This window comes from Takifugu flavidus, chromosome 4, assembly GCF_003711565.1.
Source record: "Takifugu flavidus isolate HTHZ2018 chromosome 4, ASM371156v2, whole genome shotgun sequence".
NCBI lineage: Eukaryota > Metazoa > Chordata > Actinopteri > Tetraodontiformes > Tetraodontidae > Takifugu > Takifugu flavidus.
The window spans coordinates 4938216-5074839 of NC_079523.1; the positions used below are offsets into that span (position 1 = coordinate 4938216).

General features: G+C 44.4%; 14 protein-coding genes, 1 long non-coding RNA gene, 13 other non-coding genes and 1 pseudogene across 37 annotated transcripts; 16 read left to right on the top strand and 13 right to left on the bottom strand.

Annotated features, from left to right (window-relative positions):
* Positions 1-14763: 14763 nt before the first annotated feature.
* Positions 14764-17843, bottom strand: drd5a (dopamine receptor D5a). Its single transcript, XM_057029819.1, has one exon. The coding sequence runs from the start codon at positions 17402-17404 to the stop codon at positions 15956-15958; it is 1449 nt and encodes a 482-aa protein (XP_056885799.1). The 5' UTR covers positions 17405-17843; the 3' UTR covers positions 14764-15955.
* A 905-nt stretch (positions 17844-18748) lies between these two features.
* Positions 18749-23785, bottom strand: otop1 (otopetrin 1). Its single transcript, XM_057029818.1, has 6 exons — positions 23110-23785; positions 22851-22987; positions 22518-22576; positions 22279-22409; positions 20601-21508; positions 18749-19923 (listed from the first exon to the last, which is right to left on the bottom strand). The coding sequence occupies exons 1-6, from the start codon at positions 23483-23485 to the stop codon at positions 19753-19755; spliced, it is 1782 nt and encodes a 593-aa protein (XP_056885798.1). The 5' UTR covers positions 23486-23785; the 3' UTR covers positions 18749-19752.
* A 976-nt stretch (positions 23786-24761) lies between these two features.
* On the bottom strand, positions 24762-27537 carry tmem128 (transmembrane protein 128). Its single transcript, XM_057029824.1, has 5 exons — positions 27369-27537; positions 26284-26416; positions 26042-26203; positions 25517-25625; positions 24762-25323 (listed from the first exon to the last, which is right to left on the bottom strand). Exons 1-4 carry the CDS (start codon positions 27466-27468, stop codon positions 25526-25528), a joined length of 495 nt encoding a protein of 164 aa, XP_056885804.1. The 5' UTR covers positions 27469-27537; the 3' UTR covers positions 24762-25323; positions 25517-25525.
* A 989-nt stretch (positions 27538-28526) lies between these two features.
* Positions 28527-31085, bottom strand: lyar (Ly1 antibody reactive homolog (mouse)). Its single transcript, XM_057029820.1, has 8 exons — positions 30684-31085; positions 30455-30569; positions 30237-30344; positions 30060-30140; positions 29571-29874; positions 29338-29391; positions 28856-28941; positions 28527-28776 (listed from the first exon to the last, which is right to left on the bottom strand). Exons 1-8 carry the CDS (start codon positions 30803-30805, stop codon positions 28639-28641), a joined length of 1008 nt encoding a protein of 335 aa, XP_056885800.1. The 5' UTR covers positions 30806-31085; the 3' UTR covers positions 28527-28638.
* A 181-nt stretch (positions 31086-31266) lies between these two features.
* Positions 31267-35058, top strand: zbtb49 (zinc finger and BTB domain containing 49). Of its 3 annotated transcripts, none has more exons than XR_008950064.1 (9): positions 31267-31402; positions 31728-31917; positions 32011-33137; positions 33231-33277; positions 33356-33429; positions 33510-33592; positions 33696-33857; positions 33948-34739; positions 34908-35058. XR_008950064.1 is itself a non-coding variant. In XM_057029816.1 (9 exons), the coding sequence occupies exons 2-9, from the start codon at positions 31760-31762 to the stop codon at positions 34667-34669; spliced, it is 2316 nt and encodes a 771-aa protein (XP_056885796.1). In that variant the 5' UTR covers positions 31267-31402; positions 31728-31759; the 3' UTR covers positions 34670-35058. The 3 variants fall into 3 exon arrangements, 2 of the variants coding, with proteins under 2 accessions (XP_056885796.1, XP_056885795.1); XM_057029816.1 differs by having other exon boundaries at positions 33948-34292; positions 34350-35058; XM_057029815.1 differs by having other exon boundaries at positions 33948-35058.
* Positions 35059-36769: 1711 nt separating this feature from the next.
* LOC130524080 (synaptoporin-like) lies at positions 36770-43893 on the top strand. 3 transcript variants are annotated; one of them, XM_057029822.1, is made up of 7 exons: positions 36781-38090; positions 38212-38277; positions 42269-42393; positions 42483-42681; positions 42763-42954; positions 43035-43172; positions 43206-43893. In XM_057029822.1, the coding sequence occupies exons 1-7, from the start codon at positions 38073-38075 to the stop codon at positions 43281-43283; spliced, it is 816 nt and encodes a 271-aa protein (XP_056885802.1). In that variant the 5' UTR covers positions 36781-38072; the 3' UTR covers positions 43284-43893. The 3 variants fall into 3 exon arrangements, with proteins under 3 accessions (XP_056885803.1, XP_056885801.1, XP_056885802.1); XM_057029823.1 differs by having other exon boundaries at positions 36770-38090; positions 42317-42393; positions 43035-43893; XM_057029821.1 differs by having other exon boundaries at positions 36780-38090; positions 43035-43893.
* Positions 43894-44182: 289 nt separating this feature from the next.
* trnaq-cug (transfer RNA glutamine (anticodon CUG)) lies at positions 44183-44254 on the top strand. The gene has a single exon. It is a non-coding gene; the product is annotated as a tRNA-Gln (tRNA).
* Positions 44255-44668: 414 nt separating this feature from the next.
* trnaq-cug (transfer RNA glutamine (anticodon CUG)) lies at positions 44669-44740 on the top strand. The gene has a single exon. It is a non-coding gene; the product is annotated as a tRNA-Gln (tRNA).
* Positions 44741-45077: 337 nt separating this feature from the next.
* On the top strand, positions 45078-45149 carry trnaq-uug (transfer RNA glutamine (anticodon UUG)). Its single transcript has one exon. It is a non-coding gene; the product is annotated as a tRNA-Gln (tRNA).
* Positions 45150-46069: 920 nt separating this feature from the next.
* trnaq-cug (transfer RNA glutamine (anticodon CUG)) lies at positions 46070-46141 on the top strand. Its single transcript has one exon. It is a non-coding gene; the product is annotated as a tRNA-Gln (tRNA).
* A 338-nt stretch (positions 46142-46479) lies between these two features.
* trnaq-uug (transfer RNA glutamine (anticodon UUG)) lies at positions 46480-46551 on the top strand. The gene has a single exon. It is a non-coding gene; the product is annotated as a tRNA-Gln (tRNA).
* A 478-nt stretch (positions 46552-47029) lies between these two features.
* trnaq-cug (transfer RNA glutamine (anticodon CUG)) lies at positions 47030-47101 on the top strand. The gene has a single exon. It is a non-coding gene; the product is annotated as a tRNA-Gln (tRNA).
* A 22-nt stretch (positions 47102-47123) lies between these two features.
* Positions 47124-49037, bottom strand: LOC130523927 (uncharacterized). The gene is made up of 5 exons (XM_057029552.1): positions 49017-49037; positions 48590-48649; positions 47978-48477; positions 47569-47896; positions 47124-47444 (listed from the first exon to the last, which is right to left on the bottom strand). Exons 1-5 carry the CDS (start codon positions 49035-49037, stop codon positions 47226-47228), a joined length of 1128 nt encoding a protein of 375 aa, XP_056885532.1. The 3' UTR covers positions 47124-47225.
* A 4015-nt stretch (positions 49038-53052) lies between these two features.
* Positions 53053-55679, top strand: LOC130524185 (uncharacterized). The gene is made up of 2 exons (XR_008950082.1): positions 53053-53897; positions 54022-55679. It is a non-coding gene; the product is annotated as an uncharacterized LOC130524185 (long non-coding RNA).
* On the bottom strand, positions 54366-54437 carry trnaq-cug (transfer RNA glutamine (anticodon CUG)). Its single transcript has one exon. It is a non-coding gene; the product is annotated as a tRNA-Gln (tRNA).
* Positions 55680-56119: 440 nt separating the features above from the next.
* trnaq-cug (transfer RNA glutamine (anticodon CUG)) lies at positions 56120-56191 on the top strand. Its single transcript has one exon. It is a non-coding gene; the product is annotated as a tRNA-Gln (tRNA).
* A 351-nt stretch (positions 56192-56542) lies between these two features.
* On the top strand, positions 56543-56614 carry trnaq-uug (transfer RNA glutamine (anticodon UUG)). Its single transcript has one exon. It is a non-coding gene; the product is annotated as a tRNA-Gln (tRNA).
* Positions 56615-57873: 1259 nt separating this feature from the next.
* On the top strand, positions 57874-57945 carry trnaq-cug (transfer RNA glutamine (anticodon CUG)). Its single transcript has one exon. It is a non-coding gene; the product is annotated as a tRNA-Gln (tRNA).
* Positions 57946-58282: 337 nt separating this feature from the next.
* Positions 58283-58354, top strand: trnaq-uug (transfer RNA glutamine (anticodon UUG)). The gene has a single exon. It is a non-coding gene; the product is annotated as a tRNA-Gln (tRNA).
* A 169-nt stretch (positions 58355-58523) lies between these two features.
* On the bottom strand, positions 58524-58596 carry trnaf-gaa (transfer RNA phenylalanine (anticodon GAA)). Its single transcript has one exon. It is a non-coding gene; the product is annotated as a tRNA-Phe (tRNA).
* Positions 58597-59438: 842 nt separating this feature from the next.
* On the bottom strand, positions 59439-71078 carry LOC130524480 (G-protein coupled receptor 22-like; annotated as a pseudogene).
* Positions 71079-71478: 400 nt separating this feature from the next.
* Positions 71479-75650, bottom strand: cidec (cell death inducing DFFA like effector c). Of its 2 annotated transcripts, none has more exons than XM_057030663.1 (6): positions 75522-75650; positions 73918-73986; positions 73691-73832; positions 73300-73449; positions 72837-73027; positions 71479-72353 (listed from the first exon to the last, which is right to left on the bottom strand). In XM_057030663.1, exons 2-6 carry the CDS (start codon positions 73968-73970, stop codon positions 72173-72175), a joined length of 717 nt encoding a protein of 238 aa, XP_056886643.1. In that variant the 5' UTR covers positions 73971-73986; positions 75522-75650; the 3' UTR covers positions 71479-72172. The 2 variants fall into 2 exon arrangements, with proteins under 2 accessions (XP_056886643.1, XP_056886642.1); XM_057030662.1 differs by lacking the exon at positions 75522-75650 and adding an exon at positions 74155-74842.
* A 612-nt stretch (positions 75651-76262) lies between these two features.
* On the bottom strand, positions 76263-78697 carry LOC130523820 (uncharacterized). The gene is made up of 2 exons (XM_057029385.1): positions 77510-78697; positions 76263-77317 (listed from the first exon to the last, which is right to left on the bottom strand). Exons 1-2 carry the CDS (start codon positions 77775-77777, stop codon positions 76932-76934), a joined length of 654 nt encoding a protein of 217 aa, XP_056885365.1. The 5' UTR covers positions 77778-78697; the 3' UTR covers positions 76263-76931.
* A 147-nt stretch (positions 78698-78844) lies between these two features.
* On the bottom strand, positions 78845-83224 carry LOC130523818 (cytochrome b-c1 complex subunit 1, mitochondrial). Its single transcript, XM_057029381.1, has 13 exons — positions 83042-83224; positions 81904-82044; positions 81728-81814; positions 81425-81554; positions 81051-81249; positions 80874-80953; positions 80663-80778; positions 80433-80576; positions 79951-80111; positions 79776-79861; positions 79608-79696; positions 79449-79524; positions 78845-79350 (listed from the first exon to the last, which is right to left on the bottom strand). The coding sequence occupies exons 1-13, from the start codon at positions 83102-83104 to the stop codon at positions 79286-79288; spliced, it is 1437 nt and encodes a 478-aa protein (XP_056885361.1). The 5' UTR covers positions 83105-83224; the 3' UTR covers positions 78845-79285.
* Positions 83225-83796: 572 nt separating this feature from the next.
* hmces (5-hydroxymethylcytosine binding, ES cell specific) lies at positions 83797-85988 on the top strand. 3 transcript variants are annotated; one of them, XM_057029383.1, is made up of 7 exons: positions 83797-83946; positions 84139-84356; positions 84472-84615; positions 84722-84919; positions 85191-85339; positions 85427-85619; positions 85714-85988. In XM_057029383.1, the coding sequence occupies exons 2-7, from the start codon at positions 84168-84170 to the stop codon at positions 85897-85899; spliced, it is 1059 nt and encodes a 352-aa protein (XP_056885363.1). In that variant the 5' UTR covers positions 83797-83946; positions 84139-84167; the 3' UTR covers positions 85900-85988. The 3 variants fall into 3 exon arrangements, with proteins under 3 accessions (XP_056885363.1, XP_056885362.1, XP_056885364.1); XM_057029382.1 differs by having other exon boundaries at positions 83859-84010; XM_057029384.1 differs by having other exon boundaries at positions 83893-83942.
* On the bottom strand, positions 85989-90359 carry rab7a (RAB7a, member RAS oncogene family). Its single transcript, XM_057029387.1, has 6 exons — positions 90055-90359; positions 88975-89037; positions 88667-88793; positions 87598-87816; positions 87393-87521; positions 85989-87315 (listed from the first exon to the last, which is right to left on the bottom strand). The coding sequence occupies exons 2-6, from the start codon at positions 89025-89027 to the stop codon at positions 87220-87222; spliced, it is 624 nt and encodes a 207-aa protein (XP_056885367.1). The 5' UTR covers positions 89028-89037; positions 90055-90359; the 3' UTR covers positions 85989-87219.
* Positions 90360-91890: 1531 nt separating this feature from the next.
* On the bottom strand, positions 91891-91964 carry trnaf-gaa (transfer RNA phenylalanine (anticodon GAA)). Its single transcript has one exon. It is a non-coding gene; the product is annotated as a tRNA-Phe (tRNA).
* A 231-nt stretch (positions 91965-92195) lies between these two features.
* Positions 92196-96595, top strand: rpn1 (ribophorin I). The gene is made up of 10 exons (XM_057029380.1): positions 92196-92540; positions 93132-93196; positions 93689-93995; positions 94085-94294; positions 94387-94579; positions 94717-94816; positions 94890-95028; positions 95171-95290; positions 95390-95635; positions 95706-96595. The coding sequence occupies exons 1-10, from the start codon at positions 92301-92303 to the stop codon at positions 95886-95888; spliced, it is 1803 nt and encodes a 600-aa protein (XP_056885360.1). The 5' UTR covers positions 92196-92300; the 3' UTR covers positions 95889-96595.
* Positions 96596-103176: 6581 nt separating this feature from the next.
* gata2a (GATA binding protein 2a) lies at positions 103177-114569 on the top strand. 3 transcript variants are annotated; one of them, XM_057030596.1, is made up of 6 exons: positions 103177-103427; positions 106979-107371; positions 107978-108550; positions 110731-110876; positions 112678-112803; positions 113418-114569. In XM_057030596.1, exons 2-6 carry the CDS (start codon positions 107143-107145, stop codon positions 113715-113717), a joined length of 1374 nt encoding a protein of 457 aa, XP_056886576.1. In that variant the 5' UTR covers positions 103177-103427; positions 106979-107142; the 3' UTR covers positions 113718-114569. The 3 variants fall into 3 exon arrangements, with proteins under 3 accessions (XP_056886576.1, XP_056886575.1, XP_056886579.1); XM_057030595.1 differs by lacking the exon at positions 103177-103427 and adding an exon at positions 106640-106784; XM_057030599.1 differs by lacking the exons at positions 103177-103427; positions 106979-107371 and adding an exon at positions 107682-107909.
* Positions 114570-136624: the final 22055 nt, after the last annotated feature.

Genomic DNA, 136624 nt, shown 5'->3' on the forward strand with positions numbered 1-136624 from the left:
TATCAGCATTATCACCTAAAAGCTGTCTGAGAAACTCTGAAACAATTTCAGGTGCACGAATTGAGACACTGGGAGGCACTTTGGAGTAATTTATCAATCCCCTGAGGGACAGGAGCCAACACTTTTGTTGTTTTGGGAGAATTCACCCTGAGCAAAGGCCGGCTTTCTGTTACAACCCATAAAAATATTTACACCCAAGAAGACATAAAAATAAAACCCACTCCATTTGTAAATTGCTACCCAGAGAGTGGACGCCTTCACACGGCACATAAAGGCCTCCTTTCAATCCACCTTTTACTCCTCGCCTGTAGAGGAAAGACGAAGTCGCATCACACTGAGAGTCTCACAAAACTTTGCTCTAAGTGCTGAGCAGGAGGGCTTGTTTACCAGGGCTGCTCAGCTAATGTGTCATTGCAGATGGCAACGAGAACACACAAGTTTGAAATGGCTTCACTTCTTCAACAAATTTGGGGGATTGCAGAATTATCATGCAGGCAGGCTGTTGTCAGAGAGTAAACAGCTAACACCCTTTACAGGCTGACGGCCCCGGGGGGGGGGGGCATGGCAGTCGCGGCACCTCCAGTTAGGCCAGTCACAGTTTGATTGTGTGGTTTTTCCTCTTTTTATCTGGAAAAGAGAGTAAGCGCCAAGAGAGTTTAGAGCGTTTATTTGTTCTGCCGTTCACTGTTTTGATGTTTTCTCTTCGCCTCAGAGGGACGGTTGAGCACAGCCGAACGTTTCAAGCACGGCTACAGTTTTCGTTTGTCTGCCTGATGAGAGCAGGAATGAAGAAATGAAATAAATAAAGTGCCAGGACCCTGGATTGAAGCTGTACGCTGGATAAAAGGAGGTTGCACCCTTGCCTCCAGCGTCCTAAGGAGCTGTCATCTGGATGCAGCGCGCTGACACTGATCTTCCACTGTGCTGGATTTGTTTTAAGCACAATCAAGTGAGTGATAACTTGCACCAGAGGCAACCTCCTTTTTGACTCTGTGTGTGTGTGTGTGTGTGTGTGTGTGTGTGTGTGTGTGTGTGTGTGTTTAAGAGAGAGAGTGAGAGACCGGGGCAGATGACCAGGGATTTAGGCCATGGTTTCTGGGTAAAAGCCCACCTGTCTGTCTAAAACAGATTAGTATTTTTGGAAATAAGTGCTAATGCAAATCTCTCTCCCTCTCTTTGCCTCTGTCCTTCTCTCCCTCTCTTTGCCCCCGCCTCCCAGCTTGTCAATCCAAAAAGCAAAATAACTCATCTGGCAACAAGTAAACATTTTGTCCTTAACGTTGATGAGTTGGGAGCAGAGAAAAAAAGCGGGCTAGCTTAAAGATTTGTGCCTGTTTGATGAGGTCAAACTGTGTCGGCTCTAAACTGCAGCTCTGTTTGCAGCCACTGGCAGGTGTTATGCCCGACTGGTGTGTATATGTGTATGTGATGTATATGTGTATATGTAAGCGCCTTTGCTTCACACACCACTACTCTTATCTGACCTGGTTTTGTTAGCATCTCTCGCTAACCCGCAGTACAGAGGGACCAACTTCTGTAGCCAAGGGAAAGCACCAGACTCCCAGATCTGCAATGCAGATTTTACTCCCAGGATCAAGTGGCATTACAGTGAAGGACACCCACACTCAGCAGGGAGTGATTTAAATTGTGCTCACGTTCCCTTCAATTTTTTTTTTTTTTTTTGAAGCCTTTTGTTGGATTTTCGCAGCCGAGTGTCCAATTGTCACCTCAGCAGCTCAGATCACACTGATAACCACATGGCTCAAATTCAATTGCAGAGATGAAATTTCGATTGGCCCAAATCCGCTGTGTCCTTGTTCGTGTGTTTTAAAAACACCGAGCAGGCAAGAATCATCGCGTGACTGCTCAGGTGAGCGCAGAAGCCCATTGATGTAGGGATCCAGAAGCAAATTAATTGGGGGCAAATGTGGCACAAACTTTGAGAAGCAGGAGGAATTTTTCACTTCTAAAGAATAAAATTTACTTCAGTGCCACAAATTAGGGTGTGATTGACGTTCACTCCCAGATTCCAAAGCCAAAAACTGGATTTCTTTCCAGTGCACTGCTGCAATTAATAAAATGTAAAGTGGAGTTCAGCGGTCTTTGTTCCGCTCAGCTTGACTGGAATGTATGTACTTCTGCAGCGCTGCCTTCAAACAGCAGTAATGAAAATACACTCATTAATTTTCGACAACCCAAATTAAATCTGGACCGGGGGACGATGACGGTTCCCAGAAATTTGCATTATGCTCCTGTAAACATGTTGTTGAAATTTTTAAAGGCGGGGAGTTCTAATTAGCCGAGGCTGGATGAATATATTTGTCTAGTTAAATGCCAACAGCTGAAAAGTGAGTTGCAGAATGCAGAACTAAAGCGTTCAGCTCCCAGTTCGGCGAGAGAGAGAGAGAGAGGATGATAATGACCAAAAAAGACGAGGATGGAGGACCAACTCACTGGAAATTTCCAATTAAGGCTCATAAACGTTCATTTGAGATGATACGTTCAAGCGGTCCCAGTAGCCAGAACAACTTCACTTAACAGTCAGGAAAGAACCTCAGAAACAGAACTTAACAACACGTTAATAAAAAGGGAGAACTGCCCTGAAGACGTGTGGAATCTCTCTCCATGTACTCACCTTTGCTCCTCCTTAATTTATCACTGAAACTTTACCAAACAAGGCTTCGCCTCATGTATTTGCATGTGTGATGTGTGAGTTCCTCTCCTCCACGTGTCCTTCCTCGTGCCCTTGCAACCCCTGTCCTTCTCCCTTACCTGCGGCAGGAGGGCTCACTGCTTATGAGCCTGGTTCTACTCCAGGTTTCTTCCTTTTAAATGGGAGTTTTTCCAGCTCTGAGTTTCCTAGAGACCTGATTGTAACAGATGGTGAATAAAGTTGCAAGGAATTGGACTGGAACAGCCCATAACTCTGACAAGGATCAGGCTGTTAAAGGGAAAATGAATTGAGGGAGGACTGATTAAAGTTTAAATATGCAGCATCAATTCACGGCCCTGTCGGGCACAATAACATGCACCCTGATTGTGATGCGGGATACGCCGCAACAAGAAGCTGCAAAGAATCAAATAAATAAAAAAGTGAGTAAATGAATACGAGGCTGAAACGTGCAGAGACAGCACACCTTTTTTTTTTACGCGTGTGTGTGATAAAAATTGGAAATTTCTTTAACATCTTCCTCTGAGGCCTGACAAGAGATAACATGTCTTGTACGAGGAGCTTCCCTGTCAGAAAGACAGGGAAATTGTGCACATTGTCATGCACGTTATAATTTCAACTCCCAAAGATGACTGGACACGGCGGCTGGAAACATGTCAGCAATTACGCGGCAGCCCACACTCACGGCTCACAGTCGGTTCTGGAGTTATGATACTCGTAATTCCTGCATGTGCTCACAGTAATTGTCCCACCCTTGACATTCACCACCGGAGGAGGGGTGAGGAGGGGTGAGGAGGGGTGAGGTTGCTCACACGCTGCTGACAGGATTGTCAGGTAGTTGAGCTTGATTCAGTCCTGCCTCTTATTAGTGTTCCTGGGTTTTCCAGCCTTGGACATTTGATTTTGTGTTGAATATTTCATGTTTGCGCCACATCAGGTTTCCTGCGCTCCATATCTGTGTTTGAATAGAGTTTCCTGTTCTCCCTGTTTTGTCAGTCCTATGTTATTTCCTCTCCCTATTCCTTGATACCTTTTTATTCAGCTGTTTGTTTATAGGCGTCCAATCACCATAAGCTATAAAAGCAAATGGACGGTCAGGACTTTGGGTGCTCTTCCCCTTCAGCCCCCAGTCCTGCTCAAGTGGGGACGATTAAAGTCTATTATGGTGTGTTTTTTGTTTGTGTAGAGACACAACCACAGATAGAAAATGGGCTGCAGCCCCCTGAGCCAGTCTGAGCGAGAGAAACAATTTGTCTTATGTCCAATGAGATAATTCCCATTGGATTTAATGGGGATTATCTTTAATTCGTCAATGGGTGAATCATAATGGGCGGTGAAGGAGTGGAGGATACACTGATTTCAGCAGAGGATTCCATTTCAGACAGACTGCCCTACTTGGCACACCGGAATCACCTTAAAGGTCCAGTCTGTAAGAGAATACAGAGGGTTTCAACATCTGAGCTCTTAACTCACGTAGCTTGAGTGCGCTAATGTTATAACCCTTTAAAGCAGTTCATTTCAGCGACTGAGGAGGAATTCTGATGCTGCTTAATAAAAAAAAGTTACAGAAACTGATGGGAAAAAAAACACTCTGTGTCTCTCTCTGGCCCAAATGTTGGTGAATTCACAAGCGTCAACTCAGTTTCGGTTATTCTTGTCCTGTTTTCGTGAATAATTTATCCAATTCTGAAGTGAACCGAAGGCTACAGAGACTTAAATCTGGAGGACTGTGCTGTGTGACAGGATATGCAGTGAGTTCTGACGTTTTCCTCCCCTTATCCCCTTATAAATCCCCAAGGAAATTGTTTCTAGCAATATTTCATAACAGATTTGATTAAGCACCAGTTTTGAAAGTTTTGATTTTATTGTAACAATAATCGAAATATAAGGCAGGTGAGTGCAACTAACAATTTCATTCACTCACAGTGCAGATTTGTTCTGGACCTATTGATGGGATAGTTACTAAGCCTAAACCTAATTGATGTAAATAATCCCATTAATTTATGCATCTACAAAGACTTCCTATTTACCAGCTGTCCTTCCTGTTGGCAGCTGCGGTTGTGCTCCTGTCAGAGCAGATTATACGTTTGACTCCTCCATGTTTGCCTAACATTCCGAGCCAGCATACATTTCATGGCCAGATTAGTCATAGGCTGCTGTTAAACATGTTCTCGGATGATATGGAGGGAAAATCTGGACCCAGCTTTGGGTGATCGGTTACAACTACTGCATAAATGGATTTTTAGAAGCTGAGCTTGCTGGGTACAGGCCTTGTGTTGCTTCTGAAACAGGAAATCGATGGCGGTCCTTCTGGAACGTCTTCTTAATGGCTGTCAAACAGAATGGTGTTCTTCTAAGCTCTGCTCTGCTGAGTCATCCAGCAGACTATCTCACAACCACTGTTCACCCATCAGACCTCAGGTCCTATGTGAGCCGCTCTGTCACCTAATCTTTACAGTTGGAAATAATATACCTCTCTAAGTGTAATCCAAGAAGAGTATCCTAGCTCGCTGCTAGTAACCCTGTAAGACGGCAGGATACGGAGATGAAATGACGGCGGCAGCCAGGGCACCTGGCAGCTATCCTCGCTACCCTGCAGCCTACACTCACTACCCCTCTTCAAACGCCTCCAGATGTGTTTTCTGGTTTGTTTTTAGCTGCCACATTCACCCCGGTCACAGGCCGGGGTCAAACACGGCCGTGACGCACCACGGCTGGCTGTAAGAATGAGCCACGGGGGTGTGACATTATTGCCGATCACTCAGCGGCGGCCGCAAACAACTAGAGGTCAATAAGATGTTCCCCCTGAGCTACCTGACACATTAGTGGTGCATTTGCACAGCTGGAGGTTATTATGCCGCGGCGGTGAGGCCTTAAAGGTCAGGCGACGTAAGCAATTTCATGTGCAGCGGCCGCCCGGCGCCAGGTGACAAATATTATTATTAATATATAATAGCTGAAAGTGTTCGTATTTTAGGAACAGTCCAGCAGATTTCAACTCACTCTTTTAACCTGCTGAAGGTAGTTTTGTGTCAGTGGCTCATTTATAAAGGCTACAATATTATTTTCTTAAACCAAAAACTGTCTCGAACATTCCTTTTCGTTACCATCACCCCCTCCCTGCGCGACCGCACACGCCCGCCCTGATGCTTGTGTTACTGCTGGTGCTCTGGAGAGCATTAGTCACTCCTTCTTTTCATTACAACGGCAGGAAACGGGATCCTTTAAGTGTTTACACGTATAATACATGCACACGTGCTGGTGTGGACCCCCCTGACTTGTCTTAAGACACAGGAAGAAAAGAAAGGTGTCATGTTGTGTCGCTCTAAAGCTGCAGAGCATCTCCGAGCTGTTCTAGAGTTCAGGTGTTTCCCTAATTATAGTTTACATTAAGGGGCTCTGCTGTAGTCACATTAATGCTCTATTTAGGGTTCAGTCTTATGTCTGCAAAGGAGTTTTTCCTCTCTGATCTCTGTTGCGTTGGATCTTCTGGGACTGAGGGGAGTAAACAGAGAAACAATAAAGAAAATCTGAACACATTCAGCCAGAGAGAAAACCGTCAAAAAGGAACAGAAAGAAGTGATCACTGTATCCAGCAGGACCACAGCAGAGGCAGGAAGAAACAGCAGGGAAAACACTGAAAGCTCGACGGCTGCGGACATGAAAGAGGCCGAGAGGGAAGAGAAACTCTCAGAGCTGGGGGGTGGCGTAAAGCATCATTCGGCCAGACATTTAAGGCAAATCTCAGGCATCAGAAGTTACCAAACCCACATGGGGTAGAATAGTCTCTTCTCTCCTTCACAGGAGCACGATCAATAGCGTAAATGTGGAGGATGACCTTGGAAGCGCAGCGAGGCATGTTCCACAGATCGATGCCTGGATGAGATGCCAGTAAACTGATAACTGCAGGGGAAAATGGTGGATGTCAGCAAGCATAGTTTTAAGGAAACGAGGGAGTCGTAAACAGATAAATGCCAGACCCAAAGAAAATGTCCTGGATTTCTATATTAACGAATATTAAATGAGAGGGTTGAAAGGAGGGATGGAGAAGCAGCTATCAGCTTCATAGCTCCTATGTTAAATGTGCATGACAACCAAACTTTTAACTGGAATTAGCTAGCAAGCCTAATGTGAAAACAGTGAGGAATCTCTTCCTTTTACCAGGCAGAAAAGTTGGCGGGGTGGAGGGAGGTTAGATTTAGAGCCCATTAGACTCTGACAAGAGATTCAGATACCTGACACGAAGTCTGTAATCAAACTTTTTAAAATGCAGGGATGGAAGTCACGTTCAGCGCTTGATGTGCTAGCAGTCCACTGCTGGCTTAATTGTTTGTGGATGATTCCGGCTGCGGTGATCGATAGTCAATCAAAAGGATGCAGGGCTGAAAGATGAAACATCTCCACACATTACCGTACAGTAAGCAAATCACCATGAACACTGACAGGAACACTGCTCTCAGATGTAAATGTTGTGGAGATGCTGAGATGTGTTCACTTCATTAGTTTAACTAGAGGAAATTCAGCCCAGCAACAAAGGAGCATGACTGACAGGCAAAGATGGATCTTACGAGGACAGAGTTTGTCCCCATCGCTCAGATGGAGGTCAGTATGGACGCAACGATAATTATGTGCACCATTATTAAAAGTTTGGTAGGCAACTCAATCCTGCTGCTTTCCTTCTACACTGGGACAAAGTCATCAGTTCTATAAAACCATTAAACAGAAAACACGTCTGACACAGAAGAAGTCATCCAGCTAAACGATGCGGCTTCAAAAAGGTGGGAAATGAGTCCTTGTGAACAAGAGCAGGCAATTGTTCAATAATGGTCCCCGAGCCTTGATGGTGGCCGAATTAGCATTTTGATTGACCCGAAAATGTGTTCCCACTGCAAGACCTTGGTCGTAATGAGATATCCCTGAAATTCAATTGGGACTGAGTGGAAAGCTTAGGAACACACTTATCATGGCCATTTATTAAGACAAGGAATCTCAAATAAAGGTGCATGTATTGTGCATTTTCTGCCACTAATAAACATAAATAAGAATCCAGGACTTCTGTGACCCATTAAAAGTCTGTATTGCTTAAATAAATGTTAGAGACCTTTGGTTATTGGGGGAGGGGGGGGGGGGGGGGGGGTGCAGCTGTTAATATGAAAAGACTCCTGCATGAAATAAGGCCAAGGTCTTGAATTGCATCCAAGTCATTATCAGGCCTGTAAGGATTTTCTTCATTAACCAAAAGGGCCTTTTATGGCTTCCTCTAATCCCAGTGTCGCAGCCTTCAGTGATCGTGCTGAATGTGGTAAAAGTGGCAAATAATGAAGGAGGCTAGTGCATCGAATCGTGCCAGCAAGGAGGACGCCATTGATTCAAAGTGGCTTAAATGCTTATATGTCATCATGCTTATTATGCTATTGTACTTGGCCTTCAGATTTGTCCAACCAAAAGGGAAAGAGGAGCTGCTGGGTTTCCTCTGAACTTGTGCACGGGGCTGTTTGATGGGACAGCAGCACGGAAGGACGAAGTGTCTGTGATTGTGACTCACTGTTATGATAGCGGCACCAGTGGCACCAGCTCCAGGACAGCTGATAAGAGTCTTAAGTTTGTTACCAAGAACACACATAAAATCTCCCATTTGGCTTTAAATGACCTTGTGAGTGATAGTTGGTTGAGTTTTACTAAGGGTCAAAGCTGCAGCTTCTCCAGTGTGATGTTTGCTAATGTAGTCCAGCGGTGTGCCACATTCACAGGGGCCACAAGCCTGAGGGGCCTTTGAAAATTTAAATCGCTCTGGTGGAAATGCTATCAACTCGTAGGCAGATTAAACGTGACATGGAGCCTAATCAAAGACCTTTGTCAGACACTGCATAGCAACAAAGTCAAGATTGCTCATTTGTACAAACTCTGGTACAAACATACCGAAACAGTCATTTTGATGCTGCTATGGGTATTATTGTGTGTGTGTGTGTGTGGGGGGGGGGGGGGGGGGGTGCAGCAGGAGCCAAGCGACACAGACGTACCGGTACCTTTTCTGCAGCTACATTCGAATTTGACACGCGTTTTTTCCCGACAGAGATGTTCCTCTCCGCCAAACAAGCCAAGCGTGCTCAACACGGTCTCTGACCACACACACACACACACACACACACACACACACACACACACACACGTGCTGTGCTGTCTGTTGACAGGGTTTGCAACCCAAGTAGCCAGGAAGCAAAGTGCTGCCTTCTCCCCGTGTACCTGCCGGGTGTCATTACAGGTCAGTGACCAGAACAAGTGCACATCAGCACAGTCATTCAATTCTCCGTGCACTCTACCAGCCGCTGCTCATCCTACTTCAAATAATGATCTACTGGGAAATCTATTTTTGAGCGGGTTTCCCCGTACAGCGCGCTGAGTCCGTCACCGTGTGTGTGGACTCACTGGCCTGGGTGGACTGTAATGCAACATGTTGTCTCTTCTAGTTGTAATACCTGACATATATGACCTGACATGCAATCAGCATGCTGGGTGGATTTTGTGATATATCTGTAGCATCTGTATGAAATGTTGGTTGTAAAAAAGAACACGTGTACCAACCACACAGAAGCACAGCAGGTATGTGCTAAATACCCTTAATCACCCCGTTCAAAATACAGGGGGCTTTAATTTTTAAAGTGGCCGTTTGATTAAAGTTGACTTTAAGCTGAGTGAAAGAATGAGCTTTTAACCGATACATCCCCCTGGTGCTGCGTGCCTGTCTTTGCTGTCTGACGTCTCCCAGTGACAAAATCGCACCTTTGTTGTTGCTATTCCCTATTTGTGCACTTCAGAAGTAACACTGCTGTGGAACATCTCATTTTCCTCCAATAAAATGGGGGAGAACATAAGTGTTTCTTTCACTTGTTACAGCATCACTAGGTGTGACTCATTACTGCAGCTCTCCGCTGTTCACATGGTTATTATTAGCCTTGCAAATAAATACGTTGGTGAGAAGCACCTGATGAACGTGCTACTTTATCAGCATGTTCGCTCGAGCGTGTCTTCCTGTAGTATCTGTCCGCGCTGAGAAAGGGTAGACGCTTTGTTTAGACGACTGCCTGATGTCTCGCTTAGGTCTGAGAGCCCGATGGAGGCATGCAGGGAAAGAAAAGAACTTGAAGAGCATCAGCCATGTGTCTCAGGAACCTGCAACAAATTACTGCCAAACATGAAGAAAGTGTTGAGAGCAGCAGGCTCTGAACTGTCAGCGTTTCCTTCACCAACGTAGGGTGTCAGGTGGAATGATAAGAGAGAATAACAATCCAGTCTCCTTGTTTGTAGCTGCTCGCTGTATATTAAGTACCGTATTTTCACGACCATAAGGCGCACTGTAATAAAGGGCACAGTCTCAGTTATGGGTGCTATTTCTGTGTTTAAAACATACATAAGGCGCACCGTATTATTAGGCGCATGCTGAAACATACAGTAAAAAATGACAACGGAAGTAAAACAGTGAGTTTCGACACATTTATTGAACAAAATATTCATTCTTCCGCCACAAAAACCATCAAAGTTTTCATCTTCTGTATCTGAATTAAACAGCTGCACTATTTCAATGTCCAACATCCCGAATTCCTCTTCTTAATCATCTGAATCGGACTCACCGACAGGTTCCGCTTCAGCGATGATTTTGTGAAAGCTCTTACAATACATGAAGACAGTATCATAGCCCATGCATCTACAATCCACCCGCATGGTGGCATAACCTGCCCGCCGCTGCCTCATAGATGTGTCTGGGCGCGGTTATCTTGTCGCGGCAGTAGGTGTGGAAGATGGCCGCCCTCTCCTGGTTAGGGTTAGGGAAGATGGCCACCCTCTCCTGGTTAGGGTTAGGGTTAGGGAAGATGGCCACCCTCTCCTGGTTAGGGTTAGGGTTAGGGAAGATGGCCGCCCTCTCCTGGTAATCCGTGGGCAGCTGCTGCGCAACAGTTGTCCTCACGTGTATGGAAAGATGCCGCCTCCTCATAAAGCGAAAACACTAAGATTACTCGATTGCCATTTTCAGCCGCATATTCGATGGCCTGCAGTTTAAAGTAAGCCTCATACGCGTCTCGCTTGACCGGCGCCATTTTAGGGGATCCTTACGCATAGGTGTGCCGCTAATCGATGGGCGGAGCGTTTACCGTAGTGCACCTACCAAAGGCGCACAGCAGATTTTGGAACTCAGTCCACACACAAGGCGCGCCATATTATAAGGCACCGTCGATTTTTGATAAAATCTCAGTGTTTTAGGTGCGCCTTATAGTCGTGAAAATACGGCACAAATGACTGCTGGGAAATGACACCAAAGGGGATGTGGTCGCATTCAGCACCGTTTTACTGATGATACCTGCTGAATACAAACAAAGCCAGAGATGAGTTGTTCCCAGTTTAAAGGGAGACTGTGTTTCTATAGGAAATCCAGGCCCCCGTCTGAAATTTCAAGAAGACAGCAACATACAGAATATACTATAAAAAGGTTATCATGAGACCCTGTCCTAGTTTCTGGAATGTATCATGAATAATAATGAGCAGCTGCACTGATGTAAAGGATGTGGTGTCAGAGATGTTTTAGGCTATGGGAAATTCCAAAAGTTCAGGTCCTTAGAAACGCAATTTAATAAAAAGTTTGGGATCATCTCCTGAAGTAACAAAAGAACTGTCAAGAAGTGCCACAGTTTGCAACAGCTGCCCAAAAATTGTATTGATGAGAAGAACAGTGAAGTCACTGTTGGGGCACATGGGTGTAACCTACAAAGCCCAAGTGCTACTTAAGTTATCCACATGACTCATTATATGTAATTACAGGTTATATGTCATTACAATTAGAGGAAATCAGCTCAGCGCTATTGCGACACAAGCTTGTGTGACCCTTCCAGCTGAACAGTAATTCCTTAAAGAGCTGCAATTTGCTACCAGCCTTGTTAGATGATAGCGAGGAAATGCAGAAGGATGCTGAGTCACTGACCAACACAGCGCCACATGATCGATTTACAATTACACGCTGTGTTAAAGCTGCAGGTCACAGAATTATGCATACAAGGTTTTTTTTGGGTGTTTTGGGTGTGTTTTCATTTGTTCCAGTGAAGCAGTGTCATTTCCCCACATTATGGCCACCGGTACTGTGTCAGGATGCTGACTTAGTAATTAATGAAATGGCTATCGTGGCAACACAAGCTTCAGCCTTCATAATTAGCATGTAATTACTTCTTATCTGACAGAAAACAGCATATTTCTGTGGCTGAAACATACAATTAGGGCGTCTCTCATCATGAGTCCTGCATTACCGAGTGCTGCCCGCTTCCAACGAGGGCAATCCTCAGGATTTATGGTTGCTCCTTTGCTCAGCAATCATTTCATGTAAAATACATATTTTAGTAAGTGACCGTTCCCAAAGGTCTTTTCCATCTTCCTGGGTTGCCGCTAAAAACGGCACAACTCTGATGTTGTTTTAAATGTTTTTAGCTTTAGAATTTCCAAGCTGCATGTAGTTTAGATGTTACCTTGAGACTAATTAGCCCTTTAAATTTAAATTAAAAATGCATTTTATTTCATACTTTTAATTATTGATATTCATTCCTGTTTGCTGTCAAACAGATCATGGTGAAAGTTGTTTGGATTTTTCATTCCGTCTGAGAATTTTCCACAGCCACAAGGCCACAGTTGTACATAATGGGGTGAACTAGCGGCCTTTTCAGAAAGCGTGCTTTCTTTCACTTCAGTCTCACTAAAGTGGTTTAAACCCATGACAATAGACATCGGAGTCAGAAATGAAGGCATTGAAAACAACAAAACGCTTGATCGCCAAGGCTATACCTCTGTTTTTTTAAAGCTGAGAAACGGCAGTTTACACCACTCTGAAACAAGTCGCAGCCACTGTCTGAGTTTTATCAAGGAAATGAAGCAGCTGTGGCTGAAGGATGGATTGAAGCTCTGGCTGTGATCTTGGTGGTAATAGCTGCGATAATTACAGGTCAATAACAGACAGGCAGTGGGCCGGCGTGCAATATCTGAGATGTTGGTCTGAGCCCGGTGCTGCGAAAGGAGGAGAAACCGAATGAGGACAGAAAAATCTGCTTTCTATTAAACACCAGAAAAAGCACAAAAAATAAAGACAAGATTTCCTGCCGAGAGAGGAGAATGGACTAAAAAGATGTTGATTGTGTGTGTGTGTGTGTGTGTGTGTGTGTGTGTGTGTGTGTGTGTGGTGTGTGTGTGTGTGTGTGTGTGTGTGTGTGTGTGTGTGTGCGTGTGTTGGGAGGGATTTTGATGAATGTGTCCTGACGGATGGTGTAACCCCCCTAAGCCTGCCTCTGCCTCATCCCCTGCACTCGTGTCATGGCTGAATATCGAGGTCAAACCACCTTTCATTTCTGTTCCACATTACAAGGACACAGCACAGAGTAGTTTATGCTCCCGCTACAATGCCGTTGTGGGGTTTTTTTTTGTTTGTTTTAGCTAATATTGGCTTGAACACATACGGTGTAATAGTAGCTTTATTAAATAAACCACAAGCACGCAGAGTATGAAAACCTGCCACTGATCTGATGCCGATTGAAGTCGCCTCACGGCAGTTTCATGTTGGTATTTGGGGAATTTAATTCAATTTCTTCTATTTCAATCATGAAATTGTCATTCTGCGATGACCCAGTGTTGAAAGTGCAACAGTCCATCAATTTTCTGATTTCTGGTGCTTAATTACATTTTGATGGATGACCAAGATATCGGAGGTCAACAACACACGAGTCTGGTTCAGGGTGTGGCTGACAAGCTTACGCAGTGACATTTAATGAAATATTCCCGGCAGATGTGCGGATTCTGATTGAAAAATCCAAGTCATTTATTTTTCATGGAGAAAATCCTTCATCTAACTGGCAAAAAAACATGGATTTCCCTCTTGCAGTAATCAAAATCAGCTTCTTGTTCTGTTATTTTACTGCTGGTGTGTTGTAGGAACATTGTCTAAAGCTGTTAATCGAAGTCCAAGAATGGAATCTTGTTGATTTCTAGTCATATTTGGAATATATGGAGCAGAATATAAGCGAGCCACTAGTGCCATCGTGTTGGTATATTTTATAGTGATACACGGATTAAGGAGGACAGTCGCAGACACACAAGCAGTCAATGTTCCTCTGTTGGAGAGTGAGGTCATCTGACCTTTGCCCTACAAAGTCTCAGTTCACTAATGCATCAAATTCCATTAGAAGAGAAGGATGGTGCCTTCAATAGTCACATCCTCTTTACATGCATTCACTCACATTCAAAAGACAGCAAGTTATTACCTTTGTTTTATAGAAAGCACTTCAATTGTTTTAAGACGGGAGACTTTCTTACCGAACCTACAGACCAAAAGGCAGACCCACACAAAAGACCTACCTAGAACAAGAGAATTTATTGAAAATAAACTACTTTACAACCATTAAACCACAACAGTTGGTGCACTGAACATCTCCACAGAAAAGAAATAAAAAAACCAAACTCTTTGAACGCGTCCAAACACATTCATGATGAAACTCAATAAATAAAAGATAATGGCAGTATAGTGATGTATAGATTCATTTTGATATTTCACATTGCTGCATTTCTCATTCTATTTTAGCAGTTAATTCACATGGGCGGATATAAGATTGTTTGTTTTGGTGCCAGAAAAACAGAACTGATGGCACCAACAGATGGTGGCTATTGCGGAATTTTCATGTGATGATTGATCCTGTGGAATCTTCTGGAAGCACAATGCACCCTTTAGGTTATTACATAATGGTTTCGCTCTAATAAAGGGCCCTTTTCTATGATATATCAGCTGTCTGAATGCACATGACAGGTCAGGCGAAGGGATGTCCTGGAGGGGCAGCCCCTGCTGACACTCAGAGACTCAAGCTTAAATCCACTTTGGACCTTTATTCCATCCCATCATTCCCTGTCAGTCACAGCCGACGCACAAAACCAGAAAACTGAACACACACACACACACACACACACACACACACACAGAAAGAACATTTGTGCAAGATTAAATAAAAGTTCATTTGAAAGTGCAAAAGTCCACCCATGCTGGGAACTTAGAACCACTTCACAACGATACCAGAACCGACAAGATTGACACCATTTTATTGGACAAATGATGATGCACTTCACAATTTCTAGGACAGCAGTATACATTCAGGTCAGGTCATCTGTACAGTACAAAAATGGAGAGGTGGGAGATGTCTGACATCCAAGAGTGGTTGTGTTGCGTGTTTGTGTGTGTGCGCATGTGTGTGTGTCTGTGTGTGGGTGTGCGTGTGAAGCCTTTTGTGTCAAAACTATCCTTGAAATCTTTGGTTGTTTAGGACAGGCCTGATTCTTTCTTTGTTTTCTGGAGCTGAGTAAACGCCGACTGACAAAGCAGAACCATTCGACATTTTGGCCTCAATTAAAAGCAAAACATCATAAAAGGGCTCGCACTTCTCACAGTTCAAACCACTCTGTGTATCTCTGTCTTTTGTCTCTTATTGCGCTTGTGGTTTCCAGTGTAAACAGTTTTCATAGGTCAGCATTTTTTTTTTGTGCACTTCACGTCCTCCATCAAGCATCCGTCCTCGCAAGAGCCTGCCTCAAACTCCATAAACTCCATGAGGTGTAGAGTCGGTGTTCATGAGGAATCCCTGGGTGGGCAAACAAACTAATACTGCATTTTGGCATCATATAACTTAAACTCCAAACGTCACATTCCATTTATGTCCCCCAAGTGTTCTCCGAATAAGGCGCTGATATGACTGCATTTGAGTGGAACTATATTTATACTAAGGCTGCTCTCAGTTTCACTTCTTAGTGTGGGTACAGTAGGTTGAGGTTATTAAGCAGCAGAGGGTTATTGTTACTTTTTCTTAGCTGACCCCCCCCCCACACACACACACCCCATCCCCAGTGGAGATAACACAGAGCATTCAAGTAAAAAAAACAGCCTCAGCTACACCGAACCTTTGAACAACTGCACACGGATATCACTTGTCAAGTAAATTAACATCTACACGTCACCTTTTTTCAGACCGGGACGACAACATTACAGCTCATATAGTCTATGATGCACATGGGGCTGCGCGGGGGGGAGACGTGCGCGCCGCTTCACTGTTCCTCGAGGCGTCCCCAGACCCCCCACCTCCACCACCACCAGCCGCGGGGCAGAGCTCCAAAGCTCAGTATTTCATTAGACGTTTTCTCCAGACAAGTTGGGGGGGGTGATAAAGAAATGATGGCATTATGATCAATACATCCAAATACGCACGAAACTTGGAGATGGAGCTAGTGTAATCCGTTGGGGGTGAAGGGAGACATCCTGTCCAGGCTGATGTCTGCCTCACAGTCCTCCAGGTCACACACCGAGTCGGTGCCGTTTTCGTTGTTGTGAGAAAACTGTGAAATCCTGTCAAAATTCTCCTCATGCTCTATACATTCAACCACGTTGGGGATCATGTTGACGTAGGCGTTCGCGATTTCCTTGTGAATCATAGTGTCTTGGTTGTATGAGACCAGCTCGTTGCTGATGTTAATCGTCTCGACCCGTGTGTTGGAACACAACTGGCGGCAACCCAGGAGGCTGGCGAAGGCCTTCCTGAACTCCGCGTTGAAGGCGTAAATGATGGGGTTCAGGGAGGAGTTGGTCCAGCCGAACCACACGAAAACGTTAAAAGTCGTGTCGCTGACGCACGGCAGCCCTGCGTCATGGTCTGCGGAAAATCTGTCGCAGAAGGGGACCATGCAGTTTAGAACGAAGAAAGGTAACCAGCAGCACACGAAGACGCCCATGATCACTGACAAAGTTTTCAATACTTTGGTTTCCCGTTTAATAGACGTTTTCAAGGTGTTGTGGTGTTGGCACTCGATTCTGTTTGTCCTGCAACTTTGCGCGTGCTCCGCCGCTCTCTCCAGAGAGGTTATCCGTCTGATTTGTATTTGTGCAATCCGGTATATTCTGGTGTAAGTCACAATCATAATTGCCACGGGAATATAGAAACTTATCAAGGAGGAGGAGATGGCGTACTCTCTGCTCAGGCTGGAGTCACAGTTTTCATCCACATGCTGATGCGCGGAAGAGTTCCCAGTCTCGTCCTCGCTGGCTTTGTGCCAGTTTAGTTGGACCGGTATGAATGAAATCAGCACGGACAACGTCCAAGTAATGCTGATCATGACAAATGCTACGCGCTGGGTCATTTTCCTCTCGTAGCGGAAGGGGCTCGATATCGCCCAGTATCTATCCACACTTATAATGCAAAGGTTGAGGATGGAGGCGGTGGAGCACATAATATCGAAAGCCACCCAGATGTTGCAGAAAGTGCCAAACGGCCAGTAACCAGCCACCTCTGCCACCGCTTTCCATGGCATCACCAGAATTGCCACGAATAAATCCGACAGAGCCAGGGAAACGATGAAGATGTTGGTGACTTTGGTCCGCAGGTGCCGAAAGCGCAGCACCGCTGAGCAAACCAGGATGTTCCCCAGCAGGGTCCATAAAATGAGTAGGGACAGCAAACAGCCCGTCACCGTGCGCACCATAATTTCTTTCCTACCGTCATCTGCCGCCTCCGTTTCGGTGCTGTTCCACATAATCTCTTCTTGGGGTGACTGCAAAGAGTCGGTCCCCCGCACAGATGATAGGTACTTGGCTGGGTTCTCCATGCGCCTCTCCTTAAGTAAAACTGCAGTCCATTGCTCCGTGCGCGGAGACGGGTACAGTGATCTGCCACTCACCATATTGTTCCCATTGTCCCGGTCGTCTACCAGCCAGGCGCGCAGCGTAAAACAGAGTGAAAAGAGGATATAAGAGGATCAAACGTGAAGCGAGTGATGGGCCAGGTGCGCAGAGGTCCCGAAACGCTGCAAACGGTGGCGCACGCATGGCGCAGGGCTGCCGCAGAGGTTGTCTCTGACCTGGTTATCCTCCGAATTTCCCCTCAACCAGAGTACCCTCAGCGCGATGTAGGTGAGAAAAGAGTCACTACGTCGCTTCACACTATAACCTAACTAAGGCTGGGCGCAGACATCACGCCTCCTTTGTGCGTGAATGGCATTACGCACGACTGTACATTGCGGAAGAAAAGGGTGTGAGGAAGCCGTTTATGAGAAGGTAGTCAAGTTGGCATGTGTGATAAGAGCCAATTATTAGTACCGCAAGTTTAGATAGTTCAAATAATAATAATAATAATAATAATAATAATAATAATAATAATTGTACTGTGGACATTTAAAATCATTTATTGTGCCTTATAGACGCTTAAAATGGTGCTATGCTCCTGAGCGTTCTCCAGCCTGGAGCTGTCTGTGGTCCTGAACCAGCGAGCTTCCATCAACAGTCATGTCCGTCTTTCTGCCTGTCTGGTTGGTTGTGAGTGTTTTAAATTGTTTTTCAGAGGTCACTGCTCACAGCTTTCAAAGTTGCTTGGACGTCTGAGTCACACTCTGCCGTTATGGTCAACCAGGCGGGATCTCAACGCGCACTTTGTCTCCCCGCGCGTCCGTGTGGCAGCGAACCTGTTTCCGGCTCTGAAACGTCACGGCTATTTTTAGACGCGTCTTCGTGCCTGTCAAATCGTTGTGACATTACGTCAAAATAATCTCCCGACGCTCCGTGCCAAATTCTCTAGAGTAACAATAATCTCTGAATGTCACGCCAGGAGGCAAACTCTGTCCGACAAACCACTCGACTCTCCAGCGTACACATGTGACCGCATTCAGTGAATTCCTGTAGGGTCAAAAGGATAGTGCGCTGTGGATGGACCTGTTGGTCTGAGCGCAGACGAAGCGTAGATTTGTAGTCTCCTAATATTAAAAGTTATTCTTCAAATCAAAGGATAAAACTATTTCAGCCGGTTATCAGCAAATGTTCTGGTTTATGTTAAACCTCTGGCTTCTTCACGCGTCCTGAACGACCCCGCTCTCGCTCCGTGCGCGGGTCTGTCGCAATAAAACATCTGAAAATACATAAATGGCGACATCTTGTGGCCGAAGCTCCACAACCTGAACGTGTAGACAACCGAGATTCCACCATTTAAAGGGCAGATTTAGGAGCAAGAACGTGACAGGTCTCGAGTGAAAAAATAAAGAAATCTATTCTTTATTGCACTCTAATGTTGCACGTTCACCACTGTACACCGAGGTTCATAACAGCACCATTTTATTAACTATTCTGCTGCGTGTGTATCAGCTAAAGGAGATCCAGAAGAAACACGCACAATAAATGTTGAAGTTTCACAAAATCCCGAACTCAGAGTCTGAACAAAGATTTGATGGTATTTACAAAACATATTGCAGTTCCACGTGTTGGCACATGGTGAGAACACAGAAGATAGCACCAGTTTGAGAACTTTCTGTCTCCGTAGTCACTGCTTTGATATGTAAAACATACAGTACAGCATTTATACAGCTCAATGTCACAAGCTGAGGTGTTTTTACTGCTGATTCTTTAATAGACGTCCAAGATTGGAAGTTCAGTAGGACAGAACAATATACCAATGGACAGTGATTAGCTTTTAAAAAGAGACAGAACCTACTTCTGAGAATCATACTCCAGTCTTTAAAATGTAGTGCTATGATTGTCTCTATTGTTACAGCTCAAGTTTTGCATAATGTCATATTAGAATAAAAGGAACTACTAATAGAATTAAATGAGAACCGCATCCGTATAGTTTGGAACATCAATGTGTCCACTATATAACAATTACACAATGAGCCTTTGTAGTGTTTCCAGTGGCTCTGCTGTGTACTAATTCGCACTAAATGTGCACTTCAGATACATTTACACGGTATATGTGTGAGGAAAATTAACTGTAATGCAGTTGCACGAAATGCTAAAGTGTTTTTTCCATTGCTATTCATTGTGTTATGTAAAAATAAATCACCAAGGAACCCAGAGTCTCTTAAGGTTCATCTCCCCGTTCTGAAGCATCCATGTTCTGTCTCCACAGCTCGCTTTCAAGTTTGCAGGAGTGTGACCTAGACTGCTGCCTGAACGGTTGACCTGCACTGTGAAGAGCTGGTGGGAGCCGGTGGTGACGTGTGTTTCAGTGCATGTTTGTGTCACCGACCGGCCATCTGCGGTTCTGTCAAACCTGGCAGAACACCTCGAACAGGGAAGAGACGGCATGCATGCGGTAGAAAAGGTTCAGAGGAATGGCGAAATTGAGAACTGTGGTCCATATACTGAAGCCGAACGTCTCCTGCTCCAAACCGTTGTCGTATTGTGGTCTGCAGCCAAAGGCAGGAAGGATCCACAGCTGAAAAAGACAAACAGGTTGTTTATTGGTTGTTTGCTTATTTGTGGCTAGACTGAAAATATGGACCGTGTTTATACATCAGGGAGATTCAAACTCAGCCTGTTGCTATGCAGCAATACACAAAGATCTCATGAATTTTCCTTTAGATATGCAGATGTTTCTAGAACACTGCTAAATAAATGTCAACCAAAGAAAAGGAGTTCATTTTAGGGATATTAGATTTGCAAGAGCCACAGCCTCCTGACACAGACCTTAAAAACTGTGTGGAGCCCATGCTCATATATATGCCGCTGTGAACTTTCTAACTTTGAAGAAAGCAAAGTCTAAACAATCATTATAGCATTAGAAGTGTATTCAGTTAAGTATTAACGTAACTAAATGTGGTATTTAACAATCAGCTTTTAAAATTTTTTTTTAAAATCAGTTCTAAAAAGATCAGATGATGCAAATAAAAGTCTAAGATCGAGTATATTTACAGTTTATTTAACTATAACTACATTTGTAATCAATTTTTGCTAAACAGAGACAGCGTAAATGTTAAAATCTAAGGTAGTTCAATTCATAAATTTAGTTCCAGAGCTAGTTTATCGGTTACCTTCATTGGTTTCAAACATTTGCAACCATTGCTACCACATTATCAACAACAAAGCCATTTTGTTCAGATGCAAAAGACTTACTGAAATGTTGCACATGACCAGGAAGATGGAGATGTTCTTCAAGACTTGTTTCTTAACATTTAGGGGCCTCACAACTTTGTTTCCCCCCGGAAGAGACACCTCCGATGGTTTGATGGGGCATTTATACACCTGCCCACTCTCCCCCTGCTCATTCTCCATGGCGACACAGGCCCTGTCCGGAGTGTCGTAGGCTCGGTTGATGATGCCTGTGTATGGGGGGGCCAATGAGGACGTCACTGAGAAGATTTCCGGAGCGGGTAACAACTCAGGGTCGTCCCGTTCGGTGTGGACCTGCTGCCGGTATAAGGACTCTATGATGAAGAGGTTCTGGGTGTACTTCTCCAGCACTGTAAGCAGCGAGTAGATCAGATTGGTCCAGCGATATGGAGGACTGCTCTCAGCCCCCAAAACAGCCACTATGCTGCACCAGGACATGAGCCAGGAACCAACTGAGGATCCAAACAGCAGTTTGGTGTCCAGCTGTCTGGATGGGTTCTTGGTAGTGTCCAGAGCCAAGTAGTCGGCTCGGTATATGAGCAGCCCAACAGCACCTCCGATGCTCATGAACACCAGCATGACGATGCCATAAATGTAGAACATTGAAATGGCTGACTGACGTGTTTGGACGGATTCCTCCATGTGAGTGATGTAGACCACAAGGACCCCGATAGTACTGGCCAGCGCCAGCAGACCCAGAATGGGACCCAAGGTCAGACCCTGGGTTTTAGTGGCCACCCTTTTACGGGTTGAGGAAAGGTCGATGGTGCGTCCGATGTTCTTCCACATGACGAAGAGCGTGGCGGCGACAAAGATGTGGTACTCGATGTTGAAGGGGTAGAGATAGTAGAGGCTACTGGAGAACATGGAGCACGTGCTGGTGGTGCAGTTACACTGAGGTTCTGCGTGAACTGGAGATCAACGAAAAAGTGTGAGGAATATTCATCAGTTAGAACATTAAAATCACACATCCTGGAAGAACGTGTGCATCTTTTCTGGTGCTTTGTTTACCACAACAAAAAGCAGTTTTTTATTCTCTCCTGCCGGACTGAGGAAGCTCTCCTGGAGGTTTGCTCACTGATCCACAACACAGACTCAACTTTAGTCTGACAGACCCCCCAGCAAGTCGGGATCTCCTTGACCGTAATCCACAATACTGTCTGAGAAACATTTCCACCCATCCGATAGCCCACAAAGACGATAAGGTACCCCCCACCCCGCACCAAAGGCCACCACTATGGTACAGCACCCTTTAATTAAAAAGAGAACGGCAGTTAGGGTGCAGCCAGCCTCAGAGTCGGCCGGATATGAGGAGGCGCAGTCTAACCCCCAACCCCAGGCTTAGCTGTATCAGTTACTGTAATTGCAGCACCCTTGGGAGTAAGCAGCCCAGGGACAAAGCCGCCTGAGGTCAAGCTGGGGGTTGCCAAGGAGGGTGGTGGTAGGCTAAAGTGTGGGGAAAGGACTCGGGCGGGGGGCCCGAGCGCTAGCAACACCGGGCACCTGAAATCCAATAGAGAGGCGCTCGACACACACATGGCCCACAGGGTTGCCGAGCGAACCTACCCCTCCATGAGCCCTCCTCCGTTTCGCTTCCTTTCATCTGTTGAACTGAGCTCTCAAGTGGACTATTGTACTTTTCTTCCAGGAACAAGCCAGCAATCAACCCCTTGGCCCTTACCTATGGTGAGGTTTGCGTAGCCCAGGGCAGACAGCCGTCTCATGTGGTTGTTCAGGAAATGTTGGGCTTCCGACATCACGCCATTGCACCACAGGAGGAGGTTGGTGAACACGGCGTGGATCACCCCAAATCTGAGGATACAAAGTCGATAGTCACAGAAAGGCACCTGGGAGCGTGCAGAGATGTTAAACAAGTGAAATTGAGACATTTTTGTGGGTGTGTAAACTAAAATAGTTCACCTCTCAAAGGTTTCAAGGCTTTTGATGACGTCTTTGATGTGAAACCAGAGAAAATGCACCTGAACAGAACACAGACGCAGCAACAGATGATGAAAAACGTATTCGCAATATTGATCGCCTCAAAACCGACTTGAGGCGCGTTAATGTGAGGATTTTCGTTGTCTTATATGCAGTGGCACTCAAATAACAGGGACAATGACAGGACTATGTTGTTGCAGAAACTCGCAACAAAGACCACATTATTTCAAGTGCTAGGCAAAAAAAAAGACACAGTGTCTCACGCCGCTGAAAGATTATCACTTTATTGAAATGAAAGTTGGGTTGTAAGCTTACCTGCGCCACGGTGTGAGTTGCATGGATGACAGGATATACCCCGAGCACCGCTGACACACAAGAGTGATAGCCAACATAATACCCGATTCGGAAAGCGTCCATGATGAGTGAAAGGAGTGCGAGGAGAGTCAACCCCCCTGAAAAAAGAAGTAAAGTGGCTTGTTTACGCGGAGAACAGTTTTAAGACAGAACTGCCATGTTTTGAATCTTAGAAGATGTATATTATGATGTGTTTTTGTCCAAAATCTCACAAACGCACCTCTTATCCAGCAACTTGTGGCGTGGACGTCTCTCTCAGTCCGCGCGTCCTTCCGTCTGTGCCGGACCAGGATGTACCATATCATCCAGAAGAGCTGCACGATTATGAGGCAGGTGACGAAAGAGAGAAAGTGATCTTCCTTGACAGTGGGCCCATGGTGCGCAATGGCCAACATCAGCGCTGCGCCAACCAGGAGCACGTTGGTGCCGTACTGACCGCTGACGATCTCTGCGTTCTTCTTCGGGTAGTCCCGGGACAAATTGCACTTGAGTTTGGAGAAGATCTTCTTGTCGTGCTCGGAGCTGGAGGACGAGGATGAGCTGTGACAGTACTTGTTGGAACACATTATATCCAGGCCGTTGTGCTCCACCATCATGGGGTAGAAAGTTAGCCGAGCGCAGTGAGCGTCTTTGAGGGAGGCCAGGCGCGTTACCTGTTGCTGCAAGGTGGGGAGTCAGCCGAATAGGTGCTGTGCCAAATATGTTCATTCAGCCCTCAAGGGTGGTCGCACATAGTCCACGTCCAGCCTCGCCGAGGATGAATTTGTCAGACGTCATTGCCATTGTATAACCCAGAAAGTGAAATAACAAGACGCCGAACGAGGAAAACGGGAGATTGCGTTTCAGGCTGCCATGACCGCTGTGCTCCTGGGCCTGACTTTCTGAGAACTCTTTGGGTTTGCTCTGCCAGCCATTCACCAACCCCAGAAAACAAAAACTATACAAACTCAGTGAACTGAACAATCCATCATTCTCAGAAAAACAAAGAGTTCTTCAAAACAACTAGCAGACAGTTGTTCCAATCCTCCCCGAGCAGCTATCAGGTGTTATCCAGGACTGAATACGATTAAGATTCAATTTCACAAACCTCACGGGTTCTTTTTTTGTTGTTATTTGGTTTTCGTTTTTTCTTCCGTCCTGACAGATTTTGCGCCACTTCCTCCGAGTATTAAGTCCAAAATGTAATGGAGTAAAAGCCTTTCATTCCGGTTAAGACAGAAAAATCAGTGCTCGGAATCGCAATTAAGATTTCAGCGCGGGTCCTGAAGAGGAGAGACGGACAGCTTGAAGCTAAAACGCCCTGGAACCTGGTCCATCATAAATAGCCTGGGCGGAAGCGCGCAATCAGCATGACAATGGCGCAGTGATAAGAGTAAGGGAGTGAATAAACACTTGCTTTTGATTATATATCCAATTGTTACTTGATTAAAACGAAACAATTGCCACTCTTAAAATAAGCATGGAAGGCAAGTAAAGGTAGATACCATACCTTTGGTTTTTCAGTGTCAAAAACCTTCATTCGGGCATTCATTTATGGGATGTATTTGCACATTTCAGGCATGCCCAGTCCACATACATATTCCGTACATATTCCGGTTTAAGCTTGTAAATTATCACGGCTTGTCTCCGATAACGTTTTTGCAGTTTATTTAATAAAGACAGGGATTATAAACACCTGAACGCACCACCGCCAGAAGGCTTATTTGCTGATATGCTTTCATACATTTCCTTTTCCTCCCCATCCTTGAAAAGTACATCAAGATCTATTCTAGCCTAGAATGCGAATCGATGCATAATGCCATCACGAGGACCATTAACCATTAACTAACCATTAACATCACATCACCAGCAGGGGAAAAAAGAATCAGTCGCTTTGATTATCAACCTTTAATGTGTAATCAGACCTGAGTCTGAGCGTTTCTGAGTTTATCTGGAAGTGTTTCAACTGTTCCTTTAAATTCCCAACAAAGGCAGCAACAGTTTTAGAATCAATTCATTCAGTTAATATTGTATTGGGGATGTTTTTTGAGGTCAACCTTCCTAACTTTCCTAATTGGTTAAGTTTTGCTTTTAGAAAACCAACTGTAATGAACCACGTGTTAGAAACAGTTACAGTTTTTAGTTGAGCTTTTCTGTGTAATATTCTTTTAAACATTGACACACTGTTTTAATCTTGCATTTTAATACTTTCAGTCAAAAAAATCAAATATATTTAGAAAAGTTTATTTAAAAAAAATACAGATTATACAATTTAATGTCCCACAAAACCAAAAAAAAAGAATATTTTAAAAACTTATTATTAAAAGCCCATTAACACACATTTCTAACTTCATGAGTGTTAGACACTCTGTTCTTCAACTACAGGTCAAAACCTCTGCTGTGCTTCTTTCGTCGCTCTGCAGCCTGAAACTGGGTTCTGACGCAGTCTATGCATCTGAGGTGAAAGAAAAAGTAGAGTAGAAGAATTCATCAATAACATTGGCCAAATAAATGTTGTTTTTTAAATAAGTACTGTTTTCAGACATATTTAATTAATTGAGCATAAATCTTAACATAAATCATGACCATTATTTTCACATTAACACCATTACATTCAACAAATATGTGTGTTATCTATAATAGATTACCTGTCACATTTATCCTAGCAAAGAGATGACCATGATGACACCCATGAACTGTGTGAAGAGGATGAGAGGAGTGAAGAAGGACCACACCGGCCACAGTGCAATGTTAAAGCTGCAGAGAAAAGCAGAGAAATACTATCAAATGGGCACTGGATGATGACTTTACCACAACAGTTTAAGGTGAACACGCTTGAAACACCTTAAAAAACGGAGTTTTTTGGGGTCCCCATACCTACATATAGCAGAGAGTTTTCTTCTGTGCAAACACCGACACCTGAATACATTCAGGATTGCTATATTCAGCGATCCCACCAACTGCCTTAGTCTTTTTGTAAAGATAAATAAAGAGCTTGTTTATTTACGCTGACACCTTTACCTTTTATTGTGCTGAACAGGTTTGAAAGTATTTTTTATATTAATTTATTCTGTCCTGGAATAAATCTGAAATGAAAAGTCTAATCAGTCTAACTACGCAAATGATCACGAGCCTCTGAAAGGTTTGTTATCTCCAAAGTTTTTTTGCCCTACCTGCAAGAGGCAGCGATAAAAGCTGCAGTAGTGATGGGGGGAATGGCAGGGTACTCATGGTCATAGTGCTTGATGCCTTTGAACCACTCCAGATAAACAATGCAAAACATGGCCAAAGACAGGCAGATCCCAAGCAGTAGCAGACCTATATTGAACCACCACCTAGAAGAGAACAGCCCGTTACATTGTATTTAGGATCTGAAGGCAAATGAACAGATTTAGAGGATCCCCGACCCAATCACCTTTTGATATCGTCATTGTCCTTCAGGTTCTGAAAGAATTCCACATAATAGGTTAGCCCTATAGATGCCACGATCCAGAAAACAGAGTGTTTGTTTATGCGTGGGAGAGGTTTAGCGTCTTTCTCCTCCTGACCTGAAATTTTCAAGAAAGTTGGAAGAGATTACATTTGTATGAAAGAGAACTTAAAATACTTTTAATTAACTTTCACTCACATTTCGACAGTTAAATTACACAAATTTCACAGCATTGTTAATACTACTTATCATCACAAAGTCCTTGAATAATCAATAATAATGATGATCAAAAGACCTATGAGCCCTATGATGAAAGGCTTAATATCCTCCTTCACATCACATGATAAATCCCAACCATTCAGGTGCAGGGGGCTTTTGAGGTGAAACTGAGCGTTCTTTGTGATAATCTTACATGTCCGAGCACTATTAATCTCTATAATTTACTGGATGATTAAATGTATCATTGACCTTAGCTGGCTGCTGAAGTCCATGCTGGTTTACTCTGTACAGAGTTCGCAATGAACTCAATGCTCCAAAACAACCAATTGGCCTACATCTTTAATTAAACTAAGCTGTACTGGTTGACAACTGACACAGGATATGGTTTCCTTCTGCCAGCATGACTGGTTGGACGTAAACTGAAATATATGCAGCCAATGATTTACAAAGAAATGTGTGTTTTATCTGTCAGCTTATATTGCAGTTATCAGTTTACACTGCCAAATGGATGACCTCTAGGTTGATGTAGTTCTCTTGTATCATATTGCTGAGCGTTTTCTAGTCAAAACAATCAAGAATTGCTGGATTTCTGCCAGTATGGGCCTCTAAGTTGAACCATTGTTCACTGTATAAGTTGACTACGGTCCCACACAGCATGCAATCACAATTTATGTCTGTTATCATCTTACACAAGTCAAAAGAAGCGTACACGTTTCCAAGTCAAAGCTTTACTTATATGTCACGTTAAAGTTTATTCAACCAGGCAGGGTCAACATTAGCGTCAGTCAGAAGACTCGTTTATCTAATAATGGCTAATAATGCAGGCTAACATGATACGTTCAGAAGCTTACTCTTTTCGTCTCCGTCAGACGATGTTGTCGTTTGCATAAGAAATTCCGCATCTTTCTTAAATCTATTCCGCAACGTAGCAAGATCGCTGTCATTTAGCATTGTGTTACAACCTGTCGTACAGCAGCGTTGAAGGCTTGCCTTCTTTTACGAGACACTTCCTGTCATGTCTTTACACGGGCGCTTGTTTATGACGTCGTCAAAAGCGACAATTGTAGTTCCCAGTTCTTCAGAATCGATTCGAAATATACAGTCAAGAACAAAGCTTAATTCAAATGATAGATGTATATCAAGGCAACAATATATTTAAATGATGCGAAATTAACCATTTTGAATGGACGACGGACTGTTTTATAATTCTTTTTTATATTCTAGACATATGGTTAAGCAGTGATTTATCTATTTAATCATCAGTTCTCCTAGATTTTTTGCACATCATAACTGATATTTTTTGCAGTATAAACAAGAAAAATATGATGTTGGGAACATGGCTAAAGGGACAAATTAAAAGTGTAAAAAAAAAGCAGGCATTTCATCTTTTCAAAGGTGTTCAAACAGGGTTTCTGGACAAAGACAAAAGAATCGGGCAATGGTGACTCCCACTAAGGAATACAAAAGCACAATTTCAATACAAGAAAACTTAACAGCATGACTAATACCCTGAGAATGCAATATACAATTACAGGTAAAGCAGTGTGATGAATGAGCACCTATGTTAAATCTACTGGGATTAGCAGAGCTTCATAAGGCTGGGCAGAGTTCCTCCTGTAGTTCTGTATGTGTGTGCTTATAAAGTGAAAGACTGCTTATTCTAGCAGAGGAAAAATCAGACAGCATTAAAACTTCACCTGAGGCTGACACCAAGTGTCTTACTTCTATGGAGCTTCTGTGTCCCTGGCCAAGTGAACCCCATTCGTGGTGCCGAGGAATGTGCATTAGTTTTGTCCCGTGTGAGAGTCAAATTTACCTCAGGTGCACCTCTCCTGTTTCCCTTCCCCCACTCCAACATCCAATCCCACAGATAAGGTGCATTTTCCCAGCCTTACCATGAGCTTGGAATGTGGAACACAGCAGCTGTCCCCTACGATTGTCATTTTATACATTTAGCTGCACTGAAACACCAGTTCAGAAAGTCTTCTAAAAGCAGGAGCAGGACACAGTTCAGGTATAAAATGATTTAATTCATTATATTGCAGTGGCTCCATCAACACTTTTGCATTTGAAAGTCTATGAACAACAAACATTTGTGTCAGACGGATAAGGTGGACATATCTATTTCAAAAGTCGAACGCGTTCTTTCTTAATGGCAAATTTTGGATTGTTCTTGACCTTCTTGTTGAAAAGTGCAAGCAGGTCCTCTTCTGTTTTAAAATTGCCATCCCCAGTGAAAGAATGGTATGCTGCTAAAACCTGCAAGACAACAGGCACAAGCTCCTTGTGTTAAACTACATTCAACTTTGAATTCAAATATTGGTGGTGTAAAAAGCACCTTCTTCCTGAGCTTCTTCACTGGAAGTTCCTGGTCAGGGGATGCTCTCAGTATTGCCTTGATGTTTCCCTTCCAGTTGAATTTGCCTGAAATTTTAGAAACATAAATAAGCTGCTGTTGGGAGGCTCAGTTCCTAATTCTCAACACAAAGAGCAACACTGCCCCGTGGTGGACCTATGGAAGTGAAGGCTGAAATCTCTGTTGTACCATAGCAACTTAAGCACATAAATGTATTTGCTGAGTGAGCTGTCTATTGCCATGGCACCACTTCAAGGGGATTTCATGAAATCATTCCTGATTTTTTTCCCTTTTTTTCTTGTACCAACCCCAGAATGGGTCAATCTTTCAATGCAACATGGTGTAAACTATCACTCATATCAACAGTTAAAGCAAATAATGTAATTTAGGATAGCTGTTGAAAGGCAGGTTTTGAGCCATGTTTAGTGATACATCACTCAAAGTTGCAAATTCAAATACCGTACCTTTGGAAACCCTGTGATCTTCATTCTCCTCTGACTCCTCTGCAGTTTGGTCCACTGAAAGCAAAAGATAGTTATAATTATTACACAGACTTCAGCTTACTGGTACACTGCAGAGAATAGTGAATAGAAGTCATTTAAACAGATAAGACATGACAAGAACAATTGGTTTTGATGTCTAAAGGAGAGCAGCATGCATTATCTATTTGTGTAAAGCCTTTAAGATTCAAACTTACTTGTCTTCTTTTTCTTTTTAGTCATTTCAGCTCCATTTTTCTCATCTTCCTCACAACTGTGTTGCCTCTTCCGATCCTTCTTTTTCTTTTTGCCTGCCAAGCTATCTTCTGTCTCCTGTGTTTCAGATTCTTTAGCAATTTTCACAGTCTTGCCATTCTTCTGCCGACGAGCTTCTTTACGCTCCTGCTTGTTTAGCTTCTTCTTGTCAACAGCACCATGTCCATTCTGATTTCCATTAGAACCCAGTGTGACTTCAGCAGCTGGCTCTTTATTTTCATTAGTTTCTTTAGGGGTTTTAACAGCCTGTGGTGTCAAGTAGGAAAAACAGATGTTTAGGATTATGCATGTTGAAAGCAGGTAACAAGATGTATGTAACAGGACAAAGCAAACTAATTTTCTTTGCTTTTAAACTAAACTAATAACTTTCCGATTTGTAAAATCCTTATATATGTGGATTGTAAATAAACATATGCTTTAGGTTAACTTACATTGTCAGCTGCTGCAAGAATATCCCAGACTTCATCGTGAAGGCTGGTATTGTTTATTTTGAGACTGTTTTTCATCCAGTTCTAAAATTTACAAAAGAAAGACAGAAAAAAATCATTATTAAAACCAAGTGTGAAAAAATAACACAAATGATCAGAACTAAAGGAAATTTCACCAACCTGAAACTTGGCCTTCTTTCGTGGAACGTTATCATAAGTACTGACTTTACCGAGAACTTCCTTTAATTTTGCACTGACGCCAGGTTTGTTCATAGCATCGTGAATTTTCTGTATGAGCAGAAGCACAATGTTAAAAACTAACGGGCGCTTTTTAAACCTACAGAAAGTCAATACACTAACAACAGTTGCCAATGGGTACTGCATAACGGTCATTTTACCTCGATCCACTGTTGTTGCTTAACTTCACCTTTGTTTGCCTTAGCTTCGAAACCCTTGCCTCCATATTTCTGATCTTCACTGATACATTTATTATGGTTCTTGTAATCATCACCCCTGAAAAATGATATGTACAGATGGAGAATATATGCGATGTGGCTACTGCTGACCATAACATCAAATGCAAATGTATACTAAAGAACAAAAAGTCACAATATTCTCATTCATTACCAGAAGTCTTTTCCACAGTCGATGCACGAGAGGACCTGGCAGTTCCGACAAATGTTCACGTGATTTTCAACCTGGGCTTTTTTCAGGGATTCGCCACAGGCGTTGCAGGTGAAGAACACCATATTAGCGACACGCTCACTAGTTGAAAAAATAAAATAAAATATTGAAACTCAAGGGAACGCCACGATACTAAATCGTAAAAAGAAGTCGGTTAAACATCGAAATATCTTTTTAGCAATGGTCCAAGAGTGGCGAAAGTTGAGATGAAATGTCAGACAAATATCACAAAGATTACGATTCAACGACGTCTGAATGTGGTTTAGAATCTAAAGAGTACAAAAACCAAAACCCATGAGAGCAAACCCATGTGAACACCACAACATCAGTTATTGAGTTAGTTAGCTACATCAATTTTCTTCCGTGTGACATTGCTTTCGAACAATAGTTCCGACATGGAATCCCAAATCCTAAAAATGACGTATTGCATGGGTTCATTAACCAAACACGTATGTGAAGCTAATTTAAACATAGCATACGAATTTCCTAACTTTTGAACATTTTGAAATTGAAGGTGAGACTTTTCAGTCAAAATATTTCTCGACGTTACCTGCTTCCTGTTTAGGGTGAGCTATTCCTGGTTGTACAAGGAAATGAGGTTTAGATAGTTCAGCCGAAAAAGTGACCCATCATCCAAATAAAAGGGGGCTTCTCTTCTGAAGGTTCGACCTTAAATTCTATTGCAAACCTTAATAGTTAGATTCTCTGCTTTTATCGTCTTTTAATTCTACACTGAATCATATCACGTTGTTTATATATGTGTTTGAATAGCTTAGCTTGGAAGTTAGCAGCGTCGTCTATTTTTTGCCTGGGTGGTCTCGTGGCGTAGCCGTTGGATTATGCACATTTTAAGAGTTACATGAAATTTGATTAACAACTCTTGGTTCAGGATTGAGCATTCGTTTGGTTTTGTATTTTAAATTGCCGCAAACACTTGAGTGTATCAGATATATCAATATCCTCCTAACCATATGTCCCATTGGTTAGGTGTTTGATGTGAGGAGGAGTTCTCCAGCTGAATGACCATGGATACTCTGTCCAGCCACAGTTCCTACCTGCTGCAGCAGCTTCAGGAGCAGAGGATTCAGGGGCTCCTTTGTGACTGCATGCTGGTTGTGAAAGGTGTATGCTTCAAAGCACACAAAAATGTCCTGGCAGCCTTCAGCTCCTACTTCAGGTGCCTTTCTGTCTTGATAAATCTATTCAATCTTATCTTTCTGTTTGTCAGTAACATCAAGTGTAAAGCACATTTTATTTGTATTTCTTCTAGGTCCCTTTTCCAAAACTCCCCCAGTCAGAAGAACGAGGTCTTTAACTTGGTCATCCAGGACGTCGGTGGCATTGGCCAAATATTGGACTACATGTACACCTCTCATATTGACATCAACCAAGATAATGTTCAAGCACTCCTGGACATTGCTCAGTGTTTGCAAGTTCCAAACATCCAGAACATGTGTAATGCTTTCCTCAAACCCTGTCCTCCGCCAGTGGAAATCTCATCCTTTTCTCTCCCAGGCATGCTGAGCTCTGAGCATGACTGCCTCCTGGGGAGCGCTCTTCCTCATGATGTTGATCTCCACTGTCCATCTGAAACCCAGAGGCCAGGCTTCAGCAATGATTTGGACCACAGTAAAAAGATGCCCATCTCTGTCCCCAGTAGTAGCTCCAGTTGTGATGCTACTAATGGTGGTCAGACTCCTATTGAAAAACAACTTGCTCATGGCTACAAGCTCCGCAACTTCTACAGTAAGCAGTACTTCAAACAAACTGCAATTGAGACTAATAACGCAGCCTTAAATCAAAGTCCGTGCCCTTTGGTGCTGGTTGAGGAGCAACATTGCCAGCTTGGAGTCAGTCAGGCAAACAGCCACACTCCTGTTTGCTCAGGAAACACTATCGCTCCTAATCAGGCATGCACGTCTATGGCAGCTGAAAAGAACCCAGTCACCTCTTTAACCCCCTCAGACAATTTAAACCCCCCTAATTCCAGCTCCACCGATTCCATGCTCAACAAGCCAATGCGACCAAAGAAAGCAGTGTACCTGAAGAAATATAACTACCTCCGCTCTCAGAAGGCTCTGGAGGAGATGTTTGCCGAATCAGTCAGCGAACCAGTACTGAGCTGTCCCAAACTTAGTCAGCAGGAAGAGTCTGTAGCCCAAACTGAAGTTTCAGAGACTCCGATCGAGAGCCTTAACACAGACAGTGAGCCGGTTACCGAGACGTCAAGTGACCTACAACTTCCCAGTCCTCCACCTGAGAGCCGAGAAGAGCCAAACCTGAAAACGGTACCTGAGCCACAGCTGCAGACGGGTCACAAGCAGTACTGTTGCGAGGTTTGCGGGAAGGTTTTCAAGCATCCGAGCAACCTGGAGCTGCACAAGCGCTCCCATACTGGTATTTATAACTACATTATTAATGAACATGTAGATATTTCAGTCAAATAGTGATTAAATGCTCATAGTTTACTAAACAAACCATTTTTGGCAGGTGAGAAGCCCTTCCAGTGTAATGTTTGTGACAAAAAGTTTTCGCAGGTACATCCTAATGCATTATCTCTGCTCGTCACAGCTACAGTGTTTGTGTTGGGGCGTCTCACTGAATTTCTGTTTTAGGCCGGGAATTTGCAGACACATTTGCGACGACATTCGGGAGAGAAGCCATACATCTGTGAGCTGTGTGGTAAAAGGTGCGCTGCCACGCTCGATGTGAAAGGAACGCTGCTTGTTTTGAAAGCTGCCCGTGAAAAATTGTGTCTGTGTTTTGCAGCTTTACTGCATCAGGGGACGTCCAGCGTCACAAAGTGGTCCACACAGGAGAGAAGCCACATCTCTGCGACATATGTGGGCGAGGTTAGTGTCCAGACTGAACCTAAACCATCATCCGTTCCTTTCTTTTACTCTGGGGTCACATGTCTTGCTGCACCATTGACCTGTATTGCCTACACTTCCTCAGGATTTAATAACTTGAGTAATCTCAAAGAGCACAAGAGGACTCACGCCACAGACAAGACGTTCACGTGTGACCAGTGTGGAAAATCCTTCAACACACACAGGAAACTTCTGAAGCACAAAGCTCGCCACTCAGGGGAAAAACCTCACAGCTGTGCCACGTGTGGTAAGCGCCAGAACTTCACTGTTAAAACCTAATAACAAAAGAATCGCTTGATTCTTCCTTTCTAAATCACACTGTCATCGCTGACTGCAGGCAAGTGTTTCATTGGCTCGGGGGATTTGCAGCGGCACATACGATCACACACCGGAGAGAAACCCTACATTTGCAGTGCTTGTGGGAAGAGTTTCACCCGCTCCGCTATGCTGAGGAGGCACAGCACTCAGCACTGCAAGGGGACGGCAGTCAACAATCCCCCTCCAAACAGCCCCGACAGGTCGCCAAACTCGGAGGATCCAGCCTCATTCCGCAAATCTGTCGCCCACAATAAACCTCCTGCAGCATCCAGCGAGCAGCATTTCTCCAGCGTGATGCCCCACGGGGGTTTGGATAAACCGCCATCGTCCTCTGCGTCACCAGCACAGACAGCGCCACATATAGGTACTCCACCTCATGGCTTGCACCTAAGTCCTGCTTCTACCCCCTCTCCTCTTCCAGAGCTGCGCTCGCTGGTGCCCCATCATCTCCTCTCGTCCAGCCACCAGGAGAGAAATACAGCTCTGACTGGAACGGATCATTTGAAGCTGGCCAAACCCCACCTTTCTCAGGAGCCTGAGTATGGGCCCTATGTGGAGAACGGAAGTATGTCAGTAGGGAGGCCCTATGTGTCTACCACAGACAGCCGCTGCACATCCCTTAACTCCGGTAGGTCCAGCAGTGGGTCCTACAGGTCGAACGAGGGGCAGTTTATCTCCAGTGTGACTCTGTGGGGCCTTGCAATGAAAACTCTGCAGAATGACAATGACATGGACCAGTGAAATGGGCTGACCCGAACCCTTCTGTGCTTTCAACATCGTTTTCCAGTCTGCGCTGCACTCTTTATCATGGGTAAATCCAACAGCAATATCTTGTGGTGTTACTATTAAGTTGTGGTTATTGTATCATAGAGCAGCATAACTGGGACATTTCTTATACAACGTTTCAAATAAACCCAAATAATTATTGCCAAATAAGGAGAAAAAAACTGAAAATTGTTTTCTTTTTTGCCAAGTTCAGTTCATGTAAAGTCTACTGGGTCCACAGGGGGTTTGAGAAGATCCCAGGCTTAATACAAGCGAGGTGCTCCTGCACGTGGTGATGTAATAAAGCACTGGCTGCTCACGGGTTTATAGATTTAATCAATAAATCATTTATGCTTTAGTATCAAGGCTTTGGTCACTAAAGTTCACTGCTAGGGACTTTTTTATCTTCCACCTTGGAGGTTGATGAAGTAGGAGAATAAATATTTAGCAGATAAAAGGTTTAGGCAGCTGATTTTAAGCGCCTTTCTTTACAGAAAGAATCAAATGTTGCAGTTTACTCAAGATCCATACTTTACGGCAGCATCTCGTTAGCATCTTGCCTGCTGTTTCCACCTAAACTGCCTAAAGGTATGAACCAGACTCGGAGATCCAGTCCTCCATACCATAGTGCATCAGTAAACATTGTGCAACAGCATGCAGGGCATGGGAACGGTGCACTGAGCAGACACTGCAACATAGGCAGCTTCTAATTGGCCGTCATCGTTGCAACATACACACCCAGGCTGCTGGAGGAATTGCCTAGCAACACATAGGATAATTCTGCCATCGTGGAGTCTACAGGCTGTGGGTTCTGGGTGTTTCTAATGATGGGCGAGGGGAAGCTTGGTTGGAAAGTGTGCTTGACCCCATTCGTGTGTTCACGCCACGCTGGGGAATTATTCAGACCCTGGTGAGCTTCAGCGTGTTGTCACTTTAGCTGTAAGGACACAATTTTGTGAGTGTGACAAGAAGCCTAACAACAGCAACGGTTTCAGCAGCTCATTAGTGAACTACATTAATCACTATGAAACACACTCAAGGTTTTGCAGGTTTTAAACGATTCAACATGACGGCTCATTTGTTGTGTACAAATTATTCACACTTTTTGTACGGGCATATATTCAATTATCGTAGACGTATATTGCTGTTGTCAGAAGAAAAATCATTTCCAGTGGAAACAAAAGTGCTTGATATCGTCATTACACGCAGCTCACAGCAGCAGTTTTTCCATCTATCAGTGAGCGACTTCCTTCCCACGTCTCTGTCTCCCTTTCACCCTCCCTCTCCCTCCCCATCGCGCTAAAGTTAATCCCGATTATGAACGCTGTCTAACTGGTGCAGAATGAGACCAGGACTAATGTCATTTTACCCAGAAACGCTCCCAAAGCCAGTCTTTTGTTCCTGTATCTAATCACCTTTCCTTGCTTTGTGCCGCCTTGGCTTTCATTTGGATGAAACATGAATCCACCCAGATGCTGCGGACGTCTCTCCACACAGGATCGGATGATCTCTTGATCATCTCATAAGATTTTGATGTTATCATTCTTTTTCCATCCCTCCATCTCATCCTACTCCTGCAGCACTGATTGTTGTTACTTTACAGTAAAGGGGAGGATGTGGACGTGCCTTGGCAGTGGTTCCTGCGCAGCAGCAATTACTGCAGACTGGTGCTGTGTTGCATTGTTGGGCGCCTTGAACGCGCGTCAGACCCAGTCTGCGCTGGAATTCCTCCATGCGTCGCAGCATGAAAGGGGCTTAAGCGGAGCAGAAGAATGGCGTTTGTTCCTACCGTTGCCCCTCTGTTTCCCTCTTTCTCTTTGATTTAGACGCTCGGCTGAGGAGGCTTTCCACGCGGGTTTGGGTTCACCTGCAATCAAACGTTCTCGCACACCCTCCTGACTGGTTGCAGCAGTGATTCACGTGAATGTGCACACACAGTCATGCCCTGGATATTCTTATTTTGTTGCTCTCCTTACTAGTGTGCTCTCTCTTCCTCTATCTCTCCACACACACACACACATACTGGCCCTTTAGCTCCTATACCCAGGTGCGTGGCTCTCTGGGTCTTGAGTACACTTTAAGTTTCCTGAGATGCGTTTGGACACCTGTCAGTGTGTGACAGGTTATTCTCTCTCAACCCCTCGAGCGAAAAAAAACCTGTTCTGTTTTTTTCCCCCCACATTCACAGTGAATGAAAAGGGACAGGTAGCGCTCAAATGCTATTACATTGCTTATTATTGTTGCTATTGTAACTAGCGGTCATCCTCATTGTCATTGTTGCAACAGTATTAGTTTATGTAATATAATGATGATTTTCTGTGATATATATATATAACTCATATTTGGGTTTATTTACTCACAGCCAGGCCTGAAATCCAATTACAGTGTAGATAATAAAAAACAAATTCTGGCTTTAAAGCATGAATTACCCAAGAGAATCTTCCGCTCCGTGTTCAGAGCCTCCTGATTTCACGTGGAGCAAATATTAGCGGGTCAGAACCGGCGGTTCCTAATCGCATCGATGGAGCCCTGCAGGCGGTGGGAGAGTGCGGGAGGGGGCGAAGGGATGAATCGAGATAACGTGTCGGAGTAAATGGGGAGATTTACATCAACGTGGGCCGCGATCGTCTTTCATTTAAGATCCTTAAACCATGAGTTTCCAAGCCCAAATCACTGCATTATATATAAAGGGAAAAGGTCATGTGTTCGATTCTGGGTTAATGGCGTTTTGGAGTTTGCCCGTGTGGTGGTCCTCCAAAGGGCCAAAAATATTCAGTGGCCCTGGTCAGAAATTTCAAAAGCGAATAATTAGATGTTATTTGGAGGATTTTCAACAGAAGAACATTCATTTTCATATATTTAACAAGTTAACTATCAAAATAACGCCATCAACAATGCCTGTAAATATGCTTTATCATTCTGACCAGTACGGGATCCATTTAATGAATGTTCCAGGAACCTGATCGATTGAATAGACACCATGTTGGTTGTTGCTAAATGTTCGAGCCATTTCCCCCCAAAATAAATCTGATCACGTCCAATGCATCAAAATCAACTGGCGACTTCAATTGCTCAATCTTTAGGTCGGCAAAAATCTGGAAAAGAATTTCCAAAACTCTCTCCAGGAAACACGTTAATAACCATATTTTGTAAAAACACACAACGAATCGGTTGCTCTTTGTTGACAGCGCCTGTCTCCATGGCAAACCGCGTCCTTGGGAGAGAACCAGACTAAAGGACTCGGCTGTTTCCGTACGGACTCGGAAACGGAGCCGTCGGAGAGAAACGGCAGGAGCGTCCACCGAGTCTCGGCTTGTTGTTCGAGCGCCTGTTTACATCGATCTAAAGAAGTAGGACAAAAAAGTAGCTCGTCGGTGAGATGGACACGACCGATCAGGTGCGTAAAAGCAACGAAGCAAGATTACAGTTACTCCTAAGTGTGTTAGATTATCATTCAAATTGGACGTCGTGTTCTTAATTGGTCATTTAAATGACATTTGCTCTCTGTCCGCCTGCAGCTCGCGTCTATGGGGACGTTTCATGTGTTAAAACTGCCCCTGGGCTTTATCCGCGTCCTGGAATGGGTGAGTTAGAACTTTGTTGTTTTTTCCCCACCCCCGATACATTTATTTATGTGAAACAATAAGAGCAAACATATATGCAGCGTTTAATAACCGCCAGCGTGTCGACTCGCGTGTTTGCTTTTCGAGTCCACAAATTGGTGCAACTTTATCGCATCGGTTCAGATTTTGGTGCGTCAGTGCGTGTGTATATGTGGGTTCCACGGAGTGATGGACCAAAACCACCGCGCCCCCCTGGACTAATTGGACTAAATTGCTTAAGTTTATGTAAGGATTTCTTTCTCTCTCTCTCTCCGTTAAACCACCGAAACCAGGGAAGCGAGTGTCGTGTGTATTTGAACCAGCAATTCGCGCCAGTCCACGAAATTGTCCCAGTTTCATTCCAGTGATAACAGGGGCCATCAGTGGTCCTCGCTCCGCTTGGATCCAGTCTTTACTACCTCTTTCCGCCTCGGTGCGGGCTCTGTAGATTATTGTACTTAGCGCATACAGTTGAAAAGCCTGGAGGCAGACGGAGATGTGTGGTTTGCTTTGATGTGACTTTAGAAAAAAAAAATGCTGCAGCCATGAGGCTGTTCAGCCTGGGCACAAATGGACTGTGTGTGTGCGCGTGCATGAGCGCGCGCGCGTGTGTGTGAGAGAGAAAGAGAGACATACAGCTCTGGTATTTTACTATTCAACCCCCCCAAACATGTACAAATGGAAATGAAAATGGCAGAAAATCCTCTTTGGTGATTCTAATTTGGCCCTGTGATCAGAAGGAACTCCAGTTCTGGGATGGAACTCAGGATACTTTCAGACTGAAACGATCTGGAGTCTGACAGGCGGAGCGAGCTGGTGTATTTGTGTTCTTCATTATCAAAAGCCCTGCGGTACATTACAGTCCTCGCTCCCACACCAGCCGACACACACGTCTCCTGTGGCCCCAGGCCTGAAAATCTCCTCCACATTTACGTAACGCTAACGAATCCTGGTCTGGATGGGTGACTGGTGTGGGTTAGTTAAAGGTTATGTTTTTGTCTGTTATCGAGGATGGAATCGGTCGTTAGAAGGACTTCTAACTCTGTGTGTGTGTGTGTGTGTTTTGTGCTGCTCTGGCAGTGGCTGGCATATCCTGCTGTAACAGCTGTAAGGTCGCCTCCTCTCCAGCAAGGACCAACTCATGCAGAAGCTGTCCTTTGAGATGTGCCCAAACTCTTCACTTTGTGTGTGTGTGTGTGTGTGTGTGTGTTAGTGTGTGTGGGTGGGTGTGTGAGTGTGAGAAAGAGCAAAACTTTGCAGTTGATTGAGCCCATGAGGCAAAAGATATAGCTGTTTTTTCCCCCACACGCGGATGCATCTTTGTGGTTGCTGCATCGTCTCCATGCAGGAATTTTAGAAACAGTCTTTTAGCTCAGCAGCTTCCTGGATCACAACAAACTTCAGGGTGACCCACAGAGAGAGAGTCCTTTAAGAGTTTGGCTTCCGAGTCAAGCAAAGCCCGAAACAATTGTCAGTGATATCCTCCTCAACATTCTACTGTATGGCAGTGTCTTTTGCCATATGCATAAATGTGTGTGTGTGTGTGTGTGTGTGTGTGAGAGAGAGAGAGAGAGAGCACTTCTTAAAGGACATGTGTAATATTACATGTACGGGGGGAATTTTGGTCTTTTGCTGTGATTTTTACATGTGTCTGTCCACAGATTTTTACTTAATGTTTGAGAAATATTTTTGCAGACAAACACGCTCACACACACTCACGCACGCTCACACGCACGTGGGGGAGGGTGATGATGAGAAAGAGGCCTCAGCTGCTGCTGTTACATGAGAGATGACACATCAAAGATCTGCCTTCTGTCAATCAAACCACCCAATTCCCTCTGACATGGGAAGAGACCGGGCAAGAAAGCGTGCCCCTTATTTTCGACGTCTTCGGGATGTTGCCTCGTGCACACTCGCCGTGCACACTTCAGTCTGTCAGGGTTCAGAAAGGGAAACCATTTTTTAAAGGTGCCTGTTGTTGGGTAAAAAGAGACAGTTGGGAAGATGCATCCAGAACCCCCCACCACCACCACCACCACAGGAACGGATTAGTCTCCACTAAATGAGCTTGTGATTTTGTTCTATGGTGCTGCTGAAGCACAGATCAGGCAGCTCTCACAGGCAGGCTTGTGGTTATCACATGGGCTTTCTGTAATTTAGCAGCCAAGATAAGGCTCGACCGCTTAATGAGGTGCAGAAACCAGGGCGTCGTGTTGAGGTGCCCCATCCCCCGTTCTCATCTCCTACCATTTACACGAGGGCCCATCTTTATCCAGTTAATAGCAGGTTTTAAGGGTGACATTTCTCATCGTGCACGTTCCCAGTTTCTGTTTATTTGTCGGTCTTCCTCGTTCGGCCTCCATGTCCGACAGCTGCTCTCTGTTTTGTGTGTGTGCACACGTGTGTGTAGCTAATGCATTTGCCTGAAAGTGGGGTATTTTTACACTCCAGTCTCGTACGTTTGCACACGAATGAAACTGGGTCTTTCAACACTGACTTTAACAAAGACAGACACCATATTGAGACTATATGTACAAATAAAATGGTTCTTCAGTGCAGATAAGCCATAAAAAACAAGTGCAATTCACAAGGTCCATAGTGATAATGGAGCAGGACCTGATAATGGAGAATATGATGAGCACACTCTGATCTAATCGGTTTCTTTGATCCAGTACAAGGATGCAGAAAGCTGGACGCTGTTTTGGAACAGCATGATCTTGCTGACATGTCCGGTGACTGGGAATAGCTGCGCTGGCAGAAAGGAGCTTAACATCATATCAGCACGATGATTTTGTTGACTCCTTGAACCACACGCGTGCTGATTTCTCTCTTTCTCGAAGGGAATCAGAAGCTGTAGCTTGTTAGCTAGTCAATCCACATAAACCTGAAGTTAACTTGAAGACTTGTTCCCCCCGGACACTCGACCTGCATCCCGTTGTTACAAAATGCCCAAATTATTTAGGCAGTTATATCTTTTCGCCACTAGATGGCGGGAAATCGCAGACATATTTCCCACTGTTTGCCTGATGGCATATCAGACCTCTTCTCAACATCATTCGAAGCCCTGATAGCCTATTTTGATTATGCCCACTTACATTTCAGTATATGCAAATGAATATTACCAGCAGTGCATTTTCTCCTTTTAAAGTGTAAATATCTATTGATGTTTTATTGTTTTGTTTGCAATGCAGACCATATTTTTATTTCTGTGTTTTTTTTCTCTCGCGCACGTGTTCCCGAGGAGCCCCAGCTGGTAGAAGCAGATAAACAGGCGGGGGCACAGGGCTTAGCACCCACCCTTTCACACAATGCCACGCTCTCCTGTTCAAAGGCCCCAGTCAGAAATGAGAGGGGCTAAACTCAGTCTGATAATCACAGAGAGAGGAGGCATCTGCATTAAGAAGAGGGGGAGGGAGAAACGCTGACGTTTAAATGGAGACGCCTGTGATAATTATGCGGCAGTACTTATTCTCTTCCCTTGGTCACTTCTGCTATTTGTTGGGATGCAGATGACACCCATTAAGCGGCTCTTGTGGCATTTGCGGTTTAAATCACAGTCAGATTAGAACAACAAAGGTAACATTGACATGTGGGAGAGAGCTCCATCTGATTCGGATCATACGGTCTGGTGACAATGACATTTATCACTCTTCAGCTATCGACGCGTATTCATATCTGCACAGTGGACCATCTCCTCTGGGTGTATTGAGTCGTCCAGCTGTGAGATCCGATTGTGCCCAGACTCCTTTGTAGCCTCCAGATGTGCTGGAGGTTCAGACATTTAAGACGTCTTCTCGGCCTTGCTGCTGGCAAGAAGCTCCTCCAGTTCCCTGTGATCTGGGGGGTGGGGGTGGACCCAAGAGTCGGGTCTGATTATGGTGATGGTGGTGGGGAGAACTCTGGAGGCTGTTGAAGCTTTATATGGAAATCTGTTTAGAATATGCATCCCATCCTTTTTGCTCATCTTCTTCAGCTTTTTGCCATTTTTGCCTTTGCGACTTGTGGGGGTTACTCCGGACAGCTGAGGCTGAGCGTGGACTGCATGGAGAAGGCCAGGAGCAACCTCAGCATTGGAGTCGACTTTGCGTATCCATTCAGGTGACTGGTGGACTATCATCAAGAACATCCCCCCTGACAGCGAGCCGGAGGCTCCTGACGTGACCCCTGTTCCTGTTCCCCTGTCTCAGGTTGCACCAGGTGTCCTTTGAAGCCCCCGCGTGTGAGGGGATACGGAGAGAACGGGTGTTCCTCACCGGAGACTACTCGTCCTCTGCAGAGTTTTTCGTCACCATTGCTGTTTTTGCCTTCCTGTACTCCCTCGTGGCCACCATCGTCTACATCTTCCTTCAGAACAAGTACCGCGAGAACAACCGGGGGCCGCTCATTGTGAGTGCGGCGGTCTCTTAAATCACTGTAGCTTGGCTGTCACCCTCCTTTGATGGTGTGGCGGTGTTTTGTGTTCCCCAGGACTTTGTGGTGACTGTCGTCTTCTCCTTCATGTGGCTGGTCAGCTCCTCTGCTTGGGCCAAGGCCCTTTCTGACGTGAAAATGGCCACCGACCCGGACGAGGTTCAGCTCCTCGTCTCTGCCTGTAAAATCCCGACTAACAAGTGTGGATCTGTGCACGGGCCGCGCTGGTCAGGCCTCAACACCTCGGTGGTAGGTACCTAGAACCCAAATGTCTTTGTTTGGTATAGGTGATTATTTAGTGCTGCTGACTGTCACATTTGGTCTTTCAGGCTTTTGGGTTTCTTAACTTTGTCCTCTGGGCCGGGAACATCTGGTTCGTCTTTAAGGAGACCAGTTGGCACAAAAATGCCGCCAAACTTGCAGGCCAGACGTCAGAGAAACAGGCTGGAACCTTTGGCCAGCAGCAATACAGCCAGGGAAGCTTTGACCAATCGGGGAGCTACAGCCAGGGAAGCTTCAGTCCCCCGTCTGAGTACAGCCAGGTTGGAGGGCCTACTTCTTACCCCAATCAAATGTGACCCCGCTTGCCTCTTCTGTGAACAGTTAAATATTGTTTTTAAAAACGTTACACTTATTTTAAGTCAGATGTGTTGTTATTGAATGTCATAATTTCTGTATTTAAAAAAAATCATAGAGGCAGTTTCTCTCTCATTGTGAGTGTGTGTGTGTTTTTGTGTGAGTGTGTGCGTGCGCTCATGCACTATGGGTTTACAGTTTCATGTGAGATGTTGTCTAAGATCCATATAGTTATGCGTAAACATGTGTTTTTAAATTTATAAAATGTTTCTTCACCATAAGTGTAACGACTCTAAAAGTTTATATCCATCCATCCATCCATTCTCTACCGCTTATCCGGGGTCGGGTCGCGGGGGCAGCAGAAAAGTTTAATTTTTTTTTCCCAGGAAAAAGTTTTGACCTGCAAATCTGGCAGCAGATGTTGTTTGACACTAAATCATTCTTGTAGGTGTTGTATTTATTTATTTATTTGTTTGTTTATCTGGCCTCCCTGTCATATGGTTGTGTCATTGTAATGATGATAAAATGTACAACATTCCATTTAACAACAATAGTTTTGGAGCATGAATGTTTTACATGTCAAAAAATAAATAAAACACAGTTTTTACCAAACCCCTGTTGTCTGCTCGGATCTCTGAAGCTGATTCGGGTGAGAATTTCCCCGTGAAAGGCAGCAAAACGTCTGAAATATACAGTATTTCAGGGTCAGAATGAAGGCGCCTCAGTGAGCTCGCACTGAGCAAAAGCGGTGCGTGTTTCAGGCTTCATGACCATCCACCAGATCTTCGCGTGGTGTCTTCATTCACACATAAGGAGACACCGTGTGTTTTAGGGAACAAATAACTATAGAAGAAACAACTAGAAACAGCGAAATTATATCTCATAATTACAGAGTTTACGTGGTTCCATGGTGTAATGGTTAGCACTCTGGACTCTGACTCCAGCGATCCGAGTTCAAATCTCGGTGGAACCTGATTTTGCCCGGTTCACAAATATCAATAATCTGCAATGTCATCACTTTCATAATAGAGTAACAGGAAAGTAATTGTGGAACCAAAAGTCTTTACAAACGCCAGGCGCTTTTTTTTCTTTAAATATGTCCAAATAAACAAGAAAAGCACGACGAGGAACTTTACTTTGAATTTGTCATCTAGCTTCTGTCTACTTCAATAACAATATGCATCTTCTTTATGCAAAAGTTTCTTTGGAAATTAAGTTTTGAAAATGTGCTACATGCTGTTAAAATGCTTAGAAACCAGTTTCTCACACAGGCAAACATAATCAGAATAGGTCCCCCAGTAGCTCAGACTGGATACCTGAAATATCTGAAATACCTCAACAGGTGTTCAAAATATCTTGCCTGAATGTCCTGCTTGGTGGTATCTGAGGTTCCATGGTGTAATGGTTAGCACTCTGGACTCTGAATCCAGCGATCCGAGTTCAAATCTCGGTGGAACCTTAACTTTTTAATAATTGCTCATGTTATACAGTGGCTGAACAACATTTAATTGCATCGATCTCAAAAACATTGTTGTGGACGAATTTGGTTCGTGCAATCTTTCATTTGGCCAGCAGAGGGAACCATCACACATACATTTGAGTCAAAAAGGGATTTAACCTGCACATTGGATAAATGCAGTTTACCGTGTGTGTTCACCCAATTCTGGACGGGTCTAATGTTTCACCCGGGACATAAATAAAAATATAATTTCGAGATTTTTTAATTTATTTTTTATACAGCCAATATCCAAGAACTCTAAATTTATTCTTACAACTTTCTGATAAGGCTAAGAAGTGGTTCCATGGTGTAATGGTCAGCACTTTGGACTTTGAATCCAGCGATCCGAGTTCAAGTCTCGGTGGAACCTAATCTTTTAACTGGAAAACGAATTATCAAAGAATTGTTTTGAGCGAGAACTTTTTAAAACAGGCGAAAGTGAGAATGGCCACAGCTTTTCAGGGTGTAGCATAAAAACGCAGCTGCTGCGAAGTAAATCTGAGAGATTCCCCTACTGGAAAAATGAGAATAAGCCCTAATGCCGAAACCCGGGATCGAACCAGGGACCTTCAGATCTTCAGTCTTTTTGACTCAAATGTATGTGATGGTTCCCTCTGCTGGCCAAATGAAACATTGCACGAACCAAATTCTTCCACAACAATGTTTTTGAGATCGATTCAATTAAATGTTGTTCAGCCACTGTATAACATGAGCATTATTAAAAAGTTAAGGTTCCACTGAGATTTGAACTCGGATCGCTGGATTCAGGACTTTGAATCCAGCGATCCGAGTTCAAATCTCGGTGGAACCTGGTTTTGTCCGATAAACAAATATCAATAATCTGCTTATAAAATGCTGCCTATAATTAGAAAGCCCGGTCTGTCCATTTTCCCCAGCCGGACACTCCCCAGATAACCTGCAATGTCATCACTTTAACAACAGAGTAAGAGTGAAACCAAAAGTCTTTACAAACGCCAGAAGCTTTTTTTTTCTTTAAATATGTCCAAATAAACAAGAAAAGAACGACGAGGAACTTTACTTTGAATTTGTCATCTAGCTTCTGTCTACTTCAATAACAATATGCATCTTCTTTATGCAAAAGTTTCTTTGGAAATTGAGTTTTGAAAATGTGCTAAATGCTGTTAAAATGCTTAGAAACCAGTTTCTCACACAGGCAAACATAATCAGAATAGGTCCCCCAGTAGCTCAGACTGGATACCTGAAATGTCTGAAAGACCTCAACAGGTGTTCAAAATATTGTGCTTGAATGTCCTGCTTGGTGGTATCTGAGGTTCCATGGTGTAATGGTTAGCACTCTGGACTCTGAATCCAGCGATCCGAGTTCAAATCTCGGTGGAACCTTAACTTTTTAATAATTGCTCATGTTATACAGTGGCTGAACAACACTTAATTGCATCGATCTCAAAAACATTGTTGTGGACGAATTTGGTTCGTGCAATCTTTCATTTGGCCAGCAGAGGGAACCATCACATACATTTGAGTCAAAAAGGGATTTAACCTGCACATTGGATAAATGCAGTTTACCGTGTGTGTTCACCCAATTCTGGACGGGTCTAATGTTTCACCCGGGACATAAAAAAAAAATAATAATTTCGAGATTTTTTTTATTTATTTTTTATATATCCAATAGCCAAGAACTCTAAATTTATTCTTACAACTTTCTAATAAGGCTAAGAAATGGTTCCATGGTGTAATGGTCAGCACTTTGGACTTTGAATCCAGCGATCCGAGTTCAAATCTCGGTGGAACCTGGTTTTGTCCGGTAAACAAATATCAATAATCTGCTTATAAAATGTTGCCTATAATTAGAAAGCCCGGTCTGTCCATTTTCCCCAGCCGGACACTCCCCAGATAACCTGCAATGTCATCACTTTCACAACAGAGTAAGAGTGAAACCAAAAGTCTTTACAAACGCCAGGCGCTTTTTTTTCTTTAAATATGTCCAAATAAACAAGAAAAGCACGACGAGGAACTTTACTTTGAATTTGTCATCTAGCTTCTGTCTACTTCAATAACAATATGCATCTTCTTTATGCAAAAGTTTCTTTGGAAATGAAGTTTTGAAAATGTGCTACATGCTGTTAAAATGCTTAGAAACCAGTTTCTCACACAGGCAAACATAATCAGAATAGGTCCCCCAGTAGCTCAGACTGGATACCTGAAATATCTGAAATACCTCAACAGGTGTTCAAAATATCTTGCCTGAATGTCCTGCTTGGTGGTATCTGAGGTTCCATGGTGTAATGGTTAGCACTCTGGACTCTGAATCCAGCGATCCGAGTTCAAATCTCGGTGGAACCTTAACATTTTAATATTGCTCATGTTATACAGTGGCTGAACAACATTTAATTGCATCGATCTCAAAAACATTGTTGTGGAAGAATTTGGTTCGTGCAGTTTTTCACTTGGCCAGCAGAGGGAACCATCACACATACATTTGAGTCAAAAAGGGATTTAACCTGCACATTGGAGGGGGATCCACACCAGCCTCCTGGAATCTTCTCATTAGACCTGCAGCCACCAGGTCCAGGCCCGCTCCCTCCTGAGCGGTCAGCACACTCATGAGTATCTGGCCATACTCATTGCCAAGTGAAGTCAGCCAGAGTGCTGTCCCCTTTGCTGTCCCTGCCAACTTCTTTGTGATCTGAAACACATAAATTGTATAGGACCTCCATGATGATGATTGAGAAAAATGACACTGTGCTAATTGCAATTATATAATAATATATATAATGTCAGCAGACATTTTTAGAAATATTTTTAGTAACCATTTTTGTGGAATGCATTTTTAAAATGGACCCGTACACGGATGTGATCCGGGCCTGGATGTCCTCCATCCTCGTCAGGACGTCCTGGCTGTAAACTGACAGCAGCCACTTACAGCTAGGCACCACCGCAGGTTGTGGAGGCTCAGGGAAGAGCGTGGGCAACAGTCCTGGCCGCTGGAGGAAGTCCACACACTCCGTGGTGTACCGTGCCACTCGGTTCAGCCACTCCTCTGTGTGGTTCTCCCTCAGCTGCTTCAGGACACGAGTCGGACTGTTGCCCAGTCCTCTCTCCCGCAGAAGCCGGATCACCCTTACATCACAAGCGTACCTTGGATATAGATAGAAAACATATCAGTAAGAATATTGTACAAACTTGTGTGTAAGACATGGCGAGAAAGAAAATACTCACTTTCGTGTAAGGATGACCCCAAATTCTGACCGATGTGCCAGGTCCAGCTGTGTGAGCACAGTCTGGCTCCATGACACATGGGAGGATTTGCACTTATTGCAGATTAAAGTTTCTGCCACCATGTTGTAGGTCCGATCTACATCCAGAACCTGCCGTGCCCTCTTATGCAGGCCCGCACCAGTTAGTTGGTGCAGCCCACAGCCCTGGTTGGGACAGACCACCTTCACCTTCCACAACTTGTATGGCATCCAGACAAGAAGTGGATGGGCGAAAAAGCGGTCTGGACCTGGAGCCTGATTATACACCCCGCTGGGCTGAGGTGGGAAGTACCAGAGCTTCAGGTGGTCCCGAAGCTCCAGCTTTCCCTTGGGTCCAGCTCGGAAAAGCCGCTTAGAAATCCATTTATGGTCTTCAACCGGCAAGGTCTCTGACCATAAACGGAGCAGCTGATTTCCTGCTGGCGTCCCAAGAGTGGACTGAAGAGGGCTGGAGGCAGCAGCCTATACAAAAGACGAAACAGAACCAAATCAACAAAACGACAATACAGCCGACACTGTTAATAACCACATCTCATGCTCGACACAACATTAAATTTAATCTAGTATTACTCACAGACACAGTGGCAGACACTCCTGAAGAAGACGGGGAACTGTGGACAGGAGCTGGTGGAGTCTGTAGACAAAAGGAAATGAAGACACTCACATTTGTGGCAATCTGATTTACATTATAATTTACATTATAATCACATTGCCATTGAATCTGATGTTTAAGATATTAGCCTGCTGTCATTTTTCACAATTAGAGCAACATTTGCACTTTGATTGCTCTATTATTTCTCTCTGTATTTGTTTTATAGGTTTAAGTTTGCTTGAGTTGTATTTGAGAAGTGGTTTGTGTCATGACTTACTGGGGCAGCGATACTGGCTGGTTCTGGCCTGTCCTGTGCCAGCAGTGACTTGGGTCTGTGAAGCAACGCAGTCCATCTAAGTCTCTTCTGTTATAGCTGCAAATATTACTATTCCATTTAAACCCTACATACCTTTGTAAACCTCCGCGCCATGCTTAAATTTGGAGTTGCAGCTGCAACATGTCTCCCTCCGAATTTTGACTTGTTGAACTGAATCAAAATGAAGCAAAAGATATCATATATTGTCAAAAGTAAACAAAATGCCAAACCATTATTGTCAGTTTTTAAATGTGAATAACTATCCAAATACCATTGCCAGGGTCAAATTGGGGTCCTTCGGACATTGCTGCCTGCAGGGCTTTGCTGCAGGGCAGGAGCAGGGGCAGGAGCAGGGGCAGGGGCAGGGGCAGGAGCAGGGGCAGGAGCAGGGGCAGGAGCAGGGGCAGGGGCAGGGGCAGGGGCGGGGCAGGAGCAGGGGCAGGGGCAGGGGCAGGGGCAGGGGCAGGGGCAGGGGCAGGAGCAGGAGCAGGGGCAGGGGCAGGGGCAGGGGCAGGAGCAGGAGCAGGAGCAGGAGCAGGGGCTGAGGCAGGGGCAGGGGCAGGAGCAGGAGCAGGAGCAGGAGCAGGGCTGGGGCAGGGGCAGGAGCAGGAGCAGGAGCAGGGGCAGGGGCAGGGGCAGGGGCAGGGGCAGGGGCTGGGGCAGGGGCAGGGGCAGGGGCAGGGGCAGGGGCAGGGGCAGGGGCAGGAGCAGGAGCAGGAGCAGGGGCTGGGGCAGGGGCAGGAGCAGGAGCAGGGGCAGGAGCAGGAGCAGGAGCAGGAGCAGGAGCAGGAGCAGGGGCAGGGGCAGGGGCAGGGGCAGGGGCAGGAGAGACAGCTGCTGCAGCTGGCTGTGTGTGTGAAGATTTGACGCTCAGATCAGCAGCACGTTAGTAACACACTCTACTGTATATAATAATTTATACATACTATAATGTTACTGAACCATTACTGCTAATAAAGTAACGAAACTACAGCGTTGTCAGTAAAGTAAGTGTGAAATAGACTTCCACCCCCCCCCCCCCCCCCCCCCCCCCATCAAAAAGTCGCTCCACTGTAGTAGCAGCAGTGGGGGTGGGGGAGTACAGGCCACAATGTAATAAAGGAGTAAATACTCCACACCGCTAATATGTCACAAGCGCGCACTTTAGCCGATGACTCTATTGTAGTTTTGCAAAAACCCGTGGACGTATTAGCAACTAGCGGCTAGCGAAGACTCGCGAAACGCGAACATATAACACGACGACGCCATGACAACTTCGAAAACAACGCTAGTTCTCCCGAATGATATATAATCGGCCATTTCGTATGTGTCGCTAAAACACTCACCATGTCAATATTGTTTATTTTCCGTTTTCTGCCAAGAGATGAATGAAGTGGTTGCGCGCAATTAAAGCTGCGAAAATGAGGAGGTGGATCTGGAGGTGGATCAACCTGCCGGTTGTCCAACAGCTGAAAGTCCAAAGTGCTGACCATTACACCATGGAACCATTTCTTAGCCTTATCAGAAAGTTGTAAAAATAATTATAGAGTTCTTGGATCTCGAAATTATATTTTTATTTGTGTCCCGGGTGAAACATTAGACCCGTCCAGAATTGGGTGAACACACACGGTAAACTGCATTTATCCAATGTGCAGGTTAAATCCCTTTTTGACTCAAATGTATGTGATGGAAATGAAATATTGCACGAACCAAATTCTTCCACGACAATGTTTTTGAGATCGATGCAATTAAATGTTGTTCAGCCACTGTATAACATGAGCAATTATTAAAAAGTTAAGGTTCCACCGAGATTTGAACTCGGATCGCTGGATTCAGAGTCCAGAAATCGTCCGGGGAAATTTTGGAGGTATAAATCAATCACCGTCGATATGATTGGTGGCGTCCAACATTTTCGTCGATATGATTGGTGAATCCAACATTTCCGTCGATATGATTGGTGAATCCAACATTCCGCTCCCACTGACCAATCACAGCGCGCAAATGTTGGACAACCGGCAGGTTGATCCACCTCCCGATCCACCTCAAGCTCCACCTCCTCATTTTCGCAGCTTTAATTGCGCGCAACCACTTCATTCATCTCTTGGCAGAAAACGGAAAATAAACAATATTGACATGGTGAGTGTTTTAGCGACACATACGAAATGGCCGATTATATATCATTCGGGAGAACTAGCGTTGTTTTCGAAGTTGTCATGGCGTCGTCGTGTTATATGTTCGCGTTTCGCGAGTCTTCGCTAGCCGCTAGTTGCTAATACGTCCACGGGTTTTTGCAAAACTACAATAGAGTCATCGGCTAAAGTGCGCGCTTGTGACATATTAGCGGTGTGGAGTATTTACTCCTTTATTACGTTGTGGCCTGTACTCCCCCTCCCCCACCCCCACCCCCACTGCTGCTACTACAGTGGAGCGACTTTTTGATGGGGGGGGTGGAAGTCTATTTCACACTTACTTTACTGACAACGCTGTAGTTTCGTTACTTTATTAGCAGTAATGGTTCAGTAACATTATAGTATGTATAAATTATTATATAAAGTAGAGTGTGTTACTAATGTGCTGCTGATCTGAGCGTCAAATCTTCACACACTCATGCCGTTGGGTTCAGGGCATGACCCCTAATGTCTGCTCATACGTTTATTTTGATGGCATGCATTTAAATAATGTCTGTCTGTCATCAAAGGCAGCAGAAAAGAAGTCTCACAAGGCGATGGGAGACGGAGAGTGGATGTCTCGCCTTCGTCAGCTTGCCAGCACTGGGGTCTGGCCTGCAAGGGAGGGCAACAGGCCAGCCCCCCGACAAAAAAAAATGGTTTGATTTGTATAAAAAGGTGTGTAGCTTATTAAATTATACTATTAATACTGATAGAAATTGGGCCCTATATTAATTCCAAGGATTTATAATTTTCAGATTGAGACGTGCCCAAAGATGTCCCATGGACAAAGATCCTTGTTCGGGGACATGATAAATTGCATCTGTGGGTTCCACGTACAGAAGGTAACAGTGTGTGTGTGTGTGTGTGTGTGTGTGTGTGTGCGTGTGCGTGTGCGTGTGTGTGTGTGTGTGTGAGTTCGTTTCAGTTTAGTTTATTTGTAAAGTGCAGTTAATGCAATGAGTTAAGTAATGATGCTTCTGCTCCGTCATGAAGGGACTGCCAGCTGCAGCAGCTGTCTCTCAAGCTCCTGCCCCTGCTCTGCTCCTGCTCCTGCTCCTGCTCCTGCTCCTGCCCCTGCCCCTGCCCCTGCCCCTGCCCCTGCTCCTGCTCCTGCTCCTGCTCCTGCTCCTGCTCCTGCTCCTGCCCCTGCCCCTGCCCCTGCTCCTGCCCCTGCTCCTGCTCCTGCTCCTGCTCCTGCTCCTGCTCCTGCCCCTGCCCCTGCCCCTGCCCCTGCCCCTGCCTGCTCCTGCTCCTGCTCCTGCTCCTGCTCCTGCTCCTGCCCCTGCCCCTGCCCCTGCTCCTGCCCCTGCTCCTGCTCCTGCTCCTGCCCCTGCTCCTGCTCCTGCTCCTGCTCCTGCTCCTGCCCCTGCTCCTGCCCTGCAGGCAGCAATGTCCGAAGGACCCCAATTTGACCCTGGCAATGGTATTTGGATAGTTATTCACATTTAAAAACTGACAATAATGGTTTGGCATTTTGTTTACTTTTAGTTTGACAATATATGATATCTTTTGCTTCATTTTGATTCAGTTCAACAAGTCAAAATTCGGAGGGAGACATGTTGCAGCTGCAACTCCAAATTTAAGCATGGCGCGGAAGTTTACAAAGGTATGTAGGGTTTAATGGAATAGTAATATTTGCAGCTATAACAGAAGAGACTTAGATGGACTGCGTTGCTTCACAGACCCAAGTCACTGCTGGCACAGGACAGGCCAGAACCAGCCAGTATCGCTGCCCCAGTAAGTCATGACACAAACCACTTCTCAAATACAACTCAAGCAAACTTAAACCTATAAAACAAATACAGAGAGAAATAATAGAGCAATCAAAGTGCAAATGTTGCTCTAATTGTGAAAAATGACAGCAGGCTAATATCTTAAACATCAGATTCAATGGCAATGTGATTATAATGTAAATCAGATTGCCACAAATGTGAGTGTCTTCATTTCCTTTTGTCTACAGACTCCACCAGCTCCTGTCCACAGTTCCCCGTCTTCTTCAGGAGTGTCTGCCACTGTGACTGTGTCCAGCTCGGCTTCCGAGCTGGACCCAAGGGAAAGCTGGAGCTTCGGGACCACCTGAAGCTCTGGTACTTCCCACCTCAGCCCAGCGGGGTGTATAATCAGGCTCCAGGTCCAGACCGCTTTTTTGCCCATCCACTTCTTGTCTGGATGCCATACAAGTTGTGGAAGGTGAAGGTGGTCTGTCCCAACCAGGGCTGTGGGCTGCACCAACTAACTGGTGCGGGCCTGCATAAGAGGGCACGGCAGGTTCTGGATGTAGATCGGACCTACAACATGGTGGCAGAAACTTTAATCTGCAATAAGTGTAAATCCTCCCATGTGTCATGGAGCCAGACTGTGCTCACACAGCTGGACCTGGCACATCGGTCAGAATTTGGGGTCATCCTTACACGAAAGTGAGTATTTTCTTTCTCGCCATGTCTTACACACAAGTTTGTACAATATTCTTACTGATATGTTTTCTATCTATATCCAAGGTACGCTTGTGATGTAAGGGTGATCCGGCTTCTGCGGGAGAGAGGACTGGGCAACAGTCCGACTCGTGTCCTGAAGCAGCTGAGGGAAACCACACAGAGGAGTGGCTGAACCGAGTGGCACGGTTCACCACGGAGTGTGTGGACTTCCTCCAGCGGCCAGGACTGCTGCCCACGGTTTCCCTGAGCCTCCACAACCTGCGGTGGTGCCTAGCTGTAAGTGGCTGCTGTCAGTTTACAGCCAGGACGTCCTGACGAGGATGGAGGACATCCAGGCCCGGATCACATCCGTGTACGGGTCCATTTTAAAAATGCATTCCACAAAAATGGTTACTAAAAATATTTCTAAAAATGTCTGCTGACATTATATATATTATTATATAATTGCAATTAGCACAGTGTCATTTTTCTCAATCATCATCACGGAGGTCCTATACATTTTATGTGTTTCAGATCACAAAGAAGTTGGCAGGGACAGCAAAGGGGACAGCACTCTGGCTGACTTCACTTGGCAATGAGTATGGCCAGATACTCATGAGTGTGCTGACCGCTCAGGAGGGAGCGGGCCTGGACCTGGTGGCTGCAGGTCTAATGAGAAGATTCCAGGAGGCTGGTGTGGATCCCCCTCCAATGTGCAGGTTAAATCCCTTTTTGACTCAAATGTATGTGTGATGGTTCCCTCTGCTGGCCAAGTGAAAAACTGCACGAACCAAATTCTTCCACAACAATGTTTTTGAGATCGATGCAATTAAATGTTGTTCAGCCACTGTATAACATGAGCAATTATTAAAAAGTTAAGGTTCCACCGAGATTTGAACTCGGATCGCTGGATTCAGAGTCCAGAGTGCTAACCATTACACCATGGAACCTCAGATACCACCAAGCAGGACATTCAGGCAAGATATTTTGAACACCTGTTGAGGTATTTCAGATATTTCAGGTATCCAGTCTGAGCTACTGGGGGACCTATTCTGATTATGTTTGCCTGTGTGAGAAACTGGTTTCTAAGCATTTTAACAGCATGTAGCACATTTTCAAAACTTCATTTCCAAAGAAACTTTTGCATAAAGAAGATGCATATTGTTATTGAAGTAGACAGAAGCTAGATGACAAATTCAAAGTAAAGTTCCTCGTCGTGCTTTTCTTGTTTATTTGGACATATTTAAAGAAAAAAAAAGCTTCTGGCGTTTGTAAAGACTTTTGGTTTCACTCTTACTCTGTTGTGAAAGTGATGACATTGCAGGTTATCTGGGGAGTGTCCGGCTGGGGAAAATGGACAGACCGGGCTTTCTAATTATAGGCAACATTTTATAAGCAGATTATTGATATTTGTTTATCGGACAAAACCAGGTTCCACCGAGATTTGAACTCGGATCGCTGGATTTAAAGTCCTGAATCCAGCGATCCGAGTTCAAATCTCGGTGGAACCTTAACTTTTTAATAATTGCTCATGTTATACAGTGGCTGAACAACATTTAATTGAATCGATCTCAAAAACATTGTTGTGGAATGCAGTCCATCTAAGTCTCTTCTGTTATAGTTGCAAATATTACTATTCCATTTAAAACCCTACATACCTTTGTAAACTTCCGCGCCATGCTTAAATTTGGAGTTGCAGCTGCAACACGTCTCCCTCCGAATTTTGACTTCTTGAACTGAATCAAAATAAAGCAAAAGATATCATATACAGTGATCCCTCGCTATATCGCGTTTCATCTTTCACGGCTTCGCTGCTTCACGGATTTTTTTTGCGAGTCGTTCATTGCAGTTCTCAAATATAATCGAAGGTGGCATATCCGTTTATAAAAATCTTCTTGCTCAGAAAAAGAAAGAGCGCCAACAACTACCCAAAACAATGTTCTTCTCTCGGAGAAAGACTCCTGCGCCTTCAGTAGAAACAGACGCTCCAGCGGAGCGGAGTCAGGACGCAGAGGCTCAGCTGGGACTGAAATACGCCAGTGACAATGTTTCCAACCTTGTATTACTAGATTAAAATTATTGTTTTAAACAAATTTTGGGCTTTAAAACAGGTTTTGATTTTTGGTTTCATTCTATAGTTCAGTATTGCATTGTAAAATAATAATAAAAAATAAAGCTGACTACTTCACGGATTTCACTTTTCGCGTGTTATTTTTGGAACGCAACTCCCGCGATAAACGAGGGATCACTGTATTGTCAAACTAAAAGTAAACAAAATGCCAAACCATTATTGTCAGTTTTTAAATGTGAATAACTATCCAAATACCATTGCCAGGGTCAAATTGGGGTCTTCGGACATTGCTGCCTGCAGGGCAGGAGCAGGGGCAGGAGCAGGGGCAGGGGCAGGGGCAGGGGCAGGGGTATCTGTATCTTCTTTAGCAAAAGTTTATTTGGAAATGAAGTTTTGAAAATGTGCTAAATGCTGTTAAAATGCTTAGAAACCAGTTTCTCACACAGGCAAACATAATCAGAATAGGTCCCCCAGTAGCTCAGACTGGATACCTGAAATATCTGAAATACCTCAACAGGTGTTCAAAAATCTTGCCTGAATGTCCTGCTTGGTGGTATCTGAGGTTCCATGGTGTAATGGTTAGCACTCTGGACTCTGAATCCAGCGATCCGAGTTCAAATCTCGGTGGAACCTTAACATTTTATAATTGCTCATGTTATACAGTGGCTGAACAACATTTAATTGCATCGATCTCAAAAACGTTGTGGAAGAATTTGGTTCGTGCAATCTTTCATTTGGCCAGCAGAGGGAACCATCACACATACATTTGAGTCAAAAAGGGATTTAACCTGCACATTGGATAAATGCAGTTTACCGTGTGTGTTCACCCAATTCTGGACGGGTCTAATGTTTCACCCGGGACACAAATAAAAAATATAATTTCGAGATTTTTTTAATTTTTAATTTTTTTATACAGATGTGTGATTACAAAATTATCCACGAACTCTAACTTCTTTTCACACCTTTCCATTGCCTCGCAGAAGTGGTTCCATGGTGTAATGGTCAGCACTTTGGACTTTGAATCCAGCGATCCGAGTTCAAGTCTCGGTGGAACCTAATCTTTTAACTAGAAAACGAATTATCAAAGAATTGTTTTGAGCGAGAACTTTTTAAAACAGGCGAAAGTGAGAATGGCCACAGCTTTTCAGGGTGTAGCATAAAAACGCAGCTGCTGGGAAGTAAATCTGAGAGATTCCCCTACTGGAAAAATGAGAATAAGCCCTAATGCCGAAACCCGGGATCGAACCAGGGACCTTCAGATCTTCAGTCTTTTTGACTCAAATGTATGTGTGATGGTTCCCTCTGCTGGCCAAATGAAACATTGCAACACTGAATGTCCTGCTTGGTGGTATCTGAGGTTCCATGGTGTAATGGTCAGCACTCTGGACTCAAAGTGCTGACCATTACACCATGGAACCATTTCTTAGCCTTATTAGAAAGTTGTAAAAATAATTATAGAGTTCTTGGATATTGGATGTATAAAAAATAAATTAAAAAATCTCGAAATTATATTTTTTATTTGTGTCCCGGGTGAAACATTAGACCCGTCCAGAATTGGGTGAACACACACGGTAAACTGCATTTATCCAATGTGCAGGTTAAATCCCTTTTTGACTCAAATGTATGTGTGATGGTTCCCTCTGCTGGCCAAATGAAACATTGCACGAACCAAATTCTTCCACAACAATGTTTTTGAGATCGATTCAATTAAATGTTGTTCAGCCACTGTATAACATAAGCAATTATTAAAAAGTTAAGGTTCCACTGAGATTTGAACTCGGATCGCTGGATTCAGGACTTTAAATCCAGCGATCCGAGTTCAAATCTCGGTGGAACCTGGTTTTGTCCGATAAACAATATCAATAATCTGCTTATAAAATGTTGCCTATAATTAGAAAGCCCGGTCTGTCCATTTTCCCCAGCCGGACACTCCCCAGATAACCTGCAATATCATCATTTTCTCAACAGAGTAAGAGTGAAACCAAAAGTCTTTACAAACGCCACAAGCTTTTTTTTCTTTAAATATGTCCAAATAAACAAGAAAAGCACGACGAGGAACTTTACTTTGAATTTGTCATCTAGCTTCTGTCTACTTCAATAACAATATGCATCTTCTTTATGCAAAAGTTTCTTTGGAAATGAAGTTTTGAAAATGTGCTACATGCTGTTAAAATGCTTAGAAACCAGTTTCTCACACAGGCAAACATAATCAGAATAGGTCCCCCAGTAGCTCAGACTGGATACCTGAAATATCTGAAAGACCTCAACAGGTGTTCAAAATATCTTGCCTGAATGTCCTGCTTGGTGGTATCTGAGGTTCCATGGTGTAATGGTTAGCACTCTGGACTCTGAATCCAGCGATCCGAGTTCAAATCTCGGTGGAACCTTAACTTTTTAATAATTGCTCATGTTATACAGTGGCTGAACAACATTTAATTGAATCGATCTCAAAAACATTGTTGTGGAAGAATTTGGTTCGTGCAATCTTTCATTTGGCCAGCAGAGGGAACCATCACATACATTTTAGTCAAAAAGGGATTTAACCTGCACATTGGATAAATGCAGTTTACCGTGTGTGTTCACCCAATTCTGGACGGGTCTAATGTTTCACCCGGGACATAAAAAAAAAAATATAATTTCGAGATTTTTTAATTTATTTTTTATATAGCCATTAGCCAAGAACTCTAAATTTATTCTTACAACTTTCTGATAAGGCTAAGAAATGGTTCCATGGTGTAATGGTCAGCACTTTGGACTTTGAATCCAGCGATCCGAGTTCAAGTCTCGGTGGAACCTAATCTTTTAACTAGAAAACGAATTATCAAAGAATTGTTTTGAGCGAGAACTTTTTAAAACAGGCGAAAGTGAGAATGGCCACAGCTTTTCAGGGTGTAGCATAAAAACGCAGCTGCTGGGAAGTAAATCTGAGAGATTCCCCTACTGGAAAAATGAGAATAAGCCCTAATGCCGAAACCCGGGATCGAACCAGGGACCTTCAGATCTTCAGTCTGACGCTCTCCCAACTGAGCTATTTCGGCCCGTGCGCTGCAGTCTGCCATCCGTACACGAGGGGGCTCTCTTGCGTCGCGTTACAGCAGCACATACAGTATGATCTGTAGTCCTGGACCCACCAGCGTAGGTTTGTGTCCTACGGGCTGCATCCCACACAGATGACCTCCCCCCACCACAACGCAGGGGTCTGTAGCTCCTCGCTCCCACGCAGCACAGAACCCACGCAAATCAGCACGCTGGCAGCTTTTCAGCTCCCGCGCGCAGCAAAGAGAGGATGTCTGTGGATTCTGTAGGTGCCCGGTGCCTACGGAGGGCATCTGCTGGACATGTGAGCCCCCACTGAAACCGGGGGACGAGTTCTCATCGGCATCGCCATGACAACGGCGATAAGACAATGCTGAGACATATTGCTGTACCTACTCATTGTGTTGCTGGCTGCTTTATGCAAAAAAAACATATGCTGTCTGTGCTCTAACAAAAAATAATTTAAAAAAATTAAAAGGTGTTTTTTTTGTACTTGATGTTTTTGTACGGCACTAAATCACTGTTGATCATTATGTGACCCATATGAAGAGTGCTGCGGCTACCCTCATCATTAAGAGGGAAAAAAGGCTCAGTACAGCAACAGCCTAAGGCAGCATAAAGAGCCCTGAACGTGACTTTGTGATACCATTTCTCTCCACCTCTTTGGCATCCATTATCCTCAGAAACAAAAGCAGCAAGCTAAGAGTTGAGACTTTCAAATTCGTGGACGTAATTCATCATACCAGTGCGACACATTAATAGAAAAAACATTGTGACAAGAAGAACAACACATCATATGTGTAGAGTCAAATATACACATATGCAAAATACACACATACAGTCATTTTATTTATTTGCTCATATTTATTATTTACAGCATGTACATGGATCAAATTAGCACTTGTAACATGACTGAAAACCAGAATCATCACCTAAAATATGTTTTCTGTGTATTTAATCCAAAAGTGCTTGTGTTCTTATGTGTCATTAAACATATTGTCTTATAATAATTATAGGAATCCATCTCCAACTGGCCAGTTTATCTCAGCGTTAGCTGTCAAAACAGGGAAATAGTTATTTTATTGTTTACTTTTATTTGTACAAAAGATGTATAAAAAGCCTGGAAATGTTTTCAATCTCTGTGCTAACTGATATATTCCCTCCATATTTACAGACGGTCGTCCATTTTTCTACCAAAGATGTGAAAATACCTCCTTAAGCCTTCTGTCACGTGACATTTATACAAGACTTTAGCGCTGACTACAAGCTTAAGCAAATATACATACGTACATGTTTAAAGCTGCCATCCGCTTGTTAAATACCTGCAAGCTCTATCATACAAATTCAAACATTAAAACAGTGGAAACATAAAATTGCCTTTAACATTTATCCGAGTTTTCGGGCTGTGTGCCATTGCCTGAGGTCGGCGTTAGCTGCGTTTTTCTGTTGGTGGTTATGTTAACGTCACGCCGGAGCAAGGATGTGTATTTTAGCATTGTTTGCTGTGGCCTCATGCACAGGTGACTTTAATTACACTGAGAATTGATTTAGTCCTCTTTAATTAAAGGAGGCTGGTGAGAGTCTCACAGGACCTCAGCCAGGCAGCGGTCGGTCCCGTCACTCGCTTCCAGGCGCACCTGCCGGTTGGTTTTTCGGTTCTCCACCCAGGAGTTGTGGATGATGGTCCCCCCTGGTGAAGGGTCCACTTGGAGCAGTGAGACCACCCTTTTTTTGACCTTGGCCCTGAGGGCACGCCGCAGCTTCTGACGGGTGAAGGCATAAAGCAGTGGGTGGGAGATGGTGGTGCCATAGGCCAAGGCCAGGAACCAGAGGCGTACGCTGATGAGAGCGCTACTCGGGCCCACACCCAAGATTAACACGTTGGTCACGGAGAGGGGGGCCCAGCAGCCAAGGAAGGTGGTGATGATGATGAGGGACATCTTGAATACTCGTCTCTGACGCTCCCGTCGGTCCCTGTGGCGCCGCACCGCCCTCCTGAGGGCAATAATGGCCGACACGGAGGCTTGGACCCCCATGGTGGTGGGCATGTGCCTTGCAGCGCCCGTATCAGATGCAACCAGTGGGGCGGAGGGGGACAGCACAGGGGGGGAGGTAGCTGTCGGGGTGGGGGAGGAGGCGAGCGGCGGGTGGCTGAGCTGCTTGGTGACATCCGTGGTGCACTGCTCCACACCCGCCTCCCAACACTCGTTCGAGCCGACCCCGGATTTCTTCTTCTGTAGCTTGTGGAGGCCCTTACAGGAGGAACCCCTGAAGCGCTGGCTCTTTTTCATGTGGGAGCCGATTCGGATGTTTAAAGCTCTCAGTATTCTGGAGTAGGTGAACAGCATGACCAAAACGGTGGTGAAGAAGACCGGTATCTGCAGGATGAGATGGTACTGCATACTCAGGCTGGCGTGATAGCCATGAGCACCAATGCACAGCAATGTCCGATTGCGCCACGTCCGCAGCTCTCTGTCATGTGACAGCGAGAAGGGTGTCCACTGTCCATTATCCCCTTCACCGCTTGTCCACTGTAGCTCCAAGAACGGGATGAAAAACACAGCCACAGAGGTGACCCACACAGCAGCCAGGAGCAGCGACGCTCTGCGCGTGGTCAACAACCTGTTGGCTGGCCGAACTGAAATGTCGTACCGGTCCAGGCTTATCACCAGGATGTTGACCGCTGTGGCGATGCTGGCAAATGTGATGCAGGCCTCATGGAAGCAGCAGAGGACAGCCAGGTGGGTCCTGGCTCGAGCAGAACAACAACCAGGGTGAGGGGCAGACACAGGAGGCACACCGCCACGTCCAACACGTGCAGGTTCACAGTCACCATATTGCTGACCGAGTCCACTAAGTTGGACTGCGAGCAGTAGAGCACCAGAACCGTCAGGTTACTTGCTGAAACCCAGCACCAGCTCCAGCATGAGGAGGGCAGTGAGAGGCGCCTGGAACCCCAGCGAGTACGGCGTGTACTCCGACACGGGACTGCTAGAGGAGCCTCCGTCCTGCCCCTGAAAGACTCCCATTCCCTCCAGACTGGCTGCCGTCCCAGCCCAGTCAGTGGTGCCTGGGCCAAAGGTGTAGCTGTCCGTCTCCATGACGACCTCTCAGCCTTCGTATATTTTATCTGTCACACCAATGATGAGGTCCCATGATGCACCAGCCCAAGCCTCCATGATAGAGGGACGAGTAACAGCTTGGAGGCGGCACTGCGGAGACAACAACACAATATTGATATTTAAAAAATGAGCTGCGAGAACAGTCAAACATTATCCATCCGTCCGTCCGTCCATCCATCCATCCATCATCCATCCATCCATCCATCCATCCATCCATCCACCCACCCACCCATCCATCCATCCATCCACCCACCCACCCGTCCGTCCGTCCATCCATCCGTCCATCCGTCCATCCATCATCCATCATCCATCCATCCATCCATCCGTCCATCCGTCCGTCCGTCCATCCGTCCACCCGTCCATCCATCATCCATCCATCCATCCATCATCCATCCATCCATCATCCATCCATCCATCATCCATCCTCCATCCATCCTCCATCCATCCATCCATCATCCATCCATCCATCCATCCATCCATCATCATCCATCCATCCATCCATCCATCCATCATCCATCCATCATCCATCCATCATCATCCATCCATCCATCATCCATCCATCCATCATCCATCATCCATCCATCCATCATCCATCCATCATCCATCCATCCATCATCCATCCATCCATCATCCATCCATCCCCAAACAGGACAGGTGTTGCATTATGCATTAATACAACCTTCAATCTGTTTCCATTCAGGATCTCTGATTACATCTTTGGCTTGGCCACAATCTGAGACCTGCACACATGCTGTATGAGAGGCTGGCAGCAACAATGGGCCATCATAAATGTGCTGCAGACCTCAGGGGAAAGGCAAATTAAATGAAGTCAAATTATCAGGCCCACAGGCAATCAACTCTCTCATTGGAACGCCACAAACAGCACGACAAATTAAATTAGGTACTTTAAAACTGACCTCATCAGAAGAAAGGGAATAAGTGAGGTCACTCTTTTGTTATTTGTTTGATCCAATTGCATATTATTAACAATGTTGGGGGAAATGTCAAATCTCATTCTGCAGTCTGCCACTAGGGGGCGAGAAAACCAGTAAGTGCAAATATGCTAATCCCGGTTTGCTTTTAAATAAGCAAGAAACATGCACCAAAAAAACAAGTTTAATAAGTATAGAAAATCACTCATTCTGCAAACCTGTGAACACTGAAAAAAGAGAAAAAAGCACCTCATCTGAAAATGTGAACGCTACTGAAGAGAATTGTGTTTATTTTATTATCATGTGTTGTACCATATGTTTCTGTTTTTTGTTAGAAGCGCTTTAGAAGTTAGGAATGGTAGAATGTTTAGTAAGTGAAATAAAGGTCAGTTGACCCCTTCTTGACATGATTGTTGTTTAGACAGTTGTAATCAGCAGGAGACACTCAGACGGAAGTGTTAAACCCCATCAACTTGACAGCATAGTTTACTGGTGTTGATAAGTTCCTCTGGAAGAAGGTGAACTATGAACTGGCCATTTGGGAGACAACGGAGAACAAGGACTGTGTCAGCATCCAATGGGACGGGAAGAAGAAGACAAGGTCATCCAAGAAGAAGGACTGGATTGGACTGAATTAGCATCAATAATTTACATATGTGTTTCTATAAAAGACTGGGCCAAGGGATAGTGAGGTGGTCAGACTTCATACCCTGACAATTGACTCTGTTATTGTAGGGTTTTGAACTGGCCCGGAGCTCTGTAATATTTGTATTTTGAATTGGTTCTATTTGCTAAATACATTTTGAAATTGGCATTTTTCTTCTTGAAGTCTTCATTCAAAGAACACGCGGATTAGCAGTGACACACGAGAGGTACTGCAATCCAACACTACCAACACATCAATGTCTGGATCCAAACAGTCAGTAAAAGCTGTAGTTGATCAGCTTGATTAACTTACTGGCTACTTGCACCTGCACGAAATCAATGGAATGATTAAAATCACAGCTTCTTGTCCTCTAAATGCATCAAGAGGAAAGCATAAGGAACACAGAAGAGAAAGTCCACGCGCAAATAAACTCTGCTCCGTTAAACCACGGACTCCTTTTCTCCCGGTTTCTGTTTCCAAGGCAGCCGCGTTATAAAGGGCGTTGAGTCGAATGAGGGCACAGGTGCTAGAGCGCAGAGGCACATGACATCGAGACCTCTGTCACCAACCTGTGAACGACAGTAAGAGGGTCGAGTGGTGGAGTTAAAATAATTCCTGACAATGACAAAGCGAGCTGGAGGCACTGAGGATATTTACAAAATCACACGCTGCTGCGCTGTCATTGGTCTGGTGAGGAGCACAAATAGTCACGATCTGTTTCTCGTTTTCTCTGAACGTTGTGGATTCAGCAGGATGTGGGTGGAAACTAGGGTCTCCCGAGACCAGCAGCAGTCGTCTTTAAACTATTTCCAGCAACATACGCAAATTACTGACATTATGGAAGCCTGAAGCTTCTGTAGCACCGCATGTGTCGGTGAGGAGGAGGCTGGTAAATGGATTTGTGATTTAGTGTGGAGCTATATGACAAATCTCCCAGGAATATAAGGGGACAACAGGGAATGGGAAGTGGAAAAAAAAACACATGGCTGCGGAAAAACAGCCAGCGAAGATCTGCGTGCAAGACGCAAAGAGCGTGATCTCCCGTTGAAGGTTACTGGCTGGTCGGGGACTGAGAGCAGGCAAGGGAGCGTGTAAACACACTATAAAAGAGAATTTCAGTATTAAAAGTCAGTGGATCGTTAAAGGTTTGTGAGCTTTGACACAACGTGGTGCATTTGAGAAAGCAGAAGAAACATGTTAAAACCACGTGAGCAGCACTTGTAAACAAAATGTCCCCAGGAGCAGAGGTTTCTCTTCCCGCAAGCCTTACATCAGCCTGTTCCTAACCTCTGCTGCCATTAGGTCCCCAAAGACCACTTCAGTCACAAAAGACCTGGTCGATGATTGCCTCAGCGAAGAGCGGCAGGATAACTGCAAAGGTTAGATGCTTGGCAAATGGACAGATATTGCCGAGGTGGCGGGAAAAGCAATCTGGCTGCATGATGCGGCGACGGAGAGGAGAGCACTTTAATGAAAAATGTTACATTTGCGAAGCCAAACTTAATAAATTTACCTGATTTTAAAACCATTCAGGATGAGGTTGCAAGAGCAGGGCCCTTCATCAGAAGAAATGCATCTTTCCTATTGTTTTTTTATTTTTATTTGACTTGAAGTACATAAAAAATGCTGGAAAATCTCCATTTTAAAGAGCTATAAAAGCTCAGTTTAGGGCATTCCTGGATATTTGAGGGGTAGCATAGCAACAAATGGATTCATGCTGAAGTCCAACATGCTGCAAAGGAACCAAGTTCCATAAAAACTGCTGACCGCTGACCTGCTGATACTGTACTTCTTAAGCTAGGATCAGCAACAGCTAGCATCACATCACACTGAATTTGCACAAAAGACAAAATGTGTTGCTTATTTCACCTCTCAGTTGATATTACCAGTGCAAATGCAACTACAAAAAAATGGACATAAAGCAAAGTAGCACCCAGGGGATATATATATATATATATATATATATATATATATATATATAACTATTTTCTATTGACATTTTCTATTCCTGTGACTATTATTTGGAAAACTGACCGCTGTGAACATCAGAGTAGTGTACAGGGGAACCCATTCTCACTCTATTTAACACTGCACTGCACCCCTCTGGATCTCATTCTCTGTCACAAACCGGACACGTTAGTAGCAAAAAGGGAGCCTGCACGTCAAAAAATGAACCACAACGAATTTATCAGAAAATCTCAAGGAAGCTTTAACTCAAAGGGCAATTTTATTCTGAAACCAGTAAAAGCAAAGTATATCATGAAGCAGCAGCCTCAGACCTGAGAATGAGACTCGGGCTAGTGTGAAGCCAGGTGTGTTGCTTTTAATCGCTCTCTAATTAAGCCTCCTGCAAGTGGAAGAGGCTCCCTGGGGAGCGGTGACTTAGAGAACAGCTTTGCTGAATGCAATGATCTCACTTCTAGCCTGACATATGGTGGGCCAGGAAAATGTCACATCAGAGACATTTAATCAGCTGCAACACGTCGCAGCAACACCTTCCGCCTCTGACAACAAATTCTGACTCCATGTGAGAATTAATTTTCAGTGGTGAAAATGCCGTGAAATGGATGAGAGTCTGCTCATCGGTGCCTTCGGCTCACAACTATACCAGGTGTAATTACACAGGTATAACAAACTCATTAAATTACTTATGTTAAAAACTTCTAAAACAAAATGAATTTTATATAAACACCTATATATATATATATATTCTATAAATATGTTTTATATATAACTGCATTTCATTGATCAAATTCAATCATTTTTTATGAGTTAACCTCTTGACAAAATTTTGAATCTTCAGGTATTGAAGTGAGTTCAAACCCAGAACCTCTACAAAATGGCGATGACTGGATGACCAGCTATCAAGGTCTCATCGGGGAGGGCAGTTCTGGTTGCACACCCACACCTCCTGACTCTATAAGCCTGCAAATCTGAGGAGGCAACGGCGCAATCGCTACCCGTGACATCGAAAACGAGAAAAGGCGCAACACGAGGCGGGAAAACGTTTACCGCTGCCCAGATGTCACACTGGTATTTCCCAGAAGAAGCAGCACAGAGATTAAAAAGATGAATGGCAGCGAAAATAATCTGGCTATTCCTTCGAGACGAGCTAGCGGGCTGCAGAAATGACGCAAAGCGAGAGGACGAGCAGCAGGAATACGCACATGGATATTACTTTTTAATGGGATGACTGTCGCAAAAATGCAATAGAAAGATCCCAATAAAACAAGTGCAACAGAATGGTCGAGAAGAATGAAAGTGTGTTAAACAAGAACTTCAGCAGCCGGATAATTAACTTCTCTACCGGCACCAGAGGGATATCGACTGATGATAGACGCCGTACCACCACTGGAACACTCTGGTCTGGACCAATTTGATTCTAATGAAAGGAAAAAAAAATGTTGACTTTGTTTGAACCCCACAGTTTTGCCCTCAGACGGTGCTGTTGCCACAGAGCTCTGACAACTAGATCTGCTCTGATCTGGATGTTTTACATCAAGTCTTTGTTGTTTAAAAATCTGATTTGCCACAGCCCCGGCTCCCCGCCCTGCCTGCAGCGCTGGGTCGACTGGAAGAAATGCTCATCAACATGTAAGAAGCAGAGAGGAAAAAGAAGACCGAGGGGACATAACAGCCGTCCCTGGTGAGTGTTAGTGCGGAAAACAAACAAAAAAAAAAAACACGCACACACACACAAAAACACACATGCACGCTCCAAACCCCTTGTTGCTCTGGTGTTTGTAGCAGGCGAACACAGATGTGGCTGCTTAGGGTGCAAAAGAGGAATTATCCACCTCAAGAGCACAATTGTGAAATCAATTCTCTCATTGTAATCACAATTTGAAGTGAACAACAAAAAAAAAGAATTGGAAAACAAATGGCAGTAATTCACACTTGCCTTATTTTTAGTGAGTTTTTATCTGTGCTGCCACAAACAAGCCGACGAAAACTGACCGAAAACTTGCATCACTATTATGGATTCATACCTGCAGCCACATATTTCACAGGTTTGACATGAACTTCATATCTGAAAGCGTCACGGTTACACCGGTCTGGAGTAAATTTAGTTTCCTTCATTAAGATGCAAAGGTATGCTTTGAGTTGCCTGAAAAAAAATCTAATCAGACCATCAATTCAGCCGAGGGAAGCTGCAAGAAGGCTCCAGTATCGGTGGCTGCCCTGGAAAATCTAAGGATCGTGGCAGCCGTTGGTTTAATCCTGGGCTCATTTCCATCACTGTGATGTTTATTGGTGCTAAAAATGCAGCTTCAGACACTAAAACAGCCCATAAATGAAGTAAAAGTCTTCTGGATTACGTGTGCAGAGGTAGCAGTGAGGAGTCACATTGACTACATACATTTATTCTATAGCATTAGGTGCCACCAGAATGTGTCCTATATGGGAATAAATATAAGTGGCCTCCCTACTGAGACGCCAAAATATGCTCTAGCCAGCTAGCTCACCACGATGGGGACTAAAATGGCAGAGCAGTGCAAAGTTGCGAGGCGTCCTGCTGAGTTTAAGTGGTCTTGTAATGGCAGATAAATACCGAGTGGATGAAACTTTCATCCCAAGTCAGGCTCAGACATAAACGGATTACATGATGCGAAAGCGGAGGGTGGATTTCTCAACGACCGACATGCAAAATAGATACAAATAGAAGGCAAAATTCCCTTCTGTATCTTACTTCCTGCTTGTTTATTTCCTTTAACACACAGGACGTGACCTTCAGATGCACTGCAGCTGTTTCCAGATCAGTTAAGGGCGGTGCAGATGTAAATAAACGGCTCGGTACAGAGTTACGCAAACAAAAAGTGTCAAGAATCCTGCAACCTCATAGTGGCATAAAGTATGTGGGTGTTTTTAATTTCAACGTGGCTGCTGCGAAGGATCCTGTGTTCTCCTCTGTGGAAGACAACAGGACACAAAGACAGCTCTGCAGCTTCTGCTGCTCTTCCTCCATTGAGGAGCAGCGTGAGCATCATGTGCTGCACGTTGTCGTAATTTTATCCATCAGGTCTGTGTCTTAAAGGTGCGACATGTGGCGTGAAGGTCTGGGACACCCTCACACTGGAAATAAGTGTACATATGTTAAAGAGAGGACTTGAAAGCAGACTCAACTCTAGCTGGGGCTCTGAGCCGTCTGCAGAGATCACCTGCAGGAACACTGACAAGCTCCCGTCACCTTTCAGAGATCCTGTGGTTGTTCGAAGTTCCTTCCTCGTGCGTGCGTGTGTTATGTCACTAACCTGGATGCATCAGAGGTTAAACACTCTCATGCAAATTGTTGAAAAAAGGAATAAAGTGTTTTTTCCTCTTAATTATGTACATAAATGGTGCTAGACACAATTAGGGCAACGGTGGGAATATTAATGACAGTAACAGTCTGTCTTCTGTCCATTTATTGTTCTCCTCCCGATACTGTCACCTCCCGATCTCTACAAAGACACACACTCCTGACCTGTCAGGTTCCAGCAATTTTCAGACAATTTAAATGGACAGAGTGTTGTCCGTCATCCCATTAAAGGTCAAAAGGTTCTTTTTCCATTTTAAAAAAGTAATGGGATAATAATAACAGCATGATTACTGGTTAAAGTGATACCGTCATAGTGTGTCTGCACCATTTTTGGACCCTTTAAATCCTCTCTGTTAACACGGTGCAGCAGAGTCAGGGGTCTGCTCCACTTTAATTGGGTTATTGACCCTCTGTCCAGGTTCTTTACAGCCCTTAATTATGGCTGCCACTAAAGCTGCGTCTATACCTGCGGAGCAAATATCCAATTATGGTTCTGTCACAGTCATAAATATCTCGGTCGGTTCCTAATCAAAGTCATAGTTTGCCCCAAAATGCGAATCTTCTAATTAACATCTCAGTTACAGTTAATGTGTTCTGTTGAAAGTGCTTGAAATTTGAGTTAGAACAAGAACTAGTGGGACTTTTCTATACATAAATGTTTAAATCATGGTCAAAGGTGAGTGTCGAGGTGTGTGTAGAGCTGGAATTCAGCTGGGCCTAAAGTGTTCCGAGAATATTCTCTGATGCACGTGTGCTGTCCTGTTTACTGCCAAGCAAAAATATGCACGTGAGACCAACAGAAGAGAGCAGTGGTTGGGACAAATCAGTGAAGAAAGAGAGGTGAGGGGGGAGGGGGGAGGAGGAAAAAGCAACTGACAGATGACAAATGCCAAACAGGAAGCTACTTGAAGTAAAATAATGAGGTGATTTATCCACAGAAAGAGCCAATTAGAGGACAATTTTTCTATCTGCATGGATGCTGGCAGCAAGACAGGGAGGTGATGATGCGCTCTCCCTCCCTCTCATGCACTCAGACTTCCTGTCTTCATGTGTCCCGAAGCATTTGTTTATTCCTTCATTTACACTATCAAAGTTATCCACAGCGGAACAAGCGTCAGTGGTGACACAGATTAGAACACAAACCCTTCCATCCACACTTTCCACTCTTATCCCCCTCCTTCTCCTCCCTCTAACCCTTCACTCCTGCTCTTTCTCCTTTCAAATCTTCCTTACCCATCATACCACTAGTATGTCATTTGTTGGTCATTTTTCTTAACCCCCACATTAAAAATAGGGACAAAAATGCAAGAACAGGAGTGAATTCCAGTATGAATTATAATTATTCACTCTGTTCTGCCTTGAAATTCACAACTGAAGAACTCTTATTTAGTGCGAGGTGAGAGGGGCCACCAGAGAGCCTTTTCCTTCTCGGCAGCATATGCCTGTCTCTTGGCTGTTAAGTCACGCACGAACCAGGGCAACACGCGCGCCTTTGATGTGCAGGATGTACAGCGAGATGTTTGCAGCGCGGAGTCTCTGAGGAGCGTGGGAGAAACACACAGCCTCGGAGCCCGCAACTGTGTCACGCACCTACTCCCACATCCAGCAGCTTTTCTGCTGGCAAAATCCAGAATCCACGGTTAAATCGATATTTTCCTGAAGTAACGCTGCACGGCAGCAATCTATCTCGACTATAAATAACTCAATTGTTTATGCGCATAAATTTGGTGGGACACGCGTTTGAATTTCCAAAAGTGAAACAGGCGCACGGAGGTTCCTTTTGAAATCCATAAAGATGCGTCTTTTTAAGTGAAAATGCGAGTTTGGTGCTGCGGAACTTTGCGTTTGGGCGCAAAGGAGACAGATGTCAATGCACAGAAACTTGCAAACGTACCTCTGGAGTGCGGAAAGCGCGCTCAGGGATCCAAGCCCGCAGGCAGGTGTGTTGATGGGAAGCGTCCCTCCTGTCCTGGGCAGGAGCCGAGCACATGCTCAACGGCAGCGGCAGCTCCTGCAGCCGGCTGGACGGACGGATGCGCGCAGCTCAGCCTCCTCTCGCTGCAGACACGGCTGACTGGAGGAAGGAGGAGGGGCCACATCCGAGGAAGCGGTCGCTCACTTCACATCTTTTCAAACGTTTAGGAAAAAGAAAAAAAAAACCCGGAAAAACAGCTGTTTTCACACACTTTAGCAACTTGAACAGATCTGATCTCTCCAAGGTCTTCTGGCTCCTCTTCATCCATTATCACATGTCCTGTTAAGAGCACGCGCGGACACACTTTGATTTATACAAAGTTACAAAAATTGATTTATGTCCAATCAGATATTTTACTGCACACAATTACAGCTGCGATCATACAGAGACTACTCCGGATGACTGATGACTGCCCTCTGAACTCTCCTTCCCGCATCTTCATACATCCATCAGCTTTCATTTATTGCTGATATAGTCTGTTTGAATTGAAACAGCTGAGTGCAGCCATAACCTCAGTTTGCAGACATTTTTCACTGTAGATGCCGAGAATAAATTCTCAAAGTTCAGCGCGTGGGTGGTCTGTTCAAATGCTAAGAGAAACAAGTTATTAGTTCATGAGGTGAAACAGCTGAGCATGTCTCCTATCTCAACCCATTTTATTTACAATGAAAAGATATTTTCTAGGGCATTTAAGTTTGTTGACTTCAGTCTTAAGATAACTTTTTCCTTTTCTTATTGTACTGTATTTCTGGCTATATTGTTATGTCATTAAAGCACTTTAAAGTGTGTAGTGTACCAGTTCTTAGTTTATAAAAAAGGATAAACCTGTAAATAAAACAACCAAGCAGGGACATTTGGGAAGTGAACAGAACACACAACTGCACTTACATGATGGAAGTGAACAAAAATGTCTGAATTCAGGATATTTAATAGAGGCAATCAAAACAATACAAAATCTGTCACCCAGAATACAATAAAATATGCAATATTTGCATCATTTAACGGCAGCTTCAACCATCAAATAAAATACTGACAATGCATGAGACATTTGTAAAATAAAGAAACATTTATAATCAGTCTGCCAGATTGTTTAAACTCTTTTTGCTACCATCCAAGGGGGCAGAAGTGGTCCTTGAACCACCAGCTGTACCCACCAGCACTGGTTTCCCTCTCCGTGTAATGGTTTGCTTCTGCCCCCTCTCTGGTCGCAGCTGCTCGCTCTTGCCTAATTTTCCTCCTCTGGTTTTCTAAAGCAGAGGGAGGCTGCAGCTGACAGGACAGTGGAGGCCAAGGGACAATTAAGGAAATGTGGAGGAGACAGCTGGACCTGTTGCCAACCACGCACACACACAAACGTGCACAGATCAAGCATCATCATCATCATCTAACGGACTAAAGCTACACATCTTCACGCTGGACTTACTCGACCCTTACTGGGGGGGGGGGGGCATTAAAAACCACTTTATTTATTCCTTTGACCAAAAAAGTGTTTGGGAGAGCTGCTTCTTGATAAACAGCAGGTGCGCAACAGGACAAAAGGGAAAAATTGCACAGGAAAATGTCAAAGATGTGTCCTGCCTCCAACCTCACCAGGCTCTAGTCTATCACAACTGTGAAGCTCTTCCCAGCAGCATACTCTGCAGCTGCCTGATCCTGCTCTCCTGCGGCAGGCTCAGAGTCTTTGCTGCCTGCTCCTCCTGCAGGAGGTACTCGATGTAGCAGGAGGAGCCCAGCAGGATGTGTCCTGCAGCCTGCATGGAGAAGACGGCCCATCTCAAAGCCTCCCTGGAAGCACAGCGGAGAAATTAGTGGCCATAACAGGCAACATGTAAGAAGTGACCAACAGCAGGTGAGAGGAACCAAACACAAACCTCCTTTAGTGCAACATGAGCGTGAGAGCCTGATATCTGACAGGTCGTGAAAATGTAATCCTCTTTGACTAAAGCTTTGCACGGACACCGAAAACCAGCAATGACATAACCGCACCCAAAAATAATCAAAATAAAATCCCATCTTTGTAGCGCCGCAAATGACCATCGACCCAGCCCAGGTCACATGGTGGGGCAAACTATTGAAATCTGAAATTACACAGAATTACTGCAGATGACTGTACGTGTTAGACAAATGATGGTAGTTATGGAGGTTCAGTGTGTGAGAAACTGGATAAAACTGTTGGAGGTTTAATCTCTCAGTGAAGTCACCACATTCTGTGACGGGTCAAGCACAAAAAATAAAATCATCATAAATCTTCAGGGGTTTGGCACTCACTTCAGCATCTTTTTTGCAGCATAACAGCGCAGATCATAGGACACGGAATAAACTCCATAGAAGGTAGCTTTCACGTTCAGGCAGCCAATGAAGTCTTCGGGGTTGTTCTTGTAGAGGTCGAATGTCAGCCTAGCCACATCTGTCCGTTTCCATAGCCTGAAATCACTGGGCTGACCTCTGAAGGGGCTTTTCTGGGAGAGGAGAAAGAGACAGCTGGATGAAATGGGTCCGGAGCATTTCGTTGCAGTGGTACCGAGAGGGTGCACTAGCAGGCTGTTGGATCAGACTGGAGCTGATGAGACAAATGAGACAAGGTCTCTGCATGAGGTCGAGAGAGCACATATTTCAAAGCAGGATTTAAACCCAATCTGTTCTCACCGCTTCATCCTTTATAGAGATATTTAATGTAGCTTCAACAATGCCCTCTAGTGGTTAAACTTGGAAGAGCCAAACACTCTCTTACTGTATCTGGGGTCCATTTCTGGTCTTTCTCAAGGACCATGAGAACAGAGTTTTCAGGCAGTGCCTGGAAAAATCCCTCTGTGTCCACCCCTGTGCCATCTTCATCCAGGACCAAGCCACTGACGCAAAGGACACTCAACGACTCTCCGACCTGAGAAAGTGCGTATGCATTACTCAACTGATGGGCGGGGTGCCTCAGTTTCAACGAGGACGCCGCTGAAGTCACATACACGTCGGTTAATACGTCCTAAATGAGGTCTGTGCAGGCGTCCTTTTTGCTGACGCATTAAGCTGGTCGCTGTTAATAAATTCAGTACTTTAGACAGTTTTTATGTAACACGACAGCCCAAAAACCCAAGTGGACCATTCAGTGCCTCACATCTCCACTTCACCTTGTTAATCAGGTCTGCCAGACTGTATGCCATGATCCCCTTCTTCAAGCTGCGGTCGGCGTTCGTGACTCTGAAGGGCCTCGGCCGAGATGCTCGGCCTGTCAGGAGCTGTTGCGTCATGGAAGCGCTGGCTGTTACACACCTGAGAACAGCAACATCTCATAACTCGTGTTCTTTCGTTGGTTTCCTTGAGCAACATATCCAGCCCACGGTGGAGGGCCTCTTACTTGGAGAGGGAAGATGTAGTCAGAACGCTGAAGGACTTCATTGCGTAATCCATCTGGGTTCACCTGCGACTGAAGCAGCAGCAGGTTTTAAATTTGGAGTTAAATCTTTTAGCTTTTAAAGTGTTCATAATGAAAACTATTTTACAGCAGTGATCTTTGCCTGCCTTACATAGAAATAAACACACTCCACAATCATGTTCTCATATCTCATCGATAAACAGAAACTTGACACCTTACCAGAGGCTTGTTCTGAGTAGTTGCCTTTTCTTGAAGTGCTGGTCTGTATTCGCAACCAAACACTCCTGACAACGCTCTCTTGCTCCATTTGGTCACTGAACTTTGTGCTGCAAAGTTGCAACTTTGTTGTGCAACTTCCCCAGATAACTCCCACTGGGCCTGCCTTATGCCTTGTGTGTGACTTTTTTTTTTTTTTTTTTTTTTTTTAGGACAATATTTATTTTAAAAGGGTTAATTTACCAAAATAGCTCAAATTAAATGTCCTCCTTGTTTGTCACTATTTACGCTGGAAAATGGAAATTGTGGCAGCTCCGTCTGTATGAGACTCACCTGAGACATTTGCAGTGTGACCTCCTAGACGACCTTTTATATTCACTTACTTGTCTTGTCAGAGATTGGAGACAGGAACTATATAAAAGTATAATGGATCGATGCTCCTGAATAGTCCTACGACTCGTCATTGTTCAGAGTTCATGGGGCGTTATCTTTCGCGGTGATGTGTCAACCACACACACACCTATTTTGGTATTTATTTGGCATGCTGTGTTTAACCTTAACACTTTACAGTACTTTCTCCGCAACCACACCCATAAACAAGGCCTACATTGAAACCCACAGAAAACATTTGAATCCTGTCACATGAAAAACGTCACTAATCTGTCAAGTGTCAGAAAAGGGAACCAACAAGAGAAATCTACATGGGAAAAGAATCACAAAAAAAGCCTTTAATGGAGCTGGTGAAGAACACAGACCCACTGCAGCCATCCTGGGCTGCCACAACCAGACCCGTGGGTTTATTACCATTGTTGCTTCATTAAAGGCTCTTTTTGGGTTCTTTTCCAACACAGAGGGCCTCTTTTTTCTGACACTGTTTACACATGACAACAATGTAGCACCTGTGTGTTGGTTTCTCCTGAACACCCTTTTTGTCCATTAGTGGAGCGGTGGGATTAGTTTTATCGTGTTTTCAAACTTGAAAAGTTACATTAAATATGAAGGTTGCCGTTATTAGACGCCATAACAGGAGGGATATGAGAAATTTAGGTTACGTTGCTGTACTTTTGAAAATGTAACATCAAATTTGGAAGAATTTAACTATGTTTTACCTCTCGAATCCTCATCTGGGTTACTTATTTATCATCTTAACCAACCCTTCAACCCACAACTTACGATAAAAGACAACCGATTTTATTTTATTTTTTTAAACGAACTTTACCCTTTGGAGTTAAGGTATGGATGACCCTTAAGCTAATTCCAAAAACGTGGGCCAGAAAAGTAAATATTAGCCATGTATTTAAAATGACAACAGGGAATTAAAACGCAGAAACGGTAGCAGAGAAATAGTTTATAAAATTATTTACACTTACTTTTCTCTGGCGTTTTTCCTGTTTTAAGTGCGTCGCCACAGCTCACCGCCTCGGCATCAATTAGCAACACCTGCGTTATTGATGACTACCGGTCGCCATTTTGGCTCTTTTTCTCCTTTTCCCTGCTTGTTTGTGGAAAACATTGAGGACCCCATGTGGACCGAAAGAGAACTGTCATTTGTTGGAAATTTGTCATGTCAGATACAGTATCAGTTCTTGGATTCAACAGTTGGATAATTTAAACAAACAAACAAAAAATGTGACAAGTCATTTTCGAACTTTGGGTCCATTAATCTAAATATTAGTAGGTTCAGATGAGGATGATGGTTCAAGTGATACATAAAAGATTTGAATGGAGCTTTTGTCACATTAACAAATTAACAAAGCAGAAATGCACTTGTCGGGGCAAATCTGCAAAATTCCTTCAGACCAAATTTGAACAGGCTAAATTAAGATTGTGGTTTCTCAGAGGACTGAGCTCATTACATAAAACAGAACAGCCTCAAGATAAATGTTTATAGTCATTAATATGATGAGGAGTTGTAGACTGCATGGATGGACCTTGAAGCATTAGATGAGGTCGTTTTTCACTCTGGTATATGAAATAGAAAATATTTTTTCAGCTGTGTTCAGTAATACTGGTCGGCCTTACCCATTAGTTAGTTGGCGTATCGTTCGGTGTATTCCATGTCAGTGTTTTTTTGTTGTTTTTTTAAAAAAAATGAAAAGCTAATGCGTAAATCAGATGAGCAGTTTATTTCACTCTGTTGCTTCACATTTCATGCTCAGTGCAGGACTGCAGAAGAACCATGCTACACATATGAATAGCAGATAAAGCATCAAACTTAAAATAGCCTGTTTGCCAAATATATCAGTGAACAAAGGCCCGTTTTTCATTCAGGGGTCAATTTCCTGCCGGTGTTTTTGTCTCGTTATCACATATCAGATGCTATATGGATGATGTGGACCCATTTGTCCCGAGCCCATTCATTTATCCTTTATGGATCGCTGATGCTTGTAATTATACTCAGCTTGCCTGATGTCAGTGCAAATAAGAAAACAATATCTCGATATCAATTTGCTTTAATTGAAGAATCTATTATTTTGATGCCGCTCATGCAAGCACAAGAAACTGATCTCAGACTGTGGTCCAGGTTTTTGGCCTAAGTCCTTCTTATAAGTGCTTTTTTTTTATGCTTTAGATCATGCTGTCTGTAATAATTGTTGCACAAATGAATGGATGGAATGGTTTGGATAAACAGCAATATAATATAATCATTTAATACTTAGAGCAGGTCGAACCTCTACAGAACAGATAGTGATTGCAATAATTGTTGAACATTATATCTTAAACGGTGTCAGTACCACGATGTGAAAAGTCTGTTGAAGTTGTGTCCACAGCTCTGCCTCTTATTTCCTTTTGCCTATTCGTGCCATGAGTTCGGCGTTAGCGGCAGCCTTGGATCTCATGTCCTGGTTCTTGGCCAGATCTATGAGGACACTGAGGATGCTGGTGGGGACATCAAGAGAGAGAGCAAAACGAGACCCCTGCTGGGCTCTCTTTGGCACCTGGGAGGCTGGACGGGGCACTCGCCCTTGCCGGAGCACAGTTTGGTGCTCCAAACGGATCAATGAGTCCAGGACGCCAGCACGTTTTAGTATGTCAATAGCCAACATGCTCCTCTGTGTATTCTCATCAAGTTTGCCAAGATCCGGTATGTTCTTCTGGCTCCGGACACACCAAGGCAACAGCAGAGCCAAGCAGAGACAAACGTGCACGCTTCTCATAGCTGTAACTGTCAGGACAGAGGAATAAAAGCGTGATAAGACTGTAAATTCTGGTGGTTCACAGAAGGAGACATTTAGATTGAACTGTGCACTGATACACTGACACAGTATCACAGAACTCCTGTATGTGCCAATAATCCATCAAATGGAATTCCATGCCCAAACATCATAGAATCACAATAATCTCAACCATTACTTACTGTGCTTCAACTCTGTGGAACTCAAATGGGTGCTTTTCTTCTGGAAGGGCCTGCCCAGTGCTCCAGTGATAATCTGCTTCCAGTTTCTTCTTCTTCTAGACCTGACGATGGAGTGTGACCTGCGCTGCTCGTGGTCGGACGCTCGACTGGATGTGTGCCCGCTCCTCGGAGACTTTGTCCTCGTCCACGTGGGTCTTCCGCTGTGACACTGCCCCTTCTCTTCTCTGCTTATCTTTTGCACTTCTACACCCCATAACCCTCCCCTCATTTCATCTCATTTCCTCTGCCCTCATTGCTCCCCTTTTATCTAAAAATAACACAATGGTAATCACAATACTTTGTCTGTAATGAGTCAAATACTTGGTTGAAAGCAGAACTAAAGCCACCGACTTGAACCCTACAAGGTGCTCTTCTTATCATATTGATATGAAGTTTTGTATCCATTGTCTTGTTACGTATTAATGTTAAAATACTACCATAGATTGACTTATGTATGAAAAAGAGCTAAATATTGCTAGACAACACTGCAGATGGCTTAAATTTTCCCTTCTTACATCATAAGACAAGTGACTTACATCATAGTTCTACATGAGAGAGATAGTCCAAGTTTTACCACATTGATGTGACAGGAGAGAAATTATTAAATCAATTAATGAGATTTGTTCCTTTGATCCAACAATCAGTGTGTGCGCTCGGCTGTTGCGTGTCATCTTGAATTGTTTTCTGCATAAAACAGAAAGATTCTCTCACACTCAGCGCTGGCGAGATCACAACGCAGAGCAGAGGGATCGGTAGTGTGGAGGTAAGACGGGAGGCCGCATTTCCTGAATCACCTCCAGTCTGGCCCATCAAAAGGTTTTTACTCATCCGACTAATGATATGAATAATAAGAGCAGCTTGTTTACGATAGTTGGGCCCTGGAGGCGATCTGGACTACGAGAACCTATCAGGGAAACAAACATGGGTCACGCAGAAGTCATCCAGCAGGAAACAGATGTCTTCAGTCGTAGACCAGTTAGCATGACGGTCACAGAGAGTGACACGCATGGAGCTCTTATATCATCTGATTTAGTGCATTAGTGTATTCAAGGCAGCAGGTCCTGATTATTATTCAAGTAGCCTGCTGACGTAAGTGCTTACGATTGTCTCGCTGTGTGCCAGAGGAGATCTCATCAGTTAATCCAGCCTCTCTCCGAGTCTTCTGCACATCACCACAGCTCAGCTCTAAGTTAACTTTGTGTGCACAGACATTTGTGCTGTTCCAAAAACAAAGTGCAATCACGCATATAAAACATGCAATACAAAGTGTTGTAGTGTGATTAAAACCAACTGGGCCAATTTTTTAAACTATTTTAATTTGTGAGAATGAGGAGCTTCTGTTTATGTACAGGAGGACAGAAACAATTGATACGGAAATTATAAATATACTTTGCTCCAGACTGGTTCTGTTCATTATTGGTTTTTAGGTGTCCAGTAGATGCTTTACTGTTCAAGTGTAAGATCTCACCACTCTCCAACGAGGACCTGTGTAGTACAATCAAAAACATCTGAACCCTCACAATATGTTGACGTGGAGACTTCCTAACCCATCAAGTCTAAATAAGAATGATAACCGAGTGCGAGAAGAGGGAGAGACAGAGGGCAATGGCTGCCTAGCCGGTCCTGACATCACCTGGACACGTCCAGCTTGAGCTCTTATAACAAAAGCGGGAGGAAAATGGTACCGAGATGAGATTGTGGGGAAAATACGGAACACTTGGAGCAACGCGGGACATCTTAAAACCTCAGCCAGTACATAGCACTGCGCATTCTGTTGTAGTCGGGAAGCTGTTCGACGGGCCCTGGTGGAGAGAAGCAAGAGGGGGAAATCAGGAAAAGAAAAACCACTGAAGAAACAGACTTAATGTAGCTACAAACAGGACAAAAACAAAGAACGCACCAACAGCTGCCACAGCAGGACACTTATCGTAAATGTATTTGGTGCAGACGTCACGCACCACACTAGCAGTTACAGCCTGAAAACAGATGTCAAAGATTGCTGTTAAGGATGACAAAACTACACTTTGGACATCAGTGTAAGAAAGGAGGCATAACGCACATCAATCCGAGCGTCCCACTCTGCCAGAGGAATACGCCGACCGTAGTTCAGGATGTGCCTGCCGATGTCATCACAGATGGGTGTTGTTCCTAGAAGAAATCCACAGTAGTTCATTAGCTTTTAATTTAGATTGTTCTATGAACTTTGTGTAAATGACATCTCTCCTACCATTGAGTTGTCCAACCAAGCTGGCCTTCAGGGCATTCTTGCCACGAGTTACATCACTTTCTGTCACTGTGGTGCACAGGTTCATCCTTTCAGGAGCAAATGGGAAGAAAAATTGTGAATTGGCTGCACTGTCCTGAAAATAAAAAATAACATTGGAGCCATGAGCATGACTGACCAGGCGTTCTGGGACCAGTGCATCATGTCTTCAATGGAGTTCTTATCAGTAACAAAGTAGATGCCCATCAGGCCAGTGTCACTATAGGAAGAGTGGAAGGCCTGGAAGCTGTGGCACAGGTTGGCCTCCACTGCCAGGCGAGCCAGGCGGCTGCTCAGATGCTGAATGTTGGAAGCAGAGACATGGTTATGATGGTCAACACATGCAAACTGTTGAAGCATGCCTGGAATGGTCGAAATATGGCAGGAAAAAAAATTTAATGACAAGGTACTGTTCCTCTCAACTGTTTTAGAGAGAGAGGTAGAACCTCTGACCCCTGTTTGCAGAGAGGATCATAGTTTACCCCTCATTAATGGCCACTCAAAAAATCAACATCCTCAAGTGGGCAAAGCTTAAAGGGGAAATGCTAAACCAACAGAAGAGGATTATGGGCATTTTCCCCCTTTCTACGTCACTATGTGAGCCAACATCCCCTCACCCACCTTTCCTCCACCATAGGTCAGATCATAGCTGCCGATGATGCAGTTGGCCACCATCAGTGGCACGATGTCCGGGCTGGTCACACTAGCTCCTTCAACGGCGATGGCAATGTGCGCGAGAGGAAAACCATCATCACGCATACGGATCTGAAAGGCACAGAGAAATGATGATGATAAATGATAGCTGCACTCACCCAAATCAAATGAATGAAATCCGCTCCAAAATAACGCACGTCACTGCCTGTAAATCTGCAGGGAGACAAGACGGGGACGGCATCTCCCTCATACTCAAAAGAAATTCCACTGAAGTTAGACTTGGCCAAACCGACCAGCTCCTCGTGGTTCACACCTGTGGAGGGGCCAAAATAGAGGAACTTTTTTTTGTGAAATTTGTTGGAAAACCAATGTGCATCCTGAAAAGCTATCTGGCAGGAGACAACCCACCTCCAGCAGCAGCCAGCACCATGCGAGGAGCTTTGTAGTGGCTGTTGATGTAGTCCACAAGATTCTCACGGGTCAGACTCCTGGAAGGATAGATTGGACAATTCTTTTTCATGTAAATGTTACAATATCCAAGGACACTCATGGATCTGAACAGCATTCAACTGTGGTTTATCTTGCCTGGCATTTTTGGACGGTCCCAGCACACTCTGACCTAAAGGTGTACCCTGGAATGCTGTGGCGTGCAGCAGGTCCAGACAAACCTCCTGGAGGTTGCCATCAACTTCCTCCAGCTCACGCAGCAACACGCCCCTCTGCTGCTCGATCTCAGCCTCGTTCAGTGAGCAGCTTTGTACCACTTCTGCCAGCAGCTCCACAGCTAAAAAAAAATAAATAAGAGGGGAAACTTTAGACCTTAAAGTTCAGAGATTTTGATTCAGTCAATCACGTCAAATGTACAGGAACTGTCAGAAGAGAATCTGTCACGCAATTTTCCAAAACTTTTTTCTGTTTTAAACTAGTAGTTACTGATTTTACTGGTTATATGCAAGTACCTTTGGGAAGGTCTTTAGCTAGGGTCTTCATGTAATATGCAGTGTGTTCCCTGGAGGTGTAAGCATTCAGGTGTGCACCCATGGATTCCACTTGTTGCTCCAAGGCAGTCTGAGGGTACTTCTTGGTTCCCTGGGATAGGGGTGGGAAAAGGCAGAGTAAACTAAAGGTGTGGTGAGTTCTTTTTAGAACTGTGAGGTAGTGAAGATGCACATGTACTTGTAGATGACAGACCCTAAATAATATTGATTTACTGGCCAAAGGTTCAACTTATTTTTAAAATCTTGAGGTGTACTAGCGTCTACCTTAAAAGCCATGTGCTCCAGGAAGAACCCTGCTCCATTGTTCTTCTCATTTTCGTAGCGACTTCCAGCACTGATCCACAGTCCAACCTGTTAGGAAAAATAAATGTGAGCATTTTGAAGACAGTAAATTGGCAAGTGTATGCAGGGATTTAACTCCCATATACTTGTGTTCTTACAGTGCATGTAGCATGCCCGGTCTCCTCAGATGCAACTCTCAAACCATTGTCCAGGGCAGTAAGGCGAGTTTCAGGGGCTCCGGCCAGGCTCTGGGCATAGCTGACCGAGGACTGTCCACGTCTCAGGGACAGCAGGATGGGCTGAAGCGATAAAGAGGGCAAAAAAACACTAAGAATTCTGGATGTGAACTGGAAGGAATTTTCTCAAAGCAAAACAAAAGATAAAATCTAATATATGAACTGATGATTTGGATTTGCTCTGCAAGGCCACTGTGGCTGGCAAACACTTACCACATGATTGAGATAGTCATCAGGTTTTTCAATGACCATCAATGTGTGGTAGAATACGTTTAATCAAATAGGTCATGACAGAGTTGCAAAATACGATTTGATAACAACAAACCAAAAAAAACCTTATCACCAAGGCAAGAACCATTTCTGTGATTAAGTAGCACTTTTCTCACTGTACAAAAAAGTGTAATCTGTTGCAGCCACAAAGAGACATGATATAAACTGTATGGTGTGTTGACTTAAATGGATGAAACCTTTCAGCAGTGATGTGAACCTCTGAGAATAAACTACGTTTTACACAGACATGTCAAAAACATGCAATCTTAAGAGGATGCTGTAAGGATTTGGATTGCATTACATGCTTGATTATCGCTTTAAGGTTTTGCTTAATCTCACAGGATTGCATGAAAGGAACAACTGAAAATCAGATTTTTAACGCTTTTTCAAATTATTATCAAACTGTCTCTAGAGTCCCCGTGCTAGCTATGCTAGCCCAATAGCTTAGCCGAAGTGGGTGAGTGAGGATAACTTTGAGCAGGACAGCTGGTGACCTTGCGTATGGAATAAGACTAGTCGATTGTTAAGTGGTTGGTCTTAATAATATGTATATTAAGATTAAGTAATCCGTTAAATACAAATTACACGACCAACTTCCTTGTCTGACAGGTGACCTTGCATTCAGTGCTAGCTGACTGAGGCTAACCGGTGGGTTTTTACCCTTCGAGCAGCCTGGTGGGCAGTTAGCAATTTGTCCCGTCACATCAGCACATGGCAAAATCAGAGCCGAACCATCCGAAATTGCTTTTTTTTCCCCCAGTAAAAAGTCAAGGCCGATAGATATACATACGCTGCGATTTTTGGCAAGGGCTCGACCCACAGTAGTTCCGACTCGGCACACGGACGCCGCCATTTTTCCGTACGGTTTCAGCAGGGAGGGCGCTCTGTGCGGCTTTCTCTTGGTCTCCGACGCCCAAAGCAACACTATTGTCGGCTATCGCCATCCAGTGTTCGGTTTGGTTTTGACGACAAATTCTGCAGTTCGTCTGTTCTGTTCAGTCTTTGTAGCGCCCCTTTGTAATTTAGTAAACTGGCAAGTCTTTCTGCGTCATGTTATTAGTTTTACAGTTAGCTTTTCAGCCTTTTTTTTATCATACAAAGACCAGCTAGGGAATATTTGATAAAATATTTAACCCACTACATACAATTTTGTCCATTTAAAAATAACCATCCAGTTTTAAAACAAAAGGCTTAGTCTAACATGAACAAACAACGCTAACAAACGAAACATATGCATCCTCAATAGAAAACGTTATATGTACACTTACCTATAAAACTGATCTGTAATGCAAAATTACAATTGTAATTTGAATTCCGCGCTTCAGTCTTCGTCGCCATTTTGGCTCCCAGAAAGTCTGAAATATTTTTTTTTAGGATTGAAAAGATACGAGCTGCCCTGTCCTTCCTCAATACCCCACTGTCAAATTTGAACTCATTGAACTGCATTTAAAGTTCAAATTTTCCCTTATAAATTCAAGTGTACACAGTACCGTAATTTATATAAGTTGTGCTATTTTTGAGAAAGTAGAGAATTTAAATTGTCTTCAATAAATTCAGAAATACTACTTCGCCATCCTACGAAAGAAAACACTCGTCCTGCTGTGTCAAAAATATCAGGTCACGTGGTTCCTGCGGCTTGTGCCCGGACATACCCCCACTCAGAACCTTGCATCGCTTTGTGGAAGGAAGTTGTAGGTCTGTTTAATAATTAATAACAATAATTTAACTCCTAACGTTAAACCTTGACGCCACAGTACGGGTAAGATAAAGAATGTTTTCTTGTGTCGTGGTTAATATAAAGGAATTCTGCTACCATGCTAACACTTTAACTTTAGCTTTAGAATGCTGCTCGGCAACGTCAAGTACATTCGAAACTCTTATTCACAGGCGGTTGACAACGAGGTCCAGAGGGGAGGATGTGTGGAAGGACCGCATGCACTCTTGCTCCTGACGAAGTGAGCCGAGCATGTTTGTATAGAAACCGAACGGGGCGGCGAAGGCAGCCCCGGTGGAGGGATGGAGATGCGGATAAATACAAACCCTCTTACAACAAGAGTCCACAGTCCCAGAGTCCCGTTCTGCTGTCACAGAGACATTTTGATAAGGTAAGGAAAACTTTTCATAATGCTAAAAATACATTGCATAAAAAAGCACGTGTGTTCTATTTCAAGTAATTGTATCATTGTAATTTTAGTGTTTTTTCCCCACCTTTGTTGGCAGAATGCTCCAGCGGATGAGTGTGTGTTGGCCTCCATGCGTTGGGGTCTGGTGCCTGCCTGGTTCAGGGAAAATGACCCAAACAAGATGCAATACAGCACCAGTAACTGTCGCAGTGAGAATATGCTGTCAAAGAAATCCTACAAGGTGCATATCTTCCTAAATCATCCTCGGGCTGCTGCCAAGCTGGCTTTGTTCTGATCAAAATGCTGGGAGTCCAAATGTGTTTTAACATTTTGTCATTTTCCTAAAGGGCCCGATGATTAAAGGGCAGCGCTGTGTCATCCTGGCTGATGGTTTTTATGAGTGGAAGAGGCAGGACAAAGGGAAGCAGCCTTTTTTCATATACTTCCCTCAATCTGAGACAGTCAGTGAGGACAAATTCAAGGCCTCAGCTGATTGTAAAGGAAATTCTGACTCTCCAACCGAGGCCTCTCCTGACCTGACAGAGGTTTGTATTGAGTTTTCTGTGGTAGAAGAGCTGCAGCATCGGTTCTTTCATCTTAAGCAGAAGTAAAGCTGGGGAGGAAATTGCCCCTGCAGAAAATATCCTGTGCGGGGTAGGAGCCAAAGCAAAAATGTGCACATGCCCACCAGGTGGTGGTTTTGATGATAAAACTAAAACGTCTGCTTCATGTAGCAGTTGTTTAAGTACCTGTAAAGTTTAAATGAAACTGGACAATTTTGATATGTACTGTACAATCATGATATGCACTGGCCAGGAAATACCAGCCGAGTGGACCGGATGGAAGTTACTGACCATTGCTGGACTGTTTGACTGCTGGACACCCCCAAGCGGAGGAGAACCCCTTTACACGTACAGTGTAATCACTGTAAACGCTTCACCTAACTTAAAGAGCATCCACCATAGGTAAAAAAAAACAAGAGTAACTGAGCTAAAGAGCTTTTTGCATACTTGGGGAATTGTTCTGTACACTTCTCTGTGGCTCCTCTTTAGGATGCCAGCAATTCTGGATGGAGAGGAAGAAGTGAGAAAATGGCTGGACTTTGGGGAGGTGAAGTCTGTAGATGCCATGAAGCTCCTGCAGTCCAAAGATATTTTGACGTTTCATCCCGTCTCTTCACTGGTTAACAACTCACGCAACAACTCCTCAGATTGCGTTCAGCCTATTGACCTGAACAGCAAAAAGGTATCCGATTCATCATGTTCTGATCCAAATACGGTTGCAAATGTTGGCAGTTAAGGCTCAAAGTGCCCCTTTTTCTATCCACTGTGATCCCTAGGAACCCAAACCCACAGCAGGCAGTAAGATGATGATGAGCTGGCTGAAGAGCAGCACACCCACAAAGAGAAAAGAGCCTGAAACAAATGAGAAGAACGAAGAAAGCACCAAGAAACTGTGCAAATCTCCAGGAGCACTTAAACAGTGGCGTCAGGGAGCAAATAAGGCACCCAAATCCAGTGTATGAATTTTAAATGTTCCCTTTGTTGTCATAGCAACATGTTTTATAACAGAAACATATTTAAAGCAAGAACATTGATTAAACATCCGAAATAATTGCTGTAGTCAAGAATTTTATTTCCCATATTACTTGAAAAGACATTTTTGAAACAATGTAGTTACTATGCATTCATCATTTTTATATCATGATTAATGCCAATACTATCCCCCACACACACACTTTCCTTTCAAGGTTACAGTATGGATGCTTCCTTGTAGTCTACTGTATAGTTCGACATGAAGAGACCGGAGAAATAAAGCAAAGCACTTGAATTGATGGCGGCAGAGTGAGATACACTTGTCGCCTTCCCCATAGTGACAAAGAGTTTTGCAAATATACAAAGTCTTGCAGTAGATAGTAAAAAAAAAAAGAAAAAGGTATGAGCAAACAAAGTCAAGTTCTTCCATGTAGAACGCTGTGCTGTCTTGATTGGTAACCTCACCTGAAGTAAATGCACAGAGCATAGAAACCCTAAAAAATGCTTACATTTACTGTGGTTTCACAAGATCCTTATCCAGTTCAGGTTTCTGTGGACCAGAATCCACTTGAGATTTCCACACTGGTCTGACGGGCTGGTGAACCAATTCTGAACCAGCTTTTCAAACGGCAGCTTCGTCTTCTTGTGTTCTGCTGCTTCAGCTCTGCCCCCACTTAAACATCGGATGAGGTACAATAAAACGCCTAACAGTGAACCAATTGCCCGTCTTGATATGTTTAAAATCTAAACTTTTGAGGAGCGATGTTTCCTTTATTCGGTAGCAGTCGGCAGGCTGGGGGAATGAGAAAACACCCACCACCGCTATAAAATGGATTAAAACAAAAACATTCTCTTCACTCTACTCACCAGCATGTATGCGCTATCGGTTTGATATTCCGTTTTTAGGTAACCGCGAAAAAGCAAAAATCGGTCTGGAAATCAGCAATAAACACAGAACGTAAAATTGGACAAGCCCAAACGTCGTCATGACCACAAGAGAGTAAATGAGGAAACAAATAATTAGTATCATACAGGTACATTTCACATTTGCTTAAGGTGTTCTTTGGGCCTGGATAATCATAGAAAATGTGTTGGGTTGCATATATATATATAGATATATCAATATATCTATATATATATATAAGGTGAATGCAGCATGTTTGTGTGTAGTTGTATACTCTATGAGTAGGATACTGCTTTAATGTTGGGCGTTGGGGAATAACACATCGGGCTAAGGAAAAGAGGGATATATAGACAAGGCAAGACAGGGTAGTGACGGCCCCGACGACCCCGGAGGTTCCTCAGAGTCCTCAGCAGCTGCAGGTCTCTGCTGACGGCTTGGCTCTTTCGTTCCGGTCCAGTTTTATCGGCTCAGGGAACTCGTTGTACAACTCCACTTCGGTCTCCTGAAACGTGACGGTACAGTCGGGTCAGATGATTTCACTTTCTGTTGTTACTGGGAGGACAGACTGGGATTTCTGACCTGTTTAAGGGCGTTGCGTGCAATGGTCTGGAAGGCCTGCTCCACGTTGATCGCCTCCTTGGCGCTGGTTTCAAAATACGGGATGTTGTTCTTGCTCTGACACCAGGCCTGTGCCCGCTTGGTTGTTACCTGAAACACAAAGGAGCGGATATTAAAGTGACCATACTGGAGAGAGTGTTACTCGTTCCACCCCACCGGGACTCACCTGTCTGTTCTCCAAGTCAATCTTATTCCCCAAAACCACAAAGGGGAAGTTCTCTGGATCTCGAGGGCTGGCCTGGATCAAGAACTCATCCCGCCAGCTGTCCAAAGTCTTGAAGGTGTTTGGCGCCGTGACATCAAACACCAGGACGCAGCAGTCAGCTCCACGGTAGAAAGCCACACCTAAGGACTGGAACCGCTCCTGGCCTGCCGTATCCCAAATCTGAGAGGCAGAGAAGAAGGCTGCTGAATAATCAGATTACTTGGAATAAAGAGCTTAAAACAGAGATTGCTGTGTTTACACAGATCACATTAATCAGGCATCTCTAATGGGCTCACAAGGTCGATGTGGAGTTAACAACTCTGAGAAATGGCTGTGCAGTGGGCGTGAGATGTTGTTCAAATGCTGCCGGACTTTTGTTTTTCCTTCCTCCTGCTCTCCATCTGTCTTACCCACAACTTTTATTAAGTGCAGCTTCCATTGAAAATAAACTAACAGCATTTCCCCTGTGCAGCAGAGCAGTAAAATAATTGTCAGACACTTGTGGTGCACTTACTGGAATCACAAACCTGGTCAAGAATGACTGTAATCCTCTCAAGTAGCCAGAAAGATGGCGCAGCCGTGCCAGGATAAATGGAGCCGCTTGGGCTTCATTTACTTTTCTTATTGTGAAGGATTGTAATTTCATTCATTCATAGAGCTTGTATTTTTGTAGGTGGGTACTAATTGAACTCCTCGGGAAAGATGTTAGTTTTAATTCTACTTAGTGTAACTTGTATTCGAGGTATCTGCAGACTGGCATAAAGCAGAAGTGTAAGAAACAAAAATGTCCGTCATGACAGCTGTATTTGCAAATGGATATCATTCACGTAGTACTGACACAAATGAAGTTCTAAAAATATTCAGGAGTCTGTATTTGCATTTTAGTGTGTTGAAGAGAACACACATTGGGCTAAAGTGTTACTAAGGTAAGCTTCTGCAGAACCGCTGATGTGAGCAACACCTCCTTGGTGTTATTTATTAATCTGTTGCTGCTTAGATGTGTTGACTGTGACTTCAGTGTCATGAGTACCTGCATTGTGACAAGTCTGTCATCCACCATGACTTCTTTTGTCAGGAAATCAGCACCTATTGTAGCTTTATACTGGTTGCTGAACTTCTTATTCACATACTGATTCATCAGTGAGGTCTTGCCAACTCTGAGAGGGCAAAAAAAAATATCAGAAGTTAATAACAGAGGAAATAAAAAACATTAGAGATAATGGAAAGTACAGGGTGATGGGGATGATAATGAGGGGGGCCATCATCATCACAGTAAATTGGCTCCCCGAAACAAGTATTTTCTTTACCACGAGACCCCCTCTGCCCTGCCTGACTCACCCTGAGTCTCCAAGGATGATGACTTTGAGTAGCACTTTCTTCCTTGATGTCATTATCCCACAACTGCAAATGAAAAATTAGCTTTTTTCAATCACAACAAGCAGAACTCTCAAAGTACAAATTTGGATTTACATATTTTAAGTTGTTTAAGGGTGTGCTAGTTGCCTTTGCTCAAAATAATCAAATAGTATTGGGGCTAAACAATATGCGGCTTCACAATGGTGTTAAATCTAATTCAATTTTTCCCAAATAATTTGTTCAATGTGCTGCTCTGTTGAGCGGTGATAACATCTACAACTCAGTCCCACCACAGAATATTTTGTCAAATTAGCTTAGAAAGCACAGATTTAATGATAGTTGTTTAAATCAATCTGTCGCATAAAAGGAACAAATCTCACAGCAACAAATGACATTAAAGGGTGGGGAAAAATCCCAGCACAGTATTCAAACGTGACCCGGAACACCCATTTGTAAAAATTCCGCATCGGATCGCATAATCCTTTAACAACTATTTGATTTAGGTTTTGCCTTTTTATGAGCCGATGGTGCTCCGATGCATGTGGGTTTTATTCCGAAGAGCAAGTAGCGTGTCTCCATAATCTGCACCTCATGACACCGTGTCAGGGACTGATCACATGGTTTTAAAACGCAGGACTAACGGAACCATGACTTGGCAAGCATGATTAGCGCAGGAGTGCTGGAGTTTGAATATGTTCAGACTCATGAACGAGCCATTGCTATGATAAACATACAGTTATCTCTGCACAATAGGCATTGATAACTTGGTTTTGGTTCTAACCACCTATATAATTAAGAGGAAATGCTTGCAACTAGCAGTGTTGATATCGCAAAAAGAATCAAGATGCTAGAAGAGTTCGCTTCATTATCAAATCGAATGTTAGATTAGGAACAGAAACGCAAAACCAACATCAGGTTTTAAAGATGCCGTGTCCAATACCGTATCACTGACACTTCCTAAGAAGACATTTCCCCAATAAATACGAACAGCGATTGGAAGCATATAAATAATAAGCATCACCGTTTTACAAAAAAAGATATAATGAATTATTTCTAACCAACCTCGACGGTGATCCTGCGGTAAGAAATATCAGAAGTGGACTTTTCCTCTGCCTCGACTGGAAGCCTTAGCTAGCTAACAGGCTACGCTGCTATTAATGTCTGTAGTAAGAAAACAACACGTCGACAGTGTTATTACCGCCGATAAGTAGCCTGGTAACCAACTCTGATGACTTAATAAAACGATTCCAGCCTAAATCTCCCTTTGTGGACAACGGGATATTTAGTCTGATTCGCCCAGCTCCTGTTGACGCTCGCTTTTCCTGTCAAGCTAACGGGCTAACTGCTAGCCGAGATGTGTTAACTTCCTCCAAAACAAGCTCTGTCGGCGGCGGTGACGTCACCTAGGACACGCCTTGTTGCGCGAGGCAGATTACGCAAATATTGTCACGCGTCATAATACAGATTGTTTTTAATGTCAAGAGCTCATAGCGCACAAACTGTTCAGGATACAACCTACGAATGAAAATCATAACTAAAACCTACCGGTTAAATTATAAAATGAGACATCGATCAGGTTATCCTTTACAAATGGTTAAGTGACAGCTCCAAAATACTGTAATGGTTCAATAATAGTTTTAGGTTATGGACTATGATCATAGACAACAAAATTACAAAGTGTGCAGGTGTCTACAAATGAAATCAATCAGTACCAGTAGAATAGTATTTTAGATGGCAGGAGTAATACCTGGATGACAGGGCCTTCTGGATAAGAAAAACAGATTAAAAATACAGGAGAGAAAGCATTTTAGTCATCAGCTGGCATTCCCATGTGTATAATGAGTGGTTTAAACTCTAACTGTGTGATCTACTTTAGATATTAAATTGAAGATTATACCAAAATGTTAATCTTGGGACATTGGGCAAAGCTACGTATCAACATATGTCTGCTGCGAGGCATCTGTCCAATATAGGGTGATCGTCTTATAAACTGTTTGATTTTTTTGTTTGTGAGCGAGACAAAGGGCGTTTCCTGATTTAGTCAGACAGTGTCTTCAACTGCAATTATCTTTGCACCAGTAGGTGGTGACTGAACCTGTAGAGCTTTCTCACAAGTACGAAATCACAAATCATGTCACCCAAAATTGACACCTTGTCCTCTTCCCCCTTCCAAGGCTGTTTGAAATCTTGTGCTGCTTTGCCTTATTGAACATCAGAAAAATCATGCTGTTCCTAACTCAGCATGCCACCAGCATGGGACTGTTTTGATGCATGCTTGTGCAGCTGAAGCATGCATCAAAACAGTCCCACTCACCAAACTGCTGACAGAGCTCCAGTGGCTACCAGGAGCTGCCTGCATCAAGTTCATGTTACTTATGCTGACCTACAGAGTACTAGCTGGCTCTGCTTTAACAACCTTGCTTGAGCCCGTGTTACCCCTTGTTCACTGTGTTCCACACAAAAGTCTCACCTGGCAAAACCGTCTCTCCAGGCATGGCAATCCAAACTATTCTCATGCCTGTATGGTGGAGCCTATTGACCTCTGTCAGAGCAAGGGCAACCATGTTTTCCTTCAATAAGCTCTTGAAAACACAGCTCTACTGAGAGCACCTGCTCTCCTAAGACAATTTATGTTTCTCCTCCTGTCTCGACTCACTTCCTCTCTCCTCCCCCGATAGTTATAGTTTTGCGTCGTTTAGAACTGTAAGGTGCCTGAATTGTGACTCCTACTGTAAGTTGCTTTGGACAAAAGTGTGCTCTAAATAACAGAAACATATATGCGTGCTGAAGCAGGTGCAAGTGAATAGAGATTTTCACTATATTGTGTCGTTTACTTATGTGCTTTACTTTCTCAAGGGTCTGCCTCAGTTTCACAGATCAAAAGTCAGTTCACCACGATGCCGAAACCCGGGATCGAACCAGGGACCTTTAGATCTTCAGTCTAACGCTCTCCCAAACTGAGCTATTTCGGCTCGCAACGGCACTTTTTCTGTGCAAAATTGCTCGAACCACTCAAAATCCGACTGCGGCTGCTTTATAGAAAGTCCACTAGTGAAGAAGTTAAACAGCAGTGACCACTAGTACTCTGAAATGTCCTCGTCATTTTAAAAAAAAGAGAAAATGTAAATCGCGTCGCTTCGGATTTCACAAACTGACGCACGACGTGCAGCAGAGCGCGTCGTGACGTCACCGCGTCGACTGAATGAAGCGTCATCCTTTTCCGATGCAGAGCGGCACGGCGGCCTTTTCTTCGCTCTTCTGCATTTCCCAGCTTTCCTGTTTTTTCCTGCTACTTTAGTTCATTCACCATGGTACAGACGTCGCCCTCACTGGCTGCCTGTCTGCTGCTTCTTGTAGCTTGGAGCTCGGTGGTTTCCGCGAGCGGTTTGGTAAACGAAGACGTGAAGAGGACAGTGGACTTAAGCACTCATTTGGCCAAAATCACCGCGGAGATCGTCCTGTCCAACCAGGGACACACTGCTGTCCAGAGCTTCATCTTAGCGGTAGAGGCAGACCTCGTCCCACATCTGGCGTACATTGGAGCTTCGGTGAGTTGCACATTCTTGAATTAATTAACGCGAATGCGCCTGCTTTAGCCTGCCTTTCTAGCTTGTTAGCCTGTTAGCTGCCTCATTGTCAGTTATTAGCTTAGATGTTTTTTTATTGTGCAAACTACTGCTCGTGTTCTCCCCATGAACGTATTTGTACCATCATTCAAATCGCTAATACTATGCTAATATCTAATAGTACCATTTGCACATTGAATGTATAGAAATCAAACTATCAATGAGGTTGAGCTGTGTGATTGGGGTCCGACTGACTCCTGCAAGCCTTAAAGTCAAAGCGATTAATGAAAGGTTGCAGACTAAACTACAATACATAGACGCCGGTTTTCTGTGAGACACTCGGTATCATCAGGATACTGTGACATTTAATCAAAGCAGTTCGGTCCCTGCAGGGTTCGGTAAGACGTTAACTTCCGTAGCGCTGCACGCTGTGTCAGTGGCTGAATGACACGTATGCGCTGGGCAGCTCACTTCCGTGTGTGACTGCGCAGGTCGGCCCCCCTCTCTCAAAGAAGCCTTGCAGAAAAGGTGGAAACGCCGCTGTGCTTCGCATTAATCGCTGCATTTCCACAGGTGAAAAGTGATGAAGAGGAAGATGGCACACTCGAACTCCAACAGACAACCATTCCAGGTCAAAGGTAGGGGATTTTGCTGTCTGGCTAATATGGGTCAGCTGTAGATACAGCATATATGCATGGGAATCAATGGTAATGTGGTTTCTTGAATTTGCTTGGTCATAAGTTGTCCAGCACGTCCTGTAGTGTTTTTGTAGCATTTTCCCATTTGCATTTTAAAACAGAGCTTCTGTTGAACTTATTCTCTGAAACCAGTAAGCCTTATGAGCTTTTAGTTTCCAAATTGTAGGTACTGATACAGCAGTACACACCATTGTGACCTAGTGCAGTTCAAAAAATTCAACCAAGAACACTGGGGAACAAAAGATATGCTACTTTAAACATCAATCCTATCAAAAAGAATCTGGGTTTACTTTAGTGCCACACTCTTGACTTTTGAATTCATGCCAAAATGTAAAGTAGGAAATCAACACATTTGTTTACAGTATTTCTCTGTGCAGGTGCACACCATTGAGACTCTAATGTGTGTGTGATGTCATGTCTGTTCCCAAACAGTGGCCAGTTTTACAAAGTGCAGCTGCTGTCCAGTCTGGCAGCAGGGGCACAGGTGAAAGCCAAGGTGGAGATGACATTCAGCCATGTCCTGAAGCCCTTCCCCACACACATCACTCAGGCAGAGCGCCAGCTGGTGGTCTTTCAGGGCAACCACTACCTGTACTCCCCGTACCCCACCCACAGTCAGACCACACGTGTTCGCCTGGCCTCCAAGACCGTGGAGAGCTACACCAAGCTCGGCAACCCCAGCAAGAATGACGAGATCATTGAGTACGGACCCTTCCGTGATGTGGCTGCGTTCAGCGAGGTTTGGAGTTGACGTTTTAACTGAGCTTTTCTTTTTTTCTCGAAGCTCTAAGAGTGTTGGTAAGAGCTTTCATGTTCTGTGCCTTTCAGGATACCATGAAGATCCATTTTGAAAACAACGCACCCTTCCTCACAATCAGCAGCATCACTCGGACTATCGAGGTGTCTCACTGGGGTAACATCGCTGTGGAGGAGACCATTGACCTGAGGCACACAGGAGCCGTACTAAAGGGGCCTTTTTCACGTTATGATTATCAACGTCAGTCAGACAGCGGAATCTCATCTGTCAAATCCTTCAAGGTTGGTGACGATAAATGAAAGCTGATGCCATCTGACCTTTGTCTTGAGTCTTTATAATTATTTGTTTGCCTTCTTTATTTTTATTTTTTTAGACTATTCTTCCCGCCTCTGCCCAAGATGTGTACTACAGAGATGAGATTGGCAACATCTCCACCTCACATCTGCAGGTCCTGGATGACTCTGTGGAGGTGGAGATCAGGCCTCGCTTCCCATTGTTCGGAGGTTGGAAGACCCACTACATCATCGGCTACAATCTGCCCAGCTATGAATACCTTTATAACCTAGGTGAGCTGATCTGTGATAACAAGAGGGGACATTTTAATTCCCTTTTCTGATCTAAAGACAACCCAGACTGGAAATAACTGCAGTGAAACCAATAAATCTTTCAGTGGTTATTACTAAAATGTCCTTTTATTGTGTAGGTGACCAGTATGCACTGAAAATGAGACTGGTGGACCACGTATATGATGACCAGGTCATTGACTTCCTCACTGTCAAACTCATCCTGCCAGAAGGAGCCAGGTCAGTGTTTGTGTTAGTGTGAGTGGAGAGCTATCATACTCTGGATGCTGATGATGTCTTTTTGTCGCATCAGAAACATCCACTTGGAAACACCTTATAAAATTGATCGGTTGCCAAACCAGCTGCATTACACGTATCTGGATACCTTTGGCCGCCCAGTGCTGGTTGCCACCAAGAACAATCTGGTGGAGCATCACATTCAAGATTTAGTGGTAAGACGATTTACAAGATCATTGGCAACAGAGCAAGAGATGGTTAAAGTGGTGGGGTATTTGTAGTGTGGCGTATTTAGTTCTTTTCTTATGAGTTGGTTACATTTTGTATTAATTACCTAATTTTTGCTTTCTTAACCAGATTCATTACAACTTTAATAAGATCCTGATGCTGCAGGAGCCTCTCCTGGTTGTAGGGGCCTTCTACATCCTCTTCTTCACCGTCATCATTTATGTCCGCCTTGACTTTGCCATCACAAAGGTCTGGCAAAGGATGATTGTCTGTTTTTAAGTGGTTCCAGTTCTCGGTTCATTCAGCTTTTGTCTGTTTTAACTGGGCCGTAATATTGCTTGTGCTCAGGATCCTGCGGCTGAGGTGCGTATGAAGGTGGCCTCCATCACGGAGCAGGTGTTGACTCTGGTCAACAAACGTCTGGGTCTGTACAGGCACATGGATGAAGTGGTCAACCGCTACAAGCAGACCCGAGACACAGGCGCACTCAACAGTGGCCGGAAGAACCTAGAGGCCGACCACCGCACCCTCACCAATGACATCAGCTCACTGCAGGCCCGTCTGAAAGCCGAGGGCTCCGACCTGGCCGATAAGGTGCGTGCCGCACAGTTCAACGATGTTAAACCAGTTTGGGCATGATTCACACCTTCATCTTCACTCTCAGGTTGGGGAGGTACAGAAATTGGATGGACAGGTGAAAGAAATGGTGTACCGCTCGTGCCAGGAGGCAGAGCGGCTTGTGGCGGGGAAGGTCAAGAAGGAGGCGTACATCGAGAGCGAGAAGAATCTGAGCGGCAAGAGACAAGAGCTCATCAGTCGCATCGACAGCCTGCTGGATGCTCTCTAAACTACTGTGGCTACACAAGCAGGAAGCAGAAACGCAGCCCTCCCGCGGCAACACATCTAACCATTTTTATGAATGAATACATGTGATAAATGCTTATCTTTGAGCACTGACATGGACGGTTACCATCGCATCATTCAGTAGTGATGGGTTTATCTCGTGCCTTCTGATAAACTCACACTCTTCTCAGCTTTACAGAATATTTTTCTGTTTTTGGATTTATTAATACACACAAGTTCAGGTTTCAGTTCACACTTTTTTTGTCAGTTCATTTTCATATTTTTGCCCCCCCCCCCCCCTCCCCCAGTAAGTATGTATGGTTACGGGACTTGTTTGAAATTAATAGCTGAAGAGCCCAAATGGATTTCATCTCATGTCTTTACTCTCATGTGCTCTATTCTGGGATTTAATCAACCATTTGAGTATGAAGGTGTTGCACTTAAGTCTTTTTTTCTACCTGCCCCTGACTCTTGTTTGTTTTTGAACAAATTTGAACATCTGATTGTGTCATCCCAAATGCTGTTTTGATGTCCATCGGTCATATTTTCTATATTTTGTATGATTCCTTTTGCTTTTTTAACATGAGATTAGGAGAAAACATGAGATTAGGTTATATGTGAGAGAAGACATGGGATATGGGACACGTGTCCTGTAGAATGGGCAATGTTATGAAAATCTGTCAAATTTGAAATAAAGTTTTGCGAAAGAAATCATTTTTCTACTGGATTTTATGTGGTTAAACAATTATGTTCAAAATGTCAGTAGAGGGCGCTGTTGTGTCGACCTTCCACTCCATCACATTGGGGGCTTTTTATGAAGCACGGGCTGCATTTTAGGCTTTTACTAAAGTGACATCTGAAAATGTTTTATTTATATTCGAATTGGCTGATGCCACTTTTTTAAATAAACAAAAAACTGGCACATCGGAGGGAATTTCCAGCACATTGTTGCCTGGAGCAGAACACCCAACCTGTGTAAATCACATTTTAAGCCCAGGGTAAACAAAAGGGTCAGACTGAGGTCATAACTTTCCCTCTGAGGTCACCAGGGGTCCTGCAAGGTCATTTCCTGTTCCATAGTAACAGGGCCCGATCTCTTCACAATGATAATGTTAACATATTGTATGTGCCATACAATAATCATTCTGAAGCCACAGCAGGGGAAAAGCATAGACAATGTCTGTTAGCACTGACGTGTGTTGATGAAAGGCCACACAATGGTGAATTTTGTTGTGTGTTTTGACTTTGGGTCGAGATTTGGAGCAAAATGTTTGGTGAGCTGCAGAATCACATTCTCACAGCAAACTGAAACTTAGACCCACCTCAACCATGGACCTCTGAGCTCAATACAGCGCTGTTGACTTGCATTTTAATTGATGTGCGGAGGTGACTGAAGAATTCATTAAAGGGTTTTAAACTTGCATAAAATTTATCAATGTGGATGTAACATCAAAGTGTAACTCAGTTGTTTTCCATGGCTCATCCTCTGGTTTAGCCTTATTTAGTCAAATAAGGCAATTAAAGCACACAATTAAATGCGCTGATTTTGGGGGTAAAAATGTGTGTGGCCTCCTCCCTTATTGTTTCTCTGAACACAATGGGTCATACTTTCTGAACTATACTGACCTATTTTATACCTGCTTTACTATATGTAGCACTCTATCGATTTTTTTAACCATATAAAAATAGATACATTCTGAGATTATTATATCAAATTATTTGAATTCCTCATTTTCACCAGTACATTGAATGAAATGATGCCAATCGGACTGCTGGACCAGCTTAAAGGGCCTAATGACCACGTAATGACACCGGACCAATGATTTTGTGCATGACATCACAGATTGCCACGTTGATGCTTTAATTTCTCCTCATTTGGCTGCTATATCATCGTTCTGTGTGGTATTTGTGATGGGTTGATTGGCTCTTCAGGCTTTTCAGTTTCTCGTTCTCCTTCCTCACACCCAGGATGTGATCGCTGGCTACACGACAAGTGCGGTTGATCTGTTAGCGTAAGTTCAGCAGAATACTGTTTAAACCGGAATTCGTGTGCAGCACTGTATCCTGATGTGGCAAAGCATGTGTGTGAGACTGAATTCGAGGTGGATGAGGGGGTTCGGGTAGCGTGCTTGCCTTGACTGGTCTGCGTGGTTGAGCAGTCATACCAACCCCCAATAAGCAGGCGTGAATATGATTATTATCTTACCTTCCTGAAATGCAGTGAGGATGCAGGGTGTGTTTCTTTTCCCCCCATCCACCCGAAGAAAAACATTAAGAAAATAGTGAAAGTAGATTCAAGGCTGAAGTGGTTGGTTATCCACCCTTGTGACAAGGTGGTGATTGATTACATTAAGGCCTCACCTGTAGTAGTTTCCCTCTTAATTTGTCTTGCTTTCACACACACACACACACACACACACACACACACACACACACACCACACACACACACACACACGCACACACGCACACACGCACACACACACACTGCTACAAGTCACCAGTCAGGGAACAATATCCTGCTCAGAAGACCCTTCACGACACACTCTCATAAATCACCAAGACAGAGCCACCACCCTCACTGTCAGCATGTTAATATATACGCTCACACACTCATGTCCACGTGCTCCTCATGCTGAACGTTCACTCCTTTCAGCCAATCATGGTGCCTGGCCGCTAAAGTGTGTCGGTGTAAAGAAGAAATGAAGAAATGTCTTGAATCTAAACCCAAAACTTGCCCTTGGACACACATCACCTGTGCTGATTCTGTCTGGCGCTGCTTGAAACGCTCCCCCTCACAACAGCCGCTCTGTGTCCCCTCTGCCCCAGCCATTCTTTAATGACAGGGTGCAGGGATGAGGGAATGAGAGGCTCTGACGGGTGGGCCGAGCGATGGATGAAAGCCCCCACCGCGCGGTCCCGGGGCCCTATGTCCTGTGCAGGTGGCAGGTGTGATCTGGTTGGGTGCAGAAGCACGAGGGTGAGGAAGAGGCGGACAATGAAGGTGTCTGTGGCCCTCACTGCAGCTGCAGGAGATGGGGAGTGCAGGGCTGACAGATAAGACGGCCAGATGGACAGAAAGACGGAGGAAGGAAAGGACAACATGAGGAGTGCAAAAGACAGAGATGGGACTTCAAACAGGGGATTGTGCCCCAAGTGTGGAGAGACACGTACTTGTCTGGCCTAGAGGAGGACGGATGGCACAAACAAGCCAGCATCAAAGTCTCACACAAGCGTTAACCACTTACTTTTGCTCAAATCCACCGTGCTCCGCTTATATCTGCGTGCATATTGATGTCAACCACCCTCTCCGTGTGGATTTGTATCTATGAGACAGTAATCCTCTTCCCTCGCCGCTCTTGTGTGCAACTGTCCACAGCTCCCACTAAAACCCACTGATCTCTGCCACATGGCACTCCATCAAAGCACTGATGGTCATGCCTCTCAGGGCAAGTTTTGCCAAAAAAAAAGGAAAAAAAAGCACACATGTGGCTTATATATACCCCTTAGCGGCGGGGATAAGCAGCCGATGTAGGTCTAACATAATTTTAGAACTGGTAGCATCTTAAAAGCTGCTCTCCGTCAAAGCACTCCTGTCTGAGCACGTCCGCACACACACACACACACACACACAGACACACACATTTCCTACTTGCTCTATCGGGTCTGATTAGAGTGACAGGGGCACTTCCCATTGGCTGTGAGAATGGCCCTCTCCTTCCCGGGGCAGCCAATTTCCCCTACTCCAGAGCTGATAGGAAACTTTGATTGTCCACCGAGCTCAGGAGAGACAAAGAGATTTTTTTCTCCTTGCAGTCCACATATCGCTCCATCACATCTACACTAACTCCCCACTTGCTCTGTCCTCTGCCATCCTTTATGCTTGAATGTTTTCCTTTATTTCCATGAACTCACTTTCTGCTGCTGCACACCAGTCCATTAAACTGGTGCAGACCGCTTTGATGGGCAGGAAGCGTCACCTCATGTGGCAACATCTGCATCCTGTGATGCAGCACAGGCTCACATGTTTGGCCTATTGTCTTGGCCTACAACTGTCTTCTGATAGCATTGCCTCATTTCAGGATTATATCGGAGCACAGGTAGAGTTTCCATCACTTTAATAATTTCTTTTGTCGCATTTATTGGACAGAGAAATAATTATCACGTCTCTGGAGAGCTTACGGGAAACAACAGCTCCACTGACTTCCTGTCCAGCTGGACGTCACCACTGAACTGGAAATAACAGATGCCTTCTGGATTTTTTAGCACAGACATAATCATGAATTTAAAAAAAAGTTGGAAAAACTAAGCACAACTGCAAAATGTAGTTATAAAATGTAGCAATCCATTCAGAGTACAAGAACTCCAGAACAAAGCCAATTTGGCAATATCAAAACTACACTTATAAGTTCAACGTTTTTGGTTTTAGCCACAGTTAAAACATAAGTAGCAACAGATTTAGCAACTCTTGGCACCCTTGGGAGCAAAACAAGACCCGCGCAGGTTTTCCCCTGCACACTCTGACCGCCAGGTGTCGCTATGTAACAGAACATGTCTTCCTCCGTTTCTCCCGCAGCCTCAACATCCCTCGCTGACAATATCTTGCTCCTCAACGTCTACACAAGTCTCTCGTCTCATTTATTGTAAGAGCATTTTTCTCTAGCACAGGATTACGCACATCGCCATTAGTGTAATAGCATCAAATGAAATGGCACATGCATGTTTATAAGTGCGCGGGGTCCACATGAGGTGGAAATAAAGCAGTTTGGGTGACTTTGTGTATGACCTTTTCGGAAAGAGAGCTAATCCCAAGCTATAATAGACTCTGGGGCCGATATGGAAAACTGCTGCACCGTTATCTCGGTTGTCTAGGCGACCATCAGAGCACCGGGGCCGGTGGAGATGCCATTAAAAGGGGAATGTGCGTGTGTGCGCGCGTGCGCATACGCGCGAGTGTGCGTGCATGTGTCAGAGAGAAAGAGAGAGATGAAAAATGTTCTTTTGTCACAAGTGTCACTCATGCAGACTGCATTCGAGACGTGCGTTTTCTCTGCTGCAGAAACGCCGCAGAATAAGAAGAAGGTCAGTTAGAGCAGTTCGACAGCAGAAGGCCGCACTTGTGTTTGGATTCATTCTGTCACACGGCATCGATGCCACTTTAATAAAACTGTCGCAGACAGAAAGTCTTGACGCGGATCCGTTTGTCCTGCAGAGAAGCAAACACATCAGACAAAACTTAGGTTTCGGAGAATAAATCTGCAATAGCTTGTTAAGAGCGCCTGACTCACAATTAGTGCTGCAGTTTGGTGTTGATGGTCCGGATAAAAACATAGATTAATCAACTTTAAGTGAATGCGTAAATATCGAAGTTGTGCCATTAAAAACCCCTAAATGTGAACTGCGACGCACAGCGTTCGAGAAATTAAGAAAGGATTAGGAAATGATTTAAAGAGGCTTCACAGATTATGTGGCAGTGATTTATGCTTTCATGCATGTTTATACAGTGCATTGATATGTAAATGATGTATACCTACAGCCTGGTCAATAAGCTCTCTCTAATGTCAACCAGAAAACATATTGGTGGTAACGTGTACATATTTCTCATTCCCTGCGCCTATCTGTCTCCATCACCCCCCCCCTCTCCCCACACACACACACACACACACACACACCTCCCCTCACATGATGCATTAGATGCATTGAATGTATTTGTTGTGTAAGTTTGAAAAGGCGGCGATAATCTGGGAGTGAGAGATAAGGAACACCAATTTATTCAGCAGCACTTTGGACCCCGCTTCCAGCCTCGGTCGGTGCTGACACCCCCAGCAGTTTGCTGATAAAGATTAGGCCATTTATTATCTTCACAGAGAACAAAGATTGCGTGGTGCCGATGAAATATTACCCCTGGTAATAATCAGAAGGAGAGGGGCTCTGCCATCTCATGCAGTGTGCATATTGACTAATGTCGTCCCTGACGAAAACACAGTCTCGTGCAGAACATGCAGAAAATTGATTTTTAAAAAGTGTAGATAAACAAGAATGCACCATTATACGCGGGACTATTTAAAAGTTAGATATGATCGATAGCCTTTATTGAAGCAAAACAAAAAACAAAATAAATTACAGGTATTGTTACTAATAACAACAACAAACCCGATAATAATAATAATAATAATAATAATAATAATAATAATAATAATAATAATAATAATGTTTGTACAAAATTGATTGAAGCTGTTTTTGAACGATCGTTAATAAGAAAACGAAAAATAGATAATGCTGATTTTCTAAAATGGATTTCATTTCATAAGGCTTCCACTTGACTTGACATGAAAAGGCTGAGCACCTGACCAAAGCCAGGATAATAATCAGGTGTCCAATACTCAGCTTTTTCCCAAATGTTTTGCTCCAGCGACTTTAAACAGTGGAACAAATGTTATTAATCCAGTCTTGGACATCACACGTTCTTCTTCTTCCTTTATTCTCTCCGTTTTGTGTGCGTGTGCAGTCTGGGGAGCACGAGGACCGAGTTGCAGGGGTCCTCGCGCCCCTTGCACCTGCCTGGCTCTGGCGCTGCGCACGAGCCCAGGTCGCGTGCAGGAGATTTTAGGGGCTTTGCATGTTTTACAAAGTTGTTGTTACTTTAGGTTACAAAAGCGCAAAAAGGAGGGAGGGGTGGTTTTTTTTCCTTCATTGTGACATTTAACGCGGGGGCGGGGGGGACGCAGGGGGTGAGGCTGGAATAAAGCAAAGCTCCTTAAGTCAATTACCAGCGAGGCTGTCAATCTTGCACACATTAACACTGGAAAAATATATAGGAGTAAATCACACCGAAAGGCTCAAAAATACGATGAATGTCTTGCCTCTATTTGGATATTGACAATAAAATAATCTTCTAATCTGCGCACAAACAAACCGCATAGTTTGTCATCGAATGGTGGATCAATGCAGTTACTATTAAGAATTATGTTTTTATTATTATGACTATCATTGTTATTATTATTATTTTTTAGTTGTAGTAGTATTCACGCATCAAAATAGATGCGTGAATTTAATGTTAACTTAATTCTGGCTGGTAGAAACAGTAACAGAGCGTTTCGGGGGGGTCAGGCGTTATAGAATTAACCTCTGACAAGGACAAGTTATTGATCAGGTCGACGGTCGCAGGTGGGTATATCCCTGCCAGTCTGTCCCCTTCCACGGGACCCGGAAGACGGGCCGCTGGCTGACGTGCCGTTACGTTGGTGCTGAAGCGGCTGTACCGCCACTCAAGTTTCTGCTCATATCCACAGAGGCTCGGACGCGGCGACAGCGAGACGCAGAGCGCAGCGCAGAGCCACGGCGCACTTGGCCACAGCAGACTGGGAGAAAAACGTTGTCCCTGCACGTTGTAACCTCTGAGCAGCATCATTTAAACAGAGCGGGATTAATCGGGACCATTTCAAAGCCAAACAGTCTGGTTTTGCACCGTTATGCTCGAGAGAATAGGTGCGGTAAATCCAAGGGTATGAAAGCGCAGCGACTCTGCTCTCAGACGGAACCAGGTAAGATTTAGTCATATTTTACTCTTTCATCTAATTAGATTTTTTTTAGTTTTTGGACAATATGGATATATATTTTGTATATAAAGGAAATATTACCCCGAGGTAATTAATGCGTAAGAGCGCGACTACCGTTTAGCAGTCCCTTTAAGATTTCATATAGGTCGCATTGATAAATCTTTATTGCTTGGACATTTTAAAATTATATTTAGTTATTTGTTTATTTTACAACGAGATGTATTTATTGTCGACAAATACATTTGGCAGGTGAGGGGATACCGAACTAAATGCCGCAGCGAGATTACTATATGTAAATAAATGTAAAAAAAAAAAGAAAGATGTAAAACAAGTAACTTGTGTTTTAAAATTAATTTTAACATACGAAAAATTGGGGGAAAACGCTGTAATATCACGGTAGGCAAAACTTTGAAAAAAATGTGACGTAACGAAAAATGCCAATGATCGGTAATAGACAGAGAGCAAAGAGTTCTGACGTAAGGATCATGAAATTGACTGGAGCAAGACGTCGACAACAGGAGTGTCTATTGTTTGAACAACTAAAGTAAAAAAAAGAGAAAGAAAACATCAATGATGGAACAGAGACTTGGGTCTCCTCGGGCATGCAGGAGCACCTTTTACCCACACCTGTCTTTCACCTGTAGTCTGCATGGAGCCGAGCACCAGTGGGCATAGAAAAGATGCTAATTAGCGTAAAGATTAATAATTTGAGGGGTGGGGACTGACGCAATGACCACTGTGAACACCGTTCAGGAAACGCCTTTTAGTTTGCAGTAATTAAATCATCCTCCTACAAAGAAGCTCCTCAGTTTTGTTCTGTGTTTAGAATGAATGGATGGGAATTACAAAAATCTTCTGCTATATAATCCCTGACCTGACATACTCTGAAATGTTATTATTCTAAGTTTAAACTGCTTAATTGGGAGCGGCTGATGCTGTCATGGCAGCATCCAGGCTCCTCTCCCGGCAGTTAGATGGTCTTATGTCTGGGTGCTTGTGTCTATAAAGCCCCCCAGCGCCCTGGCTCGATCTAATTAGCCGTGAGTAAAGGGGACAATAATGCTTCAGCTGGTTTGTGTCATTCTCTTCTTTCTGGCTCTGCTTATCTTCACAAGACCCAGTGTGGCTCTTCACCCCCTCCCTCACAAACACACAACCGCACCAAACAGAGGCACACACACACACACACACACACACACACACACCACACACACACACACACACACACACACACACACACACACACACACACACACAGACACACACACGGGATAATGATGGATGACCGTGCCCAATGCGAACAAACAGGTAGATAATGCCAATCCTATTTAATAACGGCATGGATCGGAATGATAATCTTGTTGTTCATTAGCCGCTACGGCTGCACACCATTCCAGTTGTTGCTCACCCAGCAGCTCGGGAGGTGTTGGGAAACGGATAGAGCTCTCTGGTCTAGGATAGCATCCCGGGTGAAACAATGCAGCTGTGTCCTTGAGAAAGACAGAGCGAAATCAACAGCCCCCACCCCTCCTCTCTAACGCTCCATCAGCCTTTCTCTTCTTTTGTTCCAACGCAGATACAAATGGGATTAATGAAGGTATAAATTACACAGGGCCAAATCCTGCTGAGTAATCCACTTGGTAAACATGCAGAAAAACAATGCTGCTGCAGCTCTGAATGCGTGCTTAGCAGAGACAGAGCAGAGAGGTAGAGTGGTGTTAAAGTGGGTAGAAATCCAAAAGGGCCCTCTCAACAGAACATTTCAGCACCCTCGTTTTACTGATTAAATCTAAAATGGTGTTTGTCTATATTTGAATAACAAGAAATATAAAATATGCTGGTGTACAGTGATTAACTAGAATGTTTGTAATTGGCGTGCCTTTGGCCGTCCATCATGCACTAATTTGTTGATTTTAGGACCCCATCCCAGCTCCAGTGGCAAAATGCCAGTGATTTAAAGACTGATGACTGACACACACACAGACACAGACACACACACACACACACACACACACGCAACACATCAGAGCTCCACCTTCGTGTTGGTGACCTCCAACATCGTCACTTATTGATACCTGAATAAATTCCGGGTTTCAGGTATGTAAAGCTCAAGATATAACTACCGTCTCTCGTGATTCGGTGACGTCAGATCCAAGCAGGCGTCAGTAAGGCGGCCAGTTGGGGCTCCAAGCGACCCTCTAATTATTCCCTGTCAGTCACACACACACACACACACACACACACACACACACACACACACACACACACACACACACACACACACACACACACACACTCTCTCTCTCTCTCTCTCTCTCTCATTCACACAGACACACACGAGACTATATGTAACAACTTTAAAAATCACTTACATTTTTTTCTGCGCACAGACTAGCCCAGGTATTTTACACGCGTGCACGCAAGTAGTTGTTGCGTGTGCATTTGTTTATGGCTAGATTTGAGCTAAGAGGCACTGGTCCCCAGCTGGTTTCCTCATAGGTCAGGCCTTGCGCCCATCCCTGGTGCCACGAAGTGAGGGGCCACGCTATTACTATGCAAACCGTTTTTGATTGCGCTGTCCTCGGGACAAAACACTGTTTTCACAAGAAGAATGCACAGCTACTAATTAAAGACAATTAGGTGCTCTTAACAATGGGGCCAATTTCGGGGCCATAAATCGACTCCTCCTCTGTTGGTTTAAAGGTGCTGAAGACCCTGTTTATTTACATAACAGCAATATACGAAAAAAAAACAAAACACCAACAACCAGTAAGTATACATTGTGGCCAATGTATAGGTTCACCGGCAAGAAAAAAAGCTCAAATTTATTATTCTCATATTAACTGCGTGTCTGGGGCAGTTCAGCTTTTGTTAAAAAAATAAATTCGGATAGGTTCCAACAAGTGAAGATAGTCTTTTGAGTTCAAAATTCATTCAAATATTGTTCAGGGTGTAATTCACTCGATGTAAAATGTCTGTCTTTAGGCTTATATCAGCCGTTAAAAAGCAGATTATCGCGGGCCGATTGCTCATTCAGTGCAAAGAGAGAGAGCGAGAAATACCCCCGAGAAATTATGCCGCTGATTGATAAGTCTTTTAGTTTTTCGGTGCGGAGAAATGGAAATTGAAAGGCGAGCAGGGATGCGGAGAGCCAATTGTGGCGAGGCTGGCTGTGATTGGCTGAGGCCGAGGCCCCGCCCAGCGAGGCTTGATATGGGAATTTACTGGCGCCAGGCGCATCAGTCTGCGCCACATCTCATTAATGAACCGCAACACTGCGTGGATCAAGACTTTTCACACGTCTGTGCTGTGTTTTTGTTTGGCTGATCGAGTTTGCAACAGGTATTCGGGGGAATCGCTTGTGCTTCTTTCTTTTTTTTTCATGCAAAATACGCGGTGCAGAAAGTGTTGAATTTATTCAGGCGCATAGTTTATTTATTGCTGCAAGGAATAGAAATTAAACAAGGTTATAGTCCTCGTTGAATTGGAATGGAGGTGAAAAGGCTGTTTAACGTTTTCTCTTCGTCTCTTTGCAGGTAACTGAAGAGAAAGAGAGACTTCGGATTATTTCAGGATTCTGTTCATTAAATAACCAGTCGATATCTTGACAGTTAAGGACTTACGCTGTGAGGAGGATTTTTAACTCCCTTTACTTTGGAGGTTAATCGAACACAGAGACGAAGAGACCGCCCGCTCAGCCATGGAGGTCGCAGCGGCTGATCAATCTCGGTGGATGGCGCACCATCACGCAGTGCTGAACGGCCAGCACCCGGACTCTCACCACCACAGTCTGAGCCACAACTACATGGAACCCATGGCGCCCTTACTACCCCAGGACGAAGTTGACATGTTTCTGAACCACTTGGATTCTCAAGGGAACCCGTACTACACCAACTCCCGGGCCAGGGTCACGTACAGCCAAGCGCACGGTAAGATAAACGTCCAGTTTTCCGATCTAAGGGATAATTTAACAAAAACACACCCCGCTCTTGTAGAATTAGATTTATATAACTGGGAAGATGTTTAATTCTTATCTTTGTATCTTATCTTTGCGTGTGTAATTTTAATATACTTACGTTGTTGGGACGATTCCTCGGCATTAAAAGAATTTCTAGCAAATGACAGTACGAGGAAAGGGAAATATGTCATTTAACCCCTCTTGGTTGGGGCAGGGGTTTCTGGAGGGAGAGAGAGAGAGAGACACTTCCCGGATATAAAATAAAAACCGCAAATTTGCCGATAATCTTTTAGTCCGAGAGCTGTCGTCGATGAAAAGATTTGCCCTGACGAGCGAGACCTTCATTTCCCCAGTTATTTTCTTGGCATCCTAAACGGGAATAGTGTTACTAAAATTGGAGGATTAAAAAGTTGCGCAACTGCTGGATCTACCTTTTAAAAAAATCGTTTTTATCTGAGTCTTAATCTGGAACTAAATGTCCGACTCAAGTAATTCAGAGTATCTAACAGGTAAGAGGGTTGTGTTTGGTATTTTGTCAGAAACTTCAAAAGTTAACATTTTTACATTTTGGATTTAGCTCGCCTTACTGGGAACCAGGTTTGCCGACCACACCTCATCCACAGCCCCGGTATTCCTTGGCTTGACCCCGGGAAAGCAGCCCTGTCCGCCGCCCACCACCACAACGCATGGGCGGTCAGCCACTTCAGCAAACCCAGTCTGCACGGCGCTGGCTCCGGCTACCCCTGCAGCAGCACCACCGGCACGGCTCCGGTCTCGTCGCTCACTCCGGCGTCTCACTCAAGCCCGCACCTCTACAGCTTCCCCCCTACACCCCCGAAAGACGTGTCCCCAGACCCCGGACCAACTTCCCCCACCTCCACTTCGACCAGAATGGATGACAAAGAGTCGATCAAGTACCAAGTACCGCTGACAGACGGCATGAAAATGGAGAGCTGTAGCCCCCTGCGCAGCGCCCTGGCATCCATGAATGGCCAGGCCTCGGCCACCCATCATCCCATCCCGACCTATCCGGCCTACTCTCTGCCGCCCCACGAGTACGGCGGCAGTCTCTTCCACCCAGGCAGCCTGCTTGGCGGGTCCTCCTCCAGCTTTGCGCCTAAATGCAAAAGCAAAGCCCGGTCGAGCTCAGGTGAGTCTCATGTGTGTTCGGGTTTCGCACCTCGGCTGTCAGATCACGCAGATAAGACCTAACTGATCAGTTCTGTCTTATTCTGTTGGGTAATGAAGTGTTACGCATCGATGTTGATGATAATGGTTTCCTGTTATAGCGGTGTGGGAAAAGTCATGATTTTCTTTACTGACAGACGTCGGTTGCTGATTTCAGTGGAAAGTTTTACGAATAGCCTCGCTGGAAACCCTTGGTCTCTTTAATTTGATTGAGTTCAGAAATTTGAGTTGCTCTTTAAGCTTTTCCAAACTCCACTGTACATATTGCATATAGATATAAACATATAAGATAAGTGATCAAACTAATCGGTCTCAATAAGTAACGTCCATTATGCGCCAAATTAGGCAAAGTTCGGAGGGGAAAGGTTTAGACTTTTTATTGCGTAAACGGTTTTTTTTTTTTTTAAAAGAGAGCTTTCTTTCTGGCCGTTAGTGAGGAGGTGGAATGCTTCTTCCCCTGGTTTGCTTTTTTTATTTTTATAACGTGTCCCTTCGTTCACTCTCAAAAACGAAGGAGTCACGACACCATGGCTCCTGCCATATCCTGTAAACCTCCAAGTGAACAAATCACGACCTCCACCCCGCCCACACCTCTGCCCAGCACTAACAAAGCACAGGCGACAGAGCCCCGCTGTTTGTGTTTTTAAGCGTGGCCTTGGCTCGGCGCACTGACATGAAGCACAGGCAGGAATACCGGAGTAGATGTGCTCTTATGTGCTTAAAATGCGTTTCATAAAACCCTCTTCATGCTTACTTCATGCAGAGTTTGAGACGAAGGACTGCAAATAATCAGTAATTTAAAACACACATCAGTTCCCTCAAAACTCAGACTGTTTATAATAAAACATGAGTATTATTTGACTGTCTGGATACACACCTGATTCAGGCTGCATGGGTCCATTTTGAATTAATGCACTCCTGACATTAATGTGCAGAGGTTTGAAAAACAACCTGGTCCACTAATGGGTCTGCAATTTCCCTACATTGTTTCAGCTGCTCTAGTTCGAATTAATGGACAAAAAAAATGTGTAACGCAACCCAGACTGGGACAAGTTTGTGCCAAAGCCAACCCAATCACCCGCCATTTTATGGCCATGCGAACAGTGCAGTCAACACCTAGTAGCATGTCAAAGGTAGACTGTGACATTTAATAGAAGGTGAATAAAAAAGGCTGGAATCTGCATCGAAAACAGATCTTCTGTGACATTTAAAAGACTCCTGATCTCTTAAAGCTGTGTCCAGGGCGGGTAATGGTGATTGATTGTTGTACAAAATGTCACAATGTATTTCAGCTGCCAGAGTGTATACTTTACACTGGTGTGGTGCTCTGAGGAGCCACACCAGCCTTTTTTATTTACTTCAGTCTCAACACATAAGACACAGCACATTTGCCAGTGCTTCAAGTGTTAAATCTGCTTTTACGCTGCTGTTGGATTGTGAAACGCTTTAAAGGGCAAAAAGGGGGGTATAAAATAGATACATCTGAAAAGGAGCATGTCTTTTTACTCGGGTCGGATTCCATTGTGGAGCAAGGGTGGGACTGTGGGTGTCGCTGGTATTATACCCAGAATAATGAGATGATGCTCTAGGGAGCGACGAATACCTGAATTAAATGAAGTGGCTGTTACAGCAACAGGGTGTTTGAAGTCAGCCGGTGCTGAATGAGAATGGGGAAAGGGGAGCAAGTGAGAACCAAGAGAAGAAAAGATCGAGTTTTCACCGATCACAATAATGTGAGAGGGGTCTGCTTCGGAGGCTCGGTGCTGTGCGATTGGACTCGAATTAACCACACGTGACTGACAAAGGCTGCATCAGTGTCTGACACATTCAATACCTACACTGCACACGTTTATTTCCTCTCCTGGGCTCCCACTGACAGGATGAATAATGCAGTTCTAATTTGATGGTGTGCGTTATCTTGTTGGACACCTCTGGACATATTCTGGCTGTCTCTGGCTTCCAGATCATTTTACTCGGAGGCGTATGCGTGCACAACAGCTGTCTACTTGTGCTCTAATTCGAGGCAGATTTTGACCCCACATCACCGGGCCCTCTAGGATTTTCTGTGTTGCTTCGGGCAGATGGTGAATTTTTTAATTATATAAATGTTCTTCTTTTCTTCCTCTCTTGAACTATATACAGAGGGCCGTGAATGTGTAAACTGCGGTGCCACCTCCACTCCCCTGTGGCGACGGGATGGTACCGGTCACTACTTGTGCAACGCCTGTGGATTGTACCACAAGATGAATGGGCAGAACAGACCCCTTATCAAGCCCAAAAGACGACTGGTGAGTCCCACTTCTAACTCCTTGCCTCCACTCTGAAAGCAGGCACCCAAATATGAGCACAAAGCAGATGCCGGCAGCACAATTCCAGGAAAGTTATATTTTCCCTATGATCTTCCTGGAATTGTTTTTCGCTCTCACCCCCCGATGATCCCCCTTCATGGCCTGTTACAATACTGCTACTATTGCCATTGTTCTTGCTATCATTATTGCTGGTACTTCTGATACTGTTACTGATACCAATGCCCATGTTGCTTTAGTTAACACCAAGCTCCAGTAAATGAAACACAGCATGGACACACTTCGGGCCACGTCTGACATTGTCCCCTTTTAAGTGTTTTTCAAAAAAAAAAAAAAAAATCTTCTTTTTATGCACTTTCTTTCTTTCTATATACAGGCTATATACAGGACTGACCCCTCCACCTGGCCTTGACAAGTCATTGTGCCATCAATTGCATCATGATAAATAAAGCATAGTGTGTTTTTTAAAAGTAACTATCTTTTCCTTTAATTTATTTTTGAATTTCACAGCAGCACTAAAAATATTTTCCCCCTTTAGTAATTTTACTTTCTAAGTATTCTTCAAAACATTAATATTATAGACATTTAATAAATATAGAAAACGTCACAGACATGGAATTTATAAAAACAAGTGATAATAAAGAACATAGTTCGAAAAACTGAAAGGATTAATTACTGAATTTACCCCCAAATTATTTTAGGAGTTTTTATTGTCTTTAAAATTTTAATAAAGAAGCTAAGCGAATTTCTGTGGACGGCTTAATCATTCCTCGTCACAATCTATGTAATTTTACGTTTAAAATCCTTTTATCTTTATTGGAGACCTTTTAATAGGTTAAAATTGACGGTATTTCGTGGCGTCATTCTTGAACACCTCCACGTCGTCATGTAAAGTTCAGCACTTTTTTCCCACTGGGCCCGCTCGTGTGGCTGCAGCTTTTTACATTTTCAGCTCAAGTGTTTTTCAGAGTTGTGTTCAAAGGGGCATCCAGTTGTTTCCTATCCGGATATCTGCCCGGCCCAGATAAGGAAGTCAGGCTCCCGGCTGTTTCCGCCTTCACCCGGCGCGCTGCATTCTCTCCAGCCAGACTGACATATACTGTAAAGAGATTATCACAACAGTGGAGGAGCCGCTTATGTGTGAAGAGACGGGCCGAGAGAGGCGGGGATTGGAAAATAAATGGATTTATGTTCCTCTCCTTTATCATGCGCGTTATTTACGCGCAACAATAATACGACTTTACTGCGAAGCGCTTCTTCCTCTTTGCGAATTTAGAATAAATTCTGATATCAACAAATCCATCTGACGTGAATTAAATGGAGGGGGAAAAAATAATGTTGCAGCACTAGAGTCAAGCAGCTGGAGGGTTGTTTTTTCTATTTGCATGTAAAGCTAATGTTTCTTATTATGTGTGAATAATTGATCCGTGATGGAGACAGAGCGTACACCGGGTCCTTTAGCTTTTTAAAACAAACACAACTGCCCATACTGCTAATAGTCAATACAGTCAACTAGTTAATATGCAATATAAAAATAAAGGGGCCTGTATACGTGACCAGCTGCTCTCCTTGTTTGACGTTGGGTTCAAAATAGATCACATGGACGCGTCACCGTCCGAGAAATAGTTTAAAAAAAATTGTTTTATTTATATTCGGCCCATCTGTGGCTGCTCAGCTCTGGCTTGAGAATTCGCCATTTTAGCTGCCTTTTTATGTCTGCGCTGACTTTTCTGCGACATGTGAATTCGTCATTATTCACCACGTATTTTTCTGTTTCCTTCAGTCGGCCGCTAGACGCGCAGGCACCTGCTGCGCAAACTGCCAGACCACCACCACCACCCTGTGGCGGCGCAACGGGAACGGGGACCCGGTGTGTAACGCCTGCGGCCTTTACTTCAAACTGCACAATGTAAGTGACCAAAAACATGCAGAGTGTGTGTGTCTGTGTGTGAGTGGGTGGGTGGCGGCGGTGCTGGTCGTTAACTGGTCAAGTGGGCGGACAGCTTGTATCGATTTAGGAGCAGGGAAACTGTGGGAGTGTTGAAGCAAAGCCTGCTCACCCTGTCAGGCAGAACACACCGGTCGTCTTTTTTTTTTTTTTTTTATTAATCCATCGTTGCTTCAATGGGGGGCGTTACTCCCCGGAGAGGCTGCAGGGTGGGACTGTCATTCAGTGTAACGGCGTCGGTTACACTGATGAGGATTTGTCTGAGGCTGCTCCTTTCAGCTCCAGCCAGCACTCATCCCCATGTATTCATATTGAGCAGAACTGTTTCTGTTTGGCTTTAAATGAGACAAAAGCTCCGTAAACGCCCCTGACTCACCATATAATGGAGCCATATATACAAAACAGCTGCTCAATATTTAGGGGTTTTTTTTTGTAAGAAATTAAAATCTTGCCATCAAAGAGGCAAAGCAACATGTGATTTATTTCTGTGAAATTTTAATTTATGATTTGGTATGACTTTGGTACCGAGTGCTCAGAAATCTGCTTTGCTCGAGCTAATGTCTTGCTGTCTTCAGGTCAACAGACCCCTGACCATGAAGAAAGAAGGAATTCAGACTCGCAACCGTAAGATGTCCAGCAAGTCCAAGAGAAACAAGCGTGTGGGGGACAGCTTCGACGAGCTGTCCAAATGCATGCAGGACAAGTCGTCTCCTTTCGGTGGTGCACCAGGCCTTACCAGCCACATGGCCCACATGGGTCACTTACCCCCGTTCTCCCACTCCGGACACATGCTGCCCACTCCCACGCCCATTCACCCTTCCTTCGGTCACCCCCACCACTCCAATCGCTCGCCTGTCTGGGCTGAACCTCACTGAGGCCACTCCAGGCCCGGAACTCCTCTGTCTGTGGGACCCAATGCGCCGCCATTAACACTATAAATGGCCCTCTGCAATGTGTTGAAAGCGGAGCTGACTTATTGCGTCATGTACAGCGATTGGAGAGGAGAGGCTTTCACTTGGACTTGAAGGTCACATCTTGCCTGACCTCGGCGACGGGGCGCTCCAGAGAAGGTCTTCAGCGGACTCAGTGACGAGCTAATGTGACGAAGGCTTTGTTTGTCCCCTCGGCGACTGATGGTGGCAAGAATGGAATGAACAGTGACGCTTGTCCTTTTTGTTTTGCTTATTTTTACTAAGTCACTTTGGTACCCACCTCTTGTTGACCCTGTAACAGGAGACTCAAAAGAGGTCTTAAAAAGAACCGCTGTTTTCACCTCACGGCAGTCTGCTCACACACTGAGATGCACATACTCTTTCGGTGCACAGACCTTCATCCAGCACCCAAAAACCTATATCTGGTGAAGACTACAGTACCCATAAAGCAGTGCTCTCCTCACATGCTGGATTGTATGCCACCACAACGCTCACCTGTTTTTAATAGACTCTTTGGAATAAAAAAAAAGCCGTAAATAGAGTGTTTATAAATGCTTTATTGCTATCATTGTTGTTATATTTGATGTTATAATTATTGCTACAATAATTTATTTTCACTCTTTAGCTTTCGTAAATGGAAACGGTTATGATAATTTTAATTTCATGGTTATTATGTAAAAGAAACCTGTCATAGATAAAAAGTCCCTGAGCTGTATGTTTTTATCATTTTCCATCTCACAAAAGTAAAGGAAATAATGTTTAATACTAAAATAAAAATCTGTCACTGCCTCGTAAGTCTTTACGGCCTCTGTTCACCATCCTTCACCGTCCACGTATGACGGCGGATGAAGCTCGGCTTTTAATGAAGAGTCATTATTAAAATCATAAGTAATATCAGATGCATCAAGGAAAGCTCTGTGATCCCTTGAGCGTGGTAATGCTTTGGTCAGGCTCCTCCTCTATCTGTGATGGCACGTTGTTCAGAGAAGGCCTCTTTGTGGAGCTGAAGCCCCAGGCTGGACCATTGTACCCAGACAGCAGGCTCCAGAGGAGGACTCCGAAGTCACACTCATACACATGCACATACCCACACGCTCACAAACTCACTTGGGAAGAAAAACAAACCCTAATTCACACCCTTATTTAACCAAGTAACCCATGAATTTTCCCTTTATAAACTGCAGCAGGCACTAATTTTACAAGGCCAAAAGTGGCGAATACTGAGTCATGAGTGCAGTTCGGCAGCCTTTTTCGCTTCAAGAGTACAGCTGTCTCTTGGCCATGGTGATTGGAGTGAGAGGAAGGACATCGGGTCTTTAGTAGGAGAGAAAGGAGGAAGGAAAGGCAATCAAGCGACCTGAGCAAACACATGGGGGTCTGCTCAGACCCTTTGCAAACAGATGTGAGTGCAGCTGAGAGAGCCAGGAAGCAGGCGTCGACACTGTTGCTCCCTCATCTCGTCCTCTTTTTTTCGTTGGCTTTGCTTTTGTTTCTCTTCTCAGTCTCCCTCACTCTGCTGTTCCATTTATTTGTTTGTCTTTTATTCTCCCCTCCATATTTTCTTTTCCTCCCCATTCGGGCGATTACTTTAAAACTTTAAAGGAACTTTGGAAGGGGCCGGCCTGCTAATGAGTCCGTGCCATTAGGGCCAATTTGAGGTCATCATGGCTGAGTTCAGCGTACCCTTACACACCCACGGCATAAACCCATCCGATTAAACAGCCCAGGCTAAAAGTGGACGACCAAACCCTCCACCCACTCACATCTGCTGCAAGGTTGATCCCATGGGGCTTCCTGGGCGCTTGATCACTTCAAACAGAAAATAATATCCAACCCAGGATTTTAGGTATTAAGTAACTGGAGCAGTGTATTGTCAGCCTGTGACGCATCATAGGAATTAATTTGCTGCAAAAACATGAACAGGGAGACCTGCCGCAGAGTCTAACCGCTGCCTTTCAGAGGAGGGTGGAATCCCCTCAAACACTTGCTGAACACCAGTGATGGTGATTTCAAGTAGGTGGTGAAGCCATCTGTGGGCAGTGTAGTGTGGTGCTGTGGGTACTGGGCCGTGTACAGGCCACAGGTCCAGCAGGTCTTGTGCTGCTGCTGTGGCTGCAGTCAGTGAGCCCAGCTGAGCCATGCTTGGCGTGACTCCCAGAGTCTGAGCGAGGGGGGGTGGATGGGATGGAGAGAGCCAAGACTCTTCAATGAGGCCCTCCGGAGGGAAGGGGCAACCATCCCAAAAATAATGCAGCGGTTTGCCAGGTTGCTGATTCCCTCAACGCCACGCAAACACATTCACAAACATGCGCGTGTGCAGAGGCAGACAGCAGTTGACAAAGCTTCGGATCTGTGTTGTCGGGACAGCGCTTGAGGAAAGCAAGGCGGCCTAAGAAAACATGACACGCACATGACTGGGACGCCCGCTCTAGAAATGAATGCTCGGCTTAGTGTGTTGGAAGTCAGCACGTGCCACCGTTGCTGTGCCACTAGATTCTTAGAGTCACTGTAAAATGAGGGTTTTGTACTCTCTTCGCCTCATCCATCAGCTACATCAAACAAAATCCCCCCCCCCCCCCCCCAAACTCCCACCATGAATTATGTGACACCAAAAGAGCCATAAAATAGGATGTTACTTATCTTCACCATCAAAGTGGCGTTCCACAGAAATGATGAAGAGGAGAGATCCCAGATGCGTCAGCGGGGTGAACGTGGTGACCACCGAGATCAGAGCGCCGAAAGGTTTACGACTTGAACCTGGAACTGGATGTTTCTGCTCATGTCCACTCCCTAACTGCTTTTCTTTCTCCTGCTCTTCCGTTTGTCCTCATCAACCTCCCCACCTCCGTGGCGCATTCCCTCTTTGAGCTCAACGTAACCCTCCATTTCTTTATTTTTATCCTCTTCCCCCCTTCCAAAACTCCCACTCTTTTCTCGTCTCCCACTACCCCGGTGTATTTGTTTTTCCATCAAATTGAATTAGCGGAATCAAAAGGTATCCCGGCCATCCCCTCACAAAGTCGAGTTAGGGAGAGAGACATGGAAGATGAAAGGAAGTAGAACACAGTTCAGATGCAGGTCTCTTAATATGTGTGTTGTGATGGGGGTTGACCTTTGCCTGAGCCCAACAAAAAAAGAGAATCCCTCCTTCCTCAGAACTCTGGAAGAATATTAAGGTTAAATGATGGGACATTATTTACTGAACTGTGCCTATTTCTGCTTTTACAGTTGATGATGTGCAATTGCTGGTTTGTTGGCCGTGAGGAAAAAAAAGTGTGGGGGGGGGGGGGGCGCTTCTTGTTTTGCTTTACCTTAACTGACTGCCCAACTACAATAAAACATGAAAATGCATTTTTAGGACCTGCAGTTAAACTTCCTCTTTTAATGGATCACGAGAAATTCATAGAAATAACCCCACCTGACAGGAAGGAAAGGGGGTGGCATACCATCTGACAGTCGAACAATTCTTTACACTTTGGAGATTAATCAACCGTGCCCACCGTGCACGGTTACCAATCACTGCTTGGCTGCCACCTCTTCTGGCAGGAAACAAGGCAGACACAATGCAATATCTTAGTGACATCACAAATTAATCGTATACTTTAGCTACAGCTGCATACTGAGCTTGATTGAGGACATGATTATTTTGTAGCGGTGGAAAAAAGAAAAACAGGAAGTGAGAAGTTTGGACAGGAAATACTTATGTTCTACTATTAGCACCAATTAAGACCATAGTGGTCTGACAGAGACAGTCTTAAGATTGATTACACAGGGTACAATAGTAGGTTAACATTCTGTAACTGTTGATACCGACAGCTAAATTCACTCTGCCACTGGCTTTGTTACACACTAATACAATTTTTTATTATTAAGGATGTTTTTAAAAACAATGAAAATTATTGCTGAGAACAATAAATACTGTAGCTATTCAATCAGTGATCATAGATGGGCACACATCTGTTCTGTGTATTAAGGATTTTAACTTATTAGTTGTCATATTTTCCAGACTTTAAAATAATTAACTTTAAGTACTGGAAAATGAGACAGAATGTCTATGGGATGGCCTGTGAAGGCAGAATTTATAATCCCAAAGGGGAAAAACAAACAGAGTGTATGATTCGACCTTTTTGAAAGAAGCTAGTCCTTATTGCTTTAATTTGTGGTTCAGGAAAAATCCAGATAGAGTTCAATATTAATGTTACTGTCACATTGTAGTTTCAGAAATAAAAGTGAAAATTCCTTATGAAATCATTTAAACAAGGTTTAAACAATCTCATTTTTAGTCCAGAACATATTCTTTTGTACAACAATGCTCTGAAACAACAGGCGGCGGACTTGCAGAGCAGCCTCCTTAAACCTGTAAAGGAGGTCAGTCTCGTCTCACCAGGGACAGGGAACATTCAGGAAGTTCACCAGGGACAGGTAGTGTTTGGCTCCCATTCATGCCGTCTTCTGCTCGGCAGAGGCCCTCCTGCTCACTTGCTCTCTGACAGACAAATTCATCCCCACTGTCTGAAAACAAATGAGCCCATTCATCTGGAGGTTCCCATTGACAAACACGGGGGAGAAGTACAGCACTAATGCCTGCAAGGGCTCGGGGGAGCGGGTGTCTGGACCTGCGATCCTCTTCCGCACCCTTATCGGCCCCCACCCTGCTCCACTTGCTTTCACTGGAAGGTAACTGGAGACAGACAAGAGTGGGGGAGTTGAGGGCACCTTGGCAGGGGGCCAGTCGTGCAAGGATGGGACATCGATGCATTCACCTGCATGGATCCTCTGGACAGTCCCACAGGGACTGATGACCAGACAGAGAACAGCAGCACAGTGGAGCACATAGATGCCCACAGAGAAACGCAGTGATCTACTCAGCTCTGAATCCCCAAGTATTCCAGCCACTATTGTCACCTCATAATGGTTGCTTGGTGAATACAGCAACAGAGCTGCCCTGAACTCACTTTATATTCTGTCTTCATTCTGTTCTTGTGACAAGGTATACTGTATATACACACAGTCACATTCAGGTGCTTGTTGGATATTTGGTGAATTCACATTGATGGTAGACTAGAAAAATGTGAATTACTTACAAAGTTCCTGCCTTCCTCTGTTACAAGAAACAAATAATAAGTCCGCGGCTTTAGCAAATCTTCTTTCTGCCTTCAGAAATATTAGGCTAAGCCTGTAATAACGCATGTGTCAAAAATTGATCATTTTTACAGGCATACATTCGATAGACTGCCTGCATGTTATAGTCTTCATTTTGAATTTGTATATTCTATCAAATCCTGGACAGGAGACATGCAAACGTGCAACCATGGCACACTGCTTGCCACAGCACAGACTGAAATTATCAGGGCCATCACACCCGCATCGAAGGCCTATCTGCTGGAGATCAGTATGAAAAATGCGTTGCGCTCACTCATTGGCTCAGTGGGATGTTGCAACCCCAGCACCCAACTGGTCCTTATCTCTCTGGTGCAGACTGCTCAGCTTGATATGTATCTGTCATATTTGTCAGAAAGAAAAGACACTGCAGAGAGAGCATGATGACTCAAAAACAGGCCAGAAGCCTCAACCCACTTCCCTATAATTTCTGCATGTGCATGAGCAAGTGCTCGTTTCTGTTGACTCTCAGCTTATGAAGAAGCCCCAGACACCAACCGGAGTTTGCTTTACTCAAGGATATTATGGTGCAGGTTACTAGGAGCACGGGTTTGAGATGTCCTATATGAAAATATGAAGAGCAGATTGTCATCATTCTATCGAGATGGCAGATAAGCCGGTCCTCTTGTTGTCCCACCAGCATTTGCTGCTGTGGCTAGCTAAGGTTCTGATTCTGCGGGTATGACTCTATCTGAGGCCTATCTGCCGCGATAAGAGCCGGGACAAAAACAGCAGAGCAACATGTTTACCACCGAGCTGCTCACAGCACTGAAGGGTACTAAAATAGTCAATGAGAAAGCGGTATCATATTCAACTTCTCTATGGCGCTAAACCATTAATAGCTTAAGAAAAACAGTCTTAGTAGAGGAAACAGACGTTTCTCTTCAGTACATCTAGTCGGAGCCAGTGCTGTTCTCTGACCAGTTGTTCTTGGCAGCCATTGAAGTGGCTTTGTACCCACAGAAACTGGCTGAGCAGTTACACCACTGGCCTACAACAAATATGGGAATTGGGATTATTGTGACGAACACAGAAAAATATCAATGACTGCAATGTGGGGAGAAGCTCGAACAGAAGAATTAGAAGATCTGAGGAACAGGAGTGCAAGAAGAAGATTTCAATGAAGGAGAATAATTCTTGATCTATTGAGGCTGGGAACATGGTTGATATATAGTGATTTAATGGCCATATTGAGGCTCCAGTAGATGGTCCAAATACTGAACCAAATGTAGATGCACCAGTCATAATATATAACATTTCTTATCAGATTTCTTCTGTCTAATCAGCACAAAGTTTCATAAAGACGTGTAATATCTCTTACTCTGGCTCTACCGTCTCATGCGCGCCAACAATTGACTTTCAGCCTGCCAAACTACTGTTAATCGGCATTAACATACTCGTACAAACACATTACGCTCCCGTGCGCCGATGCATGCACGCGCACAAACACAGAACATCTAATCCAGCTAATCCGCACTGTCGGCTAAACAACTGGTAACACGGTTAATCAGCCATGTAAGAAATAAAGACTGAACCCAGACCGACTGATAGAATTATTCCATATACCAGTATGATTAAAACATTTAACCACCGACATGGTTGACTGGACAGCACGGGAGGGGGAAGCACAGCAGCAGATGAAAATTAATTAAAATTGAAGTAAAGGCTTCATTCAGTTACGGGTACAAATAATAAGTTCAGTAACATGATAACTGGCGCGTACAGACACATCAAATTATCTTAGCAGAAAAATACAGACTCAGGGAGCCACTTTGAATCAGCTTAAAAGGCTGAACAGAGTTCTTGAAACAGGAGACACTTTCTCTAAACAAGGGAAGCACTTTCCTCAAAGGCAAAAATGAACAGTTTACGACACGCAGAATTGCTAGCAGGACACAGTTCATTTGACCTCAGGTCAATTCCCAACAGCCATTGCTCCTGACGTATGACATCATGAGATGGGAGGGGGGCAGGAGGTTGCAGACCAAACTATGAGTGGACAAAGGCAGAGAAAGGCCGAATGAAACAAAGGAAAAATGTGGAGGCTGAGAGACAGAGCTCTCTGATTCGTTTCCTTGGCAGGATGACAAAATTGTGTGGAATGCAACGGCGAGGGGAAAGAGAAGTGATCAAGAGCTCAGCAACGAAGAGAGGGGGAAAAATAGATGACAGACGAGGGGAACGAGGTTGGCTGAAGAGCCCAGGACGGCCGAGGCTTCCATTTATTCATTTCCCCTCTCCTAACCAACTGTGTTTTTCATCTCCCGTTACCGTACAGCCACAAAGGTGACGAAGAAGGCACCTTCCTGGTTGACTGAAGGAATTCATCAAATGTGGACCTGTGCATCACGGTCGGCCCTTGTGCTTTGATAAAAACACTATCTATATATGCCAACCGGAAACAAAAAATAAAAATACAAACAATTGCATTAGACCCACACAGTTTTGACTACACACACGTGCGTGCACACACACTACGGTGGAGAAAGGGCAACTGGCTTCTGGCCGTGTCAGACACATTTCACAGTGGCCTATCATGGCCAGATGTCCCCGGCCTGCGGCCAACCGCTGCTTATGCTCTGTGTAAACACCACCACCTCGCTACCCGGACCCACACACACACAAAAACACACTCTCTCTCTCTGAGTGCCATCCAACACTTAAACCCAGTCACAGGCCTTGTGATTAATGGAGTGTGAGCATTAGATATGACAGCATTACTAAGCCTCTGTGATAAAGAGCCACACACAGCCACACTGTTTCTTTTTAGGCCGCTTTTGTGTCCATTCATTTTCCTTGACTTTGGACTCCTGTCAAGCCACCTAGGCATTTCGCTTTGAAAAAAGCACCTTGGCATAATGTTTCATTTTTAATTTGACAGTGATGAAATGCCATGCCTCGCTAAAATCATTTTAATACCTCTATTATGCCTTGCAGGCTCTATATTGAAAGCTGGCAGCACATCTGAGATTTAAGGACACAAAGTATCAAAGAACATTGGGGTGATTAACGGGCCCGAAACATGTGTTCAAGGTTCTCGGAGTACTTCGGCATGTTATTAGGTTGAACCGTTGAGCTTGGACCATTACGTCCTGTTTTCTGTGCAGACAGAAGCGTATCTCCGACACACCAAGTAATGAACTGCAGCTCTGTGTTTACACAGTGCTAAGTTGGGTCATGAGTCAGTTGTTCAGTTATAAAAGAGTCAGAATGTAGTTTGGCTTCATTATATGCCCATCATGTGACAGCAGTCAGCCAGAGTGCCCCCCTCTGCAGCTCCGTCGCTCCTCTTCTTTGCTCTGCAACCTCCCGTGGCCCTCTCCAACCCCCACCCCCCACCTTCAACTGGCGCCTGTACGGTTAGTTAAGGGTTGCCACAGGACATCATGTGACAAACAAGCAAACACATACAAACACATTGCCAAACGCGCGTGTGTGCAGGCACGCACTCACACACCATCAGATATATGAGCATGCAAAAGACTAGCACCAACACATCCATTCGTCATTCTCCCTTCCATTGACTTTCATGTGGGCTAAGCTGAATGAGCAGCGGAGCACACGGACAAAAGGGCCCATTGTGCTTGTAGTGTTGAGATAGTGTGTTCATGAGTGTTGGTCCCAGCAGTGGCCAGACGCACCTTAAGGCAAAATATTATGACTTGAGCACTTAATGGATTTCCTTGGTAAAGCTAGGGTTTGTGACTTTTTATACAAGTGAAATAATGCTCCTCCAGAATCAGAGTTTCCAGTGTATTTATGTGCTTTATCCTTTGATAACCTATTTGATTAAGGCATTAGAGAAAGAGGACAGTTGGGCTTCATGTTGTAATTTTTATAATTTTGTGAATGCGGTCTTGACATCGGGACACATTCATATCTAAGACGGATGTTTTTCATCAATACTTAAACTCCACTCAACAGCTACCAGAACCAGCTTCCTTTTGCTAGAGCACGTCTCTTATCTTGGCGACCTGCAGCATCTGAAACTCTAGACTCTGCTAATTCATCCCTTTCTAGAAAATTTAGGAAGCCATTAGTAACATCAAATCAGCACTGGAGTCAATGGGAGACAGACAAAAGAAAGAAGAGAAGAAGAGCGGGATATCAGATTTCTCTTGCTAAACTATTCCATTACTATAATTTGCAGGGACCCATTTTCCCCACGAACAATGAAAATGATACCCATTATGAAAAGCAAATTAATTCACTGTTGTTCAACAGATGCAACAACAGAAACAGCTCAGTGTGAGGGCCTCCGCTGTTGATCGTGAGTGTGTGCACGTTTGAGTGAGTTAAAAACCCACTGGTTTAATACCACACATTTGCTCAGTGCCTGTTGTGATACACACAGACAGATTTACATTAGACTCATATATGACAGATTTATTTAGAGTAAAGGGTTTTATATTTGCTCCTTTCAGAAACTAGGATTTTTTTTTTTTGCTTAACACCAACTTATCACCTTCTTGGAATTTCATATTTGCAATCTTAGCATGTTGTCTGGTAAAAACCACAGCGCAGAATGGCAAAACTAAGCCCTCTGTCATTACCGTGACAACCAGCCACAGCACTCAATCTTAATGAGTGGTAAACACTTGTATTTTTTAGTTTCCATATTTGCAAGGTACAAATGTTAGCTGGTGGTTTGGAGATGGGAGCGAATCAGTGTGAAAATTGTGGAGTTTAGGGGTCATAAGGTCAGAGAAGAGGTGACCGCGATGCCAAAATTAGTTACAGAATCACTGGACCCCAGTCAGCTTCTTCAACTAACATTTTTACAACAACCTGACAAGAAAAGCAAAACTGCTCAAACAATGTTTTCATTTTATATTATTTTAGCACTTTTCAGTAAAAAAAAAGTGACCCCACCACCTGTTCGATCCACCCCGCAGGCCAGCGAAGCTTCTCTGTACGTCCTCCAGCACTTCTGCTGTCTAACCATATTTTTCCCCCTCTTTCTTCTTGCTCTGCAATGTCATCCCAACACTAATCCAGTTCAAATGTAAACAGGCTTAGGTTTTCATTCCTCACTTAAACCGTATCAAATGTATCAAAGCAGAGGCTCAGTGGTGTCCTTGGTTGCACAGAGGTCATAACGGGGTTACGCAGGGCCACACACTCTACTCAATTAGTGCCAGAGCCAGCTAGTCTGTCTGACCAACGCGGTATGCGTCTCTGCTTCCACGTGGGGTAGAACACAAGTCAGATACAGTACGTGTCGTTATCCTACAGAATACGTATTACAGGGTTTCATGTGCGTGAGTGTGTGTGTGTGTGTGTGTGTGACTGAATGTGGATGGGGCATGTGCTGGGTTAATAGGTCAGTTCACGGTTGTAAGGGGCATGGGTGTGTGTATATAACAGTGCATGCACGCGTGTGTGTGCGTGTGTGTGTGTGAGAGAGTGTGTCTGTGAATCTAGCAGAGACATAGAGTCTGAAACCAGCAAGAACCAAAAGGGAAAATATGCGAAAGGTTGTCTGTAGGCTAAGAACAATAATGTAGATTGTTTCTGCAGCATCGTTATTTCTGTGTCAATGTCAGCAGCCCTAAAGGGCTTCGTGAGCATGAATATTCTTTTATATTTTGACTGCGAATGTAACACTGACATTCTTGTCTATTAATAGACATAATTAACAGTCCAAAGCTTCTTGAGCCTTTACATTACTATCAATGACATGTATCTAAATTCACTATTCTAATTCACTATTCATCTAAAGTCACTGCTGGTGCATCTCCTTAATCACATATTCTTATCAAAGAGTTTACAAGTTTAAAACTGCATATTTTTTGTCCACCTTTGTGCCTATTTTCTAGTTTTCCCAAGTGGATTCTATTTTAGTTAAGCGGAGGAACAAATTGTATCTGCCCTTTGACCTTCTGTAGCAGGTTGGTGCTTACATATGTGGGAAAGCTCTCATTATCTTAGTCCATCACGGAACAGGAGTAAGAGAAACAGGGTCCTGGGAGGATTTTATTGCGATAAATTCTGTATTATCAGCCACAAATATCTCATTACCCCCATTTTTGAGTTGATGGGTTCTAATCAGAGGATATGTCACCATGGTTCCCTCACTATCCAGAGTATTCCCAAAAGAATTCAAATCAACACTCTTTATACCATAATTATAACGTCCTTTCTTGTTGAATCGCCGCAATAGTGGTGATTCGACTGATCAAATCGTTTGTATCATTGCCTTCGACATACGTTATAAGCTCGGCGGGTCCCTGAGGGACCGCCGGCCCATCTCAATCCCATATCCATCCATCTTCCTTAGGCACTCAACTATCAGACTGATCCCGATCTGGGAACTCATTCTTATCTGATCCTCCACAGCTCCCTGGGGGGGGGTTGAAGGGGTAGAGGTAGGGCATCCCAGCCAAGCCAAGCCAAGCCAAGCCAAGCCATGTTTGCATACCTCCCTCCTGTCACAATTCCATCCATCCACACAGGTATGAGCCAACTGTGAGAACGTATGCGTGTCTTCAGTCACATAGAGGGGACGGCACAGGTGCTAGAATAGTGATAAAACTTGCATTTGTGTAAAACGATGTGATCTAGATGTCATCCTGTTGTACTGAAAGGCTCGTTAAGGGGAATTGAGGGACCAAAACCGTACCAACAAACTTTATCTCGTTGAAGGAAGAGAATTCGATAAGGTTTAATTTGTCTGAATATCTACAAAACTGGGAAAATCTCCTGTCTAACAGATTGGGAAAATTAATGTCCTGTCTGATTAATTTTCATCTGCAATGGCGGGACGAAGACAATAACCCCCGCTGCTGCACAATAATTCATGATGCCATCAAACTTAGTCTTTTGTTAATAGAAGTTATTAGTTAATATTTAAATATCATAACTACATGGCTGTAATCTGTCTCACTGACCTCACCATCTGAGACTGATGCAGGACTGCTTAATTAGAAAACACCAGTTGAGACAGCTGAGTATTGTAACAATGGTGAAAAGGTTCCTTAAATCACCGGTGTGCTTAAAGCGACACAGATTATAGCCATGGGTTAGAACAGTGGGGATAAAGCACATTAAACGGCATCTGAGACATCCACTACTAGTATAACTACTATACATAGGCACAATTTACATAGACATGAGTGAGGTGTCTGGCATTAAGGGCTTTGTTGGAGAGGAAGAAGGTGTGAGGCTAAATTTGGAATTTTACAATTTGGTCTAGTCTAACTGGTCTAGTTTTTGTTCTACCATTTATTTTGCGCACAAACATAGAACCACGATGAGCAAATGTCATGTCTGAGGCAGAGATAAGAGTCATAAATGATGATGTGATGAAAACACTGAGATGAACAGCTACCACAGTGGAAAGAGCACCCAATAAGAGAACTCGTCATATCTGAGGGCTAATTAAAATGTAACAATATGGGCCTGCATTAATCTGGGAAACATGTTCGTGTACTGGGTTATCACGCAGAACAGTGTCTTAGATGGAAGTTCTGGAGTGCATGTTTTCTCACCGTGAATGACACTGCATCAGTGGGTTGACTTGTTTCCTTCCCATTATCGACTTACCCCATCGTGAGGGAAATAAGCCTTCCCAGGTCGTGCGGCTAATCATCTCGAGGCTCCTCCATCAGTCACAGATTCTCTTGGAGCATTTTAATTAATAATGCCATTTATCAGGGTTGGGGGGGTTGGGGGGCAGTCTCATTGTAATTGGGACGTCCGATTAGGTTGTGAAGGAAGCTTTTAAGCCAGCAAGGTTATCTCTACTCCTCCCTCTGTCTGTCATCATCTCATCAGTGGAGGTTTTCCTCAGCAGATATCTCATTAGTATTATTCCATTATCTTTCCATGATGATTCCTCTGTTTCAACCCTGCGAGGTTCTCGGCTGCTCTGACAGATGTTGGACACGACGATCCTTTAGAGTACAGTGTAATAAACACACACGCAGGCGTTATTTTCATGAATGTCGTTACCGTGTTGCAGTTGAGGCATCACCGGGCTGACGCGACGTGAAGGAAGATCAATCAGTGGCCAAGCTGTGGTTAGGGGACCCTAATGAATTTACCACCCGGTACACACCCTCCACACATTCTGATTGTCCCAATGAATTACTGCCAACCCATAATGGATCCAAAAAATTCCCCTGATAGTCACTGACTTTCCCAGGAGTTTGTTTTCATCCAGCCTTTTCATTCAAATTTGCCCCCTCACCATCAGCCATTCTGCCATTTGCAGTCCCTGGGGTATTACTTCTAACGGTAGCGTTTCTAAGGCTGGGGCGGCGTCGGCGTGGCTGATGTGTTTTGGTGTGCAATGACATGTTTCTCTAAATTTATTCAAATTGAGCAACAGTGCATGACAACAATAAAAACAGGCGCAACTGCCGACTGAAGCTCAGCGATGTTTAACTGGATGTTAAACTTAGACAATAGCCAACATTTTAATGTGAATAAACTCAGACCATCCTTTGTAAAAGGTGGGCTCAAAAAACAGGGAGGCTGAACTGTAACTAAGAACTAAAATTAGGATTTAGGAGGGAAGCAAAGGGAAAGAAACAATATCTTTAGTGTGTTGGTATGGAACAGATGAAACAATGGAGTGTATTCTGATTAAGAATATCAATAATGAATCACGCCTAATAAACACAATCCATTTCTCCCCTCTAATAAAACACTTTAATGTCTTATGTGACTAATCTCTGATGGGGAGATAATGATGTTAGGGTTGCACTTGGGAGATCTGTGGTCTTCATCTCCCTGTTTAGAGGAGGTGTGTAAATTACCCCGAATACTCCTAAAATGTGACACAATGAGAACAGAGCTTACATACCAGGTCAGGATCCACACAGGTCCATAAAAAGTCTTAAAATGACCTCGATTTTTCTGGGTCTTGAAGTCTTGAGAGATTTAACTCAGTTTGAGCTGCAACAGAGAGAAGACGACGACTTGGCCTCCATTTAAAACAATAAACTGATCTTCATATTTCAGGAGCCAATTGACAGGTAATGAGATAAACCATATGAGCAGTGCAGTAACAACTTATTAAATGTGGAAAAATGATGACCACTTTGGGGAAAATCAGTCTTTAATTTATTTTTCTCAATCATTTTCCTTCCCTGTGATCCTGCACAACATCTGAGGAAAATGTCCAAGCAGCTGTACCGACAACATTTAAACCAGAAAAAAAAGAGTGTCCAGAAGAAGCATTCCATTTTGTTTTTCAAGTTTTGGTTAATTTATTTTAAATTGTCATTAAATATTGAGTCACTTTTTATGGCTGTCTCACTGGTGCCATGAAAATGATGTCACACACTTACAGGAGCCCTTGGTCACATTTGAACCACAATCCGCTGTCTCCTCTGGTCTCCTCACGTCCCCTTACCTCGATCACTTCCATGCGATGTGTTCCTAAGTGCCTGGGCGATGGAGTTCTGTCCCACGGCCCATCCGTCGACTAGTCCTTAATCCAGTTAAGGCCGAGGGGGTCTGGTGTTTTCTGTCTTAGCTGAGCAGACAGCACTAAATGAGGTTTTAGCTGCCCTGGGGGAGCCCAAATTTAATGGACCCTGTTAAATGAATACAAGAAGATAGGCAAAACAGTGCAGGGGAGGCTTTTTAAAACCAAAAAGAGGAAGGACAGTGACAGCGATTAGCAAGTAAACTGATCAATCAGTGCACCGACCTGTGAAACGTGAAATAGTCTGAGTCTTAAGATACGATATTAATGACAAACCAAATGGAGCTTCTCTCGTGCACTGTGAGGTGTGTAAGTAAAGCTATGGAGATGCAGGAAAGCTTGGCGGCCCTGTGCGGAGGCCCCAAAGTTCCATGCAATGCTAAGACCACTTCCTCTCTCCAGCCTCTGAAAAAAACGATTGTGTGTGTAAAAGTATTTATAAATTGTGTCCAGTGTTATGGCTGCCTGGAGCTCCCTATATGTTTCTACAGTCCTACTCCCACACATATACACAGACGCACAAATAGCCCTCCACTCCACCCTTTCCCACTGGACTGGGTCCACGGGATGGGCAGCGGACTCGGGGGAAATGAGGTAACACGTACACACCCACGTGCGTGCAAAAACACACTGACAGCGAAGCGTCATCCAGGCTTCGGTTCTGCTCTGCTCCGGCCAGCAGAGCCGTCAATCCCGGGAATATTCCTCATTGCCGATCCGCCTCCGAGCAAACCTCAGCCCACCTTTCAAGGCTGAGAATATTTGGTCCTGTCGGTTGCCATGGCGACCACCCAGATGTTGGCCTCTGATTAGCTGGCAGTGGTCAAATGAAATCAGAAAGCGGCGTGATAAGATCGCTGAGAGCGGTGGCCGCAAGCGGGTGGTGGTGGGGGGCCGTGTTGGGTAGGGGGGTTGTGGGCAAAGGAAGGCATAGAAAAAAAAGGGAGGGTGGGCATTAGTGAGGTGTTCAGGCACACATTCACACGCTTTCATGCAATTCACAGGGGTGTGCTATTTTCCGCCCAAAGGCTGAGTAATCTTGACAACATGTTAATGTCGCACTAATTTTCGCTGACTCAAAACCAAACAATTGCGCCCTGTTTGTTTTCTGAATGGGAACGTGTCACGGACACTCATGCTGATTGATAACAGAGTACATCTGAGTCTTCCCCTTCATCCCAATGGAAAACAAACAGACGGAAGGACAGAAAGATTCTCTCGGCTGAACAGACTCTACGTGACTCAAATGACTTTGAATTCACAACGAAGGCTGTGTTGTTTCCTCTCCCGGGCTCGGGGACACACACCACACAATCAAATGGCTTTTAAACAATCTGTAAACAGCACTTTTCTTCTCCGCTACCTGTCCCACAAACATCTAATCACATCAAAAGTCCTATTTCCTGTCAGTGAAATTACATTACAGGTCTCCATTTAGGTCTTTGTCCAAAGTGACCTCAAACTCACGGAGAGTGATAAGAGCACTAACTAGGTAAAGGCTAAAGCACTTCAGAGTGTATGAACAGTGTGTGTCTCTGTGTGTGTTTGCTGGGAGGTGGGGGTGTACGCGAGTTCCATTTTCCAATAAACTCCAGCAATCACATCATTGCTGATTTAAATGGACGACTTGATGGCAGCAGGCTGCATTAGCTGCTGGTGTCCTCCCAATCCGATTAGATGGAGACAGTGACAGTTTCCAGTCGAAAGAGGCAGGTAACACACACACGCGCACACACAAACACACACATACCCACACACACACACACACACACACACACACACACACACACACACTAATGACTTTACTTAAATGTATAAAAGCTTACATCTGAGTCAAAACAGATATCAACGTGAGTCTGAATAAAACTGAAGGGTATTAAAGAGACTGTTGCGCGCACATGCACACCGACACGTGCAGGCAGGACCCCTTGTGGCCGTTTGTGGTGCTAATTGGATGGTCTGCAGCAGATGTAATTATTGTTGAGCGAACAGCCACTTGATGCTTCTAAGTTGTTGGGCAGTGGTTTTAGCAGCTCTTTCGGTGCAAAGGTCACGTCCCGGGGCCGTGGTAGGTGTCTGCTGCGTGAGTGCTCAGATCAGTGTGTGTGGAGCCCTTTTGGTGGGTGATTTACGTGTTTAAACACAACATATTTCCTCTGTCTCTCTAATGGCTCCTTAGCTTTAAAGATCTGCCTTTTACAGTCACATAATTACCCTAAATTGGTTTCATGCACATTGTGAAGTCCTTCTCTGCTGCGCACGTGCCCGAAAAGCCGGCAACAAGCTGCTAAGTGCGGCAGCGTCATAAAAATGGCTTCCATACCTCAGATAAAACCTCTTTGAGCACTTACAGTTAAGAGAATGGTTCCTCAGTGTGCTTATCGGGTAAAATAAACCTCAGTGTTGCAAAGTAATGGCAGAGTTATATGAGAATGCATGTGTGAGGTACAGACTGGAAACTCCACTCCTTATCGTAGAGCGAAACAGAGAGGAGTGAGACGGTACTTAACAGATTTAGAGGGGCAGTGAAGCCCAGCACCTGGACATAGAGAAAGAAGGGAGGAGAGTCACGTCTCCAGTTACAGTGCAGCGGGCCCAGTGTAAACACGGATACAGGGAAAAGCTGCCCGCACCAGGGGTGGTCAACGGGGAGGAGGAACAATGGACGTCTCTGAAAGTTTTCTCATTTAACTAAATCTACCTCCCTGGCAGCTTAATGGAACAAATGCATAATATTAATAGAAGAGATAAATGTAGATGGCGCGATGTAAAAGGAGTCGACTTCAGCAGACCACTGGCTTGTTCAGTGTTTTATGTTGGAAGCACATTTGTGCGCGCTGCACTACCTGACGCCTTCTGATCCCACGGCTGATGACGGACTGCGGATCAGCCAGTTAATTTAGGCCAGATAAAAGCCTCTCATCTCTGTCGAGGTAGATTACCGCAGTTGCAGACTTTCTCATCTTTTGATCTTTTTTTTTTTTTTTTTTTACTGCTGCGTCGGTTCATTTGCATGTGTCGGAGATACAGCTTTATTTAGGGTGCTTATTAATGGGAACAGGAGGGATTCTAGATACTAAAACCTGAGGCAGATTAGCGCTGACCCCCTGGATCTCACATGCCACTTCCTCATGTGAACACGTCTGTGTGTGAGTACACACCCCCATCAGAACCTGTGCAGACAGACACATAACATGACGGAGGTGCACCCAGGCACAGATTAATGTGGCACATTCCATACAGAAAGCAGACAAACAGGGACGCTGCGCACGGCATATTTAGAGATGCAAACAACACACGCTTCACACAAACAGATATATTCCTGTCTCTGACTGACAAAATATTTGGACTTTAAAGCGTTCCCCTGGGCCTCGCTCTGTCATCCTCCTGTCTCTCCCCAGCAGCTTCACTCCGGCAGATATGGTCGATGCGGACGTGTACTTTGTCCAGATCATCCGTGAGATGAGATGAGAGGAAATGGGAGGTATTGTTCTTCCTGTGGTGCTAAGCCCCTGGGCGATTACCCTGTCAGGAGGGAAAACTCAGCGCCGGCGCCGAATGCCACAAACCAGTGCTAAATCCCAACTGATCGCAAAAGAGGCCGATTTTACACTTTAGATTCCTCCCATCTCTTAATGCGGCCGATGAGGCAGAGGATCTTCGCCTCTCCCTCATCTTATCCGCTGCTGCTATCCTCCTCAGTCGGTGGCGTCAACCCCTAAGCTTGCGCTGCGGGGATAAGACTCAACGCCTTGTCAGGCTAGATCAATGTGATTTTACAATGCAGTCCAAGAGAGGGGACCGCAGAGCCAAGCGTGGCACAGCAACGGCACATAACCCTCTCTACGTGTTCTGAAGCTCCAAAGTGGCTCCTCCACCCTCCGTCTACCCAGTCTGCTCAAAAAACTTCAATCAAACAAACAAAACCTACAAACCTCATCCCCTAAATCCGACTCACGCGTACACGGACTGTCGCTCCCCGCTTGCAAACACTACATTTTCATTTATCAGAGGGGTCGATCTCGCTGGATGTATCTCTGAAGTCCTCCGTTGCTTTATCTTATCAGTTTTCTCAGAAACACTCCTCAGGACAGTTCCTCAAAGCTCTCCTCAAGTGGAATTCCATTTTTATCTCCTGAGGACACGACTCTGTGTGTGTATGTCGGAGTAAAATAATAATACGGCAATAATGAAATCAATACTTTAACCACAACTTTTCCTTTAAACAGCTTTACCTCCATTTCAATTTTAACCAACAAAGATTGAATAAGTATACTGTTGCAGGAAAACACGTGTCAGATTAACTGAAGGTGAAGGATGGAATAACAGAAATATCTTCCCCAATCAGAGCGTCCAGCTGCATGATGACATCCTCCTCTCCGCCAAGTTGTTCAACTGATTTCCTGTTTGGGTTTGATTATGGTGGAGGGCCGTGCTAGTTTATCATCCACTCCCTCTCCTCTCCTTCACTTTTTATGAGTGGCAGTTGGGAATAAAGTGGAGCGTAAATCTCTGGCAGCAATAAAGCTGCTCTTTCTTCCTAATGCTGGTTCTTCTCTCTCTCTCCCCAAATTTGTACTTTTTTTTTTACAAGACAAGCACAAACTGCTTTTCACTGATTCCACTAAGTCATCCGCAAGTGTCAGCTCTCCATCCGGGCTTGCTTTTGCTAAAAGGGCCGCGGTTTGCACGTCGTAAACCCTGGCATGAATGCATAATCTATGCAGAGTTCTCCGGCCTGACCACATTCCTGTAAAGGACAATCATGAATCTTGGCCAGGAATATGAATCTGGTAGAGCAATGTGTGGCAGCATTCCTCCTGTAAAGTTATTCATGGGTGGGCAGGAAAGCTCCACACCTTCTTGACCTCCATCTATCAGCCAGAGGGGAGTGCTCACCCCTGTTCACCGTAAAATTTAGAAGATCCTAAATTCACCAAGCATGCACACACACACACACACACACACACACACACCCTTCAGCAGCATCTGCCCTGCATGTAGCCACAGGTGTCAACAGCTCTAACAGATTCATACACAGCCCACTAATTCGCTAACAGTAAAATTGAACTTTCATCTGCTCAGGTATTCATGTCTTTTTACTTCTTAATGCCTGTTTTACTCACAATAGCAAAGGAGGCAGCTTGCCCTTCATTCTACTCCCCCAAGACCCAAACATTTTCTATATGGGCATATATGTCCTTATGTGAGGACACAGGGCTCAGGAGGTTAAAAAAGAATGATCACAAGATGAGCATGTGAACAATCTGATAAAAAAAAAAAAAGCACAACAGACACATTTATCTCAAGAGCACATCTTCGAGGCGGGTCAGTCTTTGCCAGGCATGTTTCTGCATTCAGAGAAAAGAAAAGCTGCTTTAGGGTAACAGTCTTATGGCCAGTAGGAGGACTGGTGGGCAAAAAAGATGTGTCTGATATCACTCACACGTTCCCTTCTCATAGTGAGATGGGTCTCATAATGAACAGATCAACATTCATGCTTTTTTTTTTTTTTTTTTAGTTATTAAAGGTAATACACTCAATGCTTGTCTGTCTGTTGGTGTCTAGCTTCTCCTGCATGTCCACAAAGGTTGGTGGTATATATTATTTTGTTAGGGAGAATCAGTTTGAACAGTTGTGTTTTGGGTACTTGAACAGTTGTCAGTCAATGATTGGTCACGGAGAAATGGAGACACTTCTCCAGGCACGCTCCAAAGAGCCGATTTTAGGCAATAAAATGGCAAATAAATACAAACCAAATGGAGGACAGTGTGACACTGACTAATTCCTTGTCAAACAGGCCTCTATTTTCAAGACAAGACTGAAGATCGGATAAGTAGAAGATCCCATACGTGTAGAGGCAGGTGCACAATGAAGACTGAAACCTTTAGTAGGAGTTAAAGCCAAGCAAATGACAAAAGATTTGGAATGATGAGTTGGACAATCAAGCCCCAAACAAGCGTCTGAACATTTTGTATAAGCCTCACGAGCAATATCTCAACAAAAAAAAGTGTTCTCAGTGAAAAAATGTACCCTGGGGTAAAATCACTTAAAGCATGTTAGGTCAAATAAACAGATGAAAGAACTGTGTCAGTGTCAGAGGCATAAAACAGTGTGCAGGAAAAGCCACCCACAGACACTAATGGAGGCTGCACAGCACAATAGTCCAGTAAGTAATGTCACATACGTCCCTGCTGTCTTAGTTAAGCAGATTTTTCCCACAGGGGTGGGACTGTGAAAACCACTTCCTTTGCCCGCTGGCGTCAGCCAATCAGATCAGATAACAGCTACTGTCCTGCCAATCAGAGCTGGACCCCAGCCTTTTAAGATGGGGTAGCGGATGTAATAAGGACATAACTTGTTGGGGAAAATGTCCCTACCCCTTTAACTCTGACCTTCTCCTCTACTTCCCACCAAAATAGTTGTTTGGAGACAAGGTTTCTTTTTGTCTTTTATCCATAATTAGGCTTCCTTTCATCTGCCCCCCTGTTCCCCTTGACCCCAACTCTGGGGTCAGTGGCCAGGATATCCCACTCTCCTTTGGCCAATAATGTGCCTTTTAGGATGGATGAAGAGGGGCATTCATGCCAAGGCAGACAGGAGAGCAGCACGGAGAGTAATCACTCCATCACTCTCTGCCCCCGTCTGTCCCAGCTCCTGCCCGAACACCCAAACGCTCCTCCTCGCTCCTCACATCAAAGAGCCGGCCCCGGACTGCAGCCTTCATCAGCCCTGTGTGACACAGAAGGCGACTGTGCGTCACAAACCAAGCACAGTGATTCACCAACTCGCCTGTAATCTCAAAAACTCCCTTCCGAGATTTCTCATAATCACAAAACAAAGAAGCTGAGATGAGACTGAAAATATTTACCTCAAAATCATTAAGGGCTATTTAAAAATTGTTATTCTCCAGAGTTAGAAGGACAGACAGAGGTCACTTGAACCAAAGGCAGCGTTGGGCAAAGTTTCCAACAGCAAAACACAAGGAAGAATATTTGAGAGGGTTTTGTGGGAACCCACAGACCACTTAAGTCAAATTTATTAAATACAGTGTTTCGATTTGTTTTAGAAATTTCCCCTAAACTCTCAGGCCCTCAGACTTTACACCGACACTGCCCTTAATCAGAGACGGTGGTCTGTATGATGAACTTTTCCCTGGGTGCTGTCTGGGCTATACAAGCTGTTGGGCTATGTCAACACTACAAATGTGCTTAAGCCTCAGTGTGCCAAAAGAGTGTCATAACATATACGCAGCATAAGTACATGCATCAGTCTGCTGCTGGAGAACCTCTTGACCCGGCATTTAAGTAAAAAGTTAAGAAAGCAAAGTGGTGGGGCATTGTCCTAAAGCAGCCCTCAAAAAGGGCAGAAGAATGGCTGGAATGCAGCCAAAAACCTACTCTGACCAAAGTTCCACACCCTCACTGATGCATATGTACAGAAGTGCTGCGTTTCACCGAAGACCACTCTCAGGTCTTAAATTGACAGCATGGTTTAGCGTGGCTTAACTTACTCCACTAAAATAATTTTTAAAATTTTGTTTGAGATATCTATAAAAAAAATGGAAATATGGTGAAGATTAGCCACATGGATGAGGAGCACGCCTGCATCCCTAATGCGAGGCTGTGCAGCCGACGGCCTGAGTAGACCTCCGCCAGGCTGCCTGCTGCCTAACAAACTTAAGAGTTTCAGCGTGATCAATAGCTGGATTAATTGCTGAAAGGCCAGGGGGGAGGTGGGGAGGGCGAGGAGAAGGAGGAGAGGATCTCACAGCCCCGGGGAGGGGAGGCTTTAGAAGGTGGGGGTTACGATGGTGCTGACAGGCAGGGGAAAGCTGAGGGGATTTAAAAGGCAAGTGAAGGGGAGTTGGAGCTGGAGCAGAAAAGCCAGAGAGGGAGCTTCGGCTCCCCCCCCTCACACACACACTCCCCCACCCCAGGTCACCTGGCAGTGTGCAGGGCGGTGGGCCGTCAGATTAGGATCTGAGAGGGGGAGATAACGAGTTTATTGCCCCCTGGACGGGGCTGTTGGAGCCAAGGAAGGAGGAGGGCGGGCCAAGCAGGCTGGGGAGGCGTTTGTGTTTGTTTTAACCTGGGGAGAAAGATGCAGCCAGTGCACGATCGGGGGCAATAAACCACAACAAACCTGCATGGTTAGAATACCAGCAATACCACTTAACACCGTAACAGCAGCTCATCCATCACAGCTCTGACACACGCACACGACATCTATGCGCATGTGCTCAGGGGCATGC

Bases quoted from the DNA above. Each gene is read 5' to 3' on its own strand.
- drd5a (XM_057029819.1), bottom strand. From the start codon at position 17,404: ATGGTGAGTGGCAGATCACTGTACCCGTCTCCGCGCACGGAGCAATGG.
- otop1 (XM_057029818.1), bottom strand. From the start codon at position 23,485: ATGATGGTGGAGCACAACGGCCTGGATATAATGTGTTCCAACAAGTAC. The intron at 22,988-23,109 runs GTGCGTTTGTGA...TTCTTTTTTCAG, and splicing joins CACAAGTTGCTGGATAAGAG to GGGGGTTGACTCTCCTCGCA. The intron at 19,924-20,600 runs GTAAGTCTTTTG...TGTCTTTTTCAG, and splicing joins TGGTCATGTGCAACATTTCA to CTGTGGATCCTTCCTGCCTT.
- tmem128 (XM_057029824.1), bottom strand. From the start codon at position 27,468: ATGCTAAATGACAGCGATCTTGCTACGTTGCGGAATAGATTTAAGAAA. The intron at 26,417-27,368 runs GTAAGCTTCTGA...TGAAAATTTCAG, and splicing joins GTCTGACGGAGACGAAAAGA to GTCAGGAGGAGAAAGACGCT. The intron at 25,626-26,041 runs GTAGGGCAAAAA...TTTTCTCTGCAG, and splicing joins TTTATCGCTGCCTCTTGCAG to CTTTAACATTGCACTGTGGC.
- lyar (XM_057029820.1), bottom strand. From the start codon at position 30,805: ATGGTGTTCTTCACCTGCAACGCCTGTGGCGAATCCCTGAAAAAAGCC. The intron at 30,570-30,683 runs GTAATGAATGAG...ATCATTTTTCAG, and splicing joins GACTGTGGAAAAGACTTCTG to GGGTGATGATTACAAGAACC. The intron at 30,345-30,454 runs GTAAAATGACCG...CTGCTCATACAG, and splicing joins AGCAACAACAGTGGATCGAG to AAAATTCACGATGCTATGAA.
- zbtb49 (XM_057029815.1), top strand. From the start codon at position 31,760: ATGACCATGGATACTCTGTCCAGCCACAGTTCCTACCTGCTGCAGCAG. The intron at 31,918-32,010 runs GTGCCTTTCTGT...TATTTCTTCTAG, and splicing joins GCCTTCAGCTCCTACTTCAG to GTCCCTTTTCCAAAACTCCC. The intron at 33,430-33,509 runs GTGCGCTGCCAC...TGTGTTTTGCAG, and splicing joins TGTGAGCTGTGTGGTAAAAG to CTTTACTGCATCAGGGGACG.
- LOC130524080 (XM_057029821.1), top strand. The intron at 42,682-42,762 runs GTGAGTGCGGCG...TGTGTTCCCCAG, and splicing joins ACAACCGGGGGCCGCTCATT to GACTTTGTGGTGACTGTCGT. The intron at 42,955-43,034 runs GTAGGTACCTAG...TTGGTCTTTCAG, and splicing joins CAGGCCTCAACACCTCGGTG to GCTTTTGGGTTTCTTAACTT.
- LOC130523927 (XM_057029552.1), bottom strand. From the start codon at position 49,037: ATGGCGCGGAGGTTTACAAAG. The intron at 48,478-48,589 runs GTGAGTAATACT...TCTTTTGTATAG, and splicing joins GAGTGTCTGCCACTGTGTCT to GCTGCTGCCTCCAGCCCTCT. The intron at 47,445-47,568 runs GTTACTAAAAAT...TATGTGTTTCAG, and splicing joins AAATGCATTCCACAAAAATG to ATCACAAAGAAGTTGGCAGG.
- cidec (XM_057030663.1), bottom strand. From the start codon at position 73,970: ATGGATTACGCAATGAAGTCCTTCAGCGTTCTGACTACATCTTCCCTC. The intron at 73,833-73,917 runs GTAAGAGGCCCT...TGCTGTTCTCAG, and splicing joins ACTACATCTTCCCTCTCCAA to GTGTGTAACAGCCAGCGCTT. The intron at 73,028-73,299 runs GTAAGAGAGTGT...CTCCTCTCCCAG, and splicing joins AGAAATGGACCCCAGATACA to AAAAGCCCCTTCAGAGGTCA.
- LOC130523820 (XM_057029385.1), bottom strand. From the start codon at position 77,777: ATGAGGGGAGGGTTATGGGGTGTAGAAGTGCAAAAGATAAGCAGAGAA. The intron at 77,318-77,509 runs GTAAGTAATGGT...CTGTCCTGACAG, and splicing joins TTCCACAGAGTTGAAGCACA to TTACAGCTATGAGAAGCGTG.
- LOC130523818 (XM_057029381.1), bottom strand. From the start codon at position 83,104: ATGGCGGCGTCCGTGTGCCGAGTCGGAACTACTGTGGGTCGAGCCCTT. The intron at 80,577-80,662 runs GTGCGTTATTTT...TGTGCCTTTCAG, and splicing joins GCAGATTTACAGGCAGTGAC to ATCCGTATGCGTGATGATGG. The intron at 79,525-79,607 runs GTGCGTTATGCC...ATCTGTTTTCAG, and splicing joins AGTGGGACGCTCGGATTGAT to GCTGTAACTGCTAGTGTGGT.
- hmces (XM_057029383.1), top strand. From the start codon at position 84,168: ATGTGTGGAAGGACCGCATGCACTCTTGCTCCTGACGAAGTGAGCCGA. The intron at 84,616-84,721 runs GTGCATATCTTC...ATTTTCCTAAAG, and splicing joins TGTCAAAGAAATCCTACAAG to GGCCCGATGATTAAAGGGCA. The intron at 85,340-85,426 runs GTAAAAAAAAAC...GCTCCTCTTTAG, and splicing joins TTAAAGAGCATCCACCATAG to GATGCCAGCAATTCTGGATG.
- rab7a (XM_057029387.1), bottom strand. From the start codon at position 89,027: ATGACATCAAGGAAGAAAGTGCTACTCAAAGTCATCATCCTTGGAGAC. The intron at 87,522-87,597 runs GTGAGTCCCGGT...TTTGTGTTTCAG, and splicing joins TTGACTTGGAGAACAGACAG to GTAACAACCAAGCGGGCACA. The intron at 87,316-87,392 runs GTCAGAAATCCC...GTCACGTTTCAG, and splicing joins CACGCAACGCCCTTAAACAG to GAGACCGAAGTGGAGTTGTA.
- rpn1 (XM_057029380.1), top strand. From the start codon at position 92,301: ATGGTACAGACGTCGCCCTCACTGGCTGCCTGTCTGCTGCTTCTTGTA. The intron at 94,295-94,386 runs GTTGGTGACGAT...TTATTTTTTTAG, and splicing joins CATCTGTCAAATCCTTCAAG to ACTATTCTTCCCGCCTCTGC. The intron at 94,817-94,889 runs GTCAGTGTTTGT...TTGTCGCATCAG, and splicing joins ATCCTGCCAGAAGGAGCCAG to AAACATCCACTTGGAAACAC.
- gata2a (XM_057030596.1), top strand. From the start codon at position 107,143: ATGGAGGTCGCAGCGGCTGATCAATCTCGGTGGATGGCGCACCATCAC. The intron at 108,551-110,730 runs GTGAGTCTCATG...AACTATATACAG, and splicing joins CAAAGCCCGGTCGAGCTCAG to AGGGCCGTGAATGTGTAAAC. The intron at 112,804-113,417 runs GTAAGTGACCAA...TGCTGTCTTCAG, and splicing joins TTTACTTCAAACTGCACAAT to GTCAACAGACCCCTGACCAT.